Genomic DNA, 121,896 nt, shown 5'->3' with positions numbered 1-121,896 from the left:
CCTAGCATTTTCTCATAATTGGTTGAGGGAAAACCCCGGAAAAACCTCAACCAGCTAACTTTCCCCGACAGGGAATCGAACCCGGGCCACCTGGTTTCGCGGTCAGACGCGCTAGCCGTTGCTCCACAGGTGTGGACTCAGTCAGTTTAAGTAGCAGTGTATTATGATAATAAATTATTGGAAGAATTTTAGTTCTGCTGTTTAAATGTTCAGAAATTTGATCCGAACAAAGGTGATGTAAAATTCCTTTGGAGAACAAAAAGTTACATTCGTTCGGAAAAAAAAAAGTGGTTCTTCTTCTTTCGAATTCAGTAAGAAGTCTTTTCAGTATTGTCATGTCTACTTTCATGCCTAGAAATTAAGTCTTAAACAACTTTTAACCATCAATTTTGTTGTCTACTTAATGTCTCGTCTTTTTATAACTTGGGTTTTTAATCGCACAGAACAATATCAAGAGACAGGATGTGTAATCTTTTGATAGAAAATATAGAAAGGTTACCGGTGTGTATGTTATATTGTACTCAGTGCTGAGTTCGGCCAATGTACGATTTATTACTATTACTTTTTCTCTCTTTTAGGTGTAAAAAATCCATTTACCTAGTTCTTGCATTCAAGTAAGAATTTAATTACGCTGACAAACTGCTTAATTACCGCATGTATGTAGTTTAATGTATTTTTTTTTTTCCTTGTTAGGAGGGAGGGACGGAACATCCCACGCACTACGACCTGAGATCTATTGTACACCCCCTATATGGGATGAGTTGCGTGCCCACCGATTCTCTACGCGCACCGACCTAACCACTTGACCCCCTTAACGACTGGTTCCTACAGCCAACAGAGTCCATTTACCACTCCTGGTTCGGCAACCGCCCCCAAGGCTCCCTTAATGGTCCGAGGCGGAAGTCCCCCCCAGAGATCTGCCCCGGGTTCTGTTGCAGAAGCTATCCATCATAACTTGAATACAATCCACGGAGACCGGTCGAGAGAGCCAGCAGCTTCGGAGGGCCGCCCTGTAGAGCGATCTGAAAACCAGAAGAAGTAACGGGATGATGAATGAAAGGATGATAGGGGAGGAAAGGAAGTGGCGAAGATGAGTGGAGTTCCAATCGCCTGATAAAGTTACCTGATATTTATCCATAGGAGTGAGGGAAAACCCCCGAAAAAACCTCACCCAGGCGACTCGTCCCGACGATCGGGTATCGAACCAGAGCCCGTTGGCTTCGGAGTTAGACTCGCTAACCCCTCAGCCACAACGGTGGACTTGTATTTTATTTGGTAGCATATTAAATATATAAACAATTTAACTACTAATTCTGTAAAGGTTTATTTTGTGAATTATGTTGTAAATCTGCTCCAAATGGTTTAGGAACGAAGATTTTTTAGTATTGAAATATTTATTGCATGTTTTCATATTTGGCAAAATTTCCTTTATATTATGCCGATCTCTATTCATAATTGTGTATCAGGTGAACATATTTTGTAAGGAGCACATTTTCAATGCAATTTGTTCGATTTATTCTTTAAGTAGGCTACTTTATTTTCAATAATAGTATTTAATTTGATTTAATTGTATTGTTTCAGTCAGTTCAAAGACAACATGAATAAGCTCAGTTTTTAAAATCTGTGCCGAGTCCCACATCTTCTGATGTTTCTGGGAACCCTATGTATGAATATCTTCCGGCAGTTGCGAAAAGAGCGGAAGTTTACGTCGACTCGGTTTGGAGGTAATTTCCTCGCTGTTAGTTGGCAAGCCGAGCGGAAGTCCAGCTCAGTAGCGAGTCTGCCTGCACATGGATCACAAGCTGCGGTCTTTCGCTACGCCATGTCGGACAGCGACAGAAGCGACTCCGAGGATGACGACGCCCCACGCCGGGACCCCGCTATGTACGTGCATATCACGGACTCGCGGTGCATAGAGGTGGGCCCCCACTTCACGTACGACGGCCCCGTCACTCTGTCGGAGCCCCCCTTGCTGCCCACGCCGCGGGTCCAAGTGTCGGGCTGCAGCGAGGTGCACTACGGGCCCGCCCTCACGTACAACGGGCCCGTCACCGTCAACCAAGTGTTCGCAGTGGAGCGCCTGGCCATCCAGCAGCAGGATGAGCAAGAAGACCAAGTCAAGGCAGGCAAGTCACTGCATAGGCGGAGGAGAATGATTTCCTTTTGCGGCACAATAGGATGATAAAATAAGCTAATTTAAAAATATGTATTCTTATCATGAGCATACGAATGCGCCGACACGCACAGAAAATGCATGCATAGAGGCCTAGAAATATATACACAATGAAAAAATAAACCATTATGCCCTCTGAAACCTATACCTTGCTCAACGAAGTACAGCAAATGGCAATTATATAAAATAAATATTGTCGATTTTTGTTAACAAGATCCTAAAATCCTTGTTTGGACTAGAGATGGGATAAACTGTTATTTTTATGAAACAGTTTCGACTGTTTCAAGAACGAAGCTGTTCCAAAATAACAGTTTCAAAGAAACAGTTTCATAAGAATATGTTTATAACATCAGTGCCAACTGTTCCAAGTGTTCCAACCTCTCATCTGCTTCAGGAACATGTTTCAAAGCCCTTGAATCGTCTTTAAATCAGCTGTTCAGTGTATTATGACGACGAAAGTCATTTCTCGTAGGTTACTGTTAAATAATGCAGTAAATAACTACGATTTCAAAATGAATCGATTTTAGTAAAAATAACGCATATAACGGTAAGACATTAGCCGATAATATTTTCGCGATATATTAATAATACGAGTAAACACTATGTTTGGGCATCATGAACATATTCTGCATCAATGGGCGGCTAATAATAGTAAAATTAATATCAGATTTATTAGGAAATTTGATTCGTACAATTAAATTGCGCTGTCCTCCATAGGCTACTGTTGCACGAAAGCAATGTGGAACATCGATATCGTATCGTCTTTCGATTGGAGGTCAATGATAGCGCTACACGTGGTCTTTGCAGACAACAAAGTACAGGGAAGTTGTTTATAAATTGAACTGTTTATCTCTTGGAGCCATGTGGAACGTTGAAGTGATCACTGAGGCAGTGTAACACTCTTGGAACAGATGGGACAGGTTATTTCACGAAACTGTTTCGATACGAAACAGTTCGGAACAGTTTCAAAAAAACTGTTCCAGCTTTTTTTTTTTTACCCATCTCTAGTTTGGACTACTGTATTATACAGACTGGTCTATCACTTATAGACGCCGAAATCTTGGAAATATGTGCAGAACTCTGCACAAGAAGTCTGAGCAAACTTTAACTGCTGTTTTAAAAAAAATGTACTTACGTATTTTTCAATAAATTAACATCGTCTCATTTCTTGCATAGTACCCATGGAAATTGCTTAACCCAAGATGGTCGACAACTACCGCCCTTAAGCATTACATTTTCCCTTCACTGCTTTGGTCACCCTTCGTTGATCCTTGCAGTGATGATTAGGGACCGTACTTTGTCCCAGGAGGCTACAAACTTAAGTATTAGCCTAGATCATATATAGATAGGTAGGTCGGCCTTATAGGTTTTGAAGTTAACAACGTTTGTCGGGTTTACTACGCTGCCATCTAGTTGTTACATAAGGAGTCGCGTCATAATACCCATTTGAATTGCATTAGCGACTGTACTGCCATCTCGTGCTCGTTTACGGCGGACGGGTGGCGATCCTGGCGGTTGTTCTCTTCAAAGTGCAAACGATTTTAACATAGCGATGACCTATCTGTTACATATATGATCTAGGGTATTAGGTACTGGAGTTTTTAAGTGAACGACGTGCGTGTGTCTAGCAAGCGAAGTACTTGACTGACGTCTTACGCTACTATTGTTTCGTAAAGTGGAGTAGAACAATACATGAGCCACTTTAACAATTACACTAATATTTACAATTTAAATTATATTTACACTCTGTACAGTACACTAGAACACGCTATTTTTACTATTACCACTATAATAAAGAATGTAGGCCTACACTGATCAAACATATATATATATAATTTGAACTGGTAATGAAAATTACGGGGAAACGGCTGAACGGATTTTAATAAATGACTCCTCATTTTGAAGCTTGGAACCCAAAGTTTTTCATAAAAATAGTAGTTTTCAGTGAAATGTCAATTTTCCTACATCATTTCCCAATTTTCCAAAATCCATTTGTCGTCAGTTTTGAAAAATAATGGCTTTTAGAATAAAACAAAACACACACTACAATAAACAATATTACACGAAGGCCATGACCTGCAGGATTGCTGACATATTTAGAGTTCAGATGGCGTATAAAAAATAATTTACAGGTCTGATTCTCTGGTCTGTATTGGATATTAAGAACTACAAAAACTTAAGATGTTTAATGAGATTATTACCATTAAAAATGAAATATTATCATAGTTAATACAATTATTATGTGAGTATACCTATTTGCCACTAATTACACACATTAATGCTATATTGATGATATGAAAGTGAAACCTTTTGAGATTTTATGTAGGCCTAAGTAGACGCAGAGAAAGAATATTTTAATTTAGATCTTCAGTTCTATAATTTACTGAATAACAGCTATAAATAATGTTACTGAAAACTATAAAACTTACGTAAGGTAACAATATTGTTATTAAAAATGAAATATTTTTATAGTTATTAGTCAAGTGATGTGAGTCTTTCTCATATATTTAATGGCAGTGTGATGTACATATTTATATGTGTGATTCTCTAATTATCCTAGGTAGTAATGGTTCATGTTTCCTATTTTAGCTGCGTCTTGAAACTAAATCAAAATTAATTTCATATTTCTTTGGTTTAATCGAACCTGAACTTTTCTTAACTCTCACATATAATCCGCAATGACCTGAAATAGCTATTGCATTACTCCCACATAAAAAATTCTCTGATCGTCCTAACATTGTTACTTGCGTTTTCGTATTGAAACACAAGAACTGAAGATGGATAGGTTCATGGAAAAGTATTTGGCATAAAAAGCATTCAGAGGGAGTATGTTTCACTATTATGGAAGCAAATAACTTCAAAAATGTCTGGTATTCTTCATTGGAAATAAATTTGAAAAACTTTTATTTGAACTTCTAATGAACTTAGTTTGCAGCATTTGCTGCATAAGCCACTAGTTATTTATAATATTAAGCTAATGTACAGTGTTGTGTATTGTAATGCAAGGTATTTTATTTCATAATATTCTAGCGTACTTAATTTGTAAATTTTGTACAATGGTGTAAATGTGGAGGCTGCGAAAAAAAGCTATTTGACATTTATAAGAGTAAAACATACACGTAACTTACATCAACTGTATCGAATATAACATTACATGATAATTATGTAGTAAGCATAGGCCAGGCAATCTTCCAGCAATAGGGGTCCAGAGCACATAGGTTTACATTATCAAAATAAATACATAGGCCTATATTTTAATTTAATTTTGAAAATTGTCTTATGACTGTTACACTCTAACAGGAAAATATGTGCCCAGGATCTCTATTGTCGGACTCGCCGGTGCTTACTGGATAATCACCCATAACGTAACACTTTTACAATAATTTCAATTAAAATACATTTAGCTCTACTATGTGAATGCACTTTGCAAGAAAATAGAAATATGAAGTAAATAGTTTATCTCCCTAGATATCCTTCACTTTCATTGTACTCTATCACGGAAAAATGAGTATATTATAGCACTTTTACAATAATTTCAATTAGCAATAGACCCTAAGATATTACCACACTTGCTCATAGAAGTAGAAATGACTTATTTTAATGGATTTTTAATTGCAACACAGAATGTTGGAAATGTTCGTTTTTGATACAAAAAGGACAATGAAAATATTGGCATTAATATGATACGGAATTATCCGGTTTTGATTGAAAATACTGATTTTACCATACTGTTTCTCAAGAAAATGACCGAGTTAGAATAAAAACAGTACCATATTCAGAAAGATGCCTCTCTAAACATGCCTAAACCGTAAAAAAAACTCATTTTTTGTTTTCGATGGAAATGACCGATTTTGTTCGCGACCTCCACAAATAATATTTGATCATGTAAGCCTTTATTCTTTATGATAATGTAATTATGAGGGAAACAGTAAAATCTGATTAGATCGTTTCCCTTTTATTCACGACTGGGAAAACAGTACTTTTTTGTCAAGAAGGAAGGTATGACTATGTATCTTACATTATGTTCTACTACACTTTTTTACGCACAACATTTTAATATCAGAAGATATTTTAGAAATAAACATGGCGAAAGTTTTGGTAAAATAATACTGTATGGACCTGCAAGAGGGTAAGTTTTAGAAGAGCTAAAGAGAAAAATGGGATATCAACAAGGCGAGACCGATATCGCATATCGTCAGCACGTTATGCGTGAGAGTTACAGAATTGCTCGACATACGATCGACCAGATAAGAGTATTTGTAGATATATTTAAAATGAAGCAGTATCAAGCGGAACATAAACAACTTACCCACTTTCCTTCACTAGAAACTGTCGTGAAGAGTGGTTAAGAAAATCGTCTTACCAAATATACGGCTCTCCTTCTAGACGTTACAAGAGAATTCACTGACAGATTTGAAGAGATAGTGACAATGGACAAGGAACGGAGTGTTTCTGCAATTCTTTTGGCTTGCAGCCGATAGAAGTTCCTGAAGGTTTGGAACTTGAACTGATAAATCTACAGAACAGCACACCACACCATTTACAGTTTCGGTGAAATCAGGATTCTAACTGCTCGCTATGCTGTCGAAGTCAGAATTTCCAATCTACGCTTATTTTCCTCCTATAACAATATTTGCTTATACATAATGCTTCTAAATTTGAACCAGATTTTAATTCAAGAAGCGTCAGAACTCTAAACATACAGAAAGATTTCCATGACATGTGAAACAATTACTTCCTTGAATTTGCGATTGTTTAGGAATTTAGGATAATATCTTCTGAAAATAGACGCAGACTCTTTAATGTATGAAACTTGTAAACTCTCACGTTCTATGTTTCAAATAAGACAAATATTAACAAGTAGTGTAATAATAAATAAGTTCTGCAGTTACCGGTGTCTTTGTTGTAGCTTCAAAAGATAGTGTTCATTTTATGTTTTCAGTACTATATATTATAATACCGTATTCTAATTAAGAAAGCTTTTTTTTAAACAATTTATTGATCGATCATCGCATTTAGCGCTATACAGATCATTTCTAAAAAATATAAATACAATATATGACACTGAATTGAGGGTAGCCTAGATTGGGCTTCTCAATGAACAAAAATAAATGTTAATAAATATTTACATAGGTTGGTGTGATGATAAATTTTAATTATAATATGAGGTCCATTGAAAGTCGGCTCTTGATTCTGGTGGGAAATGTGGACTTCCTTCCGAGAGAGTAGTGGATGGCGCCTAGAACATTTTCTAGGTTGATATAGAACTTCTTAACTTGTGAATGAATAAACTGTTTGAGTGTGTCAATACCAGTTTCTCTGTGTAGTTGGCTGTTACGGACAAATCAAGGAGAATTGAGTAAACTTCGTAGGACTTTATTTTGAAATGACTGGATGTGTTTAATTTCACTGGCAACAATAGAATTTTAGTATGTGTGTTTAGCTACAGTTTGTATAAAACTACTATAATTATTATACCATGCGTCATTCTGATATACAAATCATCACGACCACCTGCATGAGCAGCCACGACGCACCGTGGTAGTGAACTACTTTTGCAGTATAAATACAAGCAACTTGTAACTGTTGCGGCTGGCTCCGTCAATCTTTCTTTACGTCAAGGGTTTTAGCACTCCGTGAGCACGAGTTGCCCATCCATGCCCACGATCATTCGAGTCTTTTAAATTCGTTACCGATTGCTTAAATTAGTTACTTTTTAGTTCCCGGCAACGAAAGTAAAGAAAATAGACACCTGAATCTAATATTCGACTTGATGGATGTATAAAAAAATGCTCGTTCAAATGTTTCAGTCGTTGGTTCTGCGACCTGGTTGCGTCGCTTGCCTTACGTCGGCTTGGTTGTTTGCTTGGGAACATTATCCATCATTGGCATCTACCTATTAGTCCGGAATGGTGAGTTTGATTGGTGTATATAATGTAGGGTAACTTATCAACATTTTTAGCACTAATTGCGATGTGCATCAACCTCGGTTAAAACGTAGTAGCCGTGGATTACGAAACAACGCATACAAAGTAACCGTGGTTAAAATTTAATTTCGGTGCACCGTTCATAATCACTCGTTACTTACAAATGATTGGCTGACACCTCATTTAACCAAAGTGGAGTCTCTTATGGTACATTGCTCTACAAAGTGACAGAAGTAAAGCATCAGTACCTCTGAAAATACAGTATGACCACAGTCTAGTATATACAGTCACGAAGCTCAATATGTAGTAAATATGCATCCATAGATAGTTGCTAACCACTAGGATCGCTAATATCGCCTCATTACAGACAATGCGAAATAGTACCGGCACAGTCTATTGTTCCTAGTACCCTCACAACTCAAGCTTCGTGACTGTATACTAGACTGTGGTATGACAGCGCCTAAAAACGACTGGCGCTTACACCATCCTACAACGAAAAGAACGTAACCTATCCTACCTATATTTTCGTGTTTCATTTGTTTGTCTTTCGGCGCTGTTATCTTTCCGGATTGCATTATCTTGTTTTTCGGTCTTGTTAAGTTGAACTCTTACAAAATGTAAAATAAAAAGCGAATATGATTATATATCCCTACGTGAGTCTTAGGTATACTGATGGACTTCATTATTAAACATAAATGTAATATGAAACAAAACAATAAAGATGGAAATCAATAAAGGAAAAGAAAGCATAGATCAACATACGAATGTGTGCACAATATAGGGTCCTAACTATACTAGGGAACTGTACAATATCCTAGAATCCATTCATCACTTGACTTCGTTCAGCCTGCCACGTAGGAAAAGAGATAGGCAGGCTATTCATACACCGTAAGCCCAGCTTCTGTATGTTATTATATTGCTTACATCGTGGAGATCCTATGCATCTATGCAATATACCGTCTTAAAACACTCAAAATATCAGTTGCATAGAATCGTAATGTTGTAAGCAGAGGATTCATAAGAAAAACAGGATTGTTTCTGTTTATGTGTAACACTGCTACAGAAAAAAATTATAAAAATGTCTTAAAAAGCCTCTTGATTATCCATCAGAACTGGTGCATCCTGAATTTAAAGTATTTAATATCCATCAAATTTATAACAATGCCTTATTGAATTTCGTACATAAAAACCGAAATATATCCTATTTAATTTGTATTCATATAAATATAAAACCAAAAGATCAGACAACATATGCTTGGAAGAGCCTAAATGTACCACAACTATAGCTTATAATCATAGTAGCAAATTGGGTCCAAGGCTCTGTAACGAGATAATAGCTAAATTTCCAAACATAAAATTTGCTAATGCTCGTTATTTAAAAAAAAAATCAATAAAAAATTACTGTTTAGAAAGAAAATTTATTAAAGTTCCAGTTATTATGATATCTGTTTTTTTTCTTTTCTTCTTTTTTTTACTTTTTAGTCTGTTATTTATTTAATAAAATGTCTTAAAATTATGTGGAATTCCTCCTGAGCACGTGTATGTAACTTATTCTTTCTTGGGGTGCTAGACTGTGTTAGACTGTATAAAAAAGCAATACCGTAGTTTCCCCTAACTATGGTCCACATTTGTCACATTTTTCTTTGTATATTCAATACTATTCATCAAGATTAAGTGCAATTTTGGCTTCGGACTCTTGTAAGTGTATATTAAATAAATATTGACATATGTGTTTGAAATTATTTAATTACAAGTGTTAAAAAAATAATAAGCATTGGTACATAGTTGTATTCTGAGTTGCCCAACAATGGTCCACTCATATATTCATGCTTGAAAGCATGAATGGACTATAGTTGGAGCTGTAATTATTCGTAAATCAATACATTGAGTTTCTAACTTAAGGGTAGAAACATAATCTAGCACAGAAATATTAAAAATAAATGAAAAGTACATGGATTCTTTTTATTAGTACACATTGCATAAACACACAATAAACAAGTGAAATCTGAAAGTAATTTTCCTGCAATAATGAACAACTACACTCGCCGGCAAAAATACCGGGCCACCTAAAGTTTCTCAATTTTTTTTATGAGGTGAGAATCAGAAAATTCATTATGAAATGAAGAAAACATTGCTTCCCAGGAAAAAAAAACTCGTTTTTATTATCACTTGCGCTATTATTTTCAACGCCAAACAATGGATATAATGGATATAATACGAGTATAATTGTTTCAATTTTCTTCCAAATGTTCAACTGATTTTGTGGCCACCCAGATGTTACTAATAGCGGATATTGCCTCCCCGTGACTGTATGACTGTTACCATTCGTCGATTCAACCTTTCGATCACATTCTGGATGTCAGTCTGGTCGATTCTATTCCATTCTTTACTTAGAACATTTCGGAGCTGCTGTAAGTTGCTGTGAGGAGTTAGACGACTTCTAACTCGCTTCCCTAGCATGATCCACACATGTTCAATAGGGTTTATATCAGAACTTCTTGCTGGCCATGCCATCCTATTCAATCCAACGTCGTGAAGGAACACATCCACGATTCTTGTAGCATGAGGGCGAGCATTGTCATTCATTAACAGGAACTTTTCACCAATAAGTGGGGCATATGGTACCACATGTTAAATTAGACCTTCTTCGATGTATCTTGGAGCAGTCAAAGCACCTCCATGAATGAAAACAAGTTCTGTGTGAGCTTCATACGAAATGCCATCCCATACCATTACTGATCCATCTCGGAAACTGACACGTGAACTGAAGGTACATGAAGAAAAACGTTCTCCTTCTCTTCTCCTCACTCTTTCACGTCCATCTGTAAACTAAATCTCGATTCATCTGTGAAGCGCACTCGTCGCCACTGCCCCAGGTTCCAATTAGCATGATTGTGAGCAAAACGTAATCGTTCAACACGATGTTGCTGGAGCAATTCCGGGCCTTTAGCTGGTCTTCTGGAATTCAGCCCACATTCATCCAGATGTCTGCTTACAGTTCTCTCACTCACGTTAACTTGTCTTATTTTCTGGAAGGCTCTTCTGGTCCCAAGAAGTACAGCCATATAACGCTGACTATATCCATCTTCTATCAATGCAACCATTTTGCTGAATCGGTACATTTAGTGACATTTGTATACAGTGAAGTACTCCACTACTGCCTCAAGAGAGCTTACCACTCTGTAGACTTCTTTAGCATAGCTTGAAATGAGTCCGAAAAGTTTAGACACAATTGTTACGTATCACAAAATAAATGAAGAACTAAATTAACCTCAGCACACCTACAATTATTTTTAAAAATCCTACAATTTTCAAAAATTTTAAATAAAATGTAGTTGGCCATTTTTTTTTTTTTGCCAGCGAGTATATATTAAAGAACAAAAGTACGGTATCAAAATAAACTAACACATTCTTAGCAAAATATTATGCAAATAAATTCACTGATAATGTTTATTTACCATACTGAGGACTATATTCAGAAGGCTTATTTCTATCCTTTGAATCTTCACTTCTCTTGTAATTCTGAAATTGAAAATAGATCTCTCTTTTTTGAGACGCATATGGGGTCTTCAATTTGTTTTATTATGTTTTCCTTTCTATAGAATAAAATGTCTTCCATTTCTCGCCACCTCAGTAATTGCCGCTTATTACTATACATGAAACAACAGCTCCATTGTTCTTCACTTCCAAAACTTTCCCTGGCCACAATTCCTCCTCATAAGTAACTACCATATAACTATGTGTCTTTAGCATTATTTTAACAGATTTCGTCTTCTTTTCCACATCTGATTCACTGTGTGTAAATATGGAGAGTACACCGGAAACATCATAATCTGTATCTAATTCAATTTCATCGCTCTCATAGTCACTTACAGGGACGGTTGTGATCCTTCGACCCTGAAGTTTTCGTTTTACCGGACCATTATTCGTGCTAGTGCCATTGATGCTGGAACAGCCTGTTTCTTTATTTACTGGACTATAATGTTAAATGGTGTTTTAGAATATACCGTATTTCCAGAAGTAAATTATCAAATTGTTTACATTTCATTAAAACAAATATTTCAAAATGAAATACAACTATGGTCCACGAAAAATTGTGGTACATAGTTGAGGACTGACTTCTAGCCTTGAGGTTAAACATTTTTCACGCAGAGTCCTTAACCTCTGCCAGTCTAATTATTACGTGAAAGTAAACACTATATAACCAGGTTTAATTGTACAAACAATCATATATCTATAATTTACCAGTTCTACAGAGGAGAGCTTAATAAAACAGACAAACACAAACTGAATGATTTCGTGTCTTCACACATTCAATAGAACGATGCACACTGACCTTGTTAAGCATCCATATCATTGCCACGTGTAATGGTAGATAGAAGCATCTATGGGGAACATAATTCCATCACAGTGGCGCCTTAAATGGCAAGCACCGAACTCTAGGGGGACTGAGTAGTACATAATGCGTTTTGGACCATAGTTGGGTGCCTGTACCATAGTTATGGGGAATTACGGTATGTATCTTTGTTCTAGCAATGAAGTATTATTATTATTATTATTATTATTATTACTATTATTATTATTATTATTATTATTATTATTATTATTATTATTATTATTATTATTTGTTGCAGCACAAGTGACATGATAGATTTCCTCTGTAAACGAAATATCTCCTGAAATTTTCTGTCAACTAAATTCTCATAAGAATTCTTTTTTCACCAATACAATTTTACGCTTACCATCATCCCAACCTAAGTAATCCAAATATAATAATTTGTCTTCAAAATTATCAGCTGGGAATTTTGCTTTCATTTTACTTTACTGATAATCATTGGTTATCTACTTTAACCGCTCGAGTATCGTCAGTTATAGATTACCGTGGTTAACCTCCTATTTTAAGTCCTAAGGTAAGGCAATTTAACCGGCTGTTACACTAACCTACGTTGATACACGTGGCCAAAAGTCAAGTACTGTGTATGTGTTATCTTCAAGTTGATTAGAATTGTTTAATAATATTTAGATAATTTTTGCATTATAGAAGTTCAGACTTCATCCTGTAAGAGTTTGTACTCCCATTTTAAGGTGAAACATATTTTTCGTTCCTCTAACTGTGACGATGGGCGTTCTTTCAGATTTTGAGGGTTCCTTAACAGTTTTCACTTGTACATTACAAAACATGTCCACACCTTTGGAGTAACGGTTAGCACGTCTGGCCGTGAAACCAGGTGGCCCGGGTTCGATTCTCGGTCGGGGCAAGTTAACTAGTTGAGGTTTTTTCCGGGGTTTTCCCTCAACCCATTATGAGCAAATGATGGATAATTTTCGATGTTGGACCCCGAATTCATTTCACCAGCATCATCACCTTCATCTCATTCAGACGCTAAATAAACTAAGCTGTTGATAAAGCGTCGTAAAATAACCTACTAAAAGAATTACAAAGCATTAAAACCAGGGGCGGCTCGTCCTAATGTGATATAGCACACTCGCAATTTTGTTAAAATGGCGTTAGGTTGCAAACAATATTAGGCAGTGTGCTAAGTCTTACAGTAGCGAGAGCTGCGCGCGCATTAAAGGTTGACGGAGGTTAAAATACCCTTACAATTAGGCGAATGGCGTATCCTCCCAGCATTAGTACAAGAAACCGGTCAACAGTGCGCTATTTTCCCAGTAGAACCCCGATACATTCGGAGATCTTGTATTCAAACCTCGAAGCCGACCAATCTGACTGGAGTTTTTCATGGTTTCCCTCAGTCACAAAGGCAAATGGCTGATAGGAAATTTACATGTGGTACCATGATTCATCACCGCTTCAATCGTCAATATGATAAATATTAATCAAACATTTAAATCAGCTACATCAACACACGCCATTTACAGCACACAATAGAAACAGGAACTCAACAATAGCAAAAACGGCCTACTGTTATACCCACAGATCCTAAACACGCGATATGACCAGAGATGTTAAAGCGTGTATAAATAAACTTGTTTCTATATCTATCTGTCTGGATGCTTGTACCTTTTAACGCGATAATAGTTGAACCGATTTCTATGAACATTTAAATATAAATTAAGTTCGTTCTAACTTAGATTTTAGGCTATATGGCATTTAAAATACTTTATTTAAAATGGGGGTTGTAAGAGGCCCCGAATGAAATAAATCGAGATATCTCGCTAATTATCGATTTTCATGAAAAATGTTTCTTTAAAAACTATTTCAGTTAAGTTTTATTCTATGCAAAATTTTGGTAGGACTGATATTTAACGAGATGTACGATTTTTAAAATAACAATACGTTTTATCATCGCCGCCTCAGACAATAGGCTGTAATGAAATGAAAACACACGACTCCGTCTATTTAAGGCGGCCTTGGACACAATATTATTCATTTAACACTATTTTTATACGCATATATACAGAGTGTTTCACAAATACGGGGCATAATTTCAGGTATGTATTTTCCACATGTAGACAATCAAAATAGTTCATTACAACATGTGTCCGGAAATGCTTCATTTCCGAGTTATGGCCTTCAAAACATTGAAATTCACCGGAACGTTTTTCTTTCCGCAGGTCGTTGTCATTACAGAAGATGTTCAAAATGTCTACCTCCTGCTTGAATACAGACCTCACATCGATGTCTCATTGACCTGCGAACACGATCCCAAACTCCAGGAGTATTGCGTATGTCCTCAGAACTTGCCACAATTAGATTCCGAAGGGATTCCAAATCAGGCACCGGAGACGAATAGACCAATTATTTTAAATGGCCCCACAAGTAGAAATCGAGAGGGTTCAGATCAGGTGAGCGTGGAGGCCAAGCAATTGGGCCACCTCTACCTATCCATCGATCACGAAACCTTCGATCCAAGTACCGGCGAGCCGTACGACTGAAGTGTGCAGGAGCGCCATCATGCAAGAAGTGAATGTGTTGACGATTGATCAGTGGAGTGTCTTCTAAAACATGAGGTATGGTGTTTTCCAGGAAGTTAGTGTACGCCTGCCCCGTAAGTCTGTTTACAAGTGCATGGGGTCCAACTAATTCATCACCAATGACACCGGCCCAAATGTTGAGGGAGAACCGCACCTGGTGATGAGATGGAACAGGTGCACGTGGGTTTTCATACGTCCATACATGCTGATTGTGGAAATTTGTTATGCCATCTCGTGTGAACTGTGCTTCATCTGTAAATAATACTAAGGCAGGAAAGTTCGGATTTACGCCACACTGCTGCAAGAACCACTGACAGAACCTAACTCGTGCAGGGTAATCTGCTGGTGACAGGGCCTGTACACGTTGCAAATGATAAGGATACAATTGATACACTTTCAACAGTCTCCAGACAGTCGTATGAGGAACATTGACTTGCAACGCTACCCTTCGTGTGCTGATAGAAGGAGTCATGTTCACAGTCTCCAGAATCTCCTCCTGTACTTCTGGAGTTGTAGATCTTGGTCGTCCCCTTCCCAAACCAGGAGAGTTAAATTTTCCACACTCGCACAGACAGTAATGGAGACGTACAAATGTCTTCCGATCTGGACATTGTCGCTGTGGGTACCTCCCCTGGTACAAACGACGAGCCAGCGCAGCATTGCCGTCCGCCTTACCATACATGAAGTGTATCTCTGCCAGCTCTTGATTTGAATACATGTCGCACAGTCTAACGCCTACACAACACTGAATGTAACCTTCGCCTCGGAATGAACTGTCAGAGTGCCCTCTTAATGTCTCCTTTGACGGCAACGACCTGCGGAAAGAAAAACGTTCCCGTGAATTTCAATGTTGTGAGGGCCATAACTCGGAAATAAAGCATTTCCGGACACATGTTGTAATGAACTATTTTGATTGTCTACATGTGGGAAATAAATACCTGAAATTATGCCCCGTGTTTTTTAAACACTCTGTATATTTGTTTTCTATGATGGGAATATTTAAATATATAAATGTTTATCAATATTAATATACAGAGAATGTTTGTGTGTTTGTATGAAGTAATCTCAGAAGCTACGTAACCGACTTGGATAATTGCTTCACTATTTGAAAGTGTAGTTTCTCTAGATGGACGTACGTAATGAGAACTGAGGTAAGATTAAATAGGTCCTTACCCACAGAAAACTTGATATTCTGTCGAAATATTGCATAACTTGCTTATTTAAGCTTTATTTGGTCCACATAAAATACTCTAATTTTATGCATTTGAGTTTATTTATGTCCACAGAACAGAATAGTATTTTTAAGAGTTTTTTTTATAAAGATGAGTATTTTTACTGGACCAAAAATATAGCACATGGAGTAAAAATTACTATTTTACCGTTGAGCTCACTGGAGCTGAATTATTTTACCAAGTGTCACGAAATGGCGTTTCTGCGCTCATAATTTACCCATATTCGTTTCCTGTGTTTCTTAAAATAAAATTGATGTACCACATTCAATTTCATTCTTTATTTACATAAATAACCGAGCGAGTTGGCTCAGCCGGTAGAGTATGAAACTCGCATTCGGGAGGTCACGGGTTCAAACACTGTGGCCGAACAATCTGACTGGAGTTTCTCCTGGATTCCCTTAGTCATAAACGCAAATGCCAGATTGGAAATTTACATGCTATGATTCATCACCGCCTCAATTACCAATACGATAAACATTAAACAAAATCTATAATCAGTTACATGAGCACAAGCCATCTACAACACACTATAGAAACAGGAACTCAACAAGAGTAAAAACGCCTGCTGGTATACCCACACATTCTAAACACGCGACATGACAACAGATGTTAAAGCGTGTATAAATAAACTTAACAAATAAAAAAAAAGATGCACAGTATGCCCGACATAAAAAATTATCTTCGTGCACAATCCACTCTATATTGAGATTAATTTGGAGTGATTTATTAAAGGATGCATTCAAGACTAATTTAGAAAATTGTTAAACGAATTATCCTGAACCAAAAACGGATGTTCTCTGGACCAAATGATCCTCCTTTAAATATTTGCAAATAATAATAACAATTAAGAAACATGTTAAAGGAATTATCCTTGCACCAAATGAGTGCTTTCTGGACCAAAAATGATCGGATTTTAGTTATTTAATACAATTTCAATTACGCAACATATTAAACGATTTATCCTTCTATCAAACACGGATATTCCCTGGACCAAATATCCTATTTTAATTACGTAATCATTTTATACTTATTTCTAACAAGTGCAGCGAAGCGCACGGGTATGGCTGTCTTAAATAAACGAATACAATATTCTGTCTTCTTATTTGTTGTCATGGTAACAATCTTCCTTTCTTTATTTTCAGCGACAAGCTCCGGCGCAAAGTTGGACAAAATGAGACTTATTCGGCGATGGGACTGGTCTGCACAAAATCAGAGCGGGGTGATGATACCTCTAAAACACCCTGTACGTTACGTGGTGATACTTCATAGCGCGGACGGCGAACAGTGTTCGACGACGGAGGAATGCAGCGAGAGAGTACGAGGCATCCAGAAGTTCCACATGAAAACCAGAGGATGGTCTGACATCGCCTATAGCTTCCTGGTTGGAGGAGACGGAAATGTCTACGAAGGGCGAGGCTGGGACGCGAGGGGAGCCTTCGCCCACAAATACAATGGTGTGGCCATCGGCATCGCTTACATAGGCAATTTCGTCACTGTGCTGCCGCCACCTGTGCAGATGGAAGCAGGGCACTGGATCATATCTCAGGGAGTGCAGCTCGGAAAGATTGCAGACGACTACAAGCTGCTTGCTCACCTTCAGGTTAGCAAAACGGAGAGTCCGGGGCAAGCCTTCTTCGAGGTGATAAAGACGTGGCAGCACTGGGCAGAGTTTCCATAGTAACGTAGGCATAATCAGTTCCTGTGTTTAACCTTCAACTCTAAAAAGTGATCAACATCTTATTCATTCGTTAAACCAAAGTCGTGATATAATTCAAAGCAAAAAGAGCAAGGGGCTAGGACAGAAATAAGTCCCGCAGAACATACAATTAGGGCAGCACACCTGAAGGGGAAAAATTCAGTAAGAGATGAAAAAGAAGAATAAAATTGGCCGAGGAGAAGGAGAAGAAAAGGAGAAGAAAATACACCGACAAGAAGAAGAACAAAGTAGGCCGACGATTAGAAAAGGAAGAAAAAATAGACTGAAAAGAAGGATATAGAAAAGAAGAAAAGAGAAGAAAATAGCCCAACTAGAAAAAGTGAAGAAAATAGGCCAAGTAGAAAAAGATAAGAAAGTACGTCAAGGAGAAGAAAAAGAAAATAAAATAGGTTCAGGAGTAGGAGGAGAAGGAGAAGAAGAAGAAGAAAAGTAAGTTGAAGAGAAGAACAAAAAGAGAAGAAAAGAGGCTAAGGTAGAGAAGATAATAGGCCAAGAAGAAGAAGAAGAAAAAAGAAAAAAAATTAGTCTAGGAGTAGAAAATATGCAGAGGAGAAGAAAAGGAAGAAGGAAATAGCATGAGGAGGAGAAGAAAGTAGACCAGAAGATGAGAAACAGAAACAATAGATCAAGGGAAAGTAGAATACTAGAAGAAAACAGTACAAAACAGAATAAAATGAGCCGAGAACAAAAAAGAGGATAAAATAGGCCGAGAAGAAGAAGAAATTACCAAGAGGAGAACAAGAAAAAAAGGACCAAGAGGAAAAAGAAGAAAATAGACCGAGAAGGAAAAGAGAAGGAAATAGGCCGAGAAAAAGAAAAAAAAAGTAGGCTGAGAGAAAAAAAAAAAAAAAGAAAAAGGCTGTAGAGTAGGAGGAGATACTGTCTTGGAATGTTCAAAATAAGAGGGGATAATTTACAATTCATGTTGAGAAATAGTCAGTTAAGCCTCTTCTTAATAACATATATCAAAATATAATTAATTATTTATTCCGTCTTATGGCTTAAGCGTTGATTACATATTAAAGAAAACTGATGTGTTACATCTTATTTAGTCTTAATACTAACGTTTTCGCCCTTTGTAGGGCATCTTCAGGTACGAGATATAACAGATATCATCTAAAATCAATTACAAAAATTTTGCTTTACATTTGGAAATGACATAACTAGAGTAAAAATATGACATAGTGACAATATTAATCATCCAAAACAACATTAAAAAGATCATGTCAAATATTAAAAACAAATTAAAACGACATAAGTTAGCATAGCTATGGTATATTGGCTGAAATTTTTTTACAACATATGGAAGAAGTAGAGTCCCGAACTAATTGGGACCAAGACCTATTCGAATTACAAGATTTTTCGGATTAACTGAAATATTCCTGTAATGCAATGCGTGCTATTCGCGAGTGCTGAGAGACGGAGGCGGGAGTACCATGTTGCTATTTTTAGAACCAACAGGTTAATTTCATTACAGCAGAAAATTACTGATTTTATGAGCATGACAGATGTGTAAATTATGTACCTACAGAAAACACTAATTGTTGTAAGTACCCTTGACTGTGTTATTTTCATAATTTTTTAAAGTAAAAGAAATTGAGTGAATTTATACATTTTTTTCTTTTCGCTACTTTATACTATTACAATAAATCTGTTTTTTTCTTAAAATAATTTTGTTCGGATTAACCAGATTTTCGGATTAGCGTAGTTCGGATTAACGAGACTCTACTGTACTACGAACTTCGTCCTACTTCTTAGGCATCCAACATTACGTGGAAATGAAGCATGCAAACTAAAATAACCGAGTCTGTTGAAAACCGGTCAGAGACCTTATGTTCGGTTGAAGTTTTCCGAGTCTCTATAGAACCGATGTTCCCTAAACCTTTCTACTTATATTCGGTGCCTTTCTCCTTAATTCCTCAGCTCCCTGCGCTTTTAAGTTTTAGTTGCATACGGATGCCAGGCATATATCTTGCGAAGTTACGTACAGTAATGAATATAAGTAATTTTTCTTATTATTAATACACTGCCCATAAGATAAAAGTAGTCACTTCATTAAACCTGCATATATTTTCTCCATTGGTACAAATTACACTGAAAGTTGGAGTGAAAATAAATATTCTTCTATATTAATGAAACTTACAATTACATTAATATTATTCTAAGAGAACTCATTGTCATGTTTTTTTAAGAAAATTCTTAAACCAAAATCTCCCACATGTCACAGGTTAGTGAAATCCATATTAAAATGTTAGTGAAAGCAGTTAATATCGAGTATTGCCTCCCTTGGCATAGATGACTGCATTGCAACGCCTGTTCATGCTCCTGAAAGACACCATAGTTCTTCTTGTCGTAGAAGTCTCCATTCTTCCACTCAAGGGCTCGGGGTGTCTGCGGAGGTACATTTATCCGTCAAATACGTTGTTCCAGTTTATTCCAGACTTGTTCTATTGGATTTAAATCTGGACTTCTGGATAGCCACTCCATTACTTGCAGATTGTGCCCCTGCATGAATTCCTGCACATCGTTGGCAACATGTCCTCTGGCATTGTCATGCATAAACAATGCATTTTCCCCAAGTTGCCTCACTTGAGGAATAACATGAGGCTCTACGATCTCATTAATGTAACCTCTCGAGTTAATGTTCCATTTCTAACAATGATGAGCTCTGTTTTTATACTTAGACCATAACGGACCCACCTCCGTATGCAACAACAGGTTGTACTGCTTCAGGATGGAATCGATTTCCTCGTCGTCTCCAGACACGTCGACGACATTGATCCATACAAGTAAAACCGAGACTCATCAATGTCGCCAATGTCGTAACTGCCATTGAACATGTTCTGTGGGGAACTGCAATCTCATTCCACGGTGTATTATTTTGAGCAAGGGAACTTTAACGCGTCGTCGGGATCTTAAACCATCCTCTTTGAGCCTGTTTCTCATGATCTGATTGCTAATTTACTTCTCTGTAGCCCTGCTGTACGTCTTCCTATAGCTCTCGTGCTGTTATTTGGCGGTTCCGTAATGCTTGTAGACGCACAAAACGGTCGTGTGCAGGGGCTTTTTTTTCTCGATACATTTAGATACTGGACCACTGTCTTGAAAGCATTTCCAAATTTTCCATATCGTGACCTGTACAACCCCCTAGCATTCTTGCAACATACCTCTGTGAATGGCCCTCTTGCAGAAGTGTAACTGCAAGTTTGATGATAATTGCTTTCCTCATTGCCTTTCTTCGCTCTCGCGATCAGACATTGTGTTAAAAACAACAATTAAATTACGATTAAATCAGCCACACAATCAGCCAAATCCTAACACACAATCTGATTTATGCTATGTGAAGCTTTCAGATGGCTTCAACAACGAAAAACAAAACAATCGTGATGATATTAACTTTCATATAAGAAACAACATATTTATTTAGCGGTAGCTACTTTCTTGTAATTTTTTTCTTATACCACAATTTTTTTTAATTTCATCATTTAAATAGTGACTACTTTCATCTTTTGAGCAGTGTATTACTAAAAATTCACAAAATATATATTAAACAAATGAAACAAAATATAAAAAAAAACACATATGACATATTCTCGACTAGTAACTTATTGTGCAATGTTCAAACATGAGGGAGGAAATCAAGACATTACAAACTTCGTCTTATTTCATATGAAATAGTATCTTGCAATGTTCGAACATGACAACGGCAACAAAGACGTTACAAACTTCGTCTTATTTCATATGAAATAGTGGCCTGCAATGTTCGAACATGAGAGTGGCAACCAAGATTTTATAAACTTCGTCTTATTTCATATGACAAACTAATGCAAGATCTGTGCTAATATCCTTAAGTGGTTAAAACATGAAAAGGTGGGAGTGGTGGACAGCGATTTTTTTTTATAACAAGACGAAAAAAACATGACAGAGCGAAAATCGGAGAATATCGAACTCCAACATAATCGACAAACTTGAATAGAACATAGCGCCTGTAATGCACGACGAAGGGACAGCAAATATTTTTATAAAGTTGGTGAACAAACATGATGGGCCTCCTTCTCCAAGGTGAACATCGCCAAATATCAAATTTCGCCATACACGACAAAATAAACCGAACATAGCGTCTGTCATGCACGAGGATAATGTGTAGTATACAAATGAAATAATTTATTTTATTTAACAGGTTGGATAGTATGTTATACTTATGGATAACATTATGAAAATGAAAACATTTATTTAAAGGTTGAATTTTTTTTCGTTTATTAACAAGTGGATAGTATAAGTTGTAATAATTATGTATAGTATGAAAATAAAATATTTTTTTTCTATTTATTAACAGGTAGGGTACTCTAAGTTAGTTATGTGTAATATGAAAATGAAATAAGCTTATTTATTCTCCGGTTGAATATTGCAAGTTACAACGAATTATGCGTAGTATAAAATGAATTCATATATTTTATTTATTAACAGGTTGGATAAGTTATAATGATGTGCAGTATGGAAACGAAATAGTTTATTTTTATGGACTTATACAATTTATTTTATATTATGTGTTCATGTTATAATACTTCCATCATCCGTATAGTCACAAATCTTTTGTTACCGAGCAACTGTGATTTATTTAAATATTATGAGAAGAATGTTATAGTTACTTTTTGTGGGTAATTGGTATAGTAAAAAATTGTCATATATTTTTAAAACAAAATGTGATTTGCTTATATGTACGTATATGTCTGTGGATGTTTAATGTTAATTTTGTAATAAAAATTACCTATCCTTACATCTAAATATAACTTCACAAGATTTGTTCCAAAATCCATACGCAGCTAAAAGCATGAAAGGAAGGAACGGGAGGATAGAAGCTTGAAGGGCCAGGTTCGGGTTAGCTGGATAGATCCGCTTCCTCAAAGTAGACTTCGGTTTTTGTCACGCTCGACAAACTTTAACCGAACATAGCGCTTGAAAAGCACGACACTAGAAGAGAAAGACACAACGAATAGAAAGAAAGACGAAAAACTTGAAAAAGAAACTGAAGGCGAAAAAAATTGGGGTAAGGAAACGGGTGAAGATGAAAAAGGAGAAAGAGAGTAAGAAAAAAATACAAAGAAAGAGGCAAAGAAGAAGACAGAGGAAAATGGAGGACTAATGGGTATGGTTGAATCACTTAGCCCTATTATCACGTACTGATAAACGAGCTTTTCCTTTTCGTAGATGTTAGGACGTTATCAAAGACTGTTTTCATACCCGAATCCACTGACGGACGTGCAGTCGCCCGTGGCCAAATAAATATGAAAGAAAATGACAGGCAATGTAAGATCTAATTCGTAGTATCTATTAATTTGGTAAACCTCGTCTTTTTAAGAAAATAATTATAGTGTAATTTACATATTAGAAACTATGTAATAATTTCAAGGGTATGTGTTTTCATGTAATAAAAATAATTTAAAAAGACTTTAATAAAAACAAACATCAAGAATTATCCATTTCTGACTGTACGGACTTCAATATGACGAAACTAAACTCTACGTACCGGTACATAAAATTCCTGAAAGTGTCACGATTGCGTACGATTTCAGCGTATACATTATGAATGCTTGCTACATTTTTCCACAGATGGTTGAGCGACAGCGAAGAATAAGCGTACCAACATATCTGAATAGGAATCATAGCGGTCTTCAGTGTTTGGGACCTGATACACATTGTTTACGTAGGTTGGTTTTGAGTGTATTTAGTTAGAATTGTTTACGTTCCTTTAGTTTTCTATTGGATATGTTTCCTAAGTAGCAGAGGGTAGCTTAGATTAAATAGAGTAGAGTAGGTAGAATACCCCATATAATACAATATTTCTCACCTTTCTCGGTGAAATATAAATTTTATTTATTTACGTAACAAGATTTGCATCAAAAGAAATATTTTTAGCTAAGGTTAGGTAACGCGACGTAGACTTAGATAGCATAGAATAGGTAGGCCTAAGTATCTTAGATTAGATAGAGTATTTATTTTGATGTACCGAAGTACATATGATATTTCCATGCAGATATTCTGCTTTCTCAGATGATGAGAGAGAGATGGAACGGAGAAAAATTCTCTCCGGCGCCGGGATTTGAACCCGGGTTTTCAGCTCTCCGTGCTGATGCTTTAACCACTAAGCCACGCCGGATACAATCCCGACACCGTTGAGAATCGTCTCAGATTAAGCTCCATCTCTTGGGTTCCCTCTAGTGGCCGCCCTCTGCACTACGTCATAGATGTCTATGCACGCAGGACCGAAGTCCATACATGTGTAGAGGTGCACTCAGATGAGTGACTGGTTGGCCGGGGTCCGACGGTATGGGCGCCGTCTTTAAATCACAAAGTGATTTATTACGCATATCATATTTATTTTGATGTACCGAAGTACATATGATATTTCCATGCAGATATTCTGCTTTCTCAGATGATGAGAGAGAGATGGAACGGAGAAAAATTCTCTCCGGCGCCGGGATTTGAACCCGGGTTTTCAGCTCTCCGTGCTGATGCTTTAACCACTAAGCCACGCCGGATACAATCCCGACACCGTTGAGAATCGTCTCAGATTAAGCTCCATCTCTTGGGTTCCCTCTAGTGGCCGCCCTCTGCACTACGTCATAGATGTCTATGCACGCAGGACCGAAGTCCATACATGTGTAGAGGTGCACTCAGATGAGTGACTGGTTGGCCGGGGTCCGACGGTATGGGCGCCGTCTTTAAATCACAAAGTGATTTATTACGCATATCATATTTATTTTGATGTACCGAAGTACATATGATATTTCCATGCAGATATTCTGCTTTCTCAGATGATGAGAGAGAGATGGAACGGAGAAAAATTCTCTCCGGCGCCGGGATTTGAACCCGGGTTTTCAGCTCTCCGTGCTGATGCTTTAACCACTAAGCCACGCCGGATACAATCCCGACACCGTTGAGAATCGTCTCAGATTAAGCTCCATCTCTTGGGTTCCCTCTAGTGGCCGCCCTCTGCACTACGTCATAGATGTCTATGCACGCAGGACCGAAGTCCATACATGTGTAGAGGTGCACTCAGATGAGTGACTGGTTGGCCGGGGTCCGACGGTATGGGCGCCGTCTTTAAATCACAAAGTGATTTATTACGCATATCATATTTATTTTGATGTACCGAAGTACATATGATATTTCCATGCAGATATTCTGCTTTCTCAGATGATGAGAGAGAGATGGAACGGAGAAAAATTCTCTCCGGCGCCGGGATTTGAACCCGGGTTTTCAGCTCTCCGTGCTGATGCTTTAACCACTAAGCCACGCCGGATACAATCCCGACACCGTTGAGAATCGTCTCAGAATAAGCTCCATCTCTTGGGTTCCCTCTAGTGGCCGCCCTCTGCACTACGTCATAGATGTCTATGCACGCAGGACCGAAGTCCATACATGTGTAGAGGTGCACTCAGATGAGTGACTCATCTCCGTTCCATCTCTCTCTCATCATCTGAGAAAGCAGAATATCTGCATGGAAATATCATATGTACTTCGGTACATCAAAATAAATATGATATGCGTAATAAATCACTTTGTGATTTAAAGACGGCGCCCATACCGTCGGACCCCGGCCAACCAGTCACTCATCTGAGTGCACCTCTACACATGTATGGACTTCGGTCCTGCGTGCATAGACATCTATGACGTAGTGCAGAGGGCGGCCACTAGAGGGAACCCAAGAGATGGAGCTTAATCTGAGACGATTCTCAACGGTGTCGGGATTGTATCCGGCGTGGCTTAGTGGTTAAAGCATCAGCACGGAGAGCTGAAAACCCGGGTTCAAATCCCGGCGCCGGAGAGAATTTTTCTCCGTTCCATCTCTCTCTCATCATCTGAGAAAGCAGAATATCTGCATGGAAATATCATATGTACTTCGGTACATCAAAATAAATATGATATGCGTAATAAATCACTTTGTGATTTAAAGACGGCGCCCATACCGTCGGACCCCGGCCAACCAGTCACTCATCTGAGTGCACCTCTACACATGTATGGACTTCGGTCCTGCGTGCATAGACATCTATGACGTAGTGCAGAGGGCGGCCACTAGAGGGAACCCAAGAGATGGAGCTTAATCTGAGACGATTCTCAACGGTGTCGGGATTGTATCCGGCGTGGCTTAGTGGTTAAAGCATCAGCACGGAGAGCTGAAAACCCGGGTTCAAATCCCGGCGCCGGAGAGAATTTTTCTCCGTTCCATCTCTCTCTCATCATCTTAGATAGAGTAGTTTAGGTGGGTAACGTACAATTGGTAGTGTTGCATAAATAGTGTAGATTAGCTAGCTTAGGTTACTGAATAGAATGTAAAGTGTAGTTTTTCGTGGCATAAGCCACGAGTTCAGTTAGGTATGGTTACTTTTTTCGTTATGTTCGCAATGTTTCTATGACGATTTTACTACCTAACTAAAGTGTTGTAAAGATGCCGCTGTGCAAGCCACTATTGCAATAAAACCAAAAATTGCGTGATGAATGCCACCATATTTACGTCTGCACAACTAGATAATTAACAAAATATTTTTACAGAATTTAGATACCAACAGTATTTTGATATTATGACGAACTACGTACTTTAATTTCTGCACAAGAAAATAAAGTTGATTAGGTTAGTCACAATTTTTTTTTTTAGAATGGCATAGCTCTTTGCCGTTATTAGCACATACTGTATGAGCGTGGCTCACAGATTTCGCTAGTGTCGAGAAACATAGACCACCTAGTTCGTCAAAGACTATCCAGGGTACATCACAGAGGAATGGCTCACGACAAGAAGAACTTGGCTGTGAGATCAAACTGCGCATGCGCGGATTTCTCATGCGCTGCCAGCGTGATCCTTATCTGGATTTATTTTCGCGTGCAAATCAAAAAATTCCCTTCGTACTCCGGTTATACACCTTGGTTAAAAGATTAGGTTTGGTTAGTTTAGGTTTTTATTAACCAAGACCGGGCATGCGCAGTTTGATCTGACAAGAAAGTTCCTGTCGTGAACCGCACGTCACACAAGAGGTCGGTGTTCAAAGGAGACTACTCATTTATCCAAAATATTCCTCTATATGTATGAAGATGAAAGTGTGTTCTGTATAAAATGCGAGCTACAACTAAAGCCATGAATTTTATCACAATACAAGTCTACATTAATTTAGTATAATAAGCGATTGTATTGTACATGTCTGGAAAGAGACCCAAGAAGTCAATAAAAGCGGAGATTCACACAGTCTTGAAATTACAAGGTCCTTATGTTCCCATTCACTAACTTCATAGAGAAATATCCCAAGCAACGCTACAGTGTAGCACTTATGGCCGGTTTTTCGATAATGACTCATTACTTCATTAGTTAGCAATCATTAAGGTTATTAGTTCCCGTAATTTTATTCTCACGCAGTTACAAAAGTGGAAACGTCGTTTTATGGAACTCGTTACTTCAAATCTTGTGACGTTGATAGGCGACGCAGAGTTTGAAGGAATTCAATCTGGGCTAACATTTTATTATCCGAGGAAAGAGCTTTAAACTGTGGAAGAAGAGACAAAAGAAACATCCTGTCTGCATCTTCTTCTCTTGTCTGTTGTGTGTGTTCCAACATAGAGATTAAACGATTCTCAAGAGAGTCTTGTACTTTCCGCTTCTTGGGAGCTGTTTTTGCGAACTCTGTCTCCGGAGTCTGTGCAGATGTGTATGTTGTGGGTTCTTCGTCTTCGTCAAATGGACTTTCCTCTTCATTGCCTTCTTCTGATACTAACAATGATGTATTTTCTGAAGTTCTGAAAACAATTAAAATATTCCAATAAATATATGTTTTCAAAGGCAATAAATGAAGTATAGATAATTATATAATTATTCTTACGGTCGTCTTTTTAATGATGGCACCAAGAAACTTAATTGGTTAAAGAAAACATATTTTTTCTTCCGCGGTGCTCCACTTCTGCTTTTTTCGGCCTCTTTATATGCCTTCATGAATGAGTCTCTTATAGAGCGCCAGCGTGTTTGAACAATTTTTGCTGCAACGTAAACAAATCAGTATCAACCGCAGTCTTAATTATTATGGGTGACTAGATCATAATTATTTATTAATTGCCTAGATACGAGATACGTAATACAGTAAATTATTCTCTCACTGACATTAAGGATTTATAATGTCCGCGCAGAAGTTTTGGATTACCATGAAAACACAACAACAAGAAACTAATATTTCATTGTATTCAATATAATATGTGACTTTAAAATAATATTCTATACTAATAATAAATCTGTAAGCGAAATTTTTCTGGTAATTTTCGCTTTTCCAAAAATAATTGGTGTTAACATGTATAATTAATCATCCTGAAACCGAAAATCGCTTTTTTGAAATTTTTTTTTGCATGTCTATCTGTCTGTCTGTCTGTCTGGATGTTTGTTACCTTTTCACGCGATAATGGCTGAACGGATTTCGATGAAAATTGGAACATAAATTAAGTTCGTTGAAACTTAGATTTTAGGCTATATGGCATTTAAAATACTTTATTTAAAAGGGGGGTTATAAGGGGGCCTGAATTAAAAAAACCGAAATATCTCGCTTATTATTGATTTTTGTGAAAAATGTTACATAACAAAAGTTTCTTTAAAAATGATTTCCGATACGTTTCATTCCAGACAAAATTATGATAGGACTGATATTTAACTCTGTCTGTCTGTCTGGATGTTTGTTACCTTTTCACGCGATATTGACTGAACGGATTTCGATGAAAATTGGAATATAAATTAAGTTCGTTGTAACTTAAAATCTATATTAATAATAAATCTGTAGCCGAAATTTTTCTGGTAATTTTCGATTTTCCAAAAATAATGGTCTTAACATATATAATTAACCACCTTGAAACCGAAAATCGCTTTTTTGAAATTTTTGTTTGTATGTCTGTCTGTCTGTCTGAATGTTTGTTATCTTTTCACGCTTTAATGGCTGGAACGATTTATATGAAAATTGGAATATAAATTAAGTTCGTTGTAACTTAGAATTTAGGCTATATGGCATTCAAAATATTTTACTTAAAGGGGGGTTATAAGGGGGCTTGAATTAAATAAATCGAAATATCTCCCTTATTATTAATTTTCGTGAAAAATGTTACATAACAAAAGTTTCTTTAAAAATAATTTTCGATAAGTTTTATTCTATGCAAAATTTTGATAGGACTGATATTTAATGAGAAATGAGTTTTAAAATTACAATAACAACGCCATCTTAAGCGGCTGAAATGAAATAAAAACAAATGACTTCGTTTATAAGAGGCCTTGGACAACATCAAGCGAAAGCTATTAAACATAGACTACAGAGAATGTTTTTGTGTTTGTATGAAGTAATATCGAAAGCTAATTAACCATTTGTATAATTAATTATTATTTCATCATTGGAAAGTGTAGTTTCTCTGGATGGACATAATGCTATAATGTTATTACAGTAACGTCTGAGTGAATTGAGGACAGGTAAGATTAAAATAGCGCATTAATTATTTAATTAAGTAACATATTAAACGATTTATCCTTCTATCAAACACGAATGTTCCCTGGATCAAATGTCCTATTTTAATTATGTAATTACTTTATATTTATTTCTAACGGATGCAGCGGAGCGCACGGGTACGGCTAGTACAAAAATATAACATTAATTTTGTCTTCAACATTAATTGGCTAAAATTACAGCTATATATTCTATTACCGGCAGTAAATTCTGATTCACTATCTGGATTTACAAAAACATATAATTATTCTGTATAAAAATATTAGTAGTTCGTCTACATAATTCACTTACACACTCCTAACGTTACCATCTACCAAATACACCGAACAACAGAGCGGCATTCAACAACAGAAATGTTTCATTCGGAGCTTTATTGATGAATTTTAACATTTTCTCTCTGGTCTGAACTTCCGTCTTTTTCACTTCAAACCCTTTTGATCCTTGCTTAAAAACCCATCAACTTATGATAATTATAGGTACAGTAGAGCGTCTCGTTTAGGCACAGTGACAACGTAAATAAAGTGCAGGTAACGTGTGGGAGGAGGACGAGCCGTACGATAAACACGAAGGATGCACAAGGTTTTAGTTACATTTATGGGGAGCATTAATTGAAATTATATTTTCCAAAAACAATCAAATTGCATAACGTTATCATATACACATTTTAACAAACAAGCAATTGTAACGTTGAAATAATTCAATATAACAAACCAAATTTTGCTACTTACATGATGTTGCTTTCAAGCAGCATTTTTACGGTCATGAATTTCATTTTCTGTATGACTAACATAATATCATCGTCTTCTGTGGCCGAATTAACAAAACTATAGTATATTGTCTGGACTGTATCTGAATAAATTGAACTTTCAGAAGGGATAATTATGTTTAGGAAATAGTGTTGTCACTTCAGGTCAGTATATTGCAGTTTTGTTAATTCGACCACAGAAGACGGTTATTTCAACGTTACAGTTTTATTGCTTGTTTGTTAAAATGTGTATATTATAACGTTATGCAATTTGTTTTCTTTTGTTTTGTTGTTTAATTTAAATTAATGCTCCTTCATAAACGTTGTAACTAAAACCTTGTACATCCCTCGTGTTTATCATACGGCTCGTCCTCCCCCCCCCCCAAATGTTACCTGCACTTTGTTTACGTTTCACTGTGCCTAAACGAGACGCTCTACTGTATACAAATTAGAAAAGAACCTGCTCCACAGTCCACTCGTCGACACTGCGCAGAACGTAGTAGTGGGGATCAGTTGTGTCCTAGAGCCGCTCCGTGACATCGTCTCCCATCAAGTCCGTTTTACAAGTTAAAAAATTTATTATCTATTTTTATATATTTAATACTCTAACTTCCTTATTTGTAATTAAATTTCAATGAAGGAGTACGAATGAATAATAAGCCTAGTGTTTCTGGCAGGCCATTAAAATTAAAGTGATGCTAGGGCAGTTATTTATAACGTTGCCAAATATTTCCAAAAATAAAAGGATTTAATTTGAAATATATTATTCAGTCGACAAGTAAAGCTTCGGAAGTTTGTATCAGCTGGGTGAAGAGACTATTAGAAGAACCACTGGCAATGTCAAATTTTCAACCCTGAAGAGGAAGTCTGAAGAGAGACAAAAGAAAGTGAAGGTCGATTACTTTGCTGAGGAAGTTTTTAGAAGGAAAAGACTCGATTATTAGGCCAATACTATAAAGAGAATTACGTCAACTTTGGCAACACTTAATGTTGATTTACAGAACCGTGGAAGGTTAAAATGCAGAGTACCTGACAAAACTCATTCTCTAACTAGCATTCAATTTGAAGAAATGTGTGTCAAGAAAAAACTTCTTATTTTAAAACCCCCAAATTGATTCCTGGCGTGCTAATTGCCTCCGAACAATTGGAAAATACCGTCAACAGAAGAGAAAAGTTATATATCTAGATAGGACATTCGATTTTGCTAGAATGAAAATATTGCAAGAGTAGAGACTACCCTACATATTGAATGTACCGATTCAGCTATTTCAGTTTGTTGACTTTATGTCGACATCTGCTAATCTCAATGCGATATTTACTATTTGAAATAATAAGTTATTATGTAAAAGAAGACCTAAAATTAAAAACAAATTGGATAAATAGAGCAACAGGAACGATTGATGTAAACTAATTGCAGAAAAAAAAGAGGGAATTTTCAAAAGCTTTAAGGTTTTTTAAAATAATCGCGCTTGGTTGAAACTTGCACTAAAACTAGACGTAAGTGCAAGTTAAACCAACATAAATTGAAATAGACATATGACAGAAAATGAGACATTAAATGTACAGTAAGGTCCGAAAGTCTTGTCACCCCCCCCCTTGTTAGTATGTTAATGTGTATCCATTTTGAACATGTCATAGCAGATGTGTGACAATGGTTGATACTTTACGTTCCAGCTTGTTTAGTGGTCCAGTGGTCAGTATGGGCACTATCATTGTCGCGGCACAAAACGATGCGGCGCCATGTCCTGTGTGAAATTTTCCGCAGCAAAGGCGGTGTGATTTCCTTGTGGGGAAAAATTAAGCAGCATGTCTCAAAACATCGATACCAGACAATTGAAGATTTGAAGCAAACTGTTAGAGAGGTATTCAGAGAAATCACGCCGCCTTTGCTGCGGAAAATTTCACACAGGACATGGCGCCGCATCATTTTGTGCCGCGACAATGACGGTCCCATACTGATTTTCTGGATCTGGAACGTAAAGTATCAAGCATTGTCACACATCTGCTATGTCATGTTCAAAATGGATGCACATCAACATACAAATAAGAGAGGGGGATAAGACTGTTAGACCTTACTGTACATTTATTACTACAGGGACATCATTTTATTCTTACTTCAATTTTTATTGTACCTGAGTTTTTTAATGTACTTCACTCCCACCCCTTCTATTAATGAAGTTCCAGCTGTCCTCCACACAGAACCAAGGCCGCATTGGCCACCATTGGCCGAGCTTCACATCACTGTCCTACACAATAATAGTAAGAATTAAGTGACTTTCATAAACCCGTTCGTTTGGCACAATGATTGCAATTTCATGTGGAGACTTAAAACGTAAGTTCCGAGTGTCATTACTAGAAACAGGATTCCCATGCAAATGCATGTTTTTGTATAAGCTTGCTACAGTTCTCAAACTTTGTAAATATTCGTTTCATGGCTTAGTGATTCGAAATATGTATACTGGGTGTTCATTTCAAAGTGTGTCATGACGTCACTGTTGTGAGTCAGCGATTTGATGCGAGTTTCAGCTTGTATGTCAGAGAAGTTGCCTATTAATCAAGGCGTTCAATCTGAACTTGAGAACGTGTACGGTATAACTTGAACGTCGTAGCAACAGATGGCGGTCTGTAAAGTCTGTGTGCTACCATAACCTCTTTCGAACTGTGTTTTGCGCGGGCAAGTCGTATGCATGGTATTTGTTATCATCGGTTGCGTACGGTAACATTCCACAATACAAATCAAATGCTCCGAGTCCATGTTGACAGTCGAAGTTAATGTCAACAAACACGTAAGTAATCGTCTTAACCCTCTCCACATATCCCGACAGTAAGAAAAAACTCACCTCAGTACGTGTTTCCAAACAGTTCACATTCCTCCCACTACCGGCGTTACCGTACGTATCGGTACTTGCTAGGAAACTTCTCTGGCACATAAGTAATATTCCTCTGTGGAATTGTAGGAAGATTGAATTCTCTAGGCTCAACGACTAGCCATATGACGGCATACAGCAAGCCATGACACACTTTGAACTGAACACGCAGTACTTTTTCCGTGCTTATTTGCATGTTTTGGTCTTTTTAGTGGTAAATTCATGTATAATGTATGTTTTTTTTTAGATTTCAAGTTTAATAATGCATATTTTGAAGTTTATGTTGCATATTACGTGCATTTTTATAGTTTCATTGCACATTTTATATTAAATCGCATGATACTGCATTTTATAAATGTTGCCTCGTAGAGTTTGGTATACTTGGCTCGGAAACATGACGGCCTCTCTTCTTGGAATTGGTAATCCCTCATAAACCCCCATCCTCTACTCAACTCCTAGCCGCGTGGCAGAAATACAATAGATCCCAGCATTGCCAAATCTAGTAGTCATTGCCTCTACCTGTTGGGTTTCACCCATTCTCAGTGTCTTTGTCGACGTGTTGTTTTATACCACTGTGCGCTTCAATATGTCTAATTTATTCCGGCCATGATTAATGAGTGTTGGAGGAGATGATCCGCAGTCAGGCCTCCTGATACACCTGAAGATCCAGGACCATCACGACAAAAACAACAAATAACATCGTCGAAATCGTCGAAGAAAACAGAATATCTTATTTGCAGAGGAGCGTAGCTAAGAAAACAAAGTGTTAAAATTGTGTCTGACGTTAGAAATTCTATCCATAAAGTAATCGAAAGTTCAGGCAGTTTAATAAGTATAAATCTTAACCACTTAACATCGGACGCAACCGGCGGAGTTGGATATGTGGGCATAGAAATTAAGAATTACGGTTCACCAACTAAAGAGAAAATAAACAAATTAAAACAGAATTCGGTAAGATAGACGATTTTATATGTGATTTACTTCGCCGAACAGTATGTGAACAGTACGCGAAAGAGATATCGCCAACAGCAACACCATCCTTAGGAACCTAAATAATGGCATTATTCACAGCAGTGCTTAAAAGTTTTCTAACTTACAGCAGTGAATTAAATGTTTTTAAATCACTCTCTACATGATAACCAACATATTAGCAATAGTAAAATGAATATATATATATGAACTTCTTCGCCAACAACACATTACAAAGAAAAGCCCTATAATTTAAAATTAAATTTACATAACAGTAATGAATCAAATATTGTATAGCACACTAGAGTAAACAGATTTTATGCGTTCGTGGAAATTATCACCCAAGGCGAAGCTGATAAAATCTAACTTTACTCTTTTGTACTATAAATTCTATAACTATTCAATGATCACAGTTTCAGAAAATTTTACCGGCGCAACATTCTTAATTAAGTATAAAATTCTGGAACTTCAATAACATGAGAATTTAACACTTATTATAGAAGTTTGCATTTTTTTGTTTATTTAAGCAAAACATGTTAACGAAAATATAAATATAAAGTGTTTTTAAAATAAGTTTGTTCATTTTTACACCAATTTTGTTGTAGTAATTACAAATTAAGGTATATTTACAAAGATAATATAGTCTCGCTGAAAATCGCGGTTTCACGGAACACAGTTTGAAAAACGTTCGCAAATCACAATGACTTCAAGAATTGGCAACTCGGCTAAGGGTTTATCCCTTGCACGTGCCTGCAGTTAACTGGTGAAGGGGATGAGGGAAGGTCGTCATGTTTTCGTGCGAAGTATATTTCTGAGCTTGCAATATTTGAGTATATGTACTGAAAAATATAAGTGAAATGCTGTTTGCATGGTTTCTACCTGAGGACTTTGATCCTTACCAGCTAATCCTCTCATTGTATTGTCACATTGGAATTCCACACTCCTGTTCTATACAAGTCTTACCCAGAGGCTCAAATTATTATTAGAAGGATGCCTCTTCTGCTCCCTCCCATACTTCGTAGTTTGGCGACAATAGCACTAACATGCTTCCCCTAACATGCCTTTAATTTGGACAGGCAGATAGGTAGAAGGTCTGTAGTAGGCTACATGTACAGGTGTTTTGTGAATTAGCTACTGTATTTGTGTTCTGTGGTGATCTGTGAAGTGTTGTAATGCCCACGATTAACTGTTCGAGAAGATATCTTGTGGCACAGTGAATCAAGAGAAAAGGATATCTTAGAAATTTGGAAAGATTGTTAGTAGTACATTGTGCCATTTGAAAATAAAATGTAAGTTTCAATTTTGATAGGGCATATTTTCAGTGTTTTTTTTCCTTCTTTGTGCATATTTGTCCATTTGATATGGCATGGATGCGTGCATATTTTACGATTTGATAGTGCATGAAAATCCTGTCTCTAGTCATTACCAAGCTATTATAATCAGCACCATCATCTTCATCTTTATACAGTAAGCCGTGAAGATTTTATGCTGCAGACCTAAATTTACTCTACAAGATTATTCTATCCAAACAAACTTTTTTTCCCATCAGTTATGCCTATTGTTTACAAATTTTGCCTCTAAATATAATGTAAATATCTCATACGCGGTCTTTCCAGTGGTCTTCGTCCCGGACGTTTTTCTTCTGTGACACACTTCATTTCTCTTTCCGGTGGAGCTTTCATCACATGCACATTAAATTGTACATTTCATTTTTTTCTCATTCTCCATCCTCGGCTAATATTATCTTGAAGTGATCTAAATGTTTTCCTCGACACTATTCTTTCAAATGTTTTCAATTCGGATTTTTAACGTTTTGTTGAAGTCAAGTTCAAGTCTCAGATCCATAGCTAAGGATAGAGAGGATTATGCCCTTGTATAAATATTTATGTATACTTGAAACTATCCAGCTCTTCCATAATATGTTCAATAAGAATATAATAAGCCTTGTTTACAAATTTGAGTCTGTTGTTAATTGTACTTCAATTAATTGTACTTCAATTTTTATTGTACCTGAGCTTTTGAATGTAAGGTAGGTGTCCTTGATATGGTCATACTAAGGTTTGAGAATTTTTCTAGCCCCCATTTTGAAAAAAAATGTAAACTACTTTTTTCTTACTCGTTCTCAGTCTAATAGACTTTCTTAAAACAATTTCCTTTCCCAATAAAAATAGCTTTAATTGTCCAAAAAGTCCCAATTCCAAAAGTCTACCTAGTGGCCATATCAGGAACATGTGCACATGATATGGCCACCCTTATTCCATGTTCTACAAATCGTGATTGCTTTCAGTTCGACAGCGCAGTTGTGCTAAAATTAAATAATTTTGGTGTAAAATGAATAAACATGATACTTAATAATCTTTTTTATAATTCAAAAGTGTAGTCAAAACAGATTTTTCCATCAAAAATTAAGTTGCTTACAAAATTGACATAAAAATTTAACTTCAAAAAACAAAAATGAATAATCATTCAAGAGAAGAGTACTTACAAGACAAAAATAAGATTTTGAAAACAAATTACTGATCGCAATTGGGACAAATAAAAATGTCTTTGTCAGCAGCAGTGAGGCAACACACTCTTCGTGGTAGAAATTCTCACAGACTCCACAGAGTCGCATGTCTTTGACTTCGTCCTCCTGACAAACCGTTTTAAAGGGACTACTGCTCGTGTTTCGACAATTTTTTGAAGAGGAACCCTGACGTTGGACGACGCAAAGATCAAAGACTGAACCCAGCCAGGGCTCAGAATGTTAGGAGTCAATGGATAACCTACAGAAGACAAACGGAATATTCTCTGGCACAGCTGTTTTCTTGTTTGACTTCTTTAATGGGCCATCTTTCTCCATATAGCGGCGTAAAGTACGTTCAGGTACACAAAACGTTTTACTTGCGCCTTGAACTGAGAACTTTCCATTCTTTATACCGCTCACTGCCTTGGACATGGCTTCTTCAGCCCATAATCCCCTCTTATTCATGTTGACCGACATTATTTTATACCTGAAAGAAAATTTCTAAAGCTTCCACTAAAGTGAATATTTATGTTATATGGACTGTATTGTCTACCAATGCCAAACATTTCCAGCACATTTGCAAAAAAAAAAGTTTCCATTACAACGTAACATATTTTCTACCGATTCAGATTAAAAAAACACATGATTATGACGTCATTTTTTCTTACAATACAAAATTTTTGCGTAATCCCAGCTATAAGGCATGTAAATTTGTCAGGTGAAAAAATAAAAGTAAAATGAACTTGATATGGCCATGGTGCATTTCATATGGCCATATCAGGAGCAGGTAAGCTTTCACGAAAATCGTTTGATTATGAACAACTCGTAAAAGATACGCCAACAACGACAACACCAATCAACAGAACATTAAAAACTGAATAGAGTACGATGGTTTTCATGAAACAAGTATTTGAAAAACATGCATAAAACAAAGGAGACTTGCCAGAGAAAAATAAGAAGAGGTCAAATGAAAAACGCAAAACAGGCAACTGACGTCATATTGCTCAACCTGACTGGGTGGGACACGATCATGTGACATACCAGGATTCCCTTTCATTGGATGCTGCTGCACTTTAGCGGTTATTTTGGTTAACTAACTCACAATAGAGGGGTGGCCATATCAGGAACATGACCATAACAGGAGCACCCACCTTACTTCACTCCCACCTCTTCTACTAATGAAGTTCCAACTGTTCTCCACACAGAACCAAGGCCGCATATTTTAAACAGTACTGAGTTAATGGGTATAGTACGTTCCAGAAATATGTTCCCGTTTTCCAGTGACGAAAGAGGTTTCAATATTGAATCATATTTTCGCACAGGTACTGTCGTCCGTTTGCCTACGTCGCATCTCGATTTCTCCCACCTGCTTTTGCTCGCCCCTCTGTAAAGAATAGTGGCTGGGCTGTCTTAGCTCTTTTCTGAAATCATTAATTTCTGTTAGGAATTGGACGTCTACGTAATATTGTACAACTGTTTAAAATAACTTAAATAAAAGGGCCTCGTTAAGTAATTAACTGTCACGTGATTTCCCCCCTTTTTACGATCCTGCGACATAACCACTTGGAAGGAAAGTAGATAGCATGTCTGAGTAATTTTATCTGTGCGGGTCGGACAGAAGTGAAGATTGAATTTACAGTATTTAAGGTACTCTTTTACAGAGTAGGTACAGAATTATTTCAACATGAGTTACTAGTACGAAGGACGAAACTGGTAATTGGAATTAGATACAATAGTCTATAGTGCGATAATATGCACAAAAGAACTGAAGCCTGTATCAAAATGAACGGCCACCATTTTCAAAAATGAATTTAAATATCCATATTATGATTATTTTTCAATTTAACTTCATTCTCTATATTGTACGCTAATGTGCTGTAGACAGTGTAATAGACACACTGCATAATGAATACGTTCGCATGGATAGCTCAATTCGTGAGTAAAAACTGTCAGTTTAAGCACACGTTCAACGTCTTCATTATACATATGACGGTAGAAATCGCTCTGCATTAAGTCCAGGTTACTGACTTGGCTTTTCGAGGGCTGAGCCCGAAATGGGTCCTCGCACTTATGCTTCAGCCAATTGTGAGTCCTATATATGCGATGACTGTCTAAGTGCGACAAGTGGACTGGGTGCCATTGGTGAATCCGATGCTGACAGGTGGGTAATTCTGCATTAACCCTGACAGCCAGGTCTTATTCTATGACAAATAGCCTAATAAATACCACAGCCTAAGAACTTCCTATATCAGCATCGAAAACCCCTAAGACTTCAGCCTATTTTTAACTATTGCATATGATAGATGAAATAGATTGTGTTGGTGGAATGATAGAAGGAAACGGAAATACCCGTCTGCAACATCTGCTTTTCCACCACAATTCCATCACGACCTCGTCTGGGCTCGAACTCGGGTTGCCTGGATGGACAGTCAATGTACTCGTGCTTGAGCCACATATTCTGCACAGTTCGGGCTGTAGAGACGATTTTGAAACAAATTATGACAATTTCCAATCCATATCGAGGGCATCATACCAGAAGGGCGTGTCAACAAATGCAGTGTTACTGAAATATTTTAGTAGAAGCTACAGAAAGTATGTTTGAAAACAAACGTTTGAGAATTACGAGTACAATGGGCATAAAGAATGATCAAAGAATATACGAATATGATAGGAAAACTTTTTTCCAGATTTAAATGGCTCTAATGTAAAGTTGCAGTTTGTTGATAGGTGCTTCTGGCATGATCCCTCGATTGCACGTATTTTCGTAGCATTCGCAGTATGCAGTCTTCCACTGTCGTAATGAAATATTACTATTCACCAGTGTTTTTCAAACAGTGGTACGTGTACCCATGAAGGTACAATTTTTTTGCTCATTTCATTGTTAATATAGCATACACTAATCAGGAATTAAGATCGTTAAGACTGTTGGCATTTTGACGGAACTTTTTCCGTTTGGTTCTGCATCTTTATGAGAGCCTAGTTTTTCACATCGACCTGAAATGACAAGTAAGGTACGAAACCGCTTAAATGCAGAAAATGATTTCATTGTAGCTGTAAGTACAGTTAAGTAAAGAATTTTTCATATTATTTCAGCAAAACAGGCTTCGGTTTCCCATTAAGTACCCTTAAGCTTATGTTGCGTCAATGCCTTAATTTTTGTATGTACAGTGTTTCGGCAAAGGCTCTAAACTTAATTTTATGCACACCTGAATTTATATTAAACAAAATTGAAAAAAAAAAAAACTGGTCACATAATCATTCTGGGGATCCAAAATTCCCAAATCAAGTCTTCACAGAAAATCAAAATTTGGAGACAATTTTGACCCCTGGGGCCCCAAAATTTTAAATTTTATTTTTAATTCAGGTATAGAAATGTTTCAAAAATAATATTCTCCATTTCTATGACACTGAATTTTTCAAAATATTTAAAAGTATCGAAGACAATCCAAAAAAGAAAAAAAAACAATGTACACTATAGTGCACATCAGGCCTGAAGGGGTTAAAATAACAATTACTACTGAAGCATTTTTCCTGTACTTATCAATCAGTAAAGGCACTTTGTCAATTTCACATATCATATGGTCGTATTCATTGAGTTGCCCGCTGATTATTACTAGAAAAATAATATGAATAGACGAACTGTAAGTTATTGATTGTATAATAGTAACTTTCATAATGGCTTGTTATAGACCCCTATTCATTCATACGATACAGGTTATAAGAATATCACATGTAGAGCCTAATTCAGTCTTCCTTCGTACCAGAAACTCGGCAAGCATTGTGCCACGTTCATCCTAAAAGTCGTTAATATCATGTTACTAACAGACTTCAGGCTCTAGAATTTTTTTGTGGGTGGTATTGTATGCTTCGTCTGCAAGGACATCACTCTTGCTTCAAGTGCATAGTAGTAGGCTCGAGTTTTATCACCGGAAACAATCGGCTAAAAACCACTCTGCCTATCCTCTAGTAACGCTTCAAATGCACAACCCTTGCGTAATGCTTATCATTCGACAGTTCATGTGACACCCTACGACAAAAAAAAAAACGTCCTGTATCGAAGGTTGTTGTGAATAATGTGTTGGACACTACCAATATAAACATTAGCTAAATCAGCGACAAGACGAAACATCACACGCCTGTCTTCTCTGATCAAGACGTCAATGCACTTTACAATGTTGTAATTGTTGATTGTTTATCATAGCGCTCAATGCCCGACAATGACGTCCTTCCTGTTCCAAATAAGGGATCCATTTCGCAGCGCTACAGACACTCATATATAGATTATTCGAAAATTAGTCGCAACATTGTTACTGTTCTCCAACCAAGAGATTAACCGTGAAAGAAATGTGCTTACTATTGCGTCATCTACTGGAGCGAAGTAGATACTGTAGATAATAATATTATTACCGCTATAACGTCAGTTTAAAAAACATGCTCTCTCCTGTATATGTTATTTCCTTTATGGAGAGATTAAAAGACCAGGAGATTAACAGTGATCTAATTTTGTAACTAGGATAGTGTAAGTACGTGTGTATCAGTGTTATCGTTTGTGGTTTGAAAGTTAGCCAAAGGAGATGCGTGTAACCACGTGTGTGACCTTATGCCATCTTATGACATCTACATTCATTCACAGCATTACCCCGCTGCGTCTCGTTCCCCTGAGACTTTCTCCTGGTTGGCGTACAGTACTATTCAGCTTCCCTGCTAATATGATATATGTTATTTGCAGACATCGGATTCTAGGGCAAATGCCTATTTTGTTTCTTTAGGAGAAAAGTAAAAATAATTATTAATATTTGTGTTTCATGGAAATTGAAAGGTTTTCAAAGAGTTTTATAGTGCCCTAAAATGCCCTAAAACGGTTATTAGAGCCTAATTTGTTAATATTCGCCTAAAAATGCCTAACTCACTGTAAAGTTTCGCATTTTACTCTTACTTTTTATAATTTATACATGCATTCACTGCGAAATTTAAGGCATTTAAAAAGTGGAAAGTTTGCTTCACACCGGCCATGAAACCATTGATAAAGGAAACAAAATGTTTTGAATCTCACGACACTCGCAATAGATTTCACCGAATTTAACATGTTTGGAGGCATAAATGCCGACAAAGAACCAACCTTAGTTTTGAAGCAGGCAACAATCACAACATGTGCTGCTACCGATTCAGAGATATACTATACTATAAAAATGACTTTTCGGTCTGAAACCGATTAGCTGTACTGCCCTTCAGAGTGTCATAAAATCACAATTTTTGGAGAAAGAGTGTTTTTGAAATATTTATGAAAAGTCGTAAAACTGCGAATTAGTAGGGTATAATATTTAAAAGAATGGCCCTCCTAGTGTTAACACTACCAGGAAATGCAACAATAAGTGGAACTTTGTATTTTTGTCCAATTGAATCTCAATAACAATTGTTCATTTGAATGCTCGTTAACAGTTGCTCTTTCCCTCACCTTATTTGTGTTGAGAAGTTTTGAGCGGTAGGACGTTTTCCTGTGAAGTTTAATGCGATAATGCCGAAAAATATAAGTGCAAAATCTACATTCATCCGGCAATGGCTAACAGAATATTCAGAATTCACTTATGATGGAAAAATAATATTCTGCAAGATTTGTAGCAAACAGGTATGTAACAATAGTTGAAATATATAAATTCTATTAATTTTAATGAGTAGGCCTATAATATTTATACATTGACTGAGCTATCCTGAGGTATAATTCTTTTTAAGACCATTACACTTTAACCTTTTAAATTCCGACAGTTAAAGTATTTGCAGGTCATTAAAATTTTGATTGTTCGAACCCACTAACTTTGTGATAGAAATACGGCAATACAACAATTAGGATTTTATTTTAATTCAGTTTACTTTACATTTTTAGATTTCGCAAGAAAAGAAGTGCCACCTAAAGCAGCATGTGCAAGGAGCGGCTCATAAGGCTAAATCTCAGCAGAAAAATCAACTGCAACAAACTTTACTAACACAGCCTACTTCATCCAATCTCAGCAGCAATTTCTATGCTGATTTAACCAGAGCGTTTGTTGCTGCTAACATTCCCTGAAATGCAATTGAAAATCCGGTTTTTAAGACAGTTTTTACAAAATATCCCATCTGAGTCGACCCTAAGAAAAAATTACTTAGACAGAATATACAATGAAACTTTAGCTTCCATTCGGGAGGATATAGGTGATTCTTACATATGGGTCTCTGTGGATGAAACCTCAGATCCTATGAATAGGTATATAGCAAATATGGTAGTAGGAAAACTTAGTCCTGATGGACCTTCGATTCCACACCGCGTATGTGTTAAGGAACTTTCGAAAGTGAATAGCCAAGCCATTGCTTATTTTGTAAATAAAGGCCTACAGTCTTTATACTCAGGTAATATAGACGATTCTAAAGTTCTGTTGTTTTGTACTGATGCTGCCTCATACATGGTTGCTGCAGCTCCACTTCTTAAAACATTTTATCCTAACCTCACGCATGTAACCTGTCTAGCACATGGCCTTCACAGGGTTTCTGAAACAATCCGGAATGAATTTCCTCTTGTCAATTCGTTTATTTCTAACACAAAAAAATGTTTTTGTAAAGCCCCATCCAGGATTTCAATATTCAGAGAGAACTTTCCAGATATCCCACTCCCACCTCAGCCGGTTGTTACACGATGGGGAACCTGGATTCAGTCAGTGGTGTATTATTCTAAGTATTTTAAAGAAGTGGTCACAGTTATTGATAAATTACCTGAAACTGATAGTGCAGCGTGTGTGAAAGCAGTGAAAGATTATCTGAATGACTGACGAGTGAAAAACGACATTGCCTACATAACATCAAACTTTTCTTTCATACCTGCAAGCATTGAACAATTAGAACGTGAAAAACAATCTCTTTGTAGCCAAAGAGCAATAGTAAAGGAAGCTCAAGTGAACATACATTCTGCTTTGGGCGAAACTGGGAAAAAAGTTAAAAATAAGTGGGACAACGTATTAAATAAGAATGTAGGATTTTCATTGTTGGAAAAAGTATCAAGAGTGATATCGGGGGAAAGTGTAAATGTTCCAGTAAGTATTGATGTTTCTATTGTACCTAATTTAAAATTTGCGCCTCTCACATCAGTTTCGGTTGAAAGAAGTTTTTCTGCTTTCAAAATGATTCTCAGTGACAAAAGGCAAAGGTTAACTGTGGAGAATTTAGAAAAAATTCTGGTGGTGTACTGTGCAGATAATTATAATAAAATCTGAGCATGGAACTGAATTTCAATAACTTAAAATGAGTAATCTTGATATCAATAATCATTATTTCATTAGTTTCAATATATTAAATTTGTGCAGCTCTGCTTATAAATATAATATAGTATTCTTTTTTAATGTTTAAACATACTTTTTTGTGCGTATTTTAGTGTATAACTAAAAATTTCAGTGAAAGAAATAAGTATGATACCTTGATGTGCCTAAAATGCCTATTTTCATTAAAATAGAGCCTAATTTTACAAATTTTGAGCTTATTTTAGGCGCCTAAAACTGCAATTTTTAGTGCCTAAAAATCCGATGTCTAGTTATTTGTTACGAGGTAATGATCTCATTCAAACTATATACGCAGTGGTTAGGCCTATATTAAGACATGTGCAACTCCCTAATGTCAAAAAATTGTAGATAAGAGCAGGATCCTTTTCAAAATTAAGTTTTTTGTTTATGATTTGAAGGTGTATTAATCACTTATTATAGAATGCGTGTGGATATTACAGTCACTTTTTGGAACAACAATTACGACCAGCAACGCACCGGAAGCGCTGAAATCTCTTGAATATCCAACCCATTATGCTTCATTATGGTGCTCGTTGTCACGTGGCTATCAAGTGCTTAATTTACTTAATAGAGTAGTTGAAACTGGGAAATTCCTGAGCATCCTCAGTATTATCCGGATATGAGTTCCTGTAACTACGACAGTTTTCCTAAGATGAAAGAACCACTGAGAGGGATACGCTTTAGAAATAAGGTCATTATAACAGCTGTAGAGCAGTAAATTAGAAGCTTCGCGCAAAGTGACGATACGGATGACTCTGTCGTCTACCAGAGGTGTGGAACGGGTAATGGAGGAGATTACTATTAAGAACTCTAATTATTAATATTTTGCAATTCATTTTGTGTAAATTTTCAGAAAAGTCTATATATATATATATATATATATATATATATATATATATATATATATATATATATATATATATGTATGTTTTAAGTGTTAACCTTTACATAATAAGTTACAAGACGTATAAACGTTTTCGTTGAACAGTGTCAACATCTTCAGATACGAACAATCAATTTTGCAATATCATTACTCTCTACATTCTCTACACATACAATGCATGTTTAATGGCATACGGGGATAAAGCCTGTTAAAAATCAATATAATTATAATACACATTAATATTCTAATATTCAAATGTGAGTGCCTCTAATGTCAACATTTAAAAGTGTACATATAATGTACAATAGATATATTTTGCAAGTCATCACATGTAGGCTGGGTTATTAATAAGATAATATTGTGATGCTAAAAATAAGGTTAAAATATAAAAATGAGCTGACTATATGTTATATGTTATATTATGCATGTGCACATTTGCAATTGCAATGTTTTATTACATGTTTTATTCATATTTCCATATTTCAGTGATCAACATCTAAAGGAAGCACATCCACAACAAGTAAGTCAATATTTCATATTTCAGTGCGTTTAGATAACATAAGTATAATTTCGATTTACTTCAACAAAGATTAAAATTTGTTACCAATACATTACAATTTACATAGCTTCTCACTTCGCAATTATTCCATTATCCCAATATCAATTCAGTCAAATTCACATGTTACAAATTGCACCACTTGCTTCATTAATGCTAGTATCATTAATTTCAACATTTGATTTCTTCCAGCGATTTTAGGCACACGACTCACGTCTTGCTACATAAATCACTACATATACAGTATTGGATTTTGATTATTTATCTGTAAGTTCCATTCAATACAATATAAATAACTAAAATTAAATCCATTAATCAAAGTTAGTTTACCAACTTACGGTTTCAATTATTTTCAGTGTGAATGAACAGCAACAAAACATACGTACACCACCAAGTCAATAATTACAACTAAAACCCAATATATTGGCATAAAGATTACCACAATGATCTGCATAAGCATTTACGACAGGCTATGAAGCATACACTATGATGATGATGTCCACCTGTGGAGTAACGGTCAGCGCGTCTGGCCGCGAAACCAGGTGGCCCGGGTTCGAATCCCGGTCGGGGCAAATTGCCTGGTTGAGGTTTTTCCGGGGTTTTCCCTCAACCCAATACGAGCAAATGCTGGGTAACTTTCGGTGCTGGACCCCGGACTCATTTCACTGGCATTATCACCTTCATATCATTCAGACGCTAAATAACCTAGATGTTGATACAGCGTCGTAAAATAACCCAATTAAATTAAAATAAAAAAATTACACTATGATATATATTGGAAAGATGTGCATCACTAAAATATGGAAATATGAATAAAACATGTAATAAAACATTGCAATTGCAAATGTGCACATGTATAATATAACATATAACATATAGCCAGCTCATTTTTATATTTTAACCTTATTTTTAGCATCACAATATTATCTTATTAATAACCCAGCCCACATGTGATGACTTGCAAAATATATGTATTGTACATTATATGTACACTTTTAAATGTTGATATTAGGGGCACTCACATTTGAATATTAGAATATTAAAGTGTATTATAATTATATTAATTTTTAACAGGCTTTATCCCCGTATACCATTAAACATGCATTGTATGTATAGAGAATGTAGAGAGTAATGATATTGCAAAATTGATTGTTCGTATCTGAAGATGTTGAACACTGTTCAACGAAAACGTTTATACGTCTTGTGACTTATTATGTAAAGGTTAACACCTAAAACATACACAACAGTAAAGTCAATGACTGAAACAATAAACTTTCAATATGTAATTATTAAGTTAATTATGAATAAATGTTTTAGATCTTAATTAAAGTGTTGCTACAGGTAACATACTAGCCGTAAATCTTAAATAAATGTACATGTATCTCCGACGTCGCATGGCTTTTCTTGACAAAAGTAGAAAGACTATATCCATTTCACTGTTGGACTAACTTCCCAAACGTGTCACCATTTCAAACTACCTGTATTCCGCCAGTTATGGCTTCCTGGACACACAAAGTGTCACTGTCTCTAGGGCGGCGGGAAATTAATATATCTATTTTGTAAACCAGGTTGGAAGAGCTCGGTATGACTAAATATTCTTAATGTTGTGTAACCAGTACCAGACTGCTAGCACTGCAGATATCACGTCAGCGTATGTTTGAGTATGGGACAACTTAACTGTAGTAGCAGTAATGGCTGGTGGTCAAAATAATGAGTGTGCTACAATCTCTATATTGGCCTACTGTATACACTTATATGTATTTCTCTTAATCTGAGACTCGCCTAGTGACGAAATATGAAATCCATAAGACGTTGCTTCCTACTGCAGAACTTGTCAATTTACCCTGGTGTTAAACCCCTCCATCTTGGACATCATACTCTTTTCTATTGACAGTATTGCAAGAGCAGTGAGGCGATCCTGAGACATAGTGTTCCTTAAAAACGTTTTTATGCGTTTCAAGCAAGAAAAATATCTTTCTGGCTCAGCAGTGGTCATTGGTGTTGTAACCAAAATATTTTACAACTCCATTACTTCACAGAATGAATCCTGTGAATTGCTGGAGGCTATGTATTGTAACAATTGAACAGCCATCTATATTTCGGAAGTCGGGTCTTCCGTATAGAACTCCAAGTTGTGTCTTTAACACTCTTTTGTTCAGTACAGTATAGCTGTTGACAGCAACTTCAAGTTCGCGTTCAGGAAAATTATGCGAAAAATTGTAAACAAATTTGCTGTTTAACAATTTTGTTGCGTCTAGGTAGCTTAAAGACTGGAAACGATAAGTAATTTCATGAATTATACGGTCCATAGTTCCTTGGCTTCAATTTTCTGGGATTCCATTCTCCGTCGCTTGCTGACTGATTCAGGAGGAACCTCAAAAAACAGGTAGATGGCAGCAGCAGTCGGACACTTCAATTACCAAATACATTGTACATAGTTCCGAGTTCTTCCACAAACAAGCATTCTTTCGTTACGCTTTCCTTTTGCAATCTGCAAGCTGTGTCGTGCTTAAGCTGACTACAGCACTTCCCAGCGTAAAAATAGTCCATCAGAGCAGTGATTTCTGCTTCGCACATGCGCATTAATTGTCTACATTCACATGTAGAGTTTTGAATAGCACAACGAACCCCCTGAGGCACCAAAGAGTGAAGCGCGAAGACTGAACACTCTATAACGCGTCATGAACATAACCACGGGAAATTGTCAAATGACAGAGCAAATACTATTGTATTGCAAATACATTATTTGAGGAAAAATTATCATTGTGCTGTAGCATTGTAGCATATAAGGACGGGCCGCCCCTGTGTAATAGTGCTATCTGTTACAGCAGAATCTATTGACAAAACAGTGATTTTAGCCTACTAGTTACTCTGTCATTAATTTCACAATCCACAATATTAGCAGCGTCACCTGTTGCAGTAGTATCGATTAGTAGTTCACTGATTTTTCTAGGCACTCTGTTATCCATTTCACTCACAATTACCAGTATAGTTACAACCCTTGTTACGATCTTCTAGAATTTAGATATTCATGAGTTGAATAATAAATTTCTGGTTTCCTAGTCCAGCAATCGCTTTTCCAATTGTTCTTTGACGCTTAGCATCATGTTAAAATTGTTAAACTCTGTAGCAGATAGCAATATTGCTTCCTTGTAAGGTTTTCACTACAAGCTGATTCAACAGTTAATGTCGTAACGGTCACCTGTTCACTATCAGAATCGTTTACTCTCACATTACCGAACTTTAATATTATCCTCCCATCTATGTCTCGGCCTCCCAAAGGTATTTTTCTCTCCGGCCTCTCAACTAATACTCTATATGCACTTCTGCATTCGTCCATACGTGCTACATGCTCTGCCCATCTCAAACGTCTGTATTTAAAGTTCCTAATTATGTAAGGTGAAGAATACAATGCGTGCAGTTCTGCGTTCTGTATCTTCCTCCATTCTCCTGTAACTTCACCCTCTTAGCTCTAAATATTTTCCTAAGCACCTTATTCTCAAACACCCTTAACCTCTGTTCCTCTCTCAAAGTGAGAATCCAAGTTTCACAGCCATACAGAACCGGTAATATAACTGTTTTATAAATTCTAACTTTCAGCTTAACATATTTATGATTAGTTAAAATTATTCATTGCTGTAGAGTTAGTAGAATGTTTGAGGTAAATAGGTAATAGACGTAAATCTATTAAGGCGGTAGATTATCTTAATCGAAACTTACTTTTTTAACAAACTAGTAGGCTATAATCTTCCTACTGGAAGAAAACAACTGGTTAAGTACAGAAAGTGTATGAGGCCATACGGATGGAATTAAAGAACATGTACGATTAGCTTATATTATGAAGGAACTTTTTAACGAAGAATAGTTTAATAATAGAGTAGCTTATATTATGAAGGAACTTTTTAACGAAGGGTAGTTTAATAATAATGAAGCTCTGTTCTGAGAGTCAATTTTCCAAACTGCTTGCGGTCAACGGATAGCTAATATGTGAGAATAATTTTACCGTATTTACCTGAAGGACGGTGCACAGATTAAATCTGCTTTAATTATGTTTCTCTTCATATTTCTCATTGCAGTCGTGGATGCACAAAACTGCTTCACAGCTATTGACTTCGGTTTTTACGAAACAAGTAGGCCTAGCTTGTTCAATGCAATTAACGATCCTGCAATTGATAAATAATTTTCACGGTCATTGAAGAAATATAGAGCAAATTTACCAAACAACCAAGAGAGCTTGATGGGAATCCTGTGGAAGGTGTTGTACATTGGGTCAGTTGTACCTTGGGCCATTCATCATTTCTCTGCCGTCTGTGTTTTGAAAAATGAAGTATTACAATCAAGTTACATATTTGTACACAACAGTGCTCTCACAAAGCTTTGGTGATCTTCACATACAGTGGTTTGCTTTCTTTGTGAAGAAATATGTTTTTGATCTCAGAAAGTATTTAGTGTGTAGTGTGTTCTTTATTTTTTTTACGGGGCTATGTTATAATTCAAGACATTTCCAATAGTACGGTAAGATCTTTGTTTCTTTCTTGTTCGAATGGTATATTAGGTTATTGTTAGAATATAACAGTAGATAAGAAATGATGGGTACTAACTGGCTCCCAATGGCTCCCATGGCTCCGCAAGTGACGTCATAGTACTAACTGGCTCCCATGTGACGTCATAGTACTAACTGGCTCCCATGTGACGTCATAGTACTAACTGGCTCCCAGAGAATGACATCACGGAGAGGGTGGGGGGCTTAAATTATGACGTAGGAAAGGGGCGTAACTTAAATTACGTCAAGGTTAAAGTGTGACGTCATGCACACGTGCAGGTATGTAATTGAAGTTGTGGTATGACAAGTTCATACATGTTTATCTCATCAATGTTGCTATGTGTGCAAATATAATGCTGAGTCATATCCGGCAATTGTTCTCAGGTGAAAGACACAAGTTCATACATGTTTGAAAACTGCTATGTGTGCAAATATTATGCAAGGTCACATCCGGCGAAGAAGTAATCTATCACACTTAAACACATACATTCTTTTTCTTAAGATTCTAATGTAATGGTAATTTAATTGATTGGGGAATGGGTGTTGGAATGTGGGACATAAATGGATAAAAAATTAATCTAGCACACTTGTAAATTAAACAGGATGTGGCTGAAGTGACGTTATAAATTTGTAATTGAAGTTGGAAATGGGGGAGGGGAGTAAAAATTTGAAATACGAACGGCATAACTTAAAGTGTGGGGACATAAATTTTTAATTGAAGTTGGAAATGTAATAATTTGAAATGCACATGATCATACAAGTTTGTATAGTGGGGGGGGGGGATAGACAAGTTCATACATGTTTGTATATTTGAAAGTGAGTTGGGAATGTTAAAATAATCACTATCTGCTATGTGTGAAATATTATGCAAGGTTGCTAATTTTACTGGTTGTACTTTAAGCCAATTGCTGAGTAATTGATAAAAAATATTAAGTTTCTAATGTACTGGTAATTGAATTGATAAATAGTAATGGGAAATGGAAATTGGAATGGGGGAATTATTGATGGCGTAAATGGTTCTACCTTAAGCCAATTTATAAAAAAATTAATCTAGCACACTTGTAAATTAAACACATACATTCTTCTCATATTATTCCAGTATAATACATTTTGAGTGATTTGTTTAGCGTATTTAATACATTATTACCAACATTCAGTATGTGACATTATTATTTCGTAATACAGTAATTGTAGCAGATAAATCAACGTAGATGTATATGTTGTGTAATGCATAAGCGTGCAAATATTATGCAAGCTTGCTGAATCACTTCCGGCGACGATGCAATTGCTGAGTAATGATAAAAGCATGTTCTTCAAGCACCTGCAACGTGTCATATTACACAAATATTGCATGATGCAAATAATATGCAAGCTGTTAATTCACATCCGGTGAAGACGCAAGTGCTGAATAATGGCCAGCTGTCCAATGGATGTCCTGAAACTGGTTGTACTTTAAGCCAATTGTTGAGTAATTGATAAAAAATATTAAGATTCTAATGTACTGGTAATTGAATTGATAAATAGTAATGGGAAATGGAAATTGGAATGCGGGAATTATTGATGGTGTAAATGGTTGTACTTTAAGCCAATTTATAAAAAAAATTTAATCTAGCACACTTGTAAATTAAACACATACATTCTTCTCATATTATTATTATTCCAATGTAATACATTTTGAGTGGTTTGTTTAGCGTATTTAATTTAAGCCATGCATTATTACCACGTGTTATATTACACAAATATTACATGATGCTAATAATATGCAAGCTGTTAATTCACATCCGGTGAAGACGCAAGTGCTGAATAATGGCCACCTTATTATTATTATTATTATTATTATTATTATTATTATTATTATTATTATTATTATTATTATTATTATTATGGTTCCAATTTAATACATTTTGAAGTAACATTTATTGGATTGATTAATAATTTAATACATTTTCAAGTAACATTTATTGGATTTATTTTAAGCCATATATTATTACAGAAGCACTTCGTAATATTGTAATTGCTTCTTCTTCTTCTTCTTCTTCTCATTATTATTATTATTCGTCATAAAGAAGATTAAAGTGTGACGTTATAAATTTGTAATTGAAGTTGGAAATGGGTGAGGGCTGTTTATAATTTGAAATACATACGGCATAACTTAAAGTGTGATGTTATAAATTTGTAATTGAAGTTGGAAATGGGGGGAAATTTGATAAAATTCTGATGTAATAGTAATTTAATTGATAAATAGTAATGAGTAAGGGAAATTTGCAAGTGTTAATTGGAATTGGAATGGAGGAATTATTGATGGCGTAAATGGTTGTACTTTAAGCCAATTGATAAAGAAATTAATCTAGCACACTTGTAAATTAAACACATACATTCTTCTCATATTATTCCAGTGTAATACATTTTGAAGTAAAATTGAGTGGTTTGTTTAGCGTATTTAATACATTATTACCAACATTCAGAATGTGACATTATTATTTCGTAATACAGTAATTGTAGCAGATACATCAATGTAGATGTATATGTTGAAGTGTGCAAATATTATGCAAGCTTGCTCAATCACTTCCGGCGACGATGCAATTGCTGAGTAATGATAAAAATATGTTTTTGAAGCACCTGGAACGTGTTATATTACACAAATATTGCATGATGCAAATAATATGCAAGCTGTTAATTTACATCCGGCGTCTTATGTTACACAAATATTGTATTGATTACAAGTAAATAATAGCTATCTGCTATGTGTGCAAATATTATGCAATGTCACATCCGACGATGAAAGTGCTGAGTAATGATAAAAAACATGTTTTTGATAATGACCTTGGAGGTAATATGGCTGGATGATGAGGTGAATTATTTAGAAGTGTAATGAAAGAAGTATTGCAGTTTGGAATAATAGACATTGAAAAAAAATTTAGACAGCAGTGGGAGGGGGGGCAAGATGATAAATAATAAGCTCGAATTTATACAACTATTACACTATCACATATTTTATAAAAGATCTTTGTCAAAAAAAATTGGTAGTGTAATAGCAGCCATAGCGTTAATAATGTCTCACAATATTTATTTTTAATTTTAATTTACATGATACTGCATCTCCAGTCTCGGTTTGAGCTGAAGAAGAAGAAATCGCACAATTTAAATGCTCTGAGTGTAAAAAACAGTGACCATGATGAAGCGTGGTGAATGTTCAGCTTGATTATGAAGAATGTTCGAATTCTAATAAATGTTCTTTTTGGAAATAGTTTTGCACTGTAATTTTCTTCTATGTCTTAACCATCCATTTCCACCCCACATAACCAAAGGGTTGGGTTCGTTTAGAGAATTAACCTATAACACTTTCCTTTCAAATATTTGTAATCCTTTTCCAATATTAAGAATTGGTATATAGGTTTTCAAATATTAATAATCCTTAAGAATTGGAGTATGAGTTGAGATTATTCTAAACATATATGTTACCAGAATATAACATAATTCCGGTGGTAGCTTATTGATTTGGGAGTGGTGGATTTGAAATGTTTGTATGATAAAACCTGAGGATGATTGAGAGAATGTCAATGATTAAACTGAATCTAGTCATTGGGGATGGGGATGTGCTTGGTAAAAGAAAATAGTAACAACATAAAATTATGCGTATATATTTATTCATAAAAAGAAATGCAATGCACTGAGTATTGAAATATATTTTCAGTTAGTGAATCCCAATTGTGATGTTTTCACCAAAATTGAAGAAGTAATACATTTTGAGTGGATTGTTTAGTGTATTTAATTTAAGCCATAAATTATTACCCACATTAAATTCATCAGAATGTGACATTATTATTATTATTATTATTATTATTATTATTATTATTATTATTATTATTATTATTATTATTATTATTATTATTATTATTAGCCATATATTATTAGCGAAAGTATGATTTAGAGCAGTTCGTAATATCCACTTAAATTCCAGAGTAGTATAAAATTATACTGTATTAAGTGGATCATAAAGAAAGTGCAATTCTAAAGAAAGAGATTGTGTATGACATAAGTTGGAATTTATATTGATGCTATGTGATGCAAGCCTGCATTAACATCCCGTGATTGTTTGACGACCACCTGCGATGTATTATATTACACAAATACTGTATGCACATAATAGCTATCTACTATTTTCAACAAATATTATGCTAGCTTGCAATACAGCATGACGTTGCAATAACGCAACAGCATGTCGTTGCAATAACGCAACAGCATGTCGGTGCAATAACGCAACAGCATGTCGTTGCAATAACGCAACAGCATGTCGTTGCAATAACGCAACAGCATGTCGTTGCAATAACGCAACAGCATGACGTTGCAATAACGCAACAGCATTTCGTTGCAATAACGCAACAGCATGTCGTTGCAATAATACAACAGCATGTCGTTGCAATAACGCAACTGCATGTCGCTGCAATAACGCAACAGCATGTCGTTGCAATAACGCAACAGCATGACGTTGCAATAACGCAACAGCATGTCGTTGCAATAACGCAACAGCATGTCGTTGCAATAACGCAACAGCATGTCGTTGCAATAACGCAACAGCATGTCGTTGCAATAACGCAACAGCATGACGTTGCAATAACGCAACAGCATGACGTTGCAATAACGCAACAGCATGACGTTGCAATAACGCAACAGCACGTCGTTGCAATAACGCAACAGCACGTCGTTGCAATAACGCAACAGCACGTCGTTGCAATAACGCAACAGCACGTCGTTGCAATAACGCAACAGCGCGTCGTTGCAATAACGCAACAGCGCGTCGTTGCAATAACGCAACAGCACGTCGTTGCAATAACGCAACAGCGCGTCGTTGCAATAACGCAACAGCACGTCGTTGCAATAACGCAACAGCACGTCGTTGCAATAACGCAACAGCACGTCGTTGCAATAACGCAACAGCACGTCGTTGCAATAACGCAACAGCAGGACGTTGCAATAACGCAACAGCACGTCGTTGCAATAACGCAACAGCACGTCGTTGCAATAACGCAACAGCATATCGTTGCAATAACACAACAGCATGATGCGTAATCTTGCGACATATACGTTACAACGACATACTGTTGCGTTATTGCAACGTCATGCTGTATTGCAAGCTAGCATAATATTTGTTGAAAATAGTAGATAGCTATTATGTGCATACAGTATTTGTGTAATATAATACATCGCAGGTGGTCGTCAAACAATCACGGGATGTTAATGCAGGCTTGCATCACATAGCATCAATATAAATTCCAACTTATGTCATACTCAATCTCTTTCTTTAGAATTGCACTTTCTTTATGATCCACTTAATACAGTATAATTTTATACTACTCTGGAATTTAAGTGGATATTACGAACTGCTCTAAATCATACTTTCGCTAATAATATATGGCTAATAATAATAATAATAATAATAATAATAATAATAATAATAATAATAATAATAATGTCACATTCTGATGAATTTAATGTGGGTAATAATTTATGGCTTAAATTAAATACACTAAACAATCCACTCAAAATGTATTACTTCTTCAATTTTGGTGAAAACATCACAATTGGGATTCACTAACTGAAAATATATTTCAATACTCAGTGCATTGTATTTCTTTTTATGAATAAATATATACGCATAATTTTATGTTGTTACTATTTTCTTTTACCAAGCACATCCCCATCCCCAATGACTAGATTCAGTTTAATCATTGACATTCTCTCAATCATCCTCAGGTTTTATCATACAAACATTTCAAATCCACCACTCCCAAATCAATAAGCTACCACCGGAATTATGTTATATTCTGGTAACATATATGTTTAGAATAATCTCAACTTATACACCAATTCTTAAGGATTATTAATATTTGAAAACCTATATACCAATTCTTAATATTGGAAAAGGATTACAAATATTTGAAAGGAAAGTGTTATAGGTTAATTCTCTAAACGAACCCAACCCTTTGGTTATGTGGGGTGGAAATGGATGGTTAAGACATAGAAGAAATTACAGTGCAAAACTATTTCCAAAAAGAACATTTATTAGAATTCGAACATTCTTCATAATCAAGCTGAACATTCACCACGCTTCATCATGGTCACTGTTTTTTACACTCAGAGCATTTAAATTGTGCGATTTCTTCTTCTTCAGCTCAAACCAAGACTGGAGATGCAGTATCATCTAAATTAAAATTAAAAATAAATATTGTGAGGCATTATTAACGCTATGGCTGCTATTACACTACCAATTTTTTTTGACAAAGATCTTTTATAAAATATGATAGTGTAATAGTTGTATAAATTCGAGCTTATTATTCATCATCTTGCCCCCCCTCCCACTGCTGTCTAAACTTGTTCAATGTCTATTATTCCAAACTGCAATACTTCTTTCATTACACTTCTAAATAATTCACCTCATCATCCAGCCATATTACCTCCAAGGTCATTATCAAAAACATGTTTTTTATCATTACTCAGCAATTTCATCGTCGGATGTGACATTGCATAATATTTGCACACATAGCAGATAGCTATTATTTACTTGTAATCAATAAAATATTTGTGTAACATAAGACCCCGGATGTCAATTAACACCTTGCATATTATTTGCATCATGCAATATTTGTGTAATATAACACGTTCCAGGTGCTTCAAAAACATATTTTTATCATTACTCAGCAATTGCATCGTCGCCGGAAGTGATTCAGCAAGCTTGCATAATATTTGCACACTTCAACATATACATCTACATTGATGTATCTGCTACAATTACTGTATTACGAAATAATAATGTCACATTCTGAATGTTGGTAATAATGCATTAAATACGCTAAACAAACCACTCAATTTTACTTCAAAATGTATTACACTGGAATAATATGAGAAGAATGTATGTGTTTAATTTACAAGTGTGTTAGATTAATTTTTTTATCAATTGGCTTAAAGTACAACCATTTACGCCATCAATAATTCCTCCATTCCAATTCCAATTAACACTTGCAAATTTCCCTAACCCATTACTATTTATCAATTAAATTACTATTACATTAGAATTTTATCAAATTTCCCCCTATTTCCAACTTCAATTACAAATTTATAACGTCACACTTTATGACGAATAATAATAATAATGAGAAGAAGAAGAAGCAATTACAATATTACGAAGTGCTTCGGTAATAATATATGGCTTAAAATAATTCCAATAAATGTTACTTCAAAATGTATTAAATTATTAATCAATCCAATAAATGTTACTTCAAAATGTATTAAATTGGAACCATAATAATAATAATAATAATAATAATAATAATAATAATAATAATAATAATAATAATAATAATAATAATAATAAGGTGGCCATTATTCAGCACTTGCGTCTTCACCGGATGTGAATTAACAGCTTGCATATTATTAGCATCATGTAATATTTGTGTAATATAACAGGTGGTAATAATGTATGGCTTAAATTAAATACCCTAATCAAACCAGTCAAAATGTATTACATTGGAATAATAATAATAATATGAGAAGAATGTATGTGTTCAACTTACAAGTGTGCTAGATTAATTTTTTTATAAATTGGCTTAAGGTAGAACCATTTACGCCATCAATAATTCCCCCATTCCAATTTCCATTTCCCATTACTATTTATCAATTCAATTACCAGTACATTAGAATCTTAATATTTTTTATCAATTACACAGCAATCGGCTTAAAGTACAACCAGTAAAATTAGCAACCTTGCATAATATTTGCAGATAGTGATTATTTTAACATTCACAACTTACTTTCAAATATACAAACATGTATGAACTTGTCTATCCCCCCCCCCACTATACAAACTTGTATGAACATGTGCATTTCAAATTATTACATTTCCAACTTCAATTAAAAATTTATGACGCCACATTTTAAGTTATGCCGTTCGTATTTCAAATTTTTACTCCCCTCCCCCATTTCCAACTTTAATTACAAATTTATAACGTCACTTCAGCCACATCCTGTTTAATTTACAAGTGTGCTAGATTAATATTTTATCCATTTATGTCCCACATTCCAACACCCATTCCCCAATCAATTAAATAACCATTACATTAGAATCTTAAGAAAAAGAATGTATGTGTTTAAGTGTGATAGATTACTTCTTCGCCGGATGTGACCTTGCATAATATTTGCACACATAGCAGTTTTCAAACATGTATGAACTTGTGTCTTTCACCTGAGAACAATTGCCGGATATGACTCAGCATTATATTTGCACACATAGCAACATTGATGAGATAAACATGTATGAACTTGTCATACCACAACTTCAATTACATACCTGCACGTGTGCATGACGTCACACTTTAACCTTGACGTAATTTAAGTTACGCCCCTTTCCTACGTCATAATTTAAGCCACCCACCCCCTCCGTGATGTCATACTCTGGGAGCCAGTTAGTACTATGATGTCACATGGGAGCCAGTTAGTACTATAACGTCACTTGCGGAGCCATGGGAGCCATTGGGAACCAGTTAGTACCCATCATTTCTTATCTACTTATAACCTAACTTTTGAAACATGATGCTCAATTCACAATGAGCAGTAGTTGTACCTCGGTCCACTTGAAGCGTTGTACCTTGGGTCGACCCAAGGTACAACATTGAACTGATGATGAGCAGAAGTGTACAAAAGGTAAAGGTATCCCCGTAACATGCCATGAAGGCACTTGGGGGGCATGGAGGTAGAGCCCCATGCTTTCCATGACCTCGGCACTAGAATGAGGTGGTATGGTCGGCACCACGCTCTGACCGCCTTTTACCCCCGGGAAAGACCCGGTACTCAATTTTGTAGGAGGCTGAGTGAACCTCGGGGCCGTTCTGAAAGTTTGGCAACGAGAAAAAATCCTGTCACCACCTGGGATCGAACCCCGGACCTTCCAGTCCGTAATCATTATAAATTATTAGTTATTTTAATATAGTTTATTTCTCAATATGTTGGAAATATTATATCGTCATACTTTTATTTTTATAGAACCATGCCAAGAAGCAAGAATGGAAAAAAGCCGGAAAAAGTAGATGTAGAAGCCCTTCGCATGGCTATAAAGGATGTGTTAACAAATGGAACTAAAGTGCAAACTGCTGCCAAAAATGTTGATATTTCGAAAACTACGTTGTCTAGGCCCTTAAAAATATGCTGCATTTTAATGAAAATGAGTTTGCGTACAGAGCTAACAATGTTGTGAAGAAAGTGTTTACTTTGCCACAAGAGATTGAATTAGTAGAGTATTTGAAACAGGCAGCAAAGATACATTACGGTCTAAATAGAAATGAAGTTATGAAACTTGCATATCAGTATGGATATATGAAAATAATTTGGCTATTCCAGAGAACTGGAAAATCGAGAAAAATGCTGGCGACATGTGGCTTAGTCGTGAAGCTACTACCTCCCTACCAACAAGGTTACTCTAAGAGACAAACTTCCCAACTACAATTCGCAGTTGATTTCAGTAGTTATGGTGTTAATTAGATCGATTTTGTGTTTGCTATCTGCTTAAAATGCATTATTGCATGAACATGTTGCAAAGGAATTGTATCTTTAATTTGTTTCCTATTATATTCCAGAAGTTTCGTGACTTTTAGATATGTAGCCTACACTTTGTAATCATATTTATGTTTATCCACAATTTGTATTCTTGTTTCTTTTCTTGTAGGCTAAATTTATAATGTGACCCAAGGTACAACATCGGGTGACCCAAGGTACAATCTCATGTTGTACCTTGGTCCATTGTACCTGTATACATTTAATTGAATATAAAAATTATCAGAGTGATTAAATTCGTAAATAAAGATTACCAATCTTAGCATGCAGGCTTTCACGGCCGGTGTCTAGTTGAAACAGAGCTTCCGGGCTAAGATTCCGTGGTCTACTGGTGCTGACATTACCAGACGTTTCGTCTACTTCTACGGCAGACATCTTCAGTGGTTAGGTATCCTCGGTCGAAGTCTTCTGCTCGGGATACCTGTAGCAACTGATGACCCGAATCGAAAAATCGAAAAATCGAAGGGGAATTGGGAGAAAAATGTAAAAGGTACGCAAAACGCGTCCTTGCAAGTGGGTTGGGGGCTATACAAAATTAAATATGTGAGCTCCAAGCCTGTTGGCCACTAGTCTCACTCCGGGTTACGCTGCTCCCTTGAAGGAGCTCTAGAAAATTTTGAAGGGGAAGCCGAAATTGGACGTAACCTCTCAGGTACCACATACGCGAGAGGGCTGACATTGATCAATTGATCACGGAACGGGGCGAGGAGGAGTTGGCTGGTGTTTGCCGTTAGAATGGCAAGACGCCGTCATCTGTTGTTCGATGACAAAGCATGTGAAGGCCGTCGGAAGAAGCGCCGTGAAATCTAATCTGCAATTTGAGAGGTCCCTGTCCTTTCAATTTGCGACTTATTAAGTGACCTCGTATATTTAATAGACTATTTATATTATCTGAACTAGGGCATACATCGTTTATAATAAGGGTGGAATATGTATGGGGAAGGTCATATAGGTCCGAGGCCCATTTCTTATAGGGCTCATCCCGACATTTGAATTACGCCTGAGGAAAACCACGGAATACCTTAGGCGAGATGAGTTGTCTCATGTATAAGAGACTAGCCAATTTGGCTATTATGTAGGAGGTGATTGTTATCATGAGCCTTGTTGAATCATCTCAATTTTGAGACAAGCCATTTGGCTATATGATGGCTCAATTACGAAGAGGGGGGAGAGATGTAATTAGTTGATTAATTTAAGTAATTAGGGAGATTAATGAGGATATGACTCCAGGTCCGTGGCCCATTTCTTTTAGGGCTCATCCCGACATTTGTCTTAGCGCCTTAGGAAAACCACGAAAAACCTTAGGCAGGATGAGTTGTCTCAATATCAGAGACTAGCCAGTTGGCTCTTAGGTTGAATTACTCTATGAATCGATGGATATATACTAGCCAATTGGCTCTATGATACTTCCATCGATCAACAAAAGTAGATATTGTCAGGGAGGGATTTTGTTTAGCCCAGCTAAAACAAGGTCATTTTAAAGCGGTTGCACTATCCAAGGAGTCTCATGGAGTTGAGTCGTGGCTACCAAAACCTGGGAGTAACGCCAGCCTCCCTGTCCTCCTGTCTCAATACTATAGCTACTGGACCTGTCTGGTGTCTACGCCGTAACCTAGGATCATACTGGCCGAGGCCAGATATAAGCGGGTTGGAGTTAGCACGAGCTTCCGCACACAGGTTCCTAGCCAGTCGAGCAATGAACTCGTCTGTGGTTGGCAACTCTAGTTCATCATGGAACTTTCTTCTCGAGGCGACTCGGGGGAGATGGGTAATGAGTCGAATCACCTGGTTTTGGACAACTTGGAGTTTACGGAGATGGGACACTGCCGCAAACCCCCATGCGTGTGCGGCATAGGTAATGACAGAGCGAATGAGGGCCTTATACATGGTAAGTCCTACCCTCAGGTTGTCAGGAGTTAAGGCCGCCAGAATGGGATAGTGTCTAACTATCAGCCCATTGGCCTTACGAAGAAGGAATTGGATGTGATCTCGGAAGTTGAGATGAGGGTCCATAATGATCCCTAAATATTTAATTTGGTTCATTCACGGCATTTCTCGTCCGAAAAGTGTCGGTGGTGGCGGTATGTCTTCGAGCCTCGCTCTTCGTGAAAAGAGTATGGCCTGACATTTGTCTACATTGACCTTGATTCTCCAGTCGTGGAACCACAGCTGGAGGTGATCTAAGATCGACTGCAATCTACGGGACGCTAATCTATAGGTTTTGCCCATCGCCAAGAGGGCAGTGTCGTCTGCATAGATATACAGATGACTACTTCTGCCGTGGATATAGCGAAACGGGAGGCCATTAATGAATATATTAAAAAGTATAGACCCGATAATGGAACCCTGTGGGACTCCTGCGTGAATTTCACGGGGGGTGGAGAAACTAGTGCCTACACGGGTTTTGAATGTACGGCCTCGGAGGTAGTTAGAAATGAGGCGTATCATTCCATCTGGGACTCCCATGCCCAGAAACTTAACGAGGAGTCCCTCATGCCAAACCTTGTCGAATGCTCGCTCGATGTCCAGGTAAGCTGCAGCTACTACACGCTTCGTGCTCATAGCCCAGGTAATGTCCTCCGTCATGCGGATTGCCTGGAGTGTAGTGGAACGACCAGGGTGGAAACCGAACTGCTCGTTCCTGATTTGGGGCAACACTACTTCATTGAGGCGTCTATGTATGACCCGCTCCGCCAGTTTGCTGAGACAACTGAGGAAACCAATAGGCCTATAGTTGCTTGGATTCGTCTTATCCTTTCCGGGCTTTGGAAAGAGAACTACGTGAGCCTCTTTCCAGGGAATGGGATAGTGACCGGAAGCCAAGATGTTATTAATTATCTCTGCTATGCGCTTCATAGCTGACTTTGGGAGATGCTGCAATATAATTCCTTGGATACCGTCGGCTCCTGCGGCCTTATGAGGGCCGAGGCGACGAATGAAATGGGCGACCTCGTGGGTGTTCGTAGGTCGTATCCCATTTTCCGGCTCCCTGCTAAGGAGGTCTCGAACCGATTCCTCAACAGCTCTGATATGGGGCAAGTTTAAATTTTGTTCCACGGGTTGAAAAGTGGTCTCTAAAACGTCTGCCAGTGCGGTAGCCTTCTCCTCAGGAGTAAACACCGTGACATCTGGACCGATTACTAAAGGGTGAATAGATTGAGACGGATTGGACAGAGCTCGAGATACACGCCAGGCTCTGACATGTTTCTGCTGTCCATCGTCTCAACCTTGGATTTCCAAGCATCCACGACCGTTTCGTGGACCGCCTCACTGATCCGCCTGCGCAAGCGGTTCATTTCTATTCTATGTTGATCTAACCTAGTACGCTTCCACAATGTTCTTGCTCTATTGCGGGCGATCTTTAGGTCTCTAATATAGGCTCGGAGCTGCATCCGTCCCGGTTGTGAAGACCGTTTCGGTATTGCAGCAACCATTGCCTTCTTTATGCACTCCGTCAAGTGGCTAACTGACCTATCTATCCCTACCGGAGTGACTTCAGGGGGGAGTGGTGGAAGCGTAGCGGCTACCTGGTCTTGGAAGAACACCCAGTCTGCCGCCTTGTAGTTGAATTTCTCAGCGGTTGGGGAGAGTTCAACTGGGTGCATGATCTCCATTATCACCGGTAGGTGGTCGGACGGAAGATCATCCAGGGTTGTTAGTCTCGCTCTAGTTGTGAGACCTTTCACCAGAGCGATGTCTAATAAGTCAGGCAGTTGATTTGCAGCAGCCGGTAAGTGTGTGGGTTCCCTAGGGGCCATCACGACGTATCCGTTTCCTGTAGAATTAAGAAAAGCCTATCGCCCTGCCGATTGGGGCGTTGACAGTTCCAGATAGCGTTCTTCGCATTGAGGTCGCCGGCGACTACGAATCTATCGGATAGACTTGTCACTATATCTAAATCGCGTTCATTTAGTGTGCCCGGAGGACTGTAGGCAGCCATAAGCAGAAAGGGGAGTCTGCCTATGTAGGCTCTAATAGCCACTGCCTCTAATGCCGCTAGCTGGGGAAGGAGATACTCACAGTTCGCGATCGAAGAACTAACGAACACCGCTACACCTCCGCCTCTTCTACCCGCTCTATCTTGTCTATAGATTTAAACCCCGCGCATCTTAAATTTACTTGGGGTGTCAGGAACGTTTCTGTTATAAATGCTACGTCTATATTATCAGCGTCTAGGAAGGCCCTGAACTCATGTCTATCATGTCTAAGGCCCCTGGCGTTCCATATACACATCCTAGCAACTCCGTCACTTCGTCTGGCCATTGAGAGAAACGAGGGAGTTTAGGAGCTTAAATATCTCCGGGAGGGCAGACATAGGATTCTCTATAAGGAGAACTATCACTCTAGTTAATCCTTCTAGGATTGGGGCGAGCGGGAGGTTGGGGTTTGCTAATTGCAACGCCTCAGCAAAGTGCTGGACTTGGTCCAAAGTAGCGCCTTGACCGGTCGGGCCTTTGGAGGTGCTTGCAATAGCTTCCTGCTGGGCTGGTGGGACAGGGGCGGAGATGGGTTCTACCGTGGTAGCCTTGGTGGCTTTTCTGCTGCCCCTGTTGCGCTTAGGCGCTGAGAAAGGGGTCCTAATTTATTTCCAGCAGTTTGGGGGGCTGTCGCTGCCACGGTGGACCACAGAGGCGCGGGAACGGGCACATCCAGAAGGGAAGGGATGTGCGCCTGCTGCTGCTCCTGTTAGCGGACCGGCCCGAGTTCCGTGCGTCGCTCCGCACGAGGCCCCTGCACAGGGGCGCGAGCCTGTGGCTGCGGCTGCTGCTCTCGAAACAGCTGCTGCTATGACCTGACTCGAAAAAATCGAAATCGAAAAATCGAAGGAGAACTGGGTGGAAGATTTAAAAGGTACGCAAAACGCTTCCTTGCAAGGGGTTGGGGGCAGTACAAAACAAAATATGTGAGCTCCAAGCCTGTTGGCGACTAGTCTCACTCCGGGTTACGCTGCTCCCCTAAAGGAGCTCTAGGAGATTTTGTAGGGGAAGCCGAAATTGGACGTAACCTCTTAGGTACCACATACGCGAGGGGGGCTGAGATTGATCAATTGATCACGGAACGGGCGAAAAGGATTTGGCTGGTTTTTGCCGCTAGGATGGCAAGACGCCGTATATCTGTTGTTCGATGACAAAGCAGGTGAAGGCCGTCGGAAGAAGCGCCGTGAAATCTAATCTGCAATTTGAGAGGTCCCTGTCCTTTTAATTTGCGACTTATTGAGTGACCTCGTATGTTTAACAGACTATTAATATTATCTGAACTAAGTCATACATCATTTATAATAAAGGTGGAATATATATGGGGAAGGGCATATAGGTCCGTGGCCCATTTCTTATTGGGCTCATCCCGACATTTGTCTTACGCCTGAGGAAAACCACGGAATACCTTAGGCGAGATGAGTTGTCTCATGTATAAGAGACTAGCCAATTTGGCTATTATGTAGGAGGTAATTGTTATCATGAGCCTTGTTGATCGTCTCAATTTTGAGACAAGCCATTTGGCTATTTGATGGCTCAATAACGAAGAGGGGGGACAGATGTAATTAGTTAATTAATTTAAGTAATTAGGAAGATTAATGGGGATATGAGTGCAGGTCCGTGGCCCATTTCTTTTAGGGCTCATCCCGACATTTGCCTTTGCGCCTTAGGAAAATCACGGGAAAAAACCTTAGGCAGGATGAGTTGTCTCAATATCAGAGACTAGCCAGTTGGCTCTTAGGTTGAATGACTCTATGAATCGATGGATATATACTAGCCAATTGGCTCTATGATACTTCCATCGATCAACAAAATTAGATAATGTCAGGGAGGGAATTTTGTTTAGCCCAGTTAAGACAACGTCATTTTAAAGCGGTTGCACTATCCAAGGAGTCTCATGGAGTTGAGTCGTGGCTACCAAAACCTGGGAGTAACGCCAGCCTCCCTGTCCTCCTGTCTCAATAGTATAGCTAATGGACCTGTCTGGTGTCTACGCCGTAACCTAGGATCATACTGGCCGAGGTCAGATATGAGCGGGTTGGGGTTAGCACGAGCTTCCGCATACAGGGTCCTAGCCAGTCGAACAATGAACTCGTCTATGGTTGGCAACTCTAGTTCATCATGGAACTTTCTTCTCGAGGCGACTCGGGGGAGATGGGTAATGAGTCGAATCACCTGGTTTTGGACAACTTGGAGTTTACGGAGATGGGACACTGCCGCAAACTCTCATGCGGGTGCGGCATAGGTAATGACAGAGCGAATGAGGGCCTTATACATGGTAAGTCCTACCCTCAGGTTGTCAGGATTTAAGGCCGCCAGAATGGGATAGTGTCTAACTATCAGCCCGTTGGCCTTACGAAGAAGGGATTGGATGTGATCTCGGAAGTTGAGATGAGAGTCCATAATGATCCCTAAATATTTAATTTGGTTCATCCACGGCTTTTCTCGTCCGAAAAGTGTGGGTGGTGGTGGTATGTCTTCGAGCCTCGCTCTTCGTGAAAAGATTGTGGCCTGACATTTGTCTACATTGACCTTGATCCTCCTGTCGTGGAACCACGGCTGGGGGTGATCTGAGATCGACTGCAATCTACGGGACTCTAATTTATAGGTTTTGCCCATCGCCAAGAGGGCAGTGTCGTCTGCATAGATATACAGATGACTACTTCTGCCGTGGATATAGCGAAACGGGAGGTCATTAATGAATATATTGAAAAGTATGGGCCCGATAATGGAACCCTGTGGGACTCCTGCGTGAATTTCACGGGGGGTGGAGAAACTAGTGCCTACACGGGTTTTGAATGTACGGCCTCGGAGGTAGTTAGAAATGAGGCGTATCATTCCATCTGGGACTCCCATGCCCAGTAACTTAACGAGGAGTCCCTCATGCCAAACCTTGTCGAATGCTCGCTCGATGCCCAGTTAAGCTGCAGCTACTACACGCTTCGTGCTCATAGCCCAGGTAATGTCCTCCGTCATGCGGATTGCCTGGAGTGTAGTGGAACGACCAGGGTGGAAACCGAACTGCTCGTTCCTGATTTGGGGCAACACTACTTCATTGAGGCGTCTATGTATGACCCGCCCCGCCAGTTTGCTGAGACAACTGAGGAGACTAATAGGCCTATAGTTGCTTGGATTCGTCTTATCCTTTCCGGGCTTTGAAAAGAGAACTACGTGAGCCTCTTTCCAGGGAATGGGATAGTGACCGGAAGCCAAGATGTTATTAATTATCTCTACTATGCGCTTCATAGCTGACTTTGGGAGATGCTGCAATATAATTCCTTAAATACCGTCGGCTCCTGCGGCCTTATGAGAGCCGAGGCGACGAATGAAATGGGCGACCTCGTGGGTGTTCGTAGGTCGTATCCCATTTTCCGGCTCCCTGCTAAGGAGGTCTCGAATCGATTCCTCAACAGCTCTGATATGTGGCAAGTTTAAATTTTGTTCCACGGGTTGAAAAGTGGTCTCTAAAACGTCTGCCAGTGCGGTAGCCTTCTCCTCAGGAGTAAACACCGTGACATCTGGACCGACTACTAAAGGGTGAATAGATTGAGACGGATTGGACAGAGCTCGAGATACACGCCAGACATCTGACATGTTTCTGCTGTCCATCGTCTCAACCTTGGATTTCCAAGCATCCACGACCGTTTCGTGGACCGCCTCACTGATCCGCCTGCGCAAGCGGTTCATTTCTATTCTATGTTGATCTAACCTAGTACGCTTCCACAATGTTCTTGCTCTATTGCGGGCGATCTTTAGGTCTCTAATAGAGGCTCGGAGCTGCATCCGTCCCGGTTGTGAAGACCGTTTCGGTACTGCAGCAACCATTGCCTTCTTTATGCACTCCGTCAGGTCGCTAACTGACCTATCTATCCCTGCCGGAGTGACTTCAGGGGGGAGTGGTGGAAGCGTAGCGGCTAACTGATCTTGGAAGAACACCCAGTCTGCCGCCTTGTAGTTGAATTTCTCAGCGGTTGGGGAGAGTTCAACTGGGTGCATGATCTCCATTATCACCGGTAGGTGGTCGGACGGAAGATCATCCAGGGTTGTTAGTCTCACTCTAGTTGTGAGACCTTTCACCAGAATGATGTCTAATATGTCAGGCAGATGATTTGCAGCAGTCGGTATGTGTGTGGGTTCCCTAGGGGCCATCACGACTTATCCGTTTCCTGTAGAATTAAGAAAAAGCCTATCGCCCTGCCGATTGGGGCGTTGACAGTTCGAGCTAGCGTGCTTCGCATTGAGGTCGCCGGCGACTACGAATCTATCGGATAGACTTGTCACTATATCTAAATCGCGTTCACTTAGTGTGCCCGGAGGACTGTAGGCAGCCATAAGCAGAAAGGGGAGTCTGCCTATGTAGGCTCTAATAGCCACTGCCTCTATTGCCGCTAGCTGGGGAAGGAGATACTCACAGTGCGCGATCGAAGAACGAACGAACACCGCTACACCTCCGCCTCTTCTACCCGCTCTATCTCGTCTATAGATTTAAACCCCGCGCATCTTAAATTTACTTGGGGTGTCAGGGCCAACGAAATTATGGAACCAAACCCATGGTCCCCGGCGGGCTCCGCAACGCTTGTTCGTTCTAAGAGGAATAGATATTCACACAGATGAGGAGGACATCCAGGGCGACCTGGAATTCCAAAGCATAATCGTCCGGCGAGTGACGAGGATGCACTCATCAAGGACAAAGGCCAAACTATCAATGGTCATTGTCGATGTGGAGAATTCCCCCGAAACCCGGGATAGAATGAGAGCCTTGCGTCAGTGTTGCCTGATGAGGGTAACAGTTGAGGACTAAGTCCCCATCAAGCGCCCGCCTCAGTGCAGCAACTGCCAGTGGTACTACCACACGCAGGCTAGCTGCAAAGCGCAGCCTATGTGTCGAGCTTGTGCACACCCCCATAAGACTAAAGATTGTCGCAAGCCGCACGATGTCCCCGCTACATGCGCACTCTGTACTGGCGCTCACACCGCCAATTACGGAGGGTGTCCCGTAGCACTACGGGCTAGAGATGCAACGGAAGGAACGAGCAGGGCTGCCCGACGGAGGAGGGCAGAGCTCGAGGAACAGCGGACACTCCAATACGAGTGGCTCCGGCAGCAGCGGGTAGAGCGAGCTGCGAGGCAGCAGCAGCTGTTCCGAGAACAGCAGCCGCTGCCACAGGCTCGCGACCCAGTGCAGGAGCCCCGTGCGGAGCGACGCACGGAACTCGGGCCGGTCCCCCAACAGCAGCAGCAGGCGGACATCCCTTCGCTTTTGGATGTGCCCGTTGCCGCTCCTCTGTGGTCCACCGTGGCAGCGACAGCCCCCCAAACTACTGCCAATAATGTAGGACCCCTTTCTCAGCGCCCTAAGCGCAACAGGGGCAGCAGAAAAGCCACCAAGGCTACCACGGTAGAGTCCATCTCCGCCCCTGTCCCACCGGCCCAGTAGGAAGCTATTGCAAGCACCTCCAAAGGCCAGACCGGTCAAGGCGTCACCTTGGACCAAGTTCAGCACTTTGCCGAGGCGTTGCAATTAGCAAACCCTAACCTCCCGCTCGCCCCAATCCTAGAAGGATTAACCAGAGTGATAGTTCTCCTTATGGAGAATCCTATGTCTGCCCTCCCGGAGATATTTAATCTCCTAACCTCCCTCGTTTCTCTCAATGGCCAGACGAAGTGACGGAGTTGCTAGGATGTGTATATGGAACGCCAGGGGCCTTAGACATGATAGACATGAGTTCAGGGCCTTCCTAGACGCTAATAATATAGACGTAGCATTTATAACAGAAACGTTCCTGACACCCCAAGTAAATTTAAGATGCGCGGGGTTTAAATCTATAGACAAGATAGAGCGGGAAGAAGAGGCGGAGGTGTTGCGGTGTTCGTTCGTTCTACGATCGCGCACTGTGAGTATCTCCTTCCCAAGATAGAGGCATTAGAATCAGTGGCTATTAGAGCCTACATAGGCAGACTCCCCTTTCTGCTTATGGCTGCCTACAGTCCTCCGGGCATATTAAATGACCGCGATTTAGATATAGTGACAAGTCTATCCGATAGATTCGTAGTCGCCGGCGACCTCAATGCGAAGAACGCTAGCTGGAACTGTCAACGCCCCAATCGGCAGGGCGATAGGCTTTTTCTCAATTCTACAGGAAACGGATACGTTGTGTTGGGCCCTAGGGAACCCACACACGTATCGGATGCTGCAAATCAACTCCCTGACGTATTAGACATCGCTCTGGTGAAAGGTCTCACAACTAGAGGCAGACTAACAACCCTGGATGATCTTCCGTCCGACCACCTACCGGTGATAATGGAGATCATGCACCCAGTCGAACTCTCCCCATCCGCTGAGAAATTCAACTACAAGGCGGCAGACTGGGTGTTCTTCCAAGACCAGGTAGCAGCTACGCTTCCACCACTCCCCCCTGAAGTCACTCCGGCAGGGATAGATAGGTCAGTTAGCGACCTGACGGAGTGCATAAAGAAGGCAATGGTTGCTGCAATACCGAAACGGTCTTCACAACCGGGACGGATGCAGCTCCGAGCCTATATTAGAGACCTAAAAATCGCCCGCAATAGAGCAAGAACATTGTGGAAGCGTACTAGGTTAGATCAACATAGAATAGAAATGAACCGCTTGCGCAGGCGGATCAGTAAGGCGGTCCACGAAACGGTCGTGGATGCTTGGAAATCCAAGGTTGAGACGATGGACAGCAGAAACATGTCAGATGTCTGGCGTGTATCTCGAGCTCTGTCCAATCCGTTTCAATCTATTCACCCATTAGTAGTCGGTCCAGATGTCACGGTGTTTACTCCTGAGGAGAAGGCTACCGCACTGGCAGACGTTTTAGAGACCACTTTTCAACCCGTGGAACAAAATTTAAACTTGCCCCATATCAGAGCTGTTGAGGAATCGGTTCGAGACCTCCTTAGCAAGGAGCCGGAAAATGGGATACGACCTACGAACACCCACGAGGTCGCCCATTTCATTCGTCGCCTCGGCCCTCATAAGGCCGCAGGAGCCGACGGTATTTAAGGAATTATATTGCAGTATCTCCCAAGGTCAGCTATGAAGCGCATAGCAGAGATAATTAATAACATCTTGGCTTCCGGTCACTATCCCATTCCCTGGAAAGAAGCTCACGTAGTTCTCTTCCCAAAGCCCGGAAAGGATAAGACGAATCCAAGCAACTATAGGCCTATTAGTCTCCTCAGTTGTCTCAGCAAACTGGCGGAGCGGGTCATACATAGACGCCTCACTGAAGTAGTATTGCCCCAAATCAGGAACGAGCAATTCGGTTTTCAACCTGGTCGTTCCACTACACTCCAGGCACTCCGCATGACGGAGGACATTACCTGGGCTATGAGCACGAAGCGTGTAGTAGCTGCAGCTTAACTGGACATCGAGCGAGCATTCGACAAGGTTTGGCATGAGGGACTCCTCGTTAAGTTACTGGGCATGGGAGTCCCAGATGGAATGATACGCCTCATTTCTAACTACCTCCGAGGCCGTACATTCAAAATCCGTGTAGGCACTAATTTCTCCACCCCCGTGAAATTCACGCAGGAGTCCCACAGGGTTCCATTATCGGGCCCATACTTTTCAATATACTCATTAATGACCTCCCGTTTCGCTATATCCACGGCAGAAGTAGTCATCTGTATATCTATGCAGACGACACTGCCCTCTTGGCGATGGGCAAAACCTATAGATTAGCGTCCCGTAGATTGCAGTCGATCTTAGATCAACTCCAGCCGTGGTTCCACGACTGGAGAATCAAGGTCAATGTAGACAAATATCAGGCCATACTCTTTTCACTAAGAGCGAGGCTCTAAGACATACCACCACCACCCACACTTTTCGGACGAGAAATGCCGTAGATGAACCAAATTAAATATTTATGGATCATTATGGACTCTCATCTCAACTTCCGAGATCACATCCAATCCCTTCTTTGTAAGGCCAACGGGCTGATAGTTAGACACTATCCCATTCTGGCGGCCTTAACTCCTGACAACCTGAGGGTAGGACTTACCATGTATAAGGCCCTCATTCGCTCTGTCATTACCTATGCCGCACACGCATGGGGGTTTGCGGCAGTGTCCCATCTCCGTAAACTCCAAGTTGTCCAAAACCAGGTGATTCGACTCATTACCCATCTCCCCCGAGTCGCCTCGAGAAGAAAGTTCCATGATGAACTAGAGTTGCCAAACATTGACGTGTTCATTGCGCGACTGGCTAGGAACCTGTATGCGGAAGCTCGTGCAAACCCCAACCCGCTCATATCTGGCCTCGGCCAGTATGATCCTAGGTTACGGCGTAGACACCAGACAGGTCCATTAGCTATACTATTGAGACAGGAGGACAGGGAGGCTGGCGTTACTCCCAGGTTTTGGTAGCCACGACTCAACTCCATGAGACTCCTTGGATAGTGCATCCGCTTTAAATTGACTTTGTCTTAACTGGGCTAAACAAAATCCCTCCCTAACAATATCTATTTTTGTTGATCGATGGAAGTATCATAGAGCCAATTGGCTAGTATATATCCATCGATTCATAGAGTCATTCAACCTAAGAGCCAACTGGCTAGTCTCTGATATTGAGACAACTCATCCTGCCTAAGGTTTTTCCGTGGTTTTTCCTAAGGCGCTAAGACAAATGTCGGGATGAGCCCTAAATGAAATGGGCCACGGACCTGCACTCATATCCCCATTAATCTCCCTAAATACTTTAAATTAATTAACGAATTACATCTCTCCCCCTCTTCGTAATTGAGCCATCATATAGCTAAATGGCTTGTCTCAAAATTGAGACGATTCAACAAGGCCCAGGACAACAATCACCTCCTACATAATAGCCAAATTGGCTAGTCTCTTATATGAGACAACTCATCCTGCCTAAGGTATTCCGTGGTTTTCCTCAGGCGTAAGACAAATGTCGGGATGAGCCCTATAAGAAATGGGCCACGGACCTATATGCCCTTCCCCATATATATCCCACCCTTATTATAAACGATATATGCCCTAGTTCAGATAATATAAGTAGTCTATTAAATATACGAGGTCACTCAATAAGTCGCAAATTGAAAGGACAGGGACCTCTCAAATTGCAGATTAGATTACACGGCGCTTCTTCCGACGGCCTTTACATGCTTTGTCATCGAACAACAGATGACGGCGTCTTGCCATTCTAACGGCAAACACCAGCCAACTCCTCCTCGCCCCGTTCCGTGATCAATTGATCAATCTCAGCCCCCCTCGCTTATGTGGTACCTAAGAGGTTACGTCCAATTTCGGCTTCCCCTTCAAAATATTCTAGAGCTTCTTCAGAGGAGCAGCGTAACCCGGAGTGAGACTAGTGGCCAACAGGCTTGGAGCTCACATATTTAGTTTTGTACAGCCCCCAACCCCTTGCAAGGACGCGTTTTGCGTACATTATAAAATTTTCCTCCCAATTCTCCTTCGATTTTTCGATTTTTTTCGACCAGAATCCTATATGACTGAAAGGAAATTGAAAGGACAGGGACCTCTCAAATTGCAGATTAGATTTCACGGCGCTGCTTCCGACGGCCTTCACATGCTTTGTCATCGAACAACAGATGACGGCGTCTTGCCATTCTAACGGCAAACACCAGCCAACTCCTCCTCGCCCCGTTCCGTGATCACTTCATCAACCTCAGCCCCCCTCGCTTATGTGGTACCTACAGGGTTACGTCCAATTTCGGCTTCCCCTTCAAAATTTTCTAGAGCTCCTTCAGAGGAGCAGCGTAACCCTGAGTGAGACTAGTGGCCAACAGGCTTGGAGCTCACATATTTAGTTTTGTACGGCCATCAACCCCTTGCAAGGACGCGTTTTGCGTACCTTTTAAAATTTTCCTCCCAATTCTCCTTCGATTTTTCGATTATTTTTTCGATTCGATTTCGCCGTCGAGAGATCCTATATGAGATGACTTCTTTCTTGGACGTGAAAGGAGCAATACGTGTCCTGAGGCCTTCTGATTGGCGCATCGGCGAAAGCAGTTACCGCGGACAACCAACCAGATTCTTCAGTGCTACAGCAGCAAGCGAGCGCAGCAGCCAAGCAGCTCTCGGCCAGGGAGGCTAGAGGCGCCGAGCATCGTACTTCTGTCGGCCAGGCGGCGGACACCTACGTAATCGGCACTTCTTAAAGAGCAGCCTATTGGTTCCATTGCCGCACCGGCGCTCAGCGCGAAGAAAGCCGCGCAGCCTACGGAGGGCTGTGCGCACTAACTTCCCTAGGCCAGGCGGATCCCGGTCGGGGATTGGGACCTCTCTCGAGGAGACCCATAGCCGTCCTCGGCCCCTAGGCAGGCTTCCTGCTACGGAGAGACTCTGTGCCGGAGTGACTGCCCAAAGGCAGGGCCTTCGGGCTAATTTGCTTTCCGCCCTCCACTCTTCTACTATTGCTCGGCCCTTCTGAGGGCTACGCAAATTTTCGTCCTGCCCTTATCAGGGCCAACGAAATTAGCGAACCAAACCAACGGTCGCCGGCGGGTTCCGCAACGCTTGTTGCGATCGGCTAACCGGACTAGGCTTCGGCGACCGGTCGGGCGTAACTGCTGGGCTTCCACCCTTAGTGGAAAAGGGGCCTAGCAGGTTCTTGCACTGCGGACAGAGTGCCGCTTAGGTTTCCCCCCCCCGACAGGATCGAATCTCTAATTCGAATGGCTCCAGTTAAGAGCAACAAGGCCACGAGCCAACCTACTGCTGGTGGCGTAAAGCGGTTGCTAGTTTGCACTAGCCAGACAGGGCCCACCACCTCCTACTTGCGCGTGTCGCGTCCCGCGCAGATTACTCCTCCGCCCAGGCGTCGGAACCTGCGATCGGCTGGTCCTATACGGACGCCGCCTGTCCCGGTCCCCGTTGCGGAGATCCTTGAGATTCGTCCCCCTACCACCATCCCAGTCTCTTCAGGACTCCCACGAAAGCCCATCCCTCCCAAAGTAGCTCCCTAGGTCACAGAGGTGACACGTATTGACTTGCCCGGTCCTAGCGGACTGAATAGCCGTTGTGTTACAGTCTTAGCTGATGAAGTGTCGCCGATTCCATCTGGGTCCGGCGCACTTCAGGTCATTAAGGCCAAAAAGAAGAAGAAGAACGGCTCAGCTAAGACTGAGCAAGGCGGCATTTCTACCGCTAGTGAGCTCACGAAGGAAGAGAGATCGGCTCTCTCTACCTTGGAGCAATTAGCGGCGACTCTTGAAGTCGTGACCGAGGAGGCAGCACACCCCGCCGAACCTGAGGCCCCACAGGAGACGGCTGCTGCCCCTGAGGTAGATCACTCTGTTCCCCGCCACCCTTCCCAAGCTAGTACTCACGTGTCGGAGAGTGAGGACGAGGAAGGTGATGTTGAGATTGCTCTCACTAGGCGACGTGGTGATGTCCCACCCGTTATTATTACGCCAACCTTCACTGGCTCGCTGGGCCGACTGAACTTAGAGTTCAAGGCCGAATACGAACCGTTGGGCTTATGCTCGTACAGGGCGCGCGGCGGGACGGCCGTGAAAACTGTTTGCGAAAGAGACTACGCTAATCTTTGCAGGTTTCTGACCGAACGGGGAGTAGCGTACAATTTGCTGCGCCCTAAGAAAGACAAGCCTCTGCGATTCGTTTTAAAAGGAATAGATATTCACACAGATGAGGAGGACATCCAGGGCGACCAGGAATTCCAAAGCATAATCGTCCGGCGAGTGACGAGGATGCAATCATCAAGGAGAAAGGCCAAACTCTCAATGGTCATTGTCGATGTGGAGAATTCCCCCGAAACCCGGGATAGGATGAAAGCCTTGCGGCAGTGCTGACTGATGAGGGTTACAGTTGAGGACTACGTCCCCAGCAAGCGCCCGCCTCAGTGCAGCAACTGCCAGTGTTACTACCACACGCTGGCTAGCTGCAAAGCGCAGCCTATGTGTCGAGCTTGCGCCCGCCCCCATAGGACTAAAGATTGTCGCAAGCCGCACGATGTCCCCGCTCCATGCGAACTCTGTAATGGCGCTCACACCGCCAATTACGCAGGTTGTCCCGTAGCACTACAGGTTAGAGATGCCACGGAAGGAATGAGCAGGGCTGCTCGACGGAGGAGGGCAGAGCTCGAGGAACAGCGGACGCTAAAATACGAGTGGCTCCGGCAGCAGCGGGTGGAGCGAGCTGCGAGGCAGCAGCAGCAGCTGTTCCGAGAACAGCAGCCGCAGCCACAGGCTCGCGCCCCTGTGCAGGGGCCTCGTGCGGAGCGACGCACGGAACTCGGGCCGGTCCGCCAACAGCAGCAGCAAACGCAGCAGCAGCAGCAGCAGGTGGACATCCCTTCGCTTCTGGATGTGCCCGTTCCCCCGCCTCTGTGGTCCACCGTGGCAGCGACAGCCCCCCCAAACTGCTACCAATAATGTAGGACCCCTTTGTCAGCGCCCTATGCGCAACATGGGCAGCAGAAAAGCCACCAAGGCTATCACGGTAGAGCCCATATCCGCCCCTGTCCCACCGGACCAGCAGGAAGCTATTGCAAGCACCTCCAAAGGCCCGACCGGTCAAGGCGCGAACTTGGACCAAGTCCAGCACATTGCCGAGGCGTTGCAATTAGCAAATCCCAACCTCTCGCTCGCCCCAATCCTAGAAGGATTAACTAGAGTGATAGTTCTCCTTATGGAGAATCCTATGTCTGCCCTCCCGGAGATATTTAAGCTCCTAACATCCCTCCTTTCTCTCAATGGCCAGGCGAAGTGACGGAGTTGCTAGGATGTGTATATGGAACGCCAGGGGCCTTAGACATGATAGACATGAGTTCAGGGCCTTCCTAGACGCTAGTAATATAGACGTAGCATTTATAACAGAAACGTTCCTGACACCCCAAGTAAATTTAAGATGCGCGTGGTTTAAATCTATAGACAAGATAGAGCGGGTAGAAGAGGCGGAGGTGTAGCGGTGTTCGTTCGTTCTACGATCGCGCACTGTGAGTATCTCCTTCCCAAGCTAGACGCATTAGAGGCAGTGGCTATTAGAGCCTACATAGGCAGACACCCCTTTCTGCTTATGGCTGCCTACAGTCCTGCGGGCACACTAAATGAACGCGATTTAGATATAGTGACAAGTCTATCCGATAGATTCGTAGTCGCCGGCGACCTCAATGCGAAGAACGCTAGCTCGAACTGTCAACGCCCCAATCGGCAGGGCGATAGGCTTTTTCTTAATTCTACAGGAAACGGATACGTCGTGATGGCCCCTAGGGAACCCACACACGTACCGGCTGCTGCAAATCAACTGCCTGACATATTAGACATCGCTCTGGTGAAAGGTCTCACAACTAGAGCGAGACTAACAACCCTGGATGATCTTCTGTCCGACCACCTACCGGTGATAATGGAGATCATGCACCCAGTTGAACTCTCCCCAACCGCTGAGAAATTCAACTACAAGGCGGCAGACTGGGTGTTCTTCCAAGACCAGGTAGCCGCTACGCTTCCACCACTCCCCCCTGAAGTCACTCCGGCAGGGATAGATAGGTCAGTTAGCCACTTGACGGAGTGCATATAGAAGGCAATGGTTGCTGCAATACCGAAACGGTCTTCACAACCGGGACGGATGCAGCTCCCAGTCTATATTAGAGACCTAAAGATCGCCCGCAATAGAGCAAGAACATTGTGGAAGCGTACTAGGTTAGATCAACATAGAATAGAAATGAACCGCTTGCGCAGGCGGATCAGTGAGGCGGTACACGAAACGGTCGTGGATGCTTGGAAATCCAAGGTTGAGACGATGGACAGCAGAAACATGTCAGATGCCTGGCGTGTATCTCGAGCTCTGTCCAATCCGTCTCAATCTATTCACCCTTTAGTAATCGGTCCAGATGTCACGGTGTTTACTCCTGAGGAGAAGGCTACCGCACTGGCAGACGTTTTAGAGACCACTTTTCAACCCGTGGAACAAAATTTAAACTTGCCCCATATCAGAGCTGTTGAGGAATCGGTTCGAGACCTCCTTAGCAGGGAGCCGGAAAATGGGATACGACCTACGAACACCCACGAGGTCGCCCATTCCATTCGTCGCCTCGGCCCTCATAAGGCCGCAGGAGCCGACGGTATCCAAGGAATTATATTGCAGCATCTCCCAAAGTCAGCTATGAAGCGCATAGCAGAGATAATTAATAACATCTTGGCTTCCGGTCACTATCCCATTCCCTGGAAAGAGGCTCACGTAGTTCTCTTTCCAAAGCCCGGAAAGGATAAGACGAATCCAAGCAACTATAGGCCTATTGGTTTCCTCAGTTGTCTCAGCAAACTGGCGGAGCGGGTCATACATAGACGCCTCAATGAAGTAGTGTTGCCCCAAATCAGGAACGAGCAGTTCGGTTTCCACCCTGGTCGTTCCACTACACTCCAGGCAATCCGCATGACGGAGGACATTACCTGGGCTATGAGCACGAAGCGTGTAGTAGCTGCAGCTTACCTGGACATCGAGCGAGCATTCGACAAGGTTTGGCATGAGGGACTCCTTGTTAAGTTACTGGGTATGGGAGTCCCAGATGGAATGATACGCCTCATTTCTAACTACCTCCGACGCCGTACATTCAAAACCCGTGTAGGCACTATTTTCTCCACCCCCCGTGAAATTCAGGCAGGAGTCCCACAGGGTTCCATTATCGGGCCCATACTTTTCAATATATTCATTAATGACCTCCCGTTTCGCTATATCCACGGCAGAAGTAGTCATCTGTATATCTATGCAGACGACACTGCCGCTCTTTTGGCAATGGGCAAAACCTATAGATTAGCGTCCCGTAGGTTCCAGTCGATCTTAGATCACCTCCAGCCGTGGTTCCACAACTGGAGAATCAAGGTCAATGTAGACAAATGTCAGGCCATACTCTTTTCACTAAGAGCGAGGCTCGAAGACATTCCACCACCACCCACACTTTTCGGACGAGAAATGCCGTGGATGAACCAAATTAAATATTTAGGGATCATTATGGACTCTCATCTCAACTTCCGAGATCACATCCAATCCCTTCTTCGTAAGGCCAACGGGCTGATAGTTAGACACTATCCCATTCTGGCGGCCTTAACTCCTGACAACCTGAGGGTAGGACTTACCATGTATAAGGCCCTCATTCGCTCTGTCATTACCTATGCCGCACACGCATGGGGGTTTGCGGCAGTGTCCCATCTCCGTAAACTCCAAGTTGTCCAAAACCAGGTGATTCGACTCATTACCCATCTCCCCCGAGTCGCCTCGAGAAGAAAGTTCCATGATGAACTAGAGTTGCCAACCATAGACGAGTTCATTGCTCGACTGGCTAGGAACCTGTATGCGGAAGCTCGTGCTAACTCCAACCCGCTCATATCTGGCCTCGGCCAGTATGATCCTAGGTTACGGCGTAAACACCAGACAGGTCCATTAGCTATACTATTGAGACAGGAGGACAGGGAGGCTGGCGTTACTCCCAGGTTTTGGTAGCCACGACTCAACTCCATGAGACTCCTTGGACAGTGCAACCGCTTTAAAATGACCTTGTCTTAACTGGGCTAAACAAAATCCCTCCCTGACAATATCTACTTTTGTTGATCGATGGAAGTATCATAGAGCCAATTGGCTAGTATATATCCATCGATTCATAGAGTAATTCAACCTAAGAGCCAACTGGCTAGTCTCTGATATTGAGACAACTCATCCTGCCTAAGGTTTTTCCGTGGTTTTCCTAAGGCGCTAAGACAAATGTCCGGATGAGCCCTAAAAGAAATGGGCCACGGACCTGCACTCATATCCTCATTAATCTTCCTAATTACTTAAATTAATCAACTAATTACATCTCTCCCCCTCTTCGTAATTGAGCCATCATATAGCCAAATGGCTTGCCTCAAAATTGAGACAATTCAACAAGGCTCATGACAACAATCACCTCCTACATAATAGCCAAATTGGCTAGTCTCTTATACATGAGACAACTCATCTCGCCTAAGGTATTCCGTGGTTTTCCTCAGGCGTAAGACAAATGTCGGGATGAGCCTTATAAGAAATGGGCCACGGACCTATATGCCCTTCCCCATACATATTCCACCCTTATTATAAACGATGTATGCCCTAGTTCAGATAATATAAATAGTCTATTAAATGTACGAGGTCACTTAATAAGTCGCAAATTCAAAGGACAGGGACCTCTCAAATTGCAGATTAGATTTCACGGCGCTTCTTCCGACGGTCTTCACATGCTTTGTCATCGAACAACAGATGACGGCGTCTTGCCATTCTAACGGCAAACACCAGCCAACTCCTCCTCGCCCCGTTCCGTGATCAATTGATCAATCTCAGCCCCCCTCGCTTATGTAGTACCTAAGAGGTTACGTCCAATTTCGGCTTCCCCTTCAAAATTTTCTAGAGCTCCTTCAGGGAAGCAGCGTAACCCGGAGTGAGACTAGTGGCCAACAGGCTTGGAGCTCACATATTTAGTTTTGTACAGCCTCCAACCCACTTGCAAGGACGCGTTTTGCGTACCTTTTAAATTTTCCTCCCAATTCTCCTTCTATTTTTCGAGTCCTATATAACATTTATGTTGCCGACATTCCACAACCACAAATTCCGACAATAAAACTCGGACAGTTCGCAGACGACACAATACTTACATCGACAGAACCTAGCATCCGTACGCAAGCACGACTACTCAACAACTCATTGCGACAGCTCACAACATGGCTTGACAAATGGAGATTAACGATTAACACTACGAAAACGCAAGTTATGCTACTGAAAAGACGACGATACCCAGGAACGACGATACGCGACAGAAACCCTATTCGAATTAAAAACATACGACTACCATACCGAGACAAACTGACATACCTCGGAGTAACCTTTACCAGGAAGTTAAGCTTCAATCAGCAGGCGGTTAAAATCCACCAACGAATAGCCCTATCCTCTAAACTCCTGTACAAAGTCTCCGGTCGCCCCCCCCCCCGATCGTATTGGCAGCCTCCCACAAACCAATATCATAATATACAAATCCATCATCCGACCTTCCATAATGTATGCCTCCCAGCTCTTCTTCCGTATTACACCCTCCTATCTCCGGCTCCTAATCCAGAAAGAGAGAAGCCTAATCCGTAAAGCCTACTTAATAGCTCCTTACACCAGAAATCATATACCATACGAACTTTCCGGAATTAAACCTCTCCCTGAATACATCCGTCGCAAAAACATCAAATATGTCCACAAGTCCTTAAACAAACCTTACATCCAACAGCTCTTCAACCCACCCCCCCCCCACAAAACCCAGACCTAACAATATCCAATCTCTACCAGCAGTATAACGAACACCTACAACTCCAAGCCAATAACTAATACCTATCCTTAATCCTAGTTGGCCCTCAAAAGGGCCAATACTCAAAGCACTATACTACCAACACAACGATCACCGCCAACCACTAAATAGCACTCACAGACATAGACGACAGACCTAATTCATCACGACAACAAGGCAGCGGATATGCTGTGGTAGATCTGGCAGACGGCGAAGTATGGAGTCCACACTCCGCAAGAACAACAACACAAGAACCAACGACCATCAAGACCGGATCCTGCTATCCTGGATGCGGCAGTCCGTGTGAAGCGTGTGAAGGAATCCACAGAATCCAAGGATAAACTCTTAGCCTGAAGAGAGCAATTCAGACTCTAAAACAGGCTACCACGGTACGAGCAATCACACCGTGGTAATACATTTTAGTAGTAGTAGTAGTAGTCAGGTCATCAGTTGCTACAGGTATCCCGAGCAGAAGACTTCGACCGAGGATACCTAACCACTGAAGATGTCTGCCGTAGAAGTAGACGAAACGTCTGGTAACGTCAGCACCAGTAGACCACGGCATCTTAGCCCGGAAGCTCTGTTTCAAAAGATTACCAATGATATCTCAAAGAGTAGCTTCATCTTATTTTATAATTTGGACAACCTAATAATCATAATATGGTAAAAATATAAATTAAATGTAAAAATGACCCAAGGTACAACACCTTCCCCTACTATTTGTTTCAGTTACAAATTATTGCTTGCTCTCTGTGGTTAATTATTACAATATTATACGAAGTTGGGATATGGAAAAGAAAAATTTCAACTATAACCTTTGTCGGGCATGACAATATGTTCAACACGCATTTCGAACATTTCATTGCTCAAATGACGTCAGACCTGACGTACCTGATACTTGCGTCATCCTGTCTAATTACGTCACAACAAGAGATGGACATAAGTTCAAGGACACAACGAAAAATTCCCATTCGAAAGTTTTACATTCAGATGTAAAAGAACAGTGGCGTATCGAAGCATTTGGTTCACCACCTACACGCCCCAGTAGAAGTAAGTACACAAGACATCTAGTCACCTCTTCCGTAAATCATGGATAAGTTACATCAATTTTAGACCAAAAGAAAACCTGTCTCAAAGATGAGACATGGTTTAATTAGATGCATTATCAAATTCGTACAAATTTACGCAAAATAGCAGTAAACATTTATAAAATTTGGGAAAACACTAGCAGAAACAGTTGTGCAGTAGTAGTGGTGGTGCTAGTAATAGTACTAGTAACAGTAACAGGACTAATAGTAATGATGATAGTAATATCACCAGCGACAACATTAATAGCATTAGTAGTGGCATTATTACTAATAGCAGCATTATTAATATCAGCAGCAGAATTACTAATAACGACAGTAGTAGTAGTAGTAGTAGTAGTAGTAGTAGTAGTAGTAGTAGTAGTAGTAGTAGTAGTTCGTATTAGACAGTAGGAGCAGAAGCAGTAATAGTAGTTAGAAACAGCTAGTAGAAGCAGGAGCAGCTGTAGAGCAGGAGTAGTAGTAGTAGTCAGTAATAGCTATAGGAGCAGGAGCAACAGCAGTAGCTAGTAATAGGAGCAGGAGCAGTAGCTAGTAATAGGAGCAGGAACAGTAGCTAGTAATAAGAGCAGGAATAGTAGGCCTAGTAGTAATAGAAGCAGGAGCAATAGTAGTAACAGGAGCAGGAGCAGTAGGCCTAGTAGTAATAGGAACATGAGCAATAGTAGTAATATGAGCAGGAGGAATAGTAATAATAGGAGCAGGAGCAATAGTAATAATAGGAGCAGGAGCAATAGTAGTAATAAAATCAGGAGCAGTAGTAGAGCAGGAACAATAGTACTAGTTAATAATAGCTAGTAGAAGGAGCAGCAGCAGTAGTAACCATTATCATAGGAGCAGGAGCAATAGTAGTAGTTAGTAATAGTATGCGCAGGAGAAGCAGTAGTAGCTAGTAATAGGAGCAGGAGCAATAATAGCTAGTAATAGGAGCAGCAGCAATAGTACAAATAACAGCAAGAGCCATAGTATTAATAAAAGCAGGCGCAGTAGTACAGCAGGAACAGTAGTTTTTATTTTTTATTTTAGTGGGTTATTTTACGACGCTGTATCAACATCTAGGTTATTTAGCGTCTGAATGAAATGAAGGTGATAATGCCGGTGAAATGAGTCCGGGGTCCAGCACCGAAAGTTACCCAGCATTTGCTCGTATTGGGTTGAGGGAAAACCCCGGAAAAAAATCTCAACCAGGTAACTTTCCCCGACCGGGATTCGAACCCGGGCCACCTGGTTTCGCGGCCAGACGCGCTGACCGTTACTCCACAGGTGTGGACGGAACAATAGTATTAGTTAGTAATAGCTAGTAGGAGCAGGAGCACCAGTAATAGGAACAGGAGCAATAATAGTAACAGGAGCAGGAGCAGTAGTAGTAGTTAGTAATAGCTAGTATGAGCAGGAGCAGCAGCAGTAGTAGCTAGTAATAGGATCAGGAGTAATAGTAGTAGTTAGTAATAGCTGGTATGAGCAAGGGCAGCGGCAGTAGCTAGTAACAGAAGGAGCAGTAGTACTAATAGAATAAGGTGCAATAGTAATAATAGGAGCAAGAGTAGTAGTACAGCAGGAAGAATAGTAGTAGTTAGTAACGGTATGAACAGGAGCAGTCGTAGTAGTTGACATAGCAAATATGAGCAGGAACAGTAGTAGCAGTTAGTAGTAGCTAGTATGAGCAGGAACAGTCGTAGTAGTTGGTATAGCTAGTATGAGCAGGAAGAATAGCAGTAGTTGGTATAGCTAGTATGTGCAGGAACATTAGCAGTAGTAAGTAATAACTGGTATGAGCAGTAGTCGTAGTTAGTATAGCTAGTATGAGCAGAAATAGTAATAGTTAATAATGACTAGCATGACTAGTTAGTATAACTAGTATAATCAAGAGCAATAATAGCCAGCATGAGCAGCAGTCGTAATTAAAACAGCTAGTATGAGCAGTAGTAGTAGTAGTAGTAGTAGTAGTAGTAGTAATAGTAGTAGTATTAGTAGTAAGAGGTGCAGGAGCAGTAGTAGAAGTTAATAATAGCTCGTAGTAGCATTAACAGCAGTAGACGTAGTAGCAGTATTAATAGTAGTAATAGAATTAATAGTATTAGGAGCAGCAATGTGATAGTAATAGTAGCAGCAGCAGTAGCGATAGTAACAGCAGTAGCGGTAGTAGATGTTGTAGCAGCAGCAGAAGGGCTAGTAGTAACAGTAGCAGCAGAGGTAGTAGTAATAGCAGCAGCGGTAGCAGTGGTGGTGGTAGTAGTAGTAGCAGTAGCGGTGGCAGTAGTAGTACATTGACGTTCAAAGATATCTGACCGTACTAATCGATGATGATCGATAATTTGTTGATGTAAGTGTGACTTCTTTAGTCATTATTTCAATGAATAGTTGGCGAAGATAATAGTCAGTGTTGCCAATTGTACGTAAATATACTGGCATTATAGATTTCAATTTTTCATACCACTCCACTATTGTAAAACAACACTGGGTTCAACTGGAAACCGATGATATAGTCAAATATGAGAATAGTGTATGCTTAATCTACATAATCATTTTCCCTGACACTTTTTACCCGCAACAATAATGTCACCTATTCAGAACTACCGAAACTATTTCAAAGTTTGTCAATTTTTTATATCTTTGGTTCCGACTTATCTCGTGGTTGGAAAGTTCGTTTACACGATCATAAAATCGTAGGTTAGATATCTTGAACGCCAGTGTACAATGAATATATCAGTAGTGGAGGTGGTAGTAGTAGTAACAGGAGTGGCGGTAGCAGTGAGTTGCAGTAGTAGCAGTGATAGTAGTAGTAATAGTAGCAGCAATCATAATAGCAGCACTAATAGTAGCAGCAGTAATAAGTAACATTAATAGTAGCAGTAATAGTAGTAGCAGTAGGACCTGTAATACAATTTGTAGTAGTAGTAGCAGTAATAGCTGTGATAGTAGTAGCAATGTAGTATTAGTAGAATTGTAGTCATCAGACTAGCGAGGATCACTTTTTTATGAAAACTCTTTTTAAATTCTCAGAAACATTAAATATTTATTGATGTCTTATAATGAGATTCTCGTAATACATATTTCTCAAATAACTAGCACTAACTTACTTTGAAAGCAGGCAGTAAAATTGCAGCAACATACTCTATTATTGTGTTTACATTTTATAGTGTGTAATAAAAATACCTTTAGAACGAATGATGACTAATTATTTAAGAAAGAACAATGTCGAATGGATTTACAGTTTTCATTGACTTTTAGTGAAGTCTTGGTGACAAGACAGCATTTCAAGGAGTACAGTTCAGGCTTTGGAACTGAACGGGTTACATCAGTTTCTTGTCTATGCGGATGACGTGAATATGTTAGGAGAAAATCCAGAAATGATTAGGGAAAACACGGAAATTTTACTTGAAGCAAATCAAGATATAGGTTTGGAAGTAAATCCCAAAAAGACAAAGTATATGATTATGTCTCGTGACAATAACACAGTACGAAATGGAAATATAAAAATTGGAAATTTAACCTTCGAAGAGGTGGAAAAATTCAAATATCTTGGAGCAACAGTAACAAATATAAATGACACTCGGGAGGAAATATGAGAAATGCCTGTTATTATTCGGTTGAGAGGTTTTTGTCATCTAGTGTGCTGTCAAAATATTTGAAAGTTAGAATTTATAAAACAGTTACATTACCCGTTGTTTTGTATGGTTGTGAAACTTGGACTCTCACTTTGAGAGAGCAACAGAGATTAAAGGGTGTTTGAGAATAAGGTTCTTAGGAAAATATTTAGGGCTAAGAGGGATGACGTTAGAGTCGGGCAAACAGCCTCTTACTCCCGCTCGTTCTCGTAGGCGAGACTAGCTGGCCGATAATGCCAGTTCCGAGAATCGTATTCTCGAGATTGGCACTCTCGGGAACGAGGAATACCGGGTCCCGGCCTGTTATCTCACGGCCGACTTATAGTTATGAAATGCGTACACTGACTGCCGGCCTAATTGCCGCTCGTCACTGCAATTCATGACTCTTTCTGAAATATTAATGTTCATAAAGTAATTTAAGAAGGTACAGCAGTGTGGTATGCAATAAATAATACAGCACATTATGATTGTCGACATTCTTACAGAAGTCACACTATTTTAATGAACTATTTATTGCCTTTCCGGAGAAGCAAAATAATGCAGCACTCTCAGCCGTTACCTAATCCTAAGCTAGTCTAAAACAATAACAAGTTATGATTGGAGCTATGATATATTTTCTCGCTATCAGCATTTTGTTGACATTCCATATTTAATCATTCGATAGTGTTTTGTATACGCTATAGTAATGGATATCACACGACTGTATTATTATTATATTGCGCGTTCACATCTGGATGTTTCGTTGTAATGCAAGGGCATCTTCATCAGCATGGGTAATTATTGCGCTGTGTAAGGACGAAATAAAATAATGCTTATTATATTATTATAAAGGACCAAAGGCTCTGACAAAAGATATTTTTGTTTTCCAACTGATAAAATGCTGAATGTGAAATGGAAACACTTTTGCAAGGGAAAGGACAGAATTACGAAATAGAGTAGATCCTTTCACAAATTGATCATAATTACTTACAAATGCGTTTTAAGGAACCCGGAGGTTCATTGCCGCTCTCACATAAGCCCGCCATCGGTCTCTATCCTGAGCAAGATTAATTCAGTCTCTACCATCAAATCCATTTTTATATTAGCTTCCCATCTACGTCTCTGCCTCTCCAAACGTCCTTTCCCTCCGGCCATCCAACTAACACTCTATATCCATTTCTGGATTCGCCCATACATGCTAGATGTTTTGCCCATTTCAAACCTCTGAATTTAATATTCCTAATTATGTCAGGTGAAGAGTACAATGCGTGCAGTTCTACGTCGTGCAACTTCCTCCATTCTCCATCCCTCTTAGCCCCAAATATCTTCCTAAGAATCTTATTCTCGAACACCCTTAACCTCTGTTCCTCAAAGTGAGAGTCCAAAATTCACAACCATACAGAACAATCGGTAATATAACTGTTTTATAAATTCTAACTTTCAAGGTTTTTGAGAGCAGGCTGGATGACAAAAGCTTCTCAACCGAATAATAACAGGCATTTCCCCCCCCCCCATATTTATTCTGCGTTTCTTCCTGAGTGTCATTTATATTTGCTTTATCATAACAACAGAGAATAAAAGACTGTTATTATTATTATTATTATTATTATTATTATTATTATTATTATTATTATTATTATTATTATTATTATTAAATTACCTAGTTACTTTACAACGCTTTATAGCTATCTAGCGTCTGAATGAGATGATAATGCCAGCGAAATGAGTCCAGGGTCCAGCGCCGAAAGTTACCCAGCATTTGCTCTCAATGGGTTGAGGCGAGAAACCTCAGCCAGGTAAAGGCTGGTTCACAATAAACCGGGAACGGAAACGACAACGAGAAATAATGTTAAAATAAATATATTTAAATGTGAACATTCACAATTAACGAGAAGATTGCCGGAGCCGTTATCGTTGTCGTTTCCGTTCTCGGTTTATTGTGAACCAGTCTTAACTTGTCCCAACCAAGATTCGAACCGGAAGCCGATCGTTTCACAGTCAGGTGTGCTAACCGTTACTCTACAGCGATTATTATTATTATTATTATTATTATTATTATTATTATTATTATTATTATTATTATCATTATTATTACTAGTACTGTTATCATCATCATCATCATCATTATCGTAATCATTAGGATTATTAAGATTATGATTATCAGGATTATTATGATGGATATTATTTATCACTGTCTTGTAAGTTATCATTAGGTACCGGTACAAGTATTAGAAATCTGATTAATTCTTAATTTGTTATTCACGTTCCTATAACATATAGGATAATTATTATAAACCATATATGCCTATATAATTTTATATTGTAACATGGCTAGAATCAATAATGATTGTTTTGTAACAATAATTTATAACGTGCAAACCAATAGAAATTGTTGTTTTCTATAGTATAGACTGGTTCACAATAAACCGGGAACGGAAACGAGAACGGAAATAATGTTAAAATAAATGTATAGTATTTAAATGTGAGCATTCAGAATAGTTAATTGTGAATGCTTATCTTTAAATACATTTATTTTAACAATATTTCCGTTCTAGTTCTCGTTGCCGTTTCCGTTCTCGGTTTATTGTGAACCAGCTTTTAATATTTTCATGTTTCATATCATTGTGTTACAAACTATTTTTTTATTTAGTTGTTATAAAAGATAGCTTAATTACTGTAAAGTGTAAACCATCTTGGACTATACGAGTATAGCCTCATTTTCAACTACCTGTATTAAAATACCATTTAATACCATCCGTATAATAACGAGTTTTCAAGCGTTGAAGGGTTCCGTACAAATTTTACGGAACAAACGTTTGAGTCATGAGTCCCGCGCTAACAGGTTAACTCACCGTTATTCGAGAACCAGTAAAAATTTTGAGTTGCCATCACTTTTAAAAGTAATTTCCATCCTTTCTCAACATTTCTCTCGCTTTGACCCCCCATCTAACGTGAAAAACAAAAAAGTTTGCCGCTTACCAGCGGTGAAGTCTGAACAGATCAATCTCCATCGAAGTTAATATTTTTTTTTTTTTCACTTTCCAAAAAAGATTTTCAGTTCGATTTGTTTTTCTATGCTTTTCTTAGACATTGAGCTATCAATCCAAAAAATTACAGCGCGATTGATTAAGTATTATAGGAGCTACGACATGATATATATTTAAAGAACCGGGAAGTGTATAAGCCAATGCTTCTTATAGAGGCATGGCCCGAGCGATACTGCTTTCTTATCATTACTACAGTCCCGCATAGACGTCCGAGACTGTCGGGAATGACCTAGTATCGGTAATCTCGGGACCAAGAGAATCTCGTGTTCTCTATCAATGAGTCATTTGGCTACGTTAGGTACTCGCGCACTGGGCGAGACTGCGGTGATTACGCAACCGAGAACGGGCGATAATATGAGGCAGTCTACCCGACTCTAGATGACGTTACAGGAAAATGGAGAAAGTTATATATACAACGCAGAACTGTACGCTTTGTATTCTTCACCTGACGTAATTAGGAACATTAAATCCAGACGCTTGAGATGGGCAGGGCATGTAGCACGTATGGGCGAATCCAGAAATGCATATAGAGTGTTAGTTTGAGACCAGAGGGAAAAAGATCTTTGGGGAGGCCGAGACGTAGATGGGAGGATAATATTAAAATGGATTTGAGGGAGATGAGATATGATGTTAGAGAGTGGATTAATCTTGCACAGGATAGGGACCGATGGCGGGCTTATGTGAGAGCGGCAATGAACCTTCGGGTTCCTTAAAAGCCGTAATTAAGTAAGAAAGGCATAGCTAATAAAGACGTCCTGTCACAAAATCATTAGCAAGTTATTTGTGGGCATATTTACTATACCGGTACTACTCCATTTATCATAAAATTTTGTGTAAAACAAAATGAAAGGGAAATGTAGTTGAAGCCCATCGTGTGTTATTTTTTCAAAAAATACTCTATTACTTTTTACTATTTTCTTAATAATTTCTTAATACAGTCAAAATCTGTCCAATAGATTAGGAGAAATCGCTGTAATCTACACAAACGCAGCATGTCGTAAATTTAAAAAATGGCGAGAATTCAGAAGAAGAGTATATCCGTGTAAGCTAAAAAATTTAGGCTTCGGATAAAGAAGAATATCACTTCGAAACTAGTCAGCCACGTAAATTCCTCATATTAACACAGTAAAGAAGATATAACATTAATCAGTAAAAAAATTATTTTTTCATCACAATTTTTGTGTATTATAAACTGAAGAAATGGCAATTTAAAAAAAAATGTAGACACATTTCGGAAATTTGAGGCTCTTTCTAATAACGTTCCGTGCTCTTCGGGGCTATCGATGTGCCACTGAATAAGAGGAACAAATTAATGAATGAAATATTAGTTCAGTATCATCAGAGCCTAGTATATACAGTCACGAAGCTTGACTTGTGAGGGTGCTAGGGACAAAAGACTGTGCCGGTGCTATTTCGCATTGTCTGTAATGAGGCGATAGTAGCGATCCTAGTGGTTAGCAACTATCTATGGATGCATATTTACTACGTATTGACGTTCGTGACTGTATATACTAGACTGTGGTATCATGGCAGAACACCAGAAATTTAAATTACACTCTTGTGTAAACAATTACTGCGATATCTTAATATATTTCATTACATTCATTTTCCTTACACATGATTAAAAAATAATGGGATAAATTGTCATTTCACTTACCTACATTACTTCTCTCCGCGTATTCCATACTCTTCCATTTAGGAACCACAATGCTGGAAACCTCCTCCCATGCTCTAGTTTTTAAATTCCTGTCATGGTATTCCCCGCTGTTAATGTCATAAAGGCAAACTCTCTTTTCTACTTCACTTATAAGCAATTCGCTGTCTATATAAAGTTTCTCCATGACGCCAACAGCTCGCAGCAGCCATGCGGCTATTCTTCAACATGAAAAACTCGCAACTGAAACGCAGCAGGCCGTGATCAAGCCTGTGTCCTTGGTTACGCAGCCGTGCTATCAGCACGTCCGTCTCTGTTAGCCACGTCCATGTTGCCAAGTCACAGTGCTGCAATCAATACTTGTCCTCATCCGTGCGTGCACGTACGGAAGAAACGCTCGTATGTCAAACAAGGAATGTTAGTTCAGTCGATAAACAAACAGGATATACAGTACAATGAGTTCAGGGGAATACGGGCAAATATTGAATAGTTTCATCTCTAAACATACAGAGAGTTTACTATGAACCTCCAACATTTTAAACACATACAATTAAAGAAAAAAATAGTTTAATACTATGCATAGAAACTCACGAAGATTTTAGTTCAGTGCACGTCAACGTGGGCGCCCCTTGTAGCACGATGAATGTCCAGTCTAGGGTTGCCAACTTTTTTTAAAGAAAATACGGGAAATCAAGGAATCAACACAATTTCACATAGAAAATTAGCAAATTATACAATTTAGTTACAAAAAACAACATTATTATGCACTTTGGCAGATAGGCTTAAATTAAGAGCATTTTGAGATAGATTTTGTCTCACGTAATAGTTGAAGTCGACTGCAGTTTGCAACTCTGATTTAATATGTGTCGTGCTCCTGTTCTGAACATCTGTCTAATTATTATTCATGAGATGAAACACCTTCTTTGCATGAGCATTACTATTTGGTATGCTTAGAATAAAACCTGCCAGTTTTTTTATTATAATATTAACATTGATTTTGAACGGGTGAGCACTGAAATCCATTTCTGGCAAGCATTACCTTCTAAACAAAACTGCACGTTTTAATTCATCTCTGAAGAACAAAATTAATTCATCATTTATAAATCATAATTCACGGCATAATCAAATATTTAGAATAAAGATTTTTACATTATGCAAATATATGGGACAAAAATGCTCGAAAAGAAGAAAAATACGGGAGCCAGGAGACTTAAAAATTAAGAGCAAATACGGGAGATCCCCGGAAATATGGGTGAGTCTGTACTCGATTTCACGCCATGCGGCATGGAGCATACTTAATGTGACTACATGGGGATTTTCGGGGCCTCATTGTGGCGATTGACTTTCCTGAAAGATGGAAGGTGGCCTCGTCTGAAAACATTACGAGTGATGTGATAAGTTTTCGTCATCAGCAATGCGATCCAACATATCGATTGAAAATCATTCTCACTTTGGCCGGTCGTCGAGTTTGATTTCCTCCAAATCCGTATCTTGCAGGAATGAACAATGTAATCATTGGTGAAGAATTTTGTGTACCGTTGACAGTTTCATTCCAAGTTCTCTTCCTGCTTGTCTGATTGACTTCTTTCAAACGATCTGTGCTTTTTCAGTAGCCTCTTCCTGGATACCAGTATTCCCGCCTCTGTGTACTTTCAAGGTCAAACACTTACTACACCATTCCCTCACAGTCTAGTATATACAGTCACGAAGCTTGAGGTGATGAGAGTAAGCTTACTAGAAACAATAGAGTGTGCCGGTACTATTTCGCATTGTCTGTGATGAAGCGATAGTAGCGATCCTAGTGGTTAGCAACTATATATGGATGCATATTCCCTACGTATTGAGCTTCGTGACTATTTACTAGGCTGTGATTCTCTGGTAGTCTTAATGTCAGCGGGTTCTGTATTTCTACTGCAGTCCAGTTGTTTTTCTTAAGTCGGCAGCATACTGCATAGAGTTTTGATTCGGACCGTTCGATGTGACGATCTTACACGCATTGTTATGACGTTATGAGACTGCAGTATACTGCACAGGACGAATATCCGATGCAGTATGCTACAGCCTAATCATCACATCGGAGGTCTGAGACAAAACCGTCCTGTACGAGACAAAACGCCAGAGGCAGTATGCTGCCGGACTTATGGAGCATTTATAAAGTTATGTAATAGTGGTAGAGAGGCTAGAGTTTGTGTTATTTAAATAATTTATTGTAAGAGTTTGTGTCAGTAATTAAAATGGAACGAGTAAAATTCAATATACACAGAAATTTCGGGATGAGAGGACAAAAGGTGATTAGGCATGATGGGAGGAGTTCATTGAGAACGACGGCGACAATGAAGATTTCCAACAGAAACCGTTACAAAGGAGGTATTGTTTGTTCAACATTAATATTAGCCTAATATCAGAGTGTTGAAATTTTAGTCACAACTAAAGCGAGATAAAAAAAATCTACATAGAATGCTGTCATTTTGAAACTAAATTTATTTTTACGCTATGTACGGCAAAGAAATTTAATATGATTACGATCACCAAAAACGTTATTTTTATCAGTTTTTCGATTATTTTAAGCTGGTAAATTTCTGGTGATTTTCTTGCAGAGGTTTAGACACAACGCTTCAGAAAAGTAATCAAAGCGTAATCAATATGTCGTCGTCTAATCAAATGCTGATAATAGAAAACAGAGACCATTCGCTAGTTTCATCACCTTTCATAAAATATCAATCAAGGTCACCCTTAGATAAAAATAATCAAGACAAATAAATAAAAATTATTAATCTTTTGCACTGTTCTCAGAAAGGCGCAAGCCTTTATGCAGGCCGGTTGGTTAGTTCCAGAATCGTCCGTCGATATCAAGGTCATTGTTAAATAAAAAACAATCCAGACAAATAAATAATAGTACATTATGCAACGAGCCTATAATGGTAGTAATTAAGACGCGAGTATGTTTATGAAACGAGCGCAAGCGAGTTTCATCATTTTCATACGAGCGTCTTAATTACTATTATAGGCAAGTTTCATACGACTTTTTATGCTCGATCATATTTCTAACTTGAAATTATTCATAAGTATTCATATTATTCTTATCTGACTGGGAAGCGGAAGTGGCCTTGTGCAATATCTCGTAAATTGTGAGATGTGCGCAGACGCGAAAGTATTGATTTTTTCCGAGGAACAAATGTCATTGACCTAGAGAGTAAAATTAACATTAATCTTGATATAACCTGGAAATTGATTTAGACATTGAAAAACGAGATGACAAATTTAATTTATTTGAATGTTATTTACAATTAACGCTAATTATTATAGTAACAGAACATAACCTTCTGCGACAGTATTGGATTTCTAGCCTCCGTGACGTTTCGCTAGTTGTCTTCCGATTGCATATCCGAGAATAATCGATACTGCGCTTTCATATTGCTTTCTGATTGGTGGAAAACCTGAACTTTAATGAAAAGGTGTACTTTAATGAGGTCCATTAAAGGGCTGCTACCAGGTGTATAATTACTACATTTCGGCATGGTCGAGCATAAATATTATTAATCTTTTGCACTGTTCTCAGAAAGGCGCCACCTTTATGCAGGGCGGTTGGTTAGTTCCAGAAACGTTCGTCGGTACAGATTATAACAAGTGTATTATTTTACCATTATACAGTCCAACAACTCTTGAAAACAATTTCGGTATCGTACAGATGTCTAGAAATTAACCACGATAATAATTACGAAATGAGTGATATTGAATGTGATACATACTTTCTCATTGCGCGTTTGAGACCTACATATTTCACTACAATCCATTTCTTTATCATATTGCGGATGATATTACTGTTTATAGTTTATTGTCATAATATCTCTCAAAAGAACACATAAGTAAAATGTTTTAGTAAGTACCAAAATAATAAGACACATTGACGTTTCCTAGATAGCACATGATAGGTACTGTAAGATTTGTACACATTCCCAAACGGTTGAGAAATATGATTTAATTTATAAATTGTATGGTTTAAGTACGGGCAAAGTATATGAGCAGACAGACCTTTTGTAACAGTAATTACCGGTACTTCTGGATAAATTTTGTCAAACATCACAAGAGAAATTCCCAATTAGTGACAGTTATCCTTTAAGAAAGATTAACAAACTAACTATGGTGTCATCTGATTGCATCAGGCGAATCTTTCAACTAAAATCACTAGATGTATAAAAATTCTGCTTAGCAATATGACCAGACTTTCAAAATAAAAAACTGGTACACTCTTATGTGATACTAAATTGCTAATGAAATTGCTAATGAAATCAGCCGTACGTCCACACCTGTGGAGTAACGGTTAGCACGTCTGACCGCGTAAACCAGTTGGCCCGGGTTCGATTCCCGATCGGGGCAAGTTACCTGGTTGAGGTTTTTTCCGGGGTTTTCCCTCAACCCATTACGAGCAAATGCTGGGAAACTATCGGTGCTAGGCCCTTGACTCATTTCACCGGCATAATCACCTTCATCTCATTCAGACGCTAAATAAGATAAGCTATTGATAAAGCATCATAAAATAACCTACTAAAATAAATCAGCCGTACAAACGAAATTCGTCCACACCTGTAGAGTAACGGTTAGCACGTCTAGCCGCGAAACCAGGTGGCCCGGGTTCAATTCCCGGTCGGGGCAAGTCACCTGGTTGAGGTTTTTTCCGGGGTTTTCCCTCAACCCAATATGAGCAAATGCTGGGTAATTTTCGGTGTTGGACCCCGGACTCATTTCACCGGCATTAACACCTTCATCTCATTCAGACGCTAAATAACCTCAGCTGTTGATAAAGCGTCGTAAAATAACCTACTAAAATAAAAAAAAACAAACGAAATTCAGTCATCCCTAATTTAATATAAGTTAGAAAAAAACACACGGGAAAAATGGAGCACCAGGGAACAATGGGGCATCGGGAAAAACCGGGGAACTGGGGAAAAATGAGAAACCAGAGAAAAAGGGCATTGGGGGAAAATGAAGCACCAAGGAAAATGGAACACCCGGGAGAGGTGAGGCATCAGGGAAAAAATGGACCAGTAAGGAAAAAGTGGGAACCTGGGAATAAATGAGGAACCACGGAAAAAGGGAGAACCAGAAGGGGAACCAGGGATAAAGGGGCACCCAGGGAAAAAGAGGGAACCAGGGAAAAGGGGGAACCAAAAAAAGAAAAAACCAAAGAAAAAAAGGAAACCAGGAAAAGGAAGAGGGAATCAAGAAAGGAAGGGGTGATGTCAGAAAGAAAAGGGGAGAATGAAAGACGAAAGAAGGAATCCGGAAAAAGAGAGAAACCAGGGGAAGGGGAAGCACCGGGGAAAAGAGGGGAAAGGGCAGAACCAGGGAGAAGAAGACAGAACGAAAGAAGAAAGGAGGAAGCATTAACCTACATATTTCCCTAGTCAACTTTAGACATTTTCCAAGTTAAAGTCTTCTGAAATGGGAGTTTTGGCTTTAGCATGTCGTCTTCGGCACTCGAGTGTCGATCGCATGGCGCTAGAGTTCGAAATACAGGCACTGGTAACTAATATTGTCGTGATTACTTTACATAGTGTAATTAATAACACCGTAAGTATAATAAACTTCTTACAAAAAGTAATATTTTAGAGGTATTAATTGAAATTAGTAATACCATGCATTGATATGTTTTTGTTAATGTTATAAGTTACATTGAAACAGAATCATACATGAATAAGAGAAGTACAGATATTATCATTTATCACAAGTAATGTTCTACAGACCCAGAAACAAAATTTGGGCCACCTGAATTTTTCAAGTTCCAGTCATAACATACTGCGCATGCTTATTGGGACACCTGAGCACTAAGCTTGCGCAGTATGTTATATAACTGGAACTTGAAAAATTCATGTGGCCCAAATTGTTTACTGGGTCTGTACATATTTCACTATTCAGTTTGTAAATGTCTCTAATAATGAAAAATGTCAGAATTAAAATATAATTAAAAAATTGAACTCAAATATTGTTATTAAATAAACATTAAGTGAGAAATACATACAATATAAATATACAGAGTTTTATTAAAGTGAAAAGACCTCAGGGAACACAAAAAATATTAAAAAAGGAAAATATATACTAACTATAACTATAAAAGAAAATATCAGTATGCAGTTAGTAACTTTGAAACAAATTGTCACATTGCAAAAAATAATATTGAACGACAAATAATTACTACTAAATAGAATAAATTATATAATACATTATGTGTAACAGAAAACACAGGATAATACTTTTCTGTCCATACTCAGATGTCTATTTTTGCGTTAGTTAAAAGTCACAGCCTTTACATTCATCTGGTTCCTTAACATTCCTCTACCAACCAAAATGCAGAGAACCATAAAGAAGACATTTTTAAAATCCTGGAAGGATCGGTTTTTACCCATACAAAAGGAACAGGCTAAATTGGCATAAATTGCTGCTGAGGATGATTTATTCAATTTGTAATTTAAAAGATTTGCTGTCTTTTTCATCCTTGCAGTCTAGTTCGTCAATCACTAAAAAACAACCCTGCTCGTTACCGCCAGATCTGTTTTAATCTTTAATCTCACGTCATTGAAATGGCACTTAGTCAAAGAATATAATCCAGCCCTGAAATAGAGGCACCCACTCAAACCTATTTTCGTCTTTCTTAGGAACGATCCTATTTTTTTGGGAAGAATGGGAGTATGGGTTAATATGAAGTTGGTTCTTGCCCTGTGAGGTTGTCTCTAGAGCTGTGTTACTTCTCGACGGCAAAATATCAGTTAGTTTTCTAGTGTTATACAGTATTATACAAAAAAATTTTGCAATTCAAAGTTATTGTTTTTTATTGTTTATTTCATTTCATTGATGCTATACGCGTGAAACAAATGAATCTTGCAATTTTGTATTTTATAAGTCAGAATTAGAAAGTATGTTTTCTGTCATAATTATACAACACTCTCACCTCACCCCATTCCTTTCTGAACGTCGTTTGTTAGAAAAAGAGGACTATACCCACACCTAACAGTGCTACAGTCCCTTCCTGCCAGTTTATTTGTGTCGCACAAGCAAGTGTCATCAGTTTAGGATAGAGATGGGTAAAAAAATTTGGAACAGTTTATTTGAAACTGTTTCACAATCGAAACTGTTTCGATATGAAACATTTTCGTGAAATAACCTGTTCCAACTGTTCCAAAGAGTGGTACACTGTTCCAGTGATCACTTCAACTTTCCACATGGTTCTAAGAGATAAACAGTTCAATTTATAAACAGTTTTCCTCTTCTTTGTTGTCTGAAAAAGCCACGTGTAGCGCTATCATTGACCTCCAATCGAAATTAGATATAATATTATCCATGTTCCACACGGCCTTCGTGCAACAGTAGCCTATGTAGGATCGCGCAATTTAATTGTACGAATCAAATTCCCTAATAAATCTCCTAATTATTATTAGCTGTCCATTGATGAGAATATGTTCATGGTGTCCTAACATAGTGCTAATTATTAATATACCGCGAAAAATATCATCGGCTAATGTCATCGTTATTAGATCTCCTAGGGTTATATGCATTATTTTTACTAAAATTGATTTATTTTGAATTGTAGTTATTTACTGTGCCCTTAAGAGTAACCTACGAAAAACAACTTTCGTTGTCATAATACACTGAACAGCTGATTTAAAGACGATTCAAGGCCTTTGAAACATGTTCCCGAAGCAGATGAGAACATTTGGAACAGTTGGCACTGATGTTGTAAACATATTCTTATGAATAGGGACCGGATTTTTATGCAATTACATATTATATTCCTTTTGTCCTAACCGTATATAAACAACAAATCTTTGCGAATCTTATAATTACCATTAATATATTAAAATTTGATACTACATATTTTTACATATTTACTCCCACATTACATATTATGGCTTGGTATTATATAAATCTACATATTTATACATAGTTAGGGGTTTTATTCATTTTTACTTCTCTAAAAGGAAAAAAAAAAAAACTTCTGCTGGGGAAGTTTACAATTTGAAATACACAGATTTAAAAAGCCTTTTTACCTACACCAGAAAGGATATATTTCGGAACGAAACATAACGTCCTTAGTTCCAGAAAGTAATAGAGGCACTCACCCCACTGTAAATATGAGTGAAGAAATGGCAATCTTTCTCATACAGCTACCTTGTATTGTAAAAATCACTCAGAAAGTAGCGTTGCCTTCATGCAGTGGAGTGGGACGAGGGCGACATGATTTGTCTTGAACTATAATTGTTCTTCACACATCTTAACAAGCCGTTCTCATGTAATTTGCAACCTTACCCACCTCGGAAAACCCGTGTCAAGTGTGACATGAGCCGCAATAAAGTAGCGGACTTTTGAAAAGAAGATGGAGTAAAGGAACAAACTGGAAAGATGTTGAAAGATTAAAATAAACAACTTTTCAGGTTATTGCTTGACCTTCTTACTTTAAATTTAGTATACCTATACGGAAATGGGATTTTCCGAGCAATTAGAAAGTATAGTTCTCGGCTGGAATAATCCTACCTTTCTGAATGGGACAGGAATGTCACTTTTCAAACAACAGTTTGTAAATGTCTATAGTTTGAGGTTTTAGTAAGTACTTTGTTTCTTACAGGGAGCAGCTAAAATGCATGTGTCCCACATCTCCTCTTATTTTCTCCTAATCCAGTTAAGCGATACAGTGCTTGCAGTACTGTTGTGTCACTCATTTCACTCAAATTCTCTAGTTTTAGTACTTACTATATAAAGTGCGAGTTTATCTACAGCTTTTAACTAACTAAAATGGCCCCTGTATCTTCAACCCTAACGACAAAAATAAAATCATGGATTACGATGGACGAAGCTTTCACTACAGATGGAAGAATAGTAATGTGTCAAGTGTGCGGTAAAAAAGTCGGGTGCTCTATGAAATCACAACTGGAGAGTCTTACCTATCCTATACCTGCCAGATATTGATATCAAATATTTTTATGATTTTACATATTTTGGTACATATTCAGCTTATTTTTCTTACATAATTATGTACATATTTCACACCTTAATATTACATAAAAATTCGGTCCCTACTTATGAAACTGTTATTTTGGAACAGTTTCGTTCATGAAACAGTTACAGTCGAAACTTTTTCTGAAAAAGAACAGTTTATCCCATCTCTAGTTTAGCCGCAATATTCAATACCTTTGGTATTACATTGGCCAAAGATCGATAGTGACAATTATTTTGCCATAGATATTTCGCGTCTTCAATCAGAGATAAGTTATCTAAATGACAGCCTCATATCTGTGACAAAACATCAGATTCCCCCCTCTCCCTCTAAATCTGCCACTTGGGATTGTCACACGCACTGGGAATTGCACCAGTAGAAGTATCATGTATAATGAGTGTTGTGGAGGTGGATGCTGATACTGCGTGCCTTGCTTATTGTACCGACGATCAAGACTGTGAGGAAGACCGTAGGCTCACCGAAAACCTGACCACATGCACCGACAGAAACCAAATGGACGATGAAGACGAAGAAAGAGAGGAAGAGGGTTCTGTGAGCCTGGCCTCCTCTTCCAACAGCCTCGACTCTGAGGAGGAAGGGGAGAATGAGGAAGAAGAAGGTGAGGAGGATTCTATGAGCCTGGCCACCTCCTCTGAGGCCTCATCGTCGCACATTCAGTTGCAGCACTGCAGCGAGGTGCAGATCGGCACGCGGTACAACTACAACGCACCTGTGTCCAACCTTCATGAAGTCCCTAAATCAGACACCTCGCTCGCGCTGCAGATAAGGGACTCCACTGGCGTGCACGTGGGCAACCAATACATTTACAACCAGGTCGTCCACGTCAATAGGCCAGAATTTTACGGCGTGAGTGCACAGCTCTGCATAGAAGCAGTGACCTCCAGTTTAGACCAACTCGCAGTCACCAACAGTTTCTCAGGTAAAAACTAATCGTGAAATGGCTTTAAGTATGAATTCAACCCAAGGTTTATAAAGAGAAATAGGTTGTGGAACAGTTTATATTCTCCATACATAATGGTAACGATAAGAGACAGGCAAGAATATGAAATTCCACAATCGGAATCATTCCTGCTAGAAGTATGGCAATAAGGATTTTTTCGTCTCACTATGTGTAGAATGCAATTAACGCTAGAAATTGTTTCATATTTCGTAAAATGTTCATATTCCATAAGAATGTTCATTTTTATCCATATTTTGTACGATTTTCCCTCTCTGTTTACTGCATTTCTTTAACTAGCACTAAACCGCGTTTTCCAATATTACAAGGAGACAATAGAGATGTTTCCTAGAAACACTTGAAAAGCTCATTTCACCAGCATCCCGGGATTCTCAAGGGCTAGTGAAATCTCAAAATCCCCCCCCCCCAGTCATTGAACTTGTAGTGTCAATAAATTTGAGAAGTGAAAAGAAAGTGGTTCCTATTCCACCTTTTCCCAATCTTTCGAATCCAATGAAAGTCTTTTCAGTGTTGGCATGTCGAATTTTATACGTGTAATTAATGTTTTAATCGGGTTTCAATAATCAATTTTGTTTTCTACTTAATCCCTCGCTCTTATTTTATTATTTTTTGCAACTCTATGGAAATTTCATCGTACAAAACAATATTAATTGACAGAAGGCCTAATATTTTTCTAGGAAAAAAGAAAAACAGAAAATTTACTTCTGTTGTATTGTAACCAGTGTTGAGTGCAGCCAATGTAAGAACTTTTTTCTTTGTTCTCTTCAATGTAAAAATTTAGTTGTAATAGTATTATTCAGATAAGGATTTGATCATGCAGACAAACTGTTTAATTTTTCAGTTTATTGTATTTTAATTGGTAGCATATTAAAAATATACAAAACTTATTTTGTAAATGACATAATCCTGCCTCAAATTGTTTAAAAACTAAGATAATTAGCACTGAAAGAATTATTTAATATTTTCATATTATGCCAAATTTCATATTTTGATACAATTTTCTTCATATTGTATCTGTCTGTAGTAATGACTTGAATGAGTAGCATTACATTTGTGTAGTACCTGTTATCGGTTGTCTTGGAAACTCTTTCAATCAAATGCTGTCAAATTGCTTAGATAATATACTATTATACTTGTACCTTTTAGGAATATATTTTTATGACTAAGGTAGTACTAGCAGTTGTCATGGAAACTCTAATCAACATACTGGCGGTTGTCATGGAGACTTTTCAGTTCAGCGTTGCTAAATTGTTCGAATGTACATTGATTTGTAGAGATTAGTGTTAGATCTGTGTGGCACTGATGGTAGCCACAAACTGTTTAATGCTTTGGTAGGAATTAGTTCCGTAGGTGCAGAATACGATGCCTGGTTATAACATTGTTTTAAAACGATAATTTCCATCATAAAGGAAGTAAAATCGAAGTCTCAATGATTATTTCACACGCTAAAGACGTAGCCTATATGAATTACTGTACCTAAACGACATTTCATACAACTTGAGAGGAAGCGAAGGCATTTCTTTCCCCTTCTACTAGCCCTGAGTCCGTCAGTAACAGAACGGTAGCTGTTACCTCTTATACCTGCACCCCCCAAGTACTACACACAATAAAATAAAATGTTAAATAAAGTACATAAGTGGATATAAAATACAGTGACACAGATGTTTAACAATTACATTGAGTAAGTCTTAATGCCGTTGTTACAATATTTTCAACTAATAATTAAATTAAGGAATGTTAGTTTGTATTATGAAGTCAGGGGGGAGTGATAGTGTAGATTGTCCCATTGTGTATGCTACAGAGTAGCAAATAGCGATGAAAAGCACATTTTATCTTCTGCTCTCAGTAACTTTTCAATGTGCCAGTTGATATAAACAATAATAAAATGCAATATAAACGCTTAGTATAGACTCTCGAAATATAGAATACGGTAAACATTTTCAATAGTAAGAATTTTCACTCTGTTCAAAGTTAATTGTTAGTGAGATGGACAATAGCATCTTCCCCTTCACGGATGGTAAAGAGTGTGAGTAGAGGGGAAGACCTATCAACTAAACTGAAATGGGGATTAAGTCGTATCTTTCCTTCAATTGGATATTCGTTCCCAGAATGATGATCTCGCTACGTTGCAATTTTACAATAAGAACTCACGGGCTAGGTCAGTGATGCCAAAGCAAGCGTATTTTTCTGACCTTGATATCGTGCGCGGGCATCAAGCGCTAGGTAAGGAAGGAGCAAGGATTATGTATATGCATAAGGAGCCTATTGGATTAAGAAAAAAGTGGCGTACAAACTTCAAACAGAACGTGAAGTTTTATGTCGTTATTTTATATGACTATTTGCTGTTTGATATTATCTATATTGTCTGTAAAACAAAGTACTAACACCAGTTTCTTAATATTGCAGTTAATAACATAATAAAGAGTTAAGAAGGAATATTCACATAAATTTCATAGTAGTAAAACTATACTATATTAAGTGAATGAAACATCATTCATAAAGAAAGAGATTAAATATGACATGATAAGTTGGAATTGATATTGATGGTATCTTTAGCCTTATAAAAGTAACCAATTAACTAATCAAAACAATACTGTATTACCGTACAAAGTAAAGTTACCTAGGTATATGTTTCAACTGTAACTAATATTACATAACAAACCCCTTATCGCATTATGCTTTTAAGGTGATATTGGTGTGCAACTTCCTATCACCAGAATATTAAATTATTTTCTCGAAATCTCCTGAAGCTATAGACAACAGCTATAGGCATATATCTTTGTTCATGATGTAACAGTAGTTCCTTTGTTAATTCATTTTCTTACAAACATTTTCCGTGCGAATATTTTCAAAATTTTCAATACGTATCTTCAGTAATATATATTTACGATATATTAGATTTACGAAAACATTGTTTCAGTACCTGTAAGGCTACTAAATAAACATATCTGAAATGTTCACCTTTCTGTAAAAAGTTCAGAAAATACTGCATTTGAATAAAAAGGAAACTCGTGAAAAATGTGCATTAAAATTGAAACTTACATTTTTATAATGCACTTATACTTCTCAGACAAATCTAAAAATTAACATGGATATAGTTTTAATAAGTTCTCTTCCCTTTATTCATTGAATCAGTTTTGGTCATCTCTGTATATAGCTCGACAGAGCGGTATATACTACCTCTCTCGTCTGTCTCTCTCCTTTCCGCTGTAAAGCGCTCAGGCTCTCCTGAGTTCTAAAGCGCGCGCTTGCCCATATGGGCATCAGTTGACATAACTGGCCTAGGAAGTAATCTGAGTCAATATAAGCCTGTGAATGCCAGGAACTAGGCTACATGATGAATAAATACCAATGAAGTAATAGTAATTTGTGCAAATATTTAAGTAGGCACCCACTGGTAGCACTTTTACTTACTTTCAAGTCTCACAGCCGGATCACCGGGCTGGTCGCCCGGTTAAGAGAAAGACTGATTATGAGACTGTAACAGACCACCTGGTCTAATACATGTTTTGGACGATGATGATGATGATGATGGTGATGATGATGATGATGATGATTATTATTATTATTATTATTATTATTATTATTATTATTATTATTTAGTCAACTATCCGAAGACAGGTCTGAATCTCATAAATGACGTCATAAGGCATCACTCATGTGGCAACTAAACCAGGATATAATGAGGTAGGGTGGCCAGTTCCTTTCCCCTCCATATATCGCCGATTAGCTACATAATACACTACCCAGACAACAGTTTTATACAAACAATTGAATCGACTTTTGCAAAAAGGACAAATGTTACAAATTTAATGTTTTGAGGTATTCAAGAAAAACATAGTAGCAGGTAGGAAACTTAAAATTGGAAATTGATATTCTTGTTACATGAAGTTAGCTACAAATATGACTGATATATATGTTATAATTTACTCATAATATTATTCCATTGGTCATCCATTAAGTTACAGTTTCCATGAAAACACCAATTCTGACAAAAATGTAACATATGTTCTTTTTGCGAATGTCAATTCAATTACTGTTCTTCCTCTGACACATCATCAAGTGAGATGTAGGGTAAAGGTGCCTAATTCCGTGACATCCCTAATTCCGTGACAATTTTTTTTTGAGTGTCAGTCAAAACTTTGCTGTTAGATCATAGCATCAGACATCTTTGCCAAATTTTGAGACATCGGTGAACTTCTTTGCAAGATACCCAGTCCCGTGACATTCAGTGGGGGGGGGGGAGAAAGAGAGAGCATATAATGGAATTGGAGATAGGCCTATTACGGATTTAGGAAACCTTAACCTATTGCCTGATGTACATATCAACCAGAATTTCAGAGGTTAGTACTATTACTATTACTATTTAAGTAGGCAAAGATTACATTTATCAGAATATTTCTAAAATTATTATATTTCATGTACTACATAATTCCCTGATAAATTGACTCGTCGATGCTAAACATGAACAAATCCGACCAGTAGTTTAGCAGATATCGCTGTACACAGATAGACAAACAGATGAACAACATACTATCCAGAACCACTTTTCCAGTATCAAGGACGCTGAAAATTTGAATATGCAATAAGAATACTGAAATACATTTTGTTGCAGCATTACAATGGTGGAATTTGCTCTTTATACACAGCATAATGAAAAAGCTTAAGAAAAACTGACAGGAGACTTAAGGAAATTTCATTGATTGTGTGAAACGTCTAGCCTACACTCAAATTGAAGTAATCATATACAATATGCATTTACTTAATTAACACGATAATTAATTTTATTTGATTTTCATGTATATAGGGTGAACCGTAAGTAATGTCAGGGATTATTCTTTGAGATATTTTAAAATAAAAAAGTTTAATACAATGTTGCTTGTTTTGGCTTCCTTTTCGAGATAAAAATTGTTTTATGTAAAAATTTTCATAGCATATTTTAGGAAAGCCATTGACTTAATTTCCAATATACTCAGTCAACTTAAGAGAGCAGTGTATTATAATTTATAACAATAAATTATTGAAAGAATCAGATAGGGGTGGAGCTAGAGTTAATTGTAATGGCAGACAGAGTAATATTATCTCATGCTCAATGTTAATTTTATAAACAGTGCATGTACTCGTATTAGAACCAGGTATCCAGCTGATGAAGCCGTTAGCTCTGTGAACTTGTACTTTATTTATTTTTCTTCGCTTAAATTGACTTTTCATCATTGAGAGAACAAATTTTTAAGTGGATGTGGCTACATTATAAGCACATGCAGAGCAGTCCGAATTCTGAATATGTAACAGTAGTTACTATCAACTAGATTGTTAGAATGAATATAATTGATTTTACATTGTGAGCACACGCAAGAGCTTGGAGAGAATAGATTGCTCGAAAGATATTAAGGTCGTTCGAGAAGCCAATACCCGAAGTCCGAGCTCAACGAAGAACGTGAAAGGTAGTAATTTAGAAAATAATAGTAGGAGGATAAAATTTAGAAGGGATTACACACACTTTATGATCAGTGACTTACACAGTTTGAGATGTAGAGCTGGAGAAGTTGAAGCTACAGTGAAAGTTAATGTGGTTGTAATTTCTGTGCCCCAGCTGCTTCTATTTTTAAATAATAATCCATGCAAGAAGGTGATAAATGTGGCACCTCTGATTTTTTTCCGGCGTAAGCCAGTACGGTTTCCGAAAATTGCATTTACCATGTTTGTACTCATTCTGTTTCTATATTTTGTTTTAATGTGGTTTAACTGTCTAAAAAATTTGTTCGACTTCTGAATTCGAACAGGAAGAACCAACCTCGACATTACAAATTCTGCTCCTTTAAATAGGTTTCTTTCACTAGCATCACGGTAATTAAATATCTCTTTTTTCTGCACAGATTAGCACTGAAACATTTGAGGTCTTCGGCTATTGTGTGTATATATATATATATACTTTTTTTTTTTTTTTTTTTTTTTTTTTTTTTTGCTATAGGCCTAGTAATCGCATTATCTAACGAAATTTATAAGCTTGTACTTGCTATTTGGGAAAAGGAAATTGTACCAGAACAATGGAAGGGGTCCATAATCGTACCTAACTTTAAGAAGGGGGACAAGACTAACTGTAGTAACTTTCGAGGAATATCATTTTTCTTGACGTCGTACAAAATTTTGTCCAATATACTTTTGAGAAGATTAACTCCATATATAGATGAAATTATTGGGGATCATCAATGTGGTTTTAGGCGTAATATATCAACTATTGATCACATATTTTGTATTCGACAGATAATGGAGAAAAAATGGGAGTATAAGGGTACAGTGCATCAGTTATTCATAGATTTCAAAAAGGCGTATGACTCGGTTAAGAGAGAAGTTTTATAATACATTCATATTGAATTTGGTATTCCCGAGAAACTAGTTCGATTAATTAAAATGTGTCTCAGTGAAACGTACAGCAGAGTCCGTATAGGTCAATTTCTGTCAGAAGCGTTTCCAATTCACTGTGGGCTAAAGCAAGGAGATGCACTATCACCTTTACTTTTTAACTTTGCTCTAGAGTATGCCATTAGGAAAGTCCAGGATAACAGAGAGGGTTTGGAATTGAACGGGTTACATCAGCTGCTTGTCTATGCGGATGACGTGAATATGTTAGGAGAAAATCCACAAACGATTAAGGAAAACACGGGAATTTTACTTGAAGCAAGTAAAGAGATAGGTTTGGAAGGAAATCCCGAAAAGACAAAGTATATGATTATGTTTCGTGACGAGAATATTGTACGACATGGAAATATAAAAATTGGAAATTTTTCTTTTGAAGAGGTGGAAAAATTCAAATACCTGGGAGCAACAGTAACAAATATAAATGATACTCGGGAGGAAATTAAACACAGAATAAATATGGGAAATGCTTGTTATTATTCGGCTGAGAAGCTTTTATCAACCAGTCTGCTGGCAAAAGTCTGATAGTTAGAATTTATAAAACGGTTATATTACCGATTGTTCTTTATGGTTGTGAAACTTGGACTCTCACTTTGAGAGAGGAACATAGGTTAAGGATGTTTGAGAATAAGGTGCTTAGGAAAATATTTGGAGCTAAGAGGGATAAAGTTACAGGAGAATGGAGAAAGTTACACAACGCAGAACTGCACGCATTGCATTCTTCACCTGACATAATTAGGAACATTAAATCCAGACATTTGAGATGGGCAGGCCATGTAGCACGTATGGGCGAATCCAGAAATGCATATAGAGTGTTAGTTGGGAGACCAGAGGGAAAAAGACCTTTGGGGAGGCCGTGACGTAGATGGGAAGATAATATTAAATTGGATTTGAGGGAGGTGGGATATGATGCTAGAGACTGGATTAATCTTGCTCAGAATAGGGACCAATGGCGTGCTTATGTGAGGGCGGCAATGAACCTCCGGGTTCCTTAAAAGCCAGTAAGTGAGTAAGTATGATAGGTGTAGTAATACTGATCCTATTTTCTACTGTTGCAGCCACCGACAACATTCCTAGCGGCAAGCTGAAGGTCGTCCCCAGGCGAGAATGGCTGGCGCAACCCCCGATGAAGAAGGGTACAAAACTGCATCACCCGTTACCCCTTGTGGTGATCCTGCACACAGCCACCGAGGGCGGCTCCACGCAGGCAGAGTGCGTGTTCTTGGTGCGTACCATGCAGAGCTACCACATCGAGTCCAAAGGATGGGACGACATCGGCTACAGCTTCCTAGTGGGCGGAGACGGCAGCGTGTACGTGGGACGAGGCTGGGACACTCAGGGATCCTTCGCCTACGGCTACAACAACCGCAGCATCGGCATCGCTTTCATAGGGACCTTCATCAACGAAGTACCGGTCCCGAAGCAAATCGCAGCAGGCCTGCAGCTCATACAGGAGGGCGTGCAGTTGGGCAAGTTAGCGAAGGACTACAAAGTGATGGCCCATCGCCAGCTGTCCGCAACAGAGAGCCCCGGACTAGCTTTCTACGAGATTATCAAGACCTGGGACCACTGGGCTGAGAAATTTTGACGCTTATCAGTGTACAATACAGTGTGTTCCAACTCAGATCTTACAACAGGACGTCGCAAAAGGGGAAGCGATATTCCCAAACTACTGGTGCCTGATGAGTAGGTTCCAAAATATTTACGTTAAGCTGATAGTATACGATCAAATTTTCGTCAAATTCAACACTTCTTTGATTGTCTTGAAAGACTTGACGACTCTTCGAAGAAATTCACCAATGAGATTCGAAAATATTATGGTGCCATTAATAATAAAAACCATGGTGTCCTGGCCGAGAGAAATTATTTGCGAGTTACTTCAATTATATGAATTAAATCTATAAATGTAAGTCGTGAATTCTGTGGAATACAGCAACAAAATGAAGAAACTGAAGAAATTAAAGGGCAGATACTATATAAGTACCAATACATGTATTCTTCTTATGAAGATGATTCTGACCTAAAATCTAGGAGGATACTAATACAGTATAACTAAGTAATACAAATGTTATGTTATAGACCTATAGCTTAACCATATAAGATGTAATTTCAATAACCAATAGTTATTCTCTAAAGGATATACATATAATTCGGTAGGCAGGTCTATATAGGTTACAATGAATTCTAAACATATTTAAAAACTTGTCTAATCTTTAGCAATATAAAAGAGTGTTTAACACATTTTTTTGAATATCGATCAATCTTTGACAATATTCGACAAGTTTTCTTGTAAAGTATTGAATTGGAAGGAAATTTGAGCGTGTACAACCAGCTTAAGATGATTAGCACACTGGTGTTCGGGACTTTTGTCTGGTAACTGTTAGATCAGGGATCGGCAAAAATGTCATCGTGTTAGTGACGTCACAGGGACAGCGCAGTAAACTGTCTTTGTTTCACTCCCTCCCTTCCGTCCAACTCTCCCACAACTCAGTACACACGCATCTATCAGTGGCGGGTTAACTGCTTATATTTAGATTTCTTCTTTCTCAAAATCTTCATCGTCTGCTCGGAAACGTATGTTTAAGGAAGAATGGGAGGAACAGTATTTGTTGTGCATATGGTGACAATGTAGACGCCTCTTGTGTTCTAAAATTCTAATAGGCACTTATAAATCAAACATCTAGCGACATTACGGCACGTCATAAGATTATCACGAAATCATAGGTAAGCATGAAGATATCCGATGTAAACGAAAAATTATACAGTAGAAAATAAGTATAAATATAATTTTCTTTTCGTAGGGGTGGACGGGGCGAAGCAATTAAAAGAACTAAATTAAAATAACAGTTCTGGCACTAAACTATGATGAAACAAGCTGAGTCAAAGGGAACTCCATGCAAGTTGTGTTATTGCTTTGGAAATAGCAAAATCATTGAAGTACTATAATGAAGGACAGTTCATTAAAACATGTGTGAATAAAGTTGCTAACATTATTTGTCCCGAATAATCTGATGTTTTAAACAGTACGAAATTATCCACACGAACAATACAAAGAAGGATAAGGAATATTGAAGCACTAGCTCAACGAAAAATAAAATCAAAGATGCATGAACAGTGGTCTAATCTCTCTCTTTAGGTGGAAATACAGATATTGATACAGTAGAATTGGTAATGTTCACTCGCGGAGTTACGTAGGATCTCTGTATACAGGGTATATCTATATATGTCTTCATAAATGTGAGGGCTTATTCCTGACACCAAACCATAACAAAAAGTTCATATGAACATTCGTCCGCAAATCCTTCGTTAGGGACTTATGGGTTTATTGGTAATGGTACATATGATACATTTCACAGCACACATTTACAAAAATTGCTCAAAGTGACCTCCTCCTGCTTCGATGCATGCCCTGAACCTGCATTCCATGCTTTGCCGTACTCTATGCAAATGTCCTGTGGTGTTACGGATTTGATCAAATTTGCTACCGTATTCCCATCTGCTAGGCCATAAATATAGTGCATATCCGTCATTTCTCTCACTGAATACATCTTGTGATGTGATGAATGTTACTGTGAATAACACAAAACAGAACAAAAGGCAATCAGACAAAAAAAAACAAATGTCATTACCAACTGTAACGAAGAAAGTGGGAAAAATGCAAGTTTGAGGTGAATTACATATTCAGAGGTCACTACAGGAAATTATTTTCATAATTTCCTAACGAAGGGTTTGCGAACATGTTCATATGAACTTTTTGTTATGTTTTGGTGTCAGGAATAGGCCTCCACATTTATGGACACATATATAGATACATCCTGTATAAGAAAGAATATTTGCTCGATATCATTGCACTTAAAGGAAATACAACAGGAGAGGAGTTATTCCAAGTATGAACAAAATGTATAGAAGAAATGAATCTCAACATAAAGCAACTTGTGTCTGTAGTACCATACGAGACTCGAAATACGACTTTTAAAAAGTCTACTAGGTGGAGTAACGTGTTATTAAGAGAGCTGGAAATAAGTGAGGACATAAAACGTTGCCATTGTATAACATACCAGACTGTCTTAGATTTATTTCAAATGCTCTTCATAGGAAATATGTGTAGTCCTTTATTAGTCACCTGCCGCTACCCTACATAGCTGCTGTGTTTGGCTCTATGTTCAATATATTTCGGAACACTTGTTTTCTGAATGAAAACCTGTAATATCTAAACAAAGATCGTGACTAGCAGACAAAAATTTATGAGTTGTATTAAGAGTGTCAATTTGTGACGTATTTTCCTAGGTTGTTGTAGCACAGTAAAAGTAAAGGTGAAATAAAATGAAGAGTCCACTGCAAGAATGATGGATGTCACTTTCTTGTCGAAAATAAACCAAGACTGTCAATGCATAGCTTAAGACATATAGAATGTACATACAGAGTTATATGGCATTAACACTGATAGTTATTGTCCAGTAATGATCGGAAAATCACAGTTAAGCTTTGAGCGTTAAGCATTTCAAACTTTCAATTGCTTCTCCTGCAAAATGTATTCCAAATGACATCCATCATTCTTGCAGTGGACTCTTCAAATATAATCTGTCCATCTATAAATCAATATTGTGTAGTCTACGTCAGATGCTTGTGTTGAGAGTCCGCCATTGGGATGCGGAGTGCTCTATACTCCTCGATTGATATTACATCTTATGTACTGCGGGTTGCGTTCACTGATGTCATCGTGAGTACAAATTTGCTGACGGCTGCGTTAGATAATTCAAGCCATGTCGCCTGTATCTCGGGTCTATATGACCACCTATATAGCATAACATTTGTTTCAGACCTACGTACACATACACACGCTCAAGTCTATTGCAGTTTCTACTCCATCAAAGAGTCAGACGAGTAGCCTAACTTCATATACTAACTTCCGCTTCCGCTACTTTTTTCCTACTGTTACTTTAAATAATGTTATAATGCAATTTGTAATTTATTATTTTATAGATTCGCCTCTATTTAAACACGTCTTTCCCACATACTAAACAATGACTATTACTAGTTTAATATTTATGATAGATGTGTTTAAAATGTGTGTGATGGCAGCAATTAAATAATCGACTTTCTCATTACTTTAATATTCAAGCACATTTTATCAACAAAAATTTCTGCATATACTGTATTTCATTGCAAAATGTCACTCTGAACGTTTAGAATTCATTGTTTCAAGATTCTGCCCAATTTGAAGCCCTCCTTAGGAATTTTAGCGCCTCATAAATCCATCATTCCTGGCCGAATTTGAACCCGCGGAATTCTGATCCGGGCCACAGAGGATCACTTGAGAATGGAAACCTCCTACTTGGCGGATAATTTGTGGTTCGCAAGATAGTAGGCTACGGTGAAATCTTTTTAATTCGAACTCGAATGGGAAACTGAAAAAAAGAAATCAAATACCCAAACTTGGAATGAACAAAGAAAACTGATTTTTGGGGAAAATACATGCTTATTTAAAGTGAAAATAATGTTGCGTGGCACTATTCACTGAAAAAACAATAAATATTTTTACTGCAATTTAAGTCTCTGGTAAAAAAGGACCTTTATTATCCAAATTACATTATAATGTATTTTACCGTATGCAGTTCAAGTCACATACTTAAAAAAGTTACTAATTTTTATGTTTGTGTATTTTTATACTACCCGGTTCAAAAAGTGTCCGTAATATATTTTTTTCGTCCAATAATGAATAATGTTAAGTGGTATAGGCCTATTTCTGTTTCTGGTATTGACATCATTCACGACGTCACTTTCATGATCATAGTCGGTGTTGTGTGGCAACTGGCTGTTATTTGTGTGATATTCGTTCGTCGCATTTCAGAATGAAGGCGTATGAGTATCAAATACGACCAGCGCCCCGGTCGACCTTCAAAAAGACAATTATGATAGACATAGACTTGTGTTTTTTTTTTTTTTTTTCATTGCTGCTTCACCATAAGTTTGTTCAAGCATTCTTAATGTCTCTGAAGGAGATTTGTGCAAAAAAAAAAAATAAAATAAAAAATTTGATATTTGCGCGTTGCTCTGTAATCCACATTCTGAAATGCGAAACGAATATCACACAAACAGCCAGTTGCCACACAACAACATTGACTATGATCATGAAACTTTTACGGAAGTGACGTCATGAATAATTCCAACCACCATAAACAGAAATATATCACATAACATTATCCATTTCGGCGTAAAAATATATTCCGGGAACTTTTTAATCGAGTACGTATAATATCATGTGTAGGGGGCGGATATTGATGACCTAAAAATCTACTTAAAATGATCATTAAAATGCCCTTAAACTAATGTAAAATGACTTAAAATTAAAAGAAAATGGCATTTAAATATTATTCAAAGTACCCGCACCACAACTTCCTAAAAATTAGTAACCTTGTTTCAATGATTGTCCTGCGAATCTCGGAGAGATGAGGCAACTTCTTGGAATTTGACTAAAATAAAGGAAAAGGGCATGCAACAAAATGAAAGTTTTAAGGGAAAACTATAGATTTTAATGAGAGTTTACAACTTGTTTCAATCAGGGGTGGTTCATGTCAGTGCCTTCATTCTTCGTCTCCTTCTCCTTCCGCTCTTCACTTTTGTTACCAGATCTTCCAGATGAGGGAATGTGAATGACAAAACAAATTGTGGTCGCAGCATTCTTACGATCTTTGTTTTTAAAATGTACATCCCTTCTGAATCATATTGGGGACACAACGTCCTGTCCAGGGCACGGTGAAATTTTCCCCCCTTCCAAACATAAATTCTAAAAATACCCTCGTACCGAGAGAAGAACAGTAGCGTTCAAAGCCCTCACTTAAACTAAGCTGTTGTCAAGCATTTTATATTGCTTCCATTATGTGAAGTGAAACCTTCAGTAGAATGAGGGATGCTTTAGACTTTGTTCCAAAGTATAAAACTCAAACTTCACTTATTCAATAGGTAATTGCTACTGACCTATTTGCTTAGAAAAAGATTTAGCAGACCTATCGGTAAAGAAGAAAGCAAAATGCATTCCAAATGATGTAAAAGTTCTTGAAAGTATTAAAAATGACCAAAAAATTCCGAAAAAATATAAAAATGACCAATTAGTTCAAAAACGTCAAAAAAGCTAAAAATGCAATATAAGACATTAACTTTTTACGTTGATATTAACATAGAAAGGATTTATATATTAATAGGCATCGTCCTAATGTGAAAAATAAGAAGATGACTTCTCATCAACATCCGCATGTGGGTTTGGAGGTGAAGGCGTGCAGCACGTACACTTCAGGCATTTCTGTTAGCATAACGCTGGACATGTTAATCAATGAAAGACAAAATACGTCAAATACTTAAAGAGGAGAATGTATAAATCTACTAACAAACAACACTACGGTACATGATAAGTTTCTCATATATTTGTCCATCTCTAGTAACAAATGTCTTGGCCGAGCTACAAGAAAAAATATAACAGAAGCCGTTGATTACCTTTTCACCTTCCTAGTTATTAAATTTAATTTATAATTATTTGGGACTAAAACAGTATTTTTCCTTTTACAATTTCACAGGACAATGTTACTATAGTAGAAACAAGTTAACAACAAAGTTATTGATGCAGTATAACAACATTAGCTATTCATTTCAAATAAATAACAGGTATTAAAGTAATACAAATGTAGTTATCAATTAAATTCATTGTAAAGATAAATCCGAATCCTAGTTTAGGTGAACTAAAGAAAACTCTAAAATGATGACAAAGTAATAGTAAATCAGGAGTGAAAAATCCTTACAGGTATTTACTATGATTTCAATTAATTGTAATGCAGAACTAGAAAAGTACGCACGTCTGATTTAGGATGACTGGTCTGTCAGATAAGGGTCTGAAGGAAACCCGAGTGTACCCCTCAATAACCAGATGTTAGTGACGCCAATGTGTATTACAGCAGCAAAAAGACGCATTTTTATAAGAATTTATACTCCTCTCATAGAAAAAGAAAACATATCTTACGATGTCCAAAAACAACAAAATCTCTAGCAGGTTACAATGGGCCATGGATCGATTTTTAACATTAATAGTGACAGCATTATTTCCATGGTGATAAGTGATATATAATACAGCAGACCATGAAGTGTGTCATAAAGTAACTTTGTTGTTGATTAATCAATTGTCCGAAGACGACCTGGACCCCACAAGTGACATCAACAAGGCATCACTCATGAGGCAACTAGACCAGGAGATAATGGAGTATGGTGGCCAGTTTCTTTCCCCCTCCATTGCACATATCGCTGGTTAGTTACATGTTACACTAATGACACTTCAGATTTATACAAACAATATCGTCTTCCTCTGACACATATCGTCAAGTGCCTGATAATAAATGTACACTGGCGTTCAAAGATATCTGACCTATGATTTTATGATCATGTAAGTAAACTTTCTAATCACGGGATAAGTCTGAACCAAAGATATAACAAACTTTGAAATAGTTCTCTTAATAAGTGGCACCATTATTGTGGTGATTAAAAAAATGTCGGGGAAAATGATTATGTAGATTAAGCACAATTTTTTCTCATAATTGACAATGTCATCGGTTTGCAGCTAAACCCAGTGTTGTTTTACAATCAGACTAGCGGGATGAAATATTGAATTCTATAAAGCGGGTATATTTATGTACGATTGGCTACACTAACCTATTATCTTCGCCATCCATTCATAGAAGTAATAACTAAAGAAACCACACTTACACTAACAAATGATCGATCACTATCGATTAGTAGAGTCAGGTATTTTTGAATGCCAGTGTGCATTGTAGACAGAACCTCAATAAGAAGTAAAAATAACTTTATTTCACAGTATTTAGGAAAGGCTTATTTCACATACCGAAATGTATGTATTATATTGTTAATTTTGTTCCCATTTCGAGTAGGAGACATTCTAAAGCCGAAATATCGCCACAATCCTTCTTTCTGGGAAACATTAATAATTAGTTCTGCTGGCCTGTATTTCACTGTTCAGTGAGCAGCTCAATGCTTCGCTTAAGATGTGATCGATGTTACTATGTTCACGAAAGCTTCTCGTACAAGTGACGTTTGCGTAGTATTTTATCCTTTGCAGAGTCTCCTATTAGTGTGAAATAAATTAAACTTCCAAGCATTAATGATATTCTGTAGAAAATATAAGTAGCTGATTGAAACGTGTAACTCAATAACTGTAGAGAATGAGATGGTGAGGTTTATGACATTTGCAGTGTATCTATTGAAAGAAAGAACAAACGACTCTGATTTAAACAGAGTATAGCGATATAAAAACCTTTATATGACGTGTTTCAGGTTATAAAAGTTACGTATTAGTATTACTATATTTATTGTGTTCAGTCCTACTTTAAGTCATGGTGAGCCCTGACATGCCTGCATTCGGTATCCCCACGACTATAATTCTTCATTATTCATTATCATTGTTATTTCTCTCTGTGTCATTATTTATATCATTCTATGTAGGCCTACATCTTAAATACTTCATTGAGTAATAAAACTTAGCACTTGATATAAAATATACCCCTTGTCATTTTCCTCATCTTATCATCTCAACTATTATAGTTCCTTCCTTGCCACCTTATCACACAAATAATTATATTTTCATACTTAAGTCTTTAATAATTAACGATATTTTACTAATAGCCTATTACTATACTAGCTACTTTAAATGCGCTTTCCTTCATATCATCATTATTTCACTCTCGCATTTGCCTATTATATTTTTAGTACACTAGAAAAATTACCTATGTAGGTTTCAGAGCCATAGTGGGCCAAGCGCCATTTATTAAAAACGGAGAAGCAAGGGTTAAAGTTAAGTGAATACCATAGTTTAATGAAGATTGACATATCATTTAGTTTTAATGTGTATACTTTATATTACTGGCTATATGTTTCCATTGAATTATGGTTATACAGTAACTTATTTTAACCCTTGGTTTCTACGGTTTTATTAAATGGCGCTTGGCCCACTATGGTTCTGAACCCTTCATATAGAAACAAAGCACTATCAGCTAGACATCAATATTATTAGTTAGTTACTAATTGTGCTAACAAAACTCCTTATTCATCATACCAGAAAAATACATAGAACGTTTCCTTTGCTTTGGTTGAAATGTAAACAAATCAATGACGAGTAACTTGTAGCTTAACTAATAACAGATAACGTAGGCTTATTTATTAATAACAAAAAGGTTTGTAACATTTTGTACAAGAAAACTGATAACTTCGTACTTCACAATAACAAGATTTTTTTCCAATGCCACCAGTTTGTCATACTTGGCAATGGCTTATTGTAACCCACTTCTAAAGTTGGACGTCTGGAAGACGGAGTTAAGGTACCCCAATGATATTATGATAGGATGACTATGAATATGTGGCACCAGGAGAGGTTTTAAACGTAAACTTAACATAATATTCAAAGCATGGACGAACACAGGAACAATTCCTCTTAAAGAAAAATTCCTGTTCTAACCGTGGACCGAACCTGGGACTTCATGAACTGTAGTCAGAAACTCTGATCATGAAGCTGGTCACAATTTGTAAATTATTATTACTCCATTATTTTTTCTAAAAGTTCATTGTCAGAATGTTCTAAGAGACATTTAATGGAAGTTTGGTGTTATAAAACAGTCAGAAGATAGGACAAAGGAAGAGATGGGTATCACTACAGACAGGAACATAGTTAATTTAATAAACAATAGTGAAAGATGAGTGTTTGATCTAAGTGAAACTTTTTAAGTTGCAAATGTGTAGTAATCTCTTTAAATCTTATGGAATGAGGGACAACAAATTAGGGTTAAATGTAACACTTTCATAATATTCAATAATCTTTGTAATTTAAAAACGAAAATTTGTTAATGGTAACTAAAATAATATATGAAGGCTCTACATTGCAATAGTTCCGAATATTTGAAGAACACATTTGATTTAAGATATTGTGACAGCCGGGATACGATCTCGCGACCGGCAGGAGGGCAAGGTCGGCGGTGGCTCGGCGCGGCAAATGAAGTTGCGCGCGCTTCTGCTTCCTGGGGCATGTGCTGTGACGAAGGGAGAGGGGAGAAATCCAGAGAAGTCTAGATAGGCGCCATCTTCTGGGCATCTGTAGAAATTTCCAGCATCATACTTTCCGGAAACTATGGTTTAGCTATAAATTGGAGACGCAAGTGAGCTGAGCAGTTAGTTGCAGTTGCAGTCGTTGCTAGTTTTTGGACAGCAAGCAGTGTGTAGCAGTGAAGCCAGCTTCGAGACCGGAATTCGACTTGAGTGTGTCCACAGCTGTGTGAGCGTCCTGGCCATTGGACTGCCGCCGGAAGTCCTGAGTTTGAGTGCAGTGGACCGCAGTTGGGGGACCTGAGTTCGAAGTTCAGTGGACTGTCTCTGAAGGCCTGGGGTTCGAGATACTGTGAACTCGAGTGACTGAGCTAGAAGAACTAGCCAAGGCAAACGAACTATGAACTGAGAACTGCCAGTTTTGTGTTGCAAATAGTGCTTTGTGAACATTAGTTAAGATTAGCAGTACATTGTTGTTCTCAATAATCCAAGTAAATTGTCATTGTCGTCTGTGGAGTGCAATAACGAATACTTTGTTAGTGTGTGGAGTGGAAATCCCATCGTTGACGGGAGTGTTTAACTCAATTATAGAAAGTGATTATTGTTGAAACAATAAAATTACATTATTGTTTTGTATTAAAGTTACAATATATAGGCTATAGAGAGTAAAAGTGAAATAGTCTTGAACATTTTCAAAGCGAATAGCTGGTGTTGTATGTAACAAAAGAATATAATATTAGGTTGGTGCATAATTCCGTAGCGATACACATAAGAGAGAGTTAATTAATTATCGACATTATATTCTCCTTCACTATTTACAACAGTCTGCCAACGCTGGAGTAGTTTCTCGATTCCACGCCTGTAAATCGCGTGGTTTTGAGCTAAAGAAGTCGTCAAGCGCATTTTCATCCGGAAAGGAAGCTCCTTGAAGGTTGTTCGATAGAGAGCGGAAAAGGTGAAAGTCTGAAGGCGCAAGATCAGGTGAATCAGGTGAATAAGATGGATGCGGAATGACTTCCCAACCCAACTCCTGGATTGTGTTTTGTGTCAGGTTAGCAGAGTGCGGACGAGCGTTATCGTGGAGTAGCATCACTTCACGCAGTCTTGTTGGTCGTTTTTTCGGATTGTGTGTGCAAGACGTCTCAGTTTGTGGCAATAAATGTCGGAAGTAATAGTTACACCTCGGGGAAACAATTTGTAGTACAGCACACCCTCACAGTTACACCAGATGCATAACATTATCTTTTAGATGCGCGCTGGCCTTTGTACGGGGAGTTGCTTTTTTGTTCGGGCTCAACCACTCCTTTCTTTCCCTTATGTTAGCATAAAGACACCATTTCTCGTCACCAGTAACGATATTGGATAGGAATGTCCATGTTGTTCACGAGCCAATCGATGATGAGCAAGCAAAGATGCACATATGAGTACCCGCTGATTTTTGTGGTTTTGACTTAGAGCATGCGGTACCCATACACTTGATTTTTTAACCTTGCCCATTGAATGCAAATATCGCGCGATGGTGCAATGGTCACAGTTCATCACATTTTCCAGTTCTTGGGTATACTGACGTGGATCATTGTGGATTAATGTGTTTAAACGATCTTCAACAAACCCCGAAGGTCTTCCTGAACGTGGAGTGTCACTAATGTCAAAAATACCCTCCTTAAAACGAGAAAATAATTTTCTTACCCTGTTCTCTCCGATAGCGTTGTCCTCATACATAGCGCAAATGTTTCTTGCCGCCTCCGCTGCTTTTGTCCCTCTATTGATCCACTTTCTCCACTTGACACTCCATTTTCTAGCGTCCACGGCTCCACTCACTATCTGCAAAAATGAAAACTTGAATATGTAACAATTGATCTTCAAATAAAAAATGACAATCGACATATAAAACCATAGCAACCGAAGTACCAACACGCGAAACAAAAACGCTACGAACTTGTACATCAACTCAATATCATATTGGCTGAAAATTCATAGTTTTTTTTTTTCCGAAAAAAAAAATGATGTTTTTGTTTCCCCAAATGTTTAGCAATCTCTTAATTGGTGATTAGTGCGAGTATGATCGTGATGTTTGTCCATATCGATAGGAAATCTAATAAAGAATAATTTATCCCTCTGGCGTATTTCAATAGCGTGAACGGTTTTCGTGTAAATTTAATTAAAAAAAACACTAATTTCAAGCCACTGCACGATGCGTGCGCGTGAAAATGTCGAGGCAGAGAGAAGCTCATCTACCGATACACGCCGAGTTCGTTGACCTTTTAGATCTGTATCACGAGTAGTGTGTGTTAGCGGCGATGTTGCGGACTGATGAAAATTCAAACTTAATTTTCTAACTACCCGTGCATTTAATCACAAAACGTAATATAGGTTTTCTATACATTTAAGTGTACCCTATCGTCCCTTTTAATCTGTTAGGTATTTCACTTCCACTCTATAATACAGGGTGTTTAAAAAATACGGGGCATAATTTCAGGTATGTATTTCCCACATGTAGACAATCAAAATAGTTCATTACAACATGTGTCCGGAAATGCTTTATTTCCGAGTTATGGCCTTCACAACATTGAAATCCACCGGAACGTTTTTCTTTCCGCAGGTCGTTGCCGTCAAAGGAGACATTAAGAGGGCACTCTGACAGTTCATTCCGAGGCGAAGGTTACATTCAGTGTTGTGTAGGCGTTAGACTGTGCGACATGTATTCAAATCAAGAGCTGGCAGAGGATACACTTCATGTACGGTAAGGCGGACGGCAATGCTGTGCTGGCTCGTCGTTTGTACCAGGAGAGGTACCCACAGCGACTATGTCCAGATCGAAAGACATTTGTACGTCTGAGCGAGTACGGAAAATTTAACTCTCCTGGTTTGGGAAGAGGACGACCAAGATCTACAACTCCAGAAGTACAGGAGGAGATTCTGAACATGACTCCTTCTATCAGCACGCGAAGGGTAGCGTTGCAAGTCAATGTTCCTCATACAACTGTCTGGAGACTGTTGAAAGAGTATCAATTGTATCCTTATCATTTGCAACGTGTACAGGCACTGTCACCAGCAGATTACACTGCACGAGTTAGGTTCTGTCAGTGGTTCTTGCAGCAGTGTGGTATAAATCCGAACTTTCCTGCCTTAGTATTATTTACAGATGAAGCACAGTTCACACGAGATGGCATAACAAATTTCCACAATCAGCATGTATGGGCGTATGAAAACCCACGTGCAACTGTTCCATCTCATCACCAGGTGCGGTTCTCCCTCAACATGTGGGCCGGTATCATTGGTGATCGATTAGTTGGACCCCATGTACTTGTAAACAGACTTACGGGGCAGGCGTACACTAACTTCCTGGAAAACACCATACCTACCTCATGTTTTAGAAGACACTTCACTGATCAATCGTCAACACATTCACTTCTTTCATGATGGCGCTCCTGCACACTTCAGTCGTACGGCTCGCCGGTACTTGGATCGAAGGTTTCCTGATCGATGAATAGGTAGAGGTGGCCCAATTGCTTGGTCTCCACGCTCACCTGATCTGAACCCTCTCGATTTCTACTTGTGGGGCCATTTAAAATCATTGGTTTATTCGTCTCCGGTGCCTGATTTGGAATCCCTTCGGAATCGAATTGTGGCATGTTCTGAGGACATACGCAATACTCCTGGAGTTTGGGATTGTGTTCGCAGGTCAATGAGACATCGATGTGAGGTCTGTATTCAAGCAGGAGGTGGACATTTTGAACATCTTCTGTAATGACTACGACCTGCGGAAAGAAAAACGTTCCGGTGAATTTCAATGTTTTGAAGGCCATAACTCGGAAATGAAGCATTTCCGGACACATGTTGTAATGAACTATTTTGATTGTCCACATGTGGGAAATACATACCTGAAATTATGCCCCGTATTTTTTAAACAACCTGTATATGAACAATGATGTCATTCTAAATCACTGACACCAGTTGGAACTCGATAAGTTCGCGGTGTAGAATCATTCACTAAATCGTTGACACTTTGTAACTGAACTACAAAAGAGAGATTAGAAAATACCCTTTTCCTTGCCATGTATTCTCGCACTCGTTCCAGTCTACGCTTTTTCGTTTTTGGCTCAATTTTCGGCGGTTTAATTGAACGCTTTTTTCCACGCACGCTCTCGTTCATTCAGCTGCTGATTTCGACATATTTTCTAGCAAAAAGCTTCTCAGCAGTGTAATTTCACTCACTGGTTTCGACTATCAACGACAAAACACCAGATACAGCGATAGCAGTCCTATTATCACTAATGCATGCATTAAATAATGTAAATTGGTCTAA

At 38.7% G+C, this 121,896-nt stretch overlaps 3 protein-coding genes and 6 non-coding genes across 11 annotated transcripts; 4 read left to right on the top strand and 5 right to left on the bottom strand.

Moving 5' to 3' along the window:
• The first annotated feature begins 1,638 nt into the window (after positions 1-1,638).
• On the top strand, positions 1,639-18,843 carry LOC138713486 (peptidoglycan-recognition protein SA-like). Of its 2 annotated transcripts, XM_069845643.1 has the most exons (3): positions 1,639-2,126; positions 7,984-8,085; positions 17,411-18,843. In XM_069845643.1, exons 1-3 carry the CDS (start codon positions 1,646-1,648, stop codon positions 17,944-17,946), a joined length of 1,119 nt encoding a protein of 372 aa, XP_069701744.1. In that variant the 5' UTR covers positions 1,639-1,645; the 3' UTR covers positions 17,947-18,843. The 2 variants fall into 2 exon arrangements, with proteins under 2 accessions (XP_069701744.1, XP_069701745.1); XM_069845644.1 differs by lacking the exon at positions 7,984-8,085.
• A 5,227-nt stretch (positions 18,844-24,070) lies between these two features.
• TRNAS-GGA (transfer RNA serine (anticodon GGA)) lies at positions 24,071-24,142 on the bottom strand. Its single transcript has one exon. It is a non-coding gene; the product is annotated as a tRNA-Ser (tRNA).
• Positions 24,143-24,452: 310 nt separating this feature from the next.
• On the bottom strand, positions 24,453-24,524 carry TRNAS-GGA (transfer RNA serine (anticodon GGA)). The gene has a single exon. It is a non-coding gene; the product is annotated as a tRNA-Ser (tRNA).
• A 310-nt stretch (positions 24,525-24,834) lies between these two features.
• On the bottom strand, positions 24,835-24,906 carry TRNAS-GGA (transfer RNA serine (anticodon GGA)). The gene has a single exon. It is a non-coding gene; the product is annotated as a tRNA-Ser (tRNA).
• Positions 24,907-25,216: 310 nt separating this feature from the next.
• TRNAS-GGA (transfer RNA serine (anticodon GGA)) lies at positions 25,217-25,288 on the bottom strand. Its single transcript has one exon. It is a non-coding gene; the product is annotated as a tRNA-Ser (tRNA).
• Positions 25,289-25,741: 453 nt separating this feature from the next.
• TRNAS-GGA (transfer RNA serine (anticodon GGA)) lies at positions 25,742-25,813 on the top strand. Its single transcript has one exon. It is a non-coding gene; the product is annotated as a tRNA-Ser (tRNA).
• A 310-nt stretch (positions 25,814-26,123) lies between these two features.
• On the top strand, positions 26,124-26,195 carry TRNAS-GGA (transfer RNA serine (anticodon GGA)). The gene has a single exon. It is a non-coding gene; the product is annotated as a tRNA-Ser (tRNA).
• Positions 26,196-26,236: 41 nt separating this feature from the next.
• Positions 26,237-90,370, bottom strand: LOC138713998 (uncharacterized). Of its 2 annotated transcripts, XM_069846570.1 has the most exons (4): positions 90,118-90,370; positions 38,935-39,057; positions 27,852-28,005; positions 26,237-27,768 (listed from the first exon to the last, which is right to left on the bottom strand). In XM_069846570.1, exons 1-4 carry the CDS (start codon positions 90,299-90,301, stop codon positions 27,426-27,428), a joined length of 804 nt encoding a protein of 267 aa, XP_069702671.1. In that variant the 5' UTR covers positions 90,302-90,370; the 3' UTR covers positions 26,237-27,425. The 2 variants fall into 2 exon arrangements, with proteins under 2 accessions (XP_069702671.1, XP_069702672.1); XM_069846571.1 differs by lacking the exon at positions 38,935-39,057.
• Positions 90,371-99,440: 9,070 nt separating this feature from the next.
• On the top strand, positions 99,441-116,019 carry LOC138713487 (peptidoglycan-recognition protein LE-like). The gene is made up of 2 exons (XM_069845645.1): positions 99,441-100,040; positions 107,555-116,019. Exons 1-2 carry the CDS (start codon positions 99,494-99,496, stop codon positions 108,082-108,084), a joined length of 1,077 nt encoding a protein of 358 aa, XP_069701746.1. The 5' UTR covers positions 99,441-99,493; the 3' UTR covers positions 108,085-116,019.
• Positions 116,020-121,896: the final 5,877 nt, after the last annotated feature.

Source organism: Periplaneta americana, chromosome 14 (genome assembly GCF_040183065.1).
Source record: "Periplaneta americana isolate PAMFEO1 chromosome 14, P.americana_PAMFEO1_priV1, whole genome shotgun sequence".
Classification (NCBI taxonomy): domain Eukaryota; kingdom Metazoa; phylum Arthropoda; class Insecta; order Blattodea; family Blattidae; genus Periplaneta; species Periplaneta americana.
The sequence above is the reverse complement of the archived record's forward strand: the minus strand, read 5'-3'. Positions and strand labels throughout refer to the sequence as shown.

Coding starts and splice junctions, on each gene's coding strand:
- LOC138713487 (XM_069845645.1), top strand. CDS start 99,494: ATGAGTGTTGTGGAGGTGGATGCTGATACTGCGTGCCTTGCTTATTGT. Junction 100,041..107,554: donor AGTCACCAACAGTTTCTCAG/GTAAAAACTAAT, acceptor CTACTGTTGCAG/CCACCGACAACATTCCTAGC.
- LOC138713998 (XM_069846570.1), bottom strand. CDS start 90,301: ATGGAGAAACTTTATATAGACAGCGAATTGCTTATAAGTGAAGTAGAA. Junction 39,058..90,117: donor CGCGGAGAGAAGTAATGTAG/GTAAGTGAAATG, acceptor TCGTCTCTACAG/CCCGAACTGTGCAGAATATG. Junction 27,769..27,851: donor CCATCATTAAAAAGACGACC/GTAAGAATAATT, acceptor AATTGTTTTCAG/AACTTCAGAAAATACATCAT.
- LOC138713486 (XM_069845643.1), top strand. CDS start 1,646: ATGTTTCTGGGAACCCTATGTATGAATATCTTCCGGCAGTTGCGAAAA. Junction 2,127..7,983: donor AGAAGACCAAGTCAAGGCAG/GCAAGTCACTGC, acceptor CAAATGTTTCAG/TCGTTGGTTCTGCGACCTGG. Junction 8,086..17,410: donor CTACCTATTAGTCCGGAATG/GTGAGTTTGATT, acceptor CTTTATTTTCAG/CGACAAGCTCCGGCGCAAAG.